Source organism: Primulina tabacum, chromosome 16, assembly GCF_025594145.1.
Source record: "Primulina tabacum isolate GXHZ01 chromosome 16, ASM2559414v2, whole genome shotgun sequence".
In the NCBI taxonomy this organism is placed as follows: Eukaryota; Viridiplantae; Streptophyta; class Magnoliopsida; order Lamiales; family Gesneriaceae; genus Primulina; species Primulina tabacum.
Window position 1 is genome coordinate 2,940,526 of NC_134565.1, and position 144,179 is coordinate 3,084,704.

General features: G+C 35.2%; 9 protein-coding genes and 2 long non-coding RNA genes across 19 annotated transcripts; 5 read left to right on the forward strand and 6 right to left on the reverse strand.

Moving 5' to 3' along the window:
• Nucleotides 1-2,115: 2,115 nt before the first annotated feature.
• On the reverse strand, nt 2,116-7,040 carry LOC142529496 (uncharacterized). The gene is made up of 6 exons (XM_075635051.1): nt 6,873-7,040; nt 6,498-6,803; nt 4,909-6,393; nt 4,178-4,827; nt 3,064-3,860; nt 2,116-2,888 (listed from the first exon to the last, which is right to left on the reverse strand). Exons 1-6 carry the CDS (start codon nt 7,038-7,040, stop codon nt 2,116-2,118), a joined length of 4,179 nt encoding a protein of 1,392 aa, XP_075491166.1.
• Nucleotides 7,041-9,759: 2,719 nt separating this feature from the next.
• On the forward strand, nt 9,760-11,699 carry LOC142529893 (uncharacterized). Its single transcript, XM_075635583.1, has 4 exons — nt 9,760-10,084; nt 10,215-10,297; nt 11,277-11,332; nt 11,424-11,699. Exons 1-4 carry the CDS (start codon nt 9,913-9,915, stop codon nt 11,500-11,502), a joined length of 390 nt encoding a protein of 129 aa, XP_075491698.1. The 5' UTR covers nt 9,760-9,912; the 3' UTR covers nt 11,503-11,699.
• Nucleotides 11,700-20,958: 9,259 nt separating this feature from the next.
• LOC142529715 (mitogen-activated protein kinase kinase 9-like) lies at nt 20,959-22,196 on the forward strand. Its single transcript, XM_075635328.1, has one exon. It carries the CDS (start codon nt 21,024-21,026, stop codon nt 22,005-22,007), a length of 984 nt encoding a protein of 327 aa, XP_075491443.1. The 5' UTR covers nt 20,959-21,023; the 3' UTR covers nt 22,008-22,196.
• An 11,789-nt stretch (nt 22,197-33,985) lies between these two features.
• On the forward strand, nt 33,986-37,105 carry LOC142529836 (dihydropyrimidine dehydrogenase (NADP(+)), chloroplastic-like). The gene is made up of 7 exons (XM_075635493.1): nt 33,986-34,375; nt 35,415-35,678; nt 35,791-35,961; nt 36,083-36,195; nt 36,288-36,474; nt 36,602-36,711; nt 36,825-37,105. The coding sequence occupies exons 1-7, from the start codon at nt 34,106-34,108 to the stop codon at nt 36,979-36,981; spliced, it is 1,272 nt and encodes a 423-aa protein (XP_075491608.1). The 5' UTR covers nt 33,986-34,105; the 3' UTR covers nt 36,982-37,105.
• Nucleotides 37,106-38,986: 1,881 nt separating this feature from the next.
• LOC142529739 (homeobox protein knotted-1-like 1) lies at nt 38,987-40,654 on the reverse strand. The gene is made up of 3 exons (XM_075635357.1): nt 40,033-40,654; nt 39,399-39,503; nt 38,987-39,276 (listed from the first exon to the last, which is right to left on the reverse strand). The coding sequence occupies exons 1-3, from the start codon at nt 40,234-40,236 to the stop codon at nt 39,130-39,132; spliced, it is 456 nt and encodes a 151-aa protein (XP_075491472.1). The 5' UTR covers nt 40,237-40,654; the 3' UTR covers nt 38,987-39,129.
• Nucleotides 40,655-42,331: 1,677 nt separating this feature from the next.
• Nucleotides 42,332-52,729, reverse strand: LOC142528962 (potassium transporter 25-like). 4 transcript variants are annotated; one of them, XM_075634266.1, is made up of 10 exons: nt 52,404-52,727; nt 46,610-46,835; nt 46,070-46,312; nt 45,883-45,936; nt 45,738-45,788; nt 44,999-45,259; nt 44,760-44,812; nt 44,159-44,279; nt 43,816-44,070; nt 42,332-43,552 (listed from the first exon to the last, which is right to left on the reverse strand). In XM_075634266.1, exons 1-10 carry the CDS (start codon nt 52,449-52,451, stop codon nt 42,480-42,482), a joined length of 2,385 nt encoding a protein of 794 aa, XP_075490381.1. In that variant the 5' UTR covers nt 52,452-52,727; the 3' UTR covers nt 42,332-42,479. The 4 variants fall into 4 exon arrangements, with proteins under 4 accessions (XP_075490381.1, XP_075490382.1, XP_075490383.1 ...); XM_075634267.1 differs by lacking the exon at nt 52,404-52,727 and adding an exon at nt 52,216-52,348; XM_075634268.1 differs by lacking the exon at nt 52,404-52,727 and adding an exon at nt 47,893-47,911.
• Nucleotides 52,730-55,646: 2,917 nt separating this feature from the next.
• Nucleotides 55,647-70,383, reverse strand: LOC142528661 (protein transport protein SEC24 C-like). The gene is given in 27 exon segments (XM_075633751.1): nt 55,647-56,034; nt 56,499-56,530; nt 56,650-56,738; nt 57,134-57,313; nt 57,391-57,536; nt 59,432-59,596; nt 59,856-59,994; nt 60,147-60,224; nt 60,690-60,758; nt 60,873-60,920; nt 60,922-60,993; nt 61,186-61,269; nt 61,391-61,462; nt 62,799-62,875; nt 63,175-63,229; nt 63,635-63,727; nt 63,991-64,068; nt 64,312-64,392; nt 64,638-64,757; nt 65,367-65,494; nt 65,838-65,949; nt 66,541-66,639; nt 66,807-66,881; nt 67,081-67,290; nt 68,994-69,914; nt 70,027-70,093; nt 70,224-70,383. Coding segments are annotated over 25 exon segments (3,237 nt in total). The 5' UTR covers nt 69,822-69,914; nt 70,027-70,093; nt 70,224-70,383; the 3' UTR covers nt 55,647-55,927.
• A 1,418-nt stretch (nt 70,384-71,801) lies between these two features.
• Nucleotides 71,802-75,567, forward strand: LOC142528199 (uncharacterized). Its single transcript, XR_012815661.1, has 2 exons — nt 71,802-72,508; nt 75,268-75,567. It is a non-coding gene; the product is annotated as an uncharacterized LOC142528199 (long non-coding RNA).
• A 4,922-nt stretch (nt 75,568-80,489) lies between these two features.
• On the reverse strand, nt 80,490-82,631 carry LOC142529202 (uncharacterized). 2 transcript variants are annotated; one of them, XM_075634662.1, is made up of 7 exons: nt 82,120-82,631; nt 81,893-82,009; nt 81,685-81,750; nt 81,478-81,546; nt 81,230-81,316; nt 80,969-81,109; nt 80,490-80,855 (listed from the first exon to the last, which is right to left on the reverse strand). In XM_075634662.1, exons 1-7 carry the CDS (start codon nt 82,468-82,470, stop codon nt 80,736-80,738), a joined length of 951 nt encoding a protein of 316 aa, XP_075490777.1. In that variant the 5' UTR covers nt 82,471-82,631; the 3' UTR covers nt 80,490-80,735. The 2 variants fall into 2 exon arrangements, with proteins under 2 accessions (XP_075490777.1, XP_075490776.1); XM_075634661.1 differs by having other exon boundaries at nt 81,842-82,009; nt 82,120-82,630.
• A 13,901-nt stretch (nt 82,632-96,532) lies between these two features.
• Nucleotides 96,533-101,394, reverse strand: LOC142529610 (uncharacterized). Of its 5 annotated transcripts, XM_075635185.1 has the most exons (8): nt 100,971-101,246; nt 98,894-100,424; nt 98,348-98,599; nt 97,759-97,839; nt 97,295-97,394; nt 96,974-97,182; nt 96,693-96,792; nt 96,533-96,616 (listed from the first exon to the last, which is right to left on the reverse strand). In XM_075635185.1, the coding sequence occupies exons 2-7, from the start codon at nt 100,082-100,084 to the stop codon at nt 96,733-96,735; spliced, it is 1,893 nt and encodes a 630-aa protein (XP_075491300.1). In that variant the 5' UTR covers nt 100,085-100,424; nt 100,971-101,246; the 3' UTR covers nt 96,533-96,616; nt 96,693-96,732. The 5 variants fall into 5 exon arrangements, with proteins under 5 accessions (XP_075491300.1, XP_075491299.1, XP_075491301.1 ...); XM_075635184.1 differs by lacking the exon at nt 100,971-101,246 and adding an exon at nt 101,272-101,394 and having other exon boundaries at nt 96,533-96,792; XM_075635186.1 differs by having other exon boundaries at nt 96,533-96,792; nt 101,024-101,246.
• Nucleotides 101,395-104,620: 3,226 nt separating this feature from the next.
• LOC142529134 (uncharacterized) lies at nt 104,621-106,465 on the forward strand. Its single transcript, XR_012815839.1, has 3 exons — nt 104,621-104,886; nt 105,483-105,531; nt 106,253-106,465. It is a non-coding gene; the product is annotated as an uncharacterized LOC142529134 (long non-coding RNA).
• The last annotated feature ends 37,714 nt before the right edge of the window (nt 106,466-144,179 follow it).

Sequence of the window (144,179 nt, forward strand, 5' to 3'; positions counted from 1 at the left end):
ATATTTTCTACTATCATTTAAAGATTATCTACAAATATTTACATTTTTATTTCAAATATGTACAATTATTTTACAGCGGAAGTTTAACATTTATTTATAAACAGATCATGCCAACTTTCAAATGCTCTTATTTCAGCTTCAGTTATTTTTCTCATGTTCCAATTTTGGGGTTCTTGTGTCTAGAAATTACAATAGACGAAAAGAAACAGAGGGTTAAGTCTTTGAGCACTTAGTGAGTTTAAATTAGTATATAGCTTTGAAATAAATTAAAATAGCGCTTCGTTATAATTATGCATGAAGTAATAGGCATAACAATTGAGATGTTATGAATGCTATGCAATGGAATAATAGATAAATGAAAATTCCATAAATTAACATTGATGGCTCTAATTGAGCACTTTTTACGAGCCAGGTGAACCATTCTCCGGACCGAAATATTCGGTCTTCAGATGAACCATATACCCGGGACTTTTGACCCGTTGTTCATTGGACTCATTTTCCGGGCCGAAGCCACGTTGTCCAGTGGACTCAATTTTCGGACTGAAATCCGTTGTCCATAACTCCATTCGTTAATGGTATATCAATCCATTCATAAATATGCAAGAAAATATATCAGTAATTGAAATAATTGTAGATGATATTTGAACATTAAATAAATGCTATTAAAATTTCCAGGCCAAATGCCAAAGGCTTTAATAGAAGAATGAATAGTAATTTCCTTACCTGATAACTTACAGTTTAGGCTTGATTAGTAATCTGAATTGTTGAAGCAAGTCCTAAAATATATTATGAATGATATTTATATGTTAGAGTTTTAAATAAATAGCCGATCATTTACAGATTATTTTTTTTTTGTTCATAATTTAACCCGGTTGATTTATTTAAGTTTGCAAAATTCATATTAATTAGAAGATATCTCCAAATATTACGAAAGTTGGCCAAAAAGTCGGAAATATCATCAGAAAAGTTCGGTCACCGGAAAACCGGCGATACGGCGGCGCGTGAGATACACGCACCGACGGTTCCGACGCGTGGGTGGCCTTCCGGCGGCCACGCACAGCCGGATTTTTTCCAGATTATCTAACTTTTTATGATCTTGAATTCTTATGTTGAAAGTATTTCAAATTCCTACCCGATCAATACCAGATTTAAATATCGTCCTATGGTGAACTAAGGTACTCCGGCATTCCGAAAAAGTTAATTCCGACAATATTTTGGGACGATGGACGGTATGTACCTTATCTATACAACAAGAGGTACAACTTTTGTGTTCAAGTCAACCTCTAATTTGGTGTGTAGCTGCTATAAGAAAAATGAGCAAAAAGTACCTAGCTTGAATACGGGATTCCGTCGTCGTTTCTCGGAATATCTTTGCTTGATTTTCTTGTTTTTGATTGATCCTCTTACATCACCTCCAGCGCTATATTGTTTCACGATATGAGGTGAATAGTTGGTGATTTATTGGAATTTTTCGGAAAAGTTTATGGATTTTCCTCTATTTTTTCTTCCTCTTTTCCCTTTCCTCCTCCTTTCGTTTCCTTTTTTCTCTCGGATTTCTTCGGTTGGTTTCAAGTGAAAATGAAAAGGTTTCAGTCATATATATATAGCCGAGGGTCCAAGCTTTTCCATATCAATTTTTTTATTTTTTATTATTATTATTTTTAAATGGAAAAATTATCATGTTTATCCAAACTTTATTATTATTATATTCTTGTATCTGATTATTATATTATATTAAACCTATGTATTGAACCTAATTATAAATTATCGTACTTAATTACTTAATATATATGTTGAGTTTAATTATAATATTTTATTATATTTTGAGTATTCGTTTTTGGAATGAGAACCTCATAGTACTTGATGAATTTTTAAGTGTATTGTGATATATTTTAATGTATTTCTAGATACTTTGGACAAATAAAATTTGTAGCGAAAAATAATGTGAAAAATTTTAAAAATGAAAATAATAAAATTTAGTTATATTAATAAACTTTTAAATGCATTTATGCACCTTTGTTTAGGGTGTCACAATTGTAGGATTTCATTACTCGACTTCGATAGGCTTCCATTCGAATGGCTGCCCGATCTCTTTTTTCTTCGACTAAATCAAGTTCAATTGTCCGGGGTCTGATCAATGTTACTCGGAGAATATTCTATCCGAGTAGAAGATTGTCCGACCTCCACAGGTAAGACTGCTTCTGAACCGTATACTAAACTGTAAGGAGTTTCTCGGGTAACTGTTCGAGGTGTGGTCCGATATGCCCACAATATACTTGGCAATTCTTCTACCCAATCTTTACATTTCCCATGAAGTCGGGCTTTTACTGCTTGTACAATGATCCTGTTAGTTACCTCAGTTTGGCCATTGGCTTGGGGGTAGGCCACTGAGGTGAAAGATTGAGTGATCTTCATTTCTTGACACCAAGATGTGATTTTCTTCCCCTGGAATTGTCTACCATTGTCTGAAATTAATCTTCTCGGGATGCCAAATCTGCAAACAATATTTTTCCAGAGAAATTTCATCACCTCTTCCTCATTAATTTTGGCCAAGGGTTCAGCCTCCACCCATTTAGAGAAATAATCTACAGCCACAAGAAGGAATTTTTTCTGTGCCCGGGCTATTGGAAATGGGCCAACTATATCCAGCCCCCATTGATCAAAGGGACAAGATGCTGAGATGGGTTGCATGCTAGCAACTGGGCGATGATGAAAATTAGAATGGTGTTGGCAATCCTTACACTTCTGAACAAGTTGAGCAGAATCTTGGTTCATCCAGGGCCACCAAAATCCGGCTAATATAGCTTTCCGAGACAGGGCAGTCCCACCGAGATGTTCACCACAGCATCCTTTATGTATTTCTCGAAGAACATATTCTACTTTATTTTCTGATAAGCATTTGAGCAAAGGGCCCTAATATGATCGTTTGTATAAAACATCATTTAAAAGGACAAACCTAGATGCTTCTTTTTTGATTTTCAGAGCATGAGCTCGATCTTTCGGAAGCTTAGCATGGACTATATATTGGATTAGAGGAGTCATCCATGAATTTTCCCGAGTAACCTGGCATTTCTTCATCAACAGAGAGCACTAACCGGGTAAAACACAAGACTTTCCGGGTGCTCATGTCTGACATAGAGGCGGCTAATTTGGCTAAGGTATCAGCCTCTCCATTTTCTTCCCTAGGAATTTTTTCAATGCTCCAGTCAGTCAGAGATGCGGCCTGGGCCGTGATGAGCCCCAGATATTTTAGTATTTTTTCATTCTTGGCCTCGTACGTTCCTTTTATCTGCTGGGCGACCAGTTGAGAATCAGAGTAAATAATGACCCGGGAAGCGCCGACTTCCCGGGCGGCTTGTAGCCCAGCCAGAACGGCTTCATACTCAGCTTCATTATTGGTGACCCGGGAGTCAATTCTCAGAGCCAATTTAATCTTCTCTCCAGATGGAGCAACCAAAACCACTCCGACTCCACACCCTGATGAATTCGACGCACCATCAACGAAAACTCTCCATACTTCCTCTTCTCTTGGTTGAATCATCTCTATCAAGAAGTCTGTTAATGCCTGGGCTTTTATAGCAACTCGAGGTTTGTATTCAATGTTATACTCCCTGAGCTCTATTGTCCACTTGACCATTCTGCCCGATACTTCAGCATGTGTCATGATCCTCCCAAGCGGGTAGTTAGTGAGAACCACAATAGGATGTGAGAGAAAATATGGTCTCAACTTCCGGGCAGTTACTACCAGGGCCATGGCTATTTTTTCAACTTTGCTGTAATTCAACTCGGCTCCTCTGAGGGCATGACTGACATAATACACTTGTTTCTGGTCGGTCCTCTCCTCTCGGATAAGTACAGAGCTGACAGCATATTTCGTGGTGGACAAATAGACCCACAGCTTTTCCCCGGGCTTAGGCTTGACAAGGACGGGTAGTTCGGATAAATGCTTCTTAAAATCTTGAAAAGCATGCTCACATTTTTCATCTCATCCAAATTTTTGCGCCTTCCTCAGGGCTTGAAAGAACGGGTAGCTTCTATGGGCAGACCGGGAAATGAATCGAGATAAGGCAGCGATTTTCCCAGTCGGTTTCTGCACTTCCCGGACTGATTGAGGGGAAGGCATGTCAATTATTGCTTTGATCTTTTCTGGATTTACTTCAATTCCCCGATCGGTTACCAAGAAACCCAAGAATTTCCCACTTTGACCCCGAATACACATTTGGCCGGGTTGAGCTTTATTCCATATTGCTTCAGGGTGGCAAAGGTTTCGGCCAGATCATCAACAAAGTAAGAGACTTCCCGGGTTTTGATCAGGATATCATCCACATAGACTTCAATGTTCCTGCCTATCTGCTTCTGAAAAACATGATTCATTAGACGTTGGTATGTGGCCCCGGCATTCTTCAATCCAAAAGGCATAACCACGTAGCAGAAAATGCCTCCAGAAGTGATAAAACTAGCTTTATCTTGATCTTCCCGGGCTAAGGGGATTTGATGGTACCCCTGATAAGCATCCATAAAGCTTAATAATTCGAACCCGGATGTTGAGTCCACCAGTTGATCAATACGATGAAGTGGGTAACAATCTTTGGGGGAAGCCTTATTTAGGTCCCTGAACTCTACGCACATTCTCCACTTCCCGGTGGCTTTTGGAACAAGGACCACATTTGAGAGCCAAATAGGGAATTGGACCTCCCGAATATGGCCGGCCCGCAACAGCTCTCCCACCTGTTCATCAATTACTTTATCTTTCTCCGGGCCAAAATGCCTTTTCTTTTGCTTCACGGGCCGGGATCGCGGGAGGATATTTAATTTATGCTCAGCCACCTATAGTGAGATCCCGACTAATTCCTGTTGAGACCAGGCGAAAACATTAATGTTAGCTTTTAAACAGTTTAAGAGTTTTACCCGGGTGAAAACTTCAAGGTCTCGGGCCACCCGGATATGTTTCCCTGGCTCAACTTCCACAATTTCTTGTTTTTCATCCGCCACAAAATGCACTTCCCCCTTCTCCACTACTCCTCCTCCTACTTCAACTGTTGCCTTTTTTTCCTCCCTCCTGGTTTTACTTTGATCAGCCCGAACTGCTTCCACATAGCATTTTCGAGAAGAAGGCTGATCTCCCCGGACTTCTCCTACCTGGGCTCCCACCGGAAACTTGATTTTTTGATGGTAGGTGGATGCCACGGCCCTCAGCTCATTTATAGCCGGCCTCCCCAGAATGATGTTATACGATAATGGGGAGTCCACCTCAATGAAAGAGGTCATCACTGTCTTTCTAAGATCTTGGGAGCCCAAAGTTAGTGGCAAGACAATCTCCCTTTCCGGATAAACCACATGGCCAGAAAAGCCATAGAGTGCAGTCTCCACAGCTTCTAAATGATAACCCTGCAAGTCCATCTGTATGAGTGCCTCTTTAAAGATTACATTCACAGAACTGCCCGAGTCAATAAAGACCCACATGACATCATAGTTGTCTACCCGGGCTTGGATGACTAGGGCATCATTATGGGGAAGATTCACTCCCTTCAAATCCTCCGGGCCAAAGCTGATTACCGCCTCATTCCTCATCCCCTCCACTTCCATGCAATCCCTCATACTCCTGGATTTCCTCGCCCGGTTAGAGTCACCATCAGTGGATCCTCCAGAAATCATTTTTATTACTCCTCGAATCGGAGAAGGGTCTTTCTGCTCTGGTTGTTTATTTCTCTTTTCCTGGGATCTCCCCTTCTCTCTCCCACTTCCACTCGGGATATCGGCCGTTCTCCTAGGAGCATTAGGTCCGGGACGGCGAGATAACCAAGATGGTTGCCTCGGCTCACTATATGTACGAGGTGTTGGCGCAGGACGCCGATGGGACTCTTTCTTCAAAGTTCGACACTCATTAATGTCATGGGAACATTTTTTGTGAAGGGTGCAAAACCCTTTCTTCTCTGGTCTTGGCAGTTGCGCCATTGAACTTGGACAAGGGGCCATAGCCGAGCTACATTCTTGAATTTCTCGATCTCGGGCAATTCTCAAAGGGACATGAGAGAACTGCCCTGAACCACACTTCTTGTGAACTCTCTCCTCGGGCCTGACAACCCGGTCTCCCTTGGCTCTTTTCAAGGCCTCTATTTTTTTGTTCTGCGCATCTTCTATGTTGATGTATTTCTCTGCCCGGGACAAGATATCTTCAAAGTTCCCGGGCAATTTTTTTTTTAAAGATCGAAAGAAATCTCCCTCCCATAACCATTGCATAAAAGCAGTAGTTTTTGTCTCGGGGGCGTAGGCGGGAACATCCAGAGCTACTCGATTAAATCTCTTGATGTATGCCCTTAAAGTTTCATCCTGGCCCTGCTTCACTTTAAAGAGACTAAAAGCAGTCTTCTTATATTTCTTGCTGCTACTGAACTGGTGCAAGAATATTTTTGTAAATCTTCGAAGGATTGGATACTTTGAGGTGCCAATCCTTCGAACCACCTCTGAGCCGAGTCAACCAAAGTAGTCAGGAATACTTTGCATTTGATTTGATCCCCATAACAATGTAGCATGGCCATGTTTTCGAATCGAGCAAGATGTTCTTCAGGGTCAGAACTCCCATCATAGTCTTTGATTTTGGCTGACTTGAAGTGCCCGAGAAGTGGTTCCCGGACAATGATATCAGAGAATGGGTAACCCTTGACAACTTGAGCACTGCTTTTAGAAACAACTTGCCCCTCCAACACTCTTACCTTCTTCCTCAACTCTTCTAACTCCTCTGCCACAGTGGGAGACTTAGAACCTGAACTCGACTCCCTCTCCTCCTCCCTTCTCTCTTCCTCCTGCTCCTTTCGCGCATGCTCTTGTTCTTGCTATGGCCGAGTAGAATGATTAGCAAGGGGCCTCTTTACCAAGGCTGCCTCCACGGCATCAGATACAATTTTGGCCAAATCCTCAGGTGTTAAGTTAATAGTAGGCCGGGAACCAGTGAGTGGCGGGCCACCTGCACAAGAAAGATGTGTGTTATTCTCTTCCTGGATCCGAGAAGTGTCTTGGTTCGTCCTCCTGGTAGGAGCCATATCAACGTCTTATAACTCTATTTTTCCCACAGACGGCGCCAATGATGCAATCCGGGTGAAATGGGTGAGCCGGGTCGGGTGCTCCACCAGATCTGCTATCAGTATGATGAGGGAAATAAGAGCAAAATGTTCGGAACAGAAGCTTTCTTCCTTAGGAAGTCGAGAAGATCTGCAGACATGAAAAAAACCACGTGAATGGGCGCCGGAGGGGTATCCGGCGTGACCACTCCGATGCTTAAGTCAGTGAAGGACTCAAGCTATAAACCAATGTAACCAGGTGATGATTGTGAGATTAGTGTGGAAGGTGAGTAGTAAATGAACAATAAATGTGTGCATTCAATATCTGAATAGAATCATAAATGCAAAGAGTGAACTGGTATTTATAGTAGAGGATGTAACGATGACCTCGTTCTTTGTGTTGATCATTAATTATAGTAGGACGGCTGATTATACCTTATTATTCTGACATGTCAAATTTCCTTCTAGTCACATCCAGCTCACCTGATTTTGTCAACCACTTGTATTAGTGTCAGAGATAGGTCGACTGCATACACCCTACTTTGTCGGCGTAATTAAATGCGGTACTCATATCGAAGCGACTCGGGTAGAATGTCTCTCGGGAATTTACATGAGAGCCCGGGCATCCAATATCCCGGCCAGGTTAAGTCCCGGCCTTTCGACTGGCCTCTTTACATATTCTCCCTGTCAAGTCATACTCCCAACGTCCCAGACAGCTTGAGATCCATATTTCTACTCAGATTATCGTCTTATTGACCCGAAAATAATCCATCCTCTTGACTCGGACACTATCCATGGCCTGGGACATCCCGGGCATTATCCATGACCCGGGACATCCCGGGGTATCAAAAGAAAACTAAGAGTATGTTGTATTACAGTTGTTTGATGAGCCAGTGCGGGTATATGGTTAGATGAAATTTAAAAATTAAAAAATTTGATTTGATTCGTTTTTTAAACAGTTCAATCATTCTATTATAATTGTTAAATTTGTATATAATTTATTTAATGTAATCTAATATTTTGGTTATATTTTTTATTCAAAGTTTATAAAAAAAATTTTAAAATTAAAATTAAAAATAAAGTTTTCTTGGGTCTACAATCCTGTCAAAGCCAAAATTGGTGTCTGACTTATATGCATCATTTTGTTTCGATTTCAATCTATAAAATCGTTTAATTAAATCCGACGACTTTGATCTTTACAAAACCGAAATCGTTCAAATCAAACCCGATATAATGTCCCACATCTTGTTATTAAGTTTACTCTGAGATCTCTAAACTTATGTCAAAATTATAGACTTTTTCACCTAAAAATATCAAATTTGATATAAACCATTTTAATTTTTTTTTATAGGTTTACAAAATTTTATTAAAACAGATGTATCATATAATTACATAATTATTATTTTATCAAAAATCGTAGTCGTATCACTCACATATTTCAAACCGTACAAGTACAAAGACAATTTTTGTAACTAAAGCAAATATATTACTATCTAATTGGCTGTATAAACTAACTCTATATTCCTATACTTATAGACTTTTTTTTAAAAAAAAGTATCACATTTTTGTAGACTTTCATGTTCAACTTTTTAAAATAATTTTTATAAAATCAATTTTTTTTGAAATTTTTACAAATTATGGAGAAAATGTATATGACAAAAATCATATATTAATCAAGATTAACTTAAAATGGACTTGTTATACAGCCCAAACGTATGTGCTTATAGTTAATACCATCTATTGGGCCTTGTTAACAGGCTTGTGTATTTCAAAATTTAAGTTTGTATATTTATCCGTACGATTTTGGGAACTCTTATCTAATTATTGAAGCATAATTAATTCGTCAACTAATGGTTTTTAATTATATAATATAAAACAAAAATTTGTGTGAAACGATCTCACGGATCGTATTTTGTGAGACAGATATCTTATTTGGGTCATCCGTGAAAAAAATATTACTTATTATACTAAGAATATTACTTTTTATTGTGAATATCGGTAGAGTTGATATGTTTCATAGATAAAGATTCGTGAGACCGTTTTATAAGAGTCTTACTCATAATATAACAGTACAAACTACAAAGTTACTTAGTTCTTCCTATACACAAGAAAATAAAGCACAAGCGACATCGTTGAGTATAGCTTGTGCTTACTTCTAAAGATTAAATTTTTTAACATAAAATTATTTAATTTTAGTTTCACAATTAAGTCAGTTTAAATAAAAAAACTAATAAAAAAAATTTAATTTAAAATAAAAAAATTTATAACATTTCTTAATTTCAAATATCACAAATAGAGCTCTCGAAACGAGTTAGGCTTGTTATATCGGTTTATCTTGTGGCGTAAAATATGTGAGTTGAGTTGATAATATCTAAATCTCCCAAAAAATGCGGGCCGGTCCGTCCAGTACCATCGAATGGTGAGTGGATGGGTTGTTGTCCAACTCGACTCATTCATAAAATAAATGAGTTGAGTTGATAATTTTGTGATCGATCAAGATGAGAGTCGAGTTGTCCGATTATAACAGTACTAATCCCAAAAGTAAGTGATAAAAACGAGATCTTGAATTTGAAATTTAATTGTAAGTAACTCTTCTGATTTATAATATAGTAGGGTCTAAGCATAATTAAACGAACTTTACAGGATGGTTTTGCAATTTCAAGAAGTTGTCGCATCGAACGACCAACCTATAAGCTAGAATCTTCTTCACCTTGCCGATTAAGCAAAATCAATACAAAAAGAAGAGGAAAACAGTGTGATATTAAACCACTTTCACCCAAGAAACGAAGGAAAATTCAAAAGTTCTCTGAATACGAAGGAATCTGGAGATTGAAATCACTGAATCGAAGAAGAAATGGCGTTGCAATGGGTGATTCTAGCGTACGTGGTAGCGGCTGAGGCACTCGTTGCGGTTATCCTGACATTACCGTCGCCGAAGGCTATAAAATCACGTATCGTATCATTAATCTCGCTTGTTCTCCAGCCATCACTGTTTATTGTTCCTTTCGCTGCTTTTCAGCTTCTAGGTATGCTGTTTTCTTCTCGTTTTTTGGCCTTTAGTTTGGATTCAGTTTGTATGGATCGAATTTAAGTTTTTGGAGCTCCGATGGTGGTAATTTAAAGCAGGTTATTTGAAAATGTTTTGATTGATACTAGATATATACTGGAAGAACGAGCATCGATTGATGTGTACAGGGGAGGTGTGCACTGCTGCTGAGAGGGATCGCTATGAGAAATCGGTAACTTGAATTGTATATGATGGTTAATGCTTTGGTTTATCCTATTTGTTATACTGTTTAATAATTTTGCTTTACTGTCCTGTCAATTATATCTTTTTTTCTACATCTCCTTGTTAATTTTCTCGAAGCTGTGGAAAATTTCTTCCAAATATGAATTTCCGGTCTATTAGAAGTTTCCGAAGTATGTATCAGTTTCATGCCTCCATTCATCACAGGCGACACATTTTTAAGTTTATTTTGTATCTTGTGCCACGATGTTTCGCAGTAGCCAACTAGAGTACCGGCAACATATAGTTCGATGTTCTCCGGTATGTTTATGTGCTAGATGTGCTATATCCAAGATAGTGAGAAGAAAATTACCGAGATTATGCCTACAACATTTTTACAGTTGCAAATCATTATGAAAATTAATGTGGCTTAATGCCCTTGTTTGTATTTCTCTACTCCTTTGTATATATTTCTCTACTCCTTTACAAGGTTTTGTTTTTCGTCTCTTTCTGAAACTATTGTTTTTTTTTTTTTGGGGTAATGTTTTGACGGGTTTTGCCAACAGTCTTACAGTTTATTATTACCTTGAGTGACATTAAACAGCCTCAAGCTATGGAATATCCCATATCCTAAAAGATGATCATTTTTCCACATTAAATTCTTAAACTAGAGGTTACTAAATTTGTATGTGCGGTCGAGTTACCTTCCAAAATCACCTAAAAGGAGTCTAGTTCTCAAGTCACTCAGTGCGATATTGTGAAAACATTGATCATCTGAAGATTTACATGGGAAGTTACTTATGCACATTTAATCAAACCATTATACGCTGTTCGTGATAATGTTCTTGTAGAACAAAATGGCATGTTTATGTGTGGCTGAGTCATCTATGCAAGATCGCTGTTATACCATTTCGGCCTTTTGTTATACTTGAGTTGTGGCATGAGTCCATCTATGCATGATCACTGTTATATATCCTGGTGTTAACATGCAGATCTACAAGGCTCAGAGGAATGCAGTTTTATGTGTGGGTGCATGCCTCCTTTATTGGTAAATAGCAGGAATTTCAACCCGTTTGTTATTATAGTCTTCTAGCCATCTCCTTTCAATATTTACATGCTAATTCCAAATGCTTGCGCAGGTGCATCTTCCGTATTTGCAAGTATTATAGGGAGATTCAGAGCATGGAGGAAGTGGAGAAGAGGTACAAGGACCAGTAGCGTTTTTCCCCGTTCGTTCTCTTCTACCAAATAAAGTGGATAGCTACATAGAAGAGTACATTTATCTCGAAATTTTACTTTCTTCGACCCAAGTTTTTTAAGCATATGTAACTTTTGTGCTCATGTTTCCTACACTGATCGGATTTATATACCACTTCAATCTGTGTGTTGCATCTATGAAGTTTCAGTTTCTTATATCCTTGCTACAAGAATCTTTACCCAAATAAGTTAACTACGGGTTGCTTGACAATTACTATCCTACTTCGAAGTCCGACAGCATATCAGGCGATGAAGTTTCTACTTCTTCCCTCATACTTGGAAAATACAGCTTGAGATAGTTGTCATTTATGCATTTTTTGTGTGGATGGCCATCTAAACTGGATAGCCAACATGCATTTTCGTCTAACACTTTATGTATTTTGAATGGTCCCTCCCAATTGGGAGACCATTTGCCCAGCTCCCTATCCTTAGTTCCTAACGGCAGTATAGCCTTCCACACTATTTCCCATTTATGGAAGCTTTTCTTGTTAACTCTTTTGTTGTAGATTCTCGCAACATTCTATTTCTGTAACAGCAGAGCATTGTACGATTGGATTCTCTGCTCATCCAATTCTTCTAACTCCATGATCATTGCTTCATTATATTGTTCAAGTGAAAGATCATTTTGTTTTACCACTCGCATTGATGGCACCATAATCTCCAATGGGAGCACTGCATCGTGGCCAAAGGTAAGGAAAAAGGGCTCACTCCAGTGGCAGTCCTCTTGGATCTTCTGTATGCCCACAAAGTTTCTGATAATAGCCGTGGACAATCCCTAGGATTCTCCTCCATCATCTTTTGTAGAATCTTTATCAACACTTTATTTGACGCTTTCGGCTTGCCCGTTGGACTGTGGGTAGTGAGGGGACGAGTTTATCAATTTGATTCCATAATCTTATGCAAATTCCCTCATATCTGAACCCGTGAACAAAGTTCGATGATCCGTGGTTAGCGACTCTGGGATTCCAAACCTATGAATAATATTCTCTTTCACAAAGTTAATGACATCCCCTTGTTCCGCTTTCTTCGAAGGCACTGCTTCTACCCATTTGGTGAAAAAATATGTGGCCACAAGGATGAACGAGTGACCTTTAGATGATGCATGATAGATTTTCCCTATTAAGTCCATGGCCCAGCCCTTGAACGGCCATGGTTTGACGACGCTGTGAAGCTCATCCGCAGGAATTCTTTGGATGTTCCCATGTTTCTGACATGACTGGCATCCCTTAGCATATTTGATGCAATTTTTCAGGATGGATGGCCAATAGTAGTCATACCTCCTTATCAACCATCTCATCTTTATTCCAGATTGATGGGCTCCACACACTCCCTCATGAACTTGCTTCATGATCTCCAATGCCTCTGGGAAACCTATGCATCTGAGGAGCAGATAATCTAAACCTTTCATGTACAAATCTCCCTCCGCTAAAACGTAATTAAGAGCTCTCATTTTTAAACCATGTGGAATATCTCTCCCGGTTGATTCTAGCATCTGTTTCATGTCATCCCTCCAGTTACAAGCTAAGTTTATATCCAAGTTGAGTGTGTCTACCTGAATACCTCTTTGCTAAATTGAAGGGTGGTTTTTCTTCTGAATCAACACTAGTCTGTATGTAAGTTCTGGAGACATCTTCAATCCCGAAGCAACCTGTGCCAACTCGTCTGCCTCACAATTTTCTTGTCTTGGGACGTGTACTAACAACATTTCTTCAAAATCATCTAGAAGTTCTGATGCCGTTGTATAGTATGGAGCCAATGACAAACTTGTGCATTTGAACTCCCCTGATAGTTGTTTGAGTACCAGCTGAGAATCCCCTGATATTAACAATTCTTTCGCCCCTAAATCTTTCAGAATTTCCAATCCAATGACCAATGCTTCGTATTCCGCCTGATTGTTGGTGCATGGAAAATCCAAATTAAAAGATAGAGCGGTTTTCACACCTCTTGGGGAGATAATCACAATACCAGCTCTGGCTGCTGTTTCTGTACTTGATCCATCGAACTTCAACTCCCAGGGTTGAACTCCCACTCCACAAACTGGAAAACCAACATGCTCTCCAATAAACTCATCAAGTGAAGGATGGTCAGCTAAAAAATCGGCTATAGCTTGACCTTTTACTGATTTTTGGGGGTAGTAGGTCAATGTAAACTCGGCCAATGCTAAAGACCATTTACCAATCCGCCCAGAGAGGATGGGCCGGAGAGGATGGGTCTATTGAGCATATATTTAATCAAATCGGTTTTAGCTACCACAAACACTATTGATTGATTCAAATAATGTCTTAACTTAGTACAAGCATAATACAGTGTCAAGCACAGCTTCTCAATTACAGAGTATTTCACCTCTACTGGAGTAAGGAATCTACTCAAATAATAGATGGCTTGTTCATTTCCTTCATGATTATTTTGAACTAGTAGACATCCAATTGATTCATTAGCTGCAGAGATGTATAATTTAAGGGGCATTCCATACCTGAGAGGCATAAGAACAGGTGTGTTAGATAAATCTCTCTTGATCACATCAAAAGCTTTCTGATGCGACTCTTCCCATTTGAACTCACTGCTGTCTTTGAGCTTCAACAACTGTGAAAACTCCTTCGTCTTCCCTGCAAGGTTAAAAATAAAACGCCTCAAGTAATTCACTTGCCCAAGGAAGCGTTGTAACTCTTTCTTATTCTTAGGCGGATTTGCTTCCATAATAGCTTTGGCTTTGTTTTTATCCACTTCAACTCCCCTCTGATGTACAAGAAATCCCAAAAAGTTTCCCGCTTTCACACCAAAGGCACATTTCAATGGATTTAACTTTAACTCATGTTGCCTCATTCTTTGGAAGCTTTTCCTCAAGTGTTCAATGTGATCAGCAGCTTGTTTGGATTTCACAACAATATCGTCTATATATACTTCAATATGATGTTCTATCATATCATGAAAGATCGACTTCACAGTCCTTTGATACGTGGCTCCTGCGTTTTTTAGCCCGAATGGCATAACAAGCCATTCAAACGTACCAGCAGCTCCTGGGCATCTGAATGCAGTTTTGTGAGTGTCAGTTTCTGCTATTTTGATCTGATTGTAACCTGTGAATCCATCCATGAAGGATAACAACTCATGCTTAGCCACTGAATCAATCAACATATCAGGTATTGGCATCACATATACATCTTTGGGAGTTGCACAGTTCAAGTCTCGGAAGTCGATGCATATTCTGACCTTGCCATTCTTTTTCATGACTGGCACAATATTCGAAAGTCATTCGATATATCTGATTGGTTTTATAAACTTGGCCTTTAACAATTTCTCAACTTCTTCTTTCGCTTTCAACTCGACTTCTTTTGACATGCGACGAGATGACTGTTGAAATGGTTTGAAATCTTCTTTGAGTGGAAGTCGGTGTTCGACCAATTTTCGGTCCAACCCTGGCATGTCATCATAACTCCATGCAAAACAGTCTTTATATTCTTTCAGCATATTGATCAAATCTTGCTTCAACTGCTCTTCCAGTAGCTTACTCACATATACTACTTTTGGATTCTCAAGCTCCCCCAAGTTAATTTCTTCCAACGGGTCTTGTACTTCGTGTTGGTCATCTTCCATTTGAGATGGCGCCATCAACAATTCATCAACTTGGAGTTCTTCCTCTTCGTATTCTTCTTCTTGAACAACCTCAGTTCCATAGGTGTCCCATGCTTCCTCTTCCTCTAATTTGTCCAGTACTTGCTGCACATGCGCCTTTCATATAGAGGTTGCAGCTATCTCGTTTCCCTTTCGGTTCATTTCAATCATCAACCTCCTCAATCAGCGGTTGAATTATAGGCCTAGGCGGCACGATAACAGTAGGCTTGAGGATTCTTTACAACATCGAGCTTGGAGTTGGTGTTTGCATGTACAATGGACTTTCTTTCTTGCTATTGCTACGAATTTTGATAGGCCCAAAATTCTCATTGTAATATCTGGCCTTCACTGCACTTGCACTTGTTTGAAACGGTTGTCCATCCGCTTCTACAACCTCCACGTCGTCCCCTTTCCAAAATAACAATAGTTGGTGCATTGAGGACGGGATGCACTGGTTTGCATGGATCCAATCTCTGCCTAACAATACCACAAAAAATGCACATAAAGACGACATGCTCCCTACAGTAACATCAGCGGGGAATACTCCAATGGTCTTGGTGGTTTCCCCGGTATACGCAGCAACAAAAACCTCAGTAGGGATCAAATCTTCTTCAGTTTTGCCCAGATTTCTTAACATCCTTATTGGAAGAACATTCATAGCTGAGCCATTGTCAATCAAGACCCTAGACACTGGTTTTCTATTGACATGGGCCTTGATGTACAATGGCTTTATGTGCTTGGTCATGGTCGGCGTAGGCTTCTCAAGTATCACCAGTTTAGGTTTATTTGGGTGGCCCTCCTTGATAATCACTCTTGAACTCCCTTCAGGGAGTTTATTTGCGTGTTCTTCATTTTGCACAGATTTCTTGGGCATCAACTCCCCATTCTTCTATCATTTTAAAACTCTCTGGTAGTATCACCACTCCTGTGGCACAATCCACAGTGATGTGAAACTCTCCAACGCAAAAATTAATTGTTTTTCTTATTTGATCATCATCCTCACTTAACGGATCATCATCAATTCATCATCGTCTACTAACTTATCCTCAGTAGTCGATCTTCCAAACTTGGACTTACTCCCCACCTGATCCCTGGTGACTAGAATATCAATTGTGGATTCTTTTCTCAACTTAGCTGACTCTTCTTTCCTTGCAATAGTTCTTTCTCTCAACAGTTGTCTCTTCTGAGTCCTAGTCGGTGTCCTAGGGAACTTCTTGTGTTGGGCCACTCTCCAGGACTCACTGAACTCACCTCTAGCTGGAAGGACGTACCTGGGCTTTGCCCTCCTACTCTCAATCATTTTTCCTTTTGAGATTTCATATGCACGCCGCTCTCTGCCTTTATCAGCTGATATTTTCCTTGTTTCCACCCCTCGTGACTCAACTTCATATGCATTTCTTTTGTCCGAGTATCTTTGGTGCTGATCACGAGATGATTCCCCCCTGAACTTTTGATTCTCACGCTCTGGTCTTTCAAGGAAATGTTGGTTCTTCGGCCTAGATGCCGCGGATTCGCCAACATTCCTGGTTAAACGCTGCTGAAATGTTCTTAATTGATCGGTATTATACCTTCCAGTGACTTCATACAGTTGACCCTTTGGGATCCATCATTTCTTGATTATCTGCTCTTTCAATGCAAAGGATCGGCTTCTTTTCTCATTGAGAAGATCCCTCAAATCTGTCACATTCACATTGACCAAAGCTACTGGGGGAAAAGGATTATCATCCACCGTCATAGACTCCTGTTTGTTAGGAAATTTCACGACTCCTTTGTTAATTATGTCCTGCAAAATGTTCTTGAACGCCCAACAAGATTTACTAGCATGATTGTAGGAGTTGTGGTACTTACAATACTCTCGTCCTTTCAGATCTTCTGTGAGTGGCATCCTGTGATTAGGTGGAAAGGTGATGAATTTTTCTTTTACCAAGAAATCGAAAACTTCCTCGGTCTTTGACACATCAAATGTATACTGCATATCTTTGGGGAGTTGGGAGTTGTTCTTCTTTTCAGGTTCTGCCGACTTCTTCTTTAGTAGGGAAACTGTGCAAGAACCGACTGATTGAATTTCTGTCAATACCACATCTTCCACCTCCTGATAATAAGACCTCATAGCAGTTTTCTTCTTGTATGACTCTTCCTGCAATAGTTCTTCGTATTAAGCCACATTGGCAGCTAACTCAAAGAAATCCCTGAACTCCATACCTTGGAATTTCTTCCTTAATTCAAAATCCAGCCCTTTTTGTGCCATCTTCACGAACTCGGCCTCAGGTAGGAATACCTTGCACCTATTCTTTATCTTTTTAAACATGTCTATGAAATATTCCATAGATTCTCCTTTCTTTTGGATGACTCTGGATAAATCGGCAATGTACACTTCTGGCTATGTTCTATAGAATTGAATGTGAAATTGTCTTTCCATCTCTTGCCAATTCATCACTGAATTTCTGGGGAGTGAGGCATACCAAGCAAATGCAGTCCCTGTAAGAGAATTTGGGAATAGGCGTATCTTTAAATTGTTGAAGTTCTCTAAGTTGGCTATTTCTCCGCACTGGATGGTAAATCTGGCTATGTGTTCCATGCTGGACTCGCCATCCTCCCCAGAGAACTAGCTGAAATCATGAACTCTATAACCCCTTGGATATGAGTTATTCACGTCTATGTATTCTGGATAGGGTTTGTGGAATTCTGGGCGGCCTATCTGCCTCAAAGACGGCCCATATAGCTCTTGAACAGCCTCTCTCACCATTTCTGGATCAACCACGTGAATGTTCCGAGCTGGGAGTGGGTGATGGTAATGATTTGCCCCTCGAGCTTGAAACCCTGCATTTGAACCAACATTACCTCCTGGATAATCCATGTGCGATATGTCATCATAAGCTCCTGGCTGGTACAGAGGATTGGTCACGCTGTACACTTGAGTAACTGGTTGTTTCGAGCTCCCCACTCCATGAGTACGTGGATATGGCTGAGCTCTCTCTCCTAAGGTTTTTTCTCTCTTGTGAGGTGGTCACCTTCTTTCTGGTTGATTCGGGAGAGTGAACTCCGGGCGGCGAGGATCGCCTGCCCTTGAGTTTTCTACTCTCTGGTCAAACTCATGGACTTGGTTACTTCCTTGGTTCCCTTCTTTTTCACTTACATTCTGCTCTTTGTTGGTTGATTGGTTCGGTTTTCCCAATACTGTCTTCAAGCAATCAGACACAGCATTGGACAGTGCTTGTGATATTTCTTCAATTTTCATCGCAGTCAACTCTTCAACCAACCGGTTTGAAATATGAGCATACACCTCTGGAACATTACTTGGATGCAAATCCAACTCCCTGGTCGGCTCTTCAGCGGCTGGCTGCTCTGTCAGTGGAGCGTGAACCTCTTCCTGGCTTGGTTGAGACTCTACATCCCCTTGATTGACGTTTTCTTTTCTTTTTGGTAGCATAGTGATGGTCCCACTGGGCGTGCCAAAAATTGTTTGCACAATATTTGATATTTGCGGGCGTGTCAAGTGCGAAGTTGCACCAACTTGTGTGAAAATGATAAAACCTAACTTCTAAATATTCAAGCGACGTGAATTCTAAATTTGACCGTCAATTCTAGTCTCCTAAAACAAATGCAATGTCAAAATAAAGAAAACTATTGTAAATCGATGGAAATAAACTCCTAACATGATTTTGAATTTACAAAACTGTAGGAATTCATCAAAACATGAAAAATATAATAAATTGTGTTGCTGAAATCTAAAACAAGAAGACGTAAAATGCTAGAAATATTCTGGAAAACTTGAAAAACTATTGCTTGAAGATTGAATTTTTAGCAGAGAGTATTTTGTAGATTTGTCTGTGTAGAGAGTTGTCTGTCTTTCTTGTTTGCCGATGTCCTCTTTTTCTTTCTGGCAACTGTGTGGTTCCTCCACTCTCCCATGAGCCCATGATCTTTCTCACTACTTTCTCAAGATCTGTTCGTGTCTTCCCACGATCTTTCCATCTTTAGCGCTCTATGGTTGGTTGGACTTGATAGAAATTAGTCCGCTACATTTGATGAGCCCATAATTTACTTGGGCTTGTAATTAAATTGGGTTTCCATAATTAATTATTTTTAGCCCAAACACATACGTAGATTAATTGTGCGTTGATTGAGTGCAACCCAACTGTATATGACCTTTATGGCGTTGAAATCTCAGCTTCATCCGGCGAAACCGACCCGATGAAGGCCGACTTAGAATCAGAATGTGGTAACACGGAAATTTCTCAATGATTTCCTGAGATGATACATATTTTCTCCTGTTGTCAACAATCTGGTGGAGTTAAGGTTCATCGTCTCCTTAATTCTCCACAATCTCTTTATAATTGACATTTTGGATATTTCATCAGATATTGACGAGACATAATATAATATAACATCTCGACGAAGTTAAATGGGTGCAACCTTCGCATACATACATACATACATATACATACATAAATATAAGACGATGTTATTTTATATTATCAAATTTTAATGTTGATCTCTTGTCATAATTAATTTTACAATTTTAGTATTTTTATCGACATAAGGATGTCACATGACTCCAATTTGGCAAACGTAGGCACACATGCAATTTCGATAAGAAAAAAATTATCAAAAATCGAAAGATATAGTTTATATAAAATCAAATGCAGATAATATAAACGAGCAAACTTTTTTAAAAAAAAATTATAAAACCATTTTGGTTACAAATACTTTCTCATATCTCAAAAAATTTATTTTCATGTAGATATATTTGTTTTAAAATTTTAAAATATTATAGAAACTCATTAAAATACCCTAGATATAAATAATATAAATGATATCATAATTGCAACACGTAACCTTTGGCTTATATTTTCGCTCTTCTGTCGTGGTAGGATGGCAATAAAAATAATTCATTATTTTGATGTGACCTCGTGCACATTATTATTATTATTATCATCTGGAAATGATTATATATTTAAGCCTGAACTATATCTAATTATTTATTACGAGAAAATGAAGCAAAGTGAGCAGATTCAGTGAACAGCCGCCTTTGTCTTTTATATATTACACATTCTGGCGTGCTACGCACACATTCTATTGCAAACTTACTGAATTTAGCCACATATTTCTTGGTCGATACTCACTGTCCTAACATGAAATAATAAATTATTTCTCCATTTTAACACGAGAAATACGATCGTTTTAGCTTCAGTGAAGTATCTAGTTTATATGTGTGAATGAATAGAGCCGGTTCACAAGTTGTTTGAATGAATAAGAAAAATATTTTATTCGTATTCGAAATTATCAAATATGAAAATCTAAGCGATTGGAAAATGCTACAACTGAAATTAGGTAAGTTGTTTTGAAATTAAGTAGAATTTTCTTCCATAACCATAAAAAAGAATTGATGGAATTCAAGGGCAACTTGACCGTCACTAAGATAAGGAAATGCCCACTTGCACCACAAGTGATGAATATCATTAGGTAGAAATAGCCCCTACACTAACCCATTGTGAGACAATCTCACAGATCTTTATCTGTGAGACGGATCAATCCTATCGATATTCCCAAAAAAAATTAATACTCTTGACATAAAAAGTAGTAATTTATCATCACTCTATTGTTCAAGCATTTTTGAATTTTTATTTTCGAATTATAATTCGTGAATAAGTTCGAATTTTTTGAGTCAAATTCGAATTGAGCTCAACATAATATTATAATAAGTAGAAAATTCACCAAAGAGGACCCAGACCTATTAATCTTCCTCCTTCCACCTACGTTCCAATGAAAGACACATGCTCCACTTTTAGACACAGTATATATATCCCCCCTAAATCTCCACTTGTGAGAATAATCTAATCCTGCACTCTCTCTGCGCACATTATCATATGGCCGTCGTCCGTGAACGCCGCCACCTCAATCTCCGTCTCCCGCTCCCTGAGCCCACCGAGCACCGCCCTCGATTTCCTCTGCCTCTCCCTCCCTCTGCCATCACTTCTAGTTCTACAACAAGCACCACCATCTCCGCCGCAGACCTCGAGAAGCTTCAAGTAATCGGCCACGGGAACGGCGGCACAGTCTACAAAGTCCGCCACAAGCACACCTCGGAAATCTACGCACTGAAAGTCGTACACGGCGACAGCGACCCCGCCTTCCGGCGCCAGGTCCTTCGAGAGGTCTCCATCCTCCGCCGCATCGACTCCCACCACGTCATCAAGTGCCACGGCGTGTTCGATATTCCCGGCGGCGATATCGCCATCTGTATGGAGTACATCGACATGGGAACTCTCGAAACACTCGCTAAAAACGGCGTCTCTCTCAGCGAACAGCTCCTCTCCAAAATCTGCCACCAGGTACTGAGCGGGCTCGAGTACCTTCACTCTCACAAGATAATCCACCGGGATTTGAAACCCTCGAACATATTAATCGACAGCAAGATGGAAGTGAAGATCTCCGATTTCGGAGTGAGCAAAATCATGCAGAGGACTTTGGACCCCTGCAATTCGTACGTGGGAACCTGCGCATACATGAGCCCCGAACGATTCGACCCGGATACATACGGGTCAAACTACGACGGGTACGCCGGAGATATATGGAGCCTGGGATTGACTTTACTGGAACTGTACATGGGCCATTTCCCATATCTGGCGCCGGGGCAGAGACCCGACTGGGCGACGCTGATGTGCGCCATATGCTTTGGAGAGCCGCCGAGCTTGCCGGAAGGTGCATCGGAAAGTTTCAGGAGTTTCATCGATTGCTGTTTACAGAAGGATTCGAGTAAAAGGTGGAGTGCGACGCTGCTTCTGTCGCACCCTTTTGTCAGCAGTACCGGCCGGAAACGAAATTTATCCGATCATTCACCGGAATTTTGAAACCCGGCGGCTGACGGCATAGCCGTTTAGTGCATCGCGAAGCAGGCTTTTCTTGTAATTTAGTGTATATTCTTCTTCTCCCGAATCTGTCTGCTCGGCAGAGAATTTGATCCATTTCGGCAGTCAATTACTGTAGAGAGTAGGAGAATCAATAAAAATAATTCAAAATATTTATTTAATTATCTTGAATTTTGGCTTGAAATTCACTGTCCAAATTCCTCGACGATCATTCATTCATGCACTAATTATTCACTATAATTGTTTCTCAAATTCAAATTCAAAACATGACAATCGATGTAACAGCTGAAAAATATTGTAGAAAATATTATAGAAGATTTATTTTTCCATCTAGGACTAAGGTAAAATCTTGAATCTTGGATTTAGAACAATGTCTGATTTTTACTTACATGTTTTACGAAAATTCAAAAAATAATAAAATTTAAGCAATGTTCATTTTATTGACAAAAACTTGTGTGAGACGGTGTCATGGGTCGTATTGTGAGACGGATCTCTTATTTGAGTCATCTATGAAAAAGTATTATTTTTTATGATAAGAATATTACTTTTTATTGTGAATAACGGTATGACTGATATGTCTCACAGATAAAAATTCGTGAGACATGCTCCATTTTATTTAGCAACATAGAGAAATTAGAGAGTGCGAATATTCGATATTTATACATCGAGTTATGAATAAATTTAAAATCGAGGGGATGAATTTCAGATTCATAAAACTCAAAGATATTCAGATAAACGCGATGAATTTGGATAACATATATAACATTTTTTAAAAAAATCAAATGACTAAACTTTTAAACTCGACGAATAAATATTTTTCTAATTCCTCATTTTATTTTCTCCGCCCAAATTGAATATTACACAAGAACTAAAATGTGAAATAATTTTGAATAATTGCGTAGATTAAAGAATCCAATTTGATAATAATTTCATATCTAGATGATATTATATTTTATTTAAACACGTAAAAACACAACTGAAAATTCTAGCTTAATTAGTTTAGGTGATTTCTAAGCAGATTCCGATAACCGGCGCCGGCGGTAGGCGGAGGCTGCCCCACCCCCAATTAATGTGTGCCCTAAATAAAAACAAAATAATAATTATAATAAAATATTAAATAAATATGACCCACGTGCTTTAAAAGATAAGTAAGTAGTTTCCATCGTTGCCAGCTTGCCTTTTTTTTTTTTAATGATTTATTTATTACATATTATCGTTACTAAGCGTCCACTTGTATGATTTGTCTAGAGCCCACTTCGGTGAGCTCAAGTTGCTTGTTCAATTTGGTATTTTATTAAATATATTTTACCTATGTTTTGAATGTGGAGATTCTATGCAAATTTAGTTATGTAAGATAATGATTTTTAAATTGGTAACTTGTCAAAAGTCTAGTTTTTTTATAAAATAATTTGGATTTTTGTTGTCATAAACTACTAAATTCATCGAATATGATTTATTTGACATCAATTATATTATATGTGATACATGTAGAGAAACATATGGAGAAAATAAAGCTTATATTATACAAATTAAAATTAATCTTGATGAGAAATACATAAAAATGAAGAAATAAGACTCTTAATACTTCAAAATGGGAGGAACAAATTTCTTTTATTTTTATTATGTATATTTTAATGTGTGTAATATAAGATTTTATTTTTGTCACATGGATCACGTAATAGAGTATCATTGTCAAATAAAGAATATCTGGTGGATTAAGGGGTTTCAGGAAGAAAAAAGACACCATAACCAACAAAAAATAAAAATTTACAGGATGAAAACTAAACGTTGACAGGTTAGAAAACTAAAAATCAGAACATGTTAACTTATAGTAAAAACGTTGATTAAGGTGTATTTTTGTAAAATGTTTTCTCGTCGAAATGTGGACATGGTGTCGAAAAATAATGATGCTGTATCGAAAAAATGATAATATGTCTTCGAAAATTACTGATTTGGCCACATATATTGTAACGTATCCGATATCACATCATGACCGAAATAAAAATAATATACATATTAGTGGACTATATCCGATAACATGATAAAAAATGAAAAACGTTCGAGTTACATGACAAAAATATAATTTTCTTATCATACTTAAAGTAAAATATAACTATGCGATCGGAAAAAAATTAAGTAAAAATAATCAACCATGCTTAATTATATTAAGAAAATTAAGTGAAGTGCGAGAAAGTGGACATAAGTTGAGAAGCATGTGGGGAGCTTGTTGAAAATATATTTAAAATCGATGGGAAATTTCGATGCATTGAGAAGCCAAAGACACGGAAAATGCGATGAAATTTTAGTAAATACATTTAAAAAAATCAAAGATAATCCGCTACACTATGTTTGTGGGCAGATTCCGGTATTGGATGCACGTATATTAAAATAGAAAAAAATTGTGTGAGACATATATCTTATTTGAGTCATCCATGAAAAAATATTATTTTTTATGCTAAGAGTATTACTTTTTATTATAAATATCGGTAGGGTTGATCGTCTCATATATAAAGATTCGTAATACATTCTCACAAGAAACCTACTCAATAAAATATGCCGACTATGAGGGGTACTTTAAACAATGTTGTAAAACGAGTGACGAGCGACCACACGTTATTGTTAAGTTTCAAACTTTATAAGATTAAATTAATTTATTACGATTTTAAGCGTTAAAAAATATTTAAAATTTTTTTTATATAAAATTTAAACTATTTTAAGCCAAACAATCTATTAAATTAAGATTAAATAAATATTTTTTATATTCTAAAACGCGGACGTTTAATCATAATTATATTAAACGAGTTTTTTAAAACACTGATTTTAAATGATACAAGAAGGCTTTTTAAGGCAATTCTAAGAACATCTACGCTAGTAATATATCAGCATATTATGTATTGAACAATTTGATCTATAAAATTTATTTACAGATTAAAAAAATTTAAAAATGCACAAGAAAAAACAATTGGGTCGCAACCGAACCGGCTGGTTGCATAGCTCCGGCTCCCGAAATCAACATCAAAATTGACAACCACCATACATTTAGAGGTGCAGACTATGCTGCAGTTCGAGCAGCACAACTTTTGGATATATGTAGACCTCACATTATTTCACGTAAATACCACTAATTCCGTTAAACAAATATGGCATTTATCGGAAGAAGAATAAAGTATTAAATTTTTTAAAAAGATACAAGAAATCGGAACTAGAAATTAATGAACAATGGCGTGAGAAAATATAACAGACAAAAGAAAAATAGTAAAGAAAATCGAGGTCTATACGAAGTACAATGTCCTTAAAACAGGTTCAGTTATCTCAGATATAAGTTTCGAATATCAAGTTGGACGATTGTTTCCTAAGATATAACGTAACAATCAGCAATAACCTATCACGAAGGTACTATGAGGACGAAATGAACAAATACTTAAACTTTATCACGAGCTGGAGCAAGGCAACAAGAACCTAGAATGAAAGATATTACGACAGTTAAATGAGTGTGAGGTATACTTGAAGAACTCGAGGTTGTCTCTATATATAGGTACTTGGGTTCCATATAAACTAGCCACAGATTGGTCATCTGAAAGGCCAAAGGTTGCTCAGCTAGAGCATGAACAGTCAGGCAGGTGGAATGTCACACATAGAATGATCTGGAGTGAATTTTATAAAAATTCAGGAAAATAGCAAAAGTCAGGTGAACCTTGGTGGGAATTTTGTCTTGATTGGTCTAACATTTGACGCATCTAGGCCATGTTCGTACACAAGTCAAACATTTCCAGTGCAAAACGGGCCCTTGATTTGCATACATTCATAAACCTTCACAAAATGTAACTCAATGTAAGCTCACTAATGTTAATATTATTTTTCTATTTTATATATTTTTATTTCACACTTACCATCCACTTGAAGAAAACGCATAAGGTAATTATCTAATTTTCATTAAAATGAAAAAAACCAAAATAAGTCAAAGTACAAAGTCCAACAAATCCAAAGGTATTTTATCACTAGTGTACTTCACCATGTACACCAGATGAAGCGTAGACTATTGCATCGGGAAATTATTGAATTTGAGTTAGAATCAGCCAACAAACATTACGCATAAATTTCAAGAAATAAATAGTTAATCTCAAAAAAAAAAAATCTTAATAAATAATTAATATATTGTAGTTTCGTTTTGAAATTCTTCTATGTTAAATACATATAATTTCACATACACACAATTCTCGATCATAGGAATAAGAAGTTAAAAATGATTTTGCAATGTCACGCCCCGAAACTCGGGATTTGACACCGGCGTCGTTTAACAATCACACAATTGAAACAACCAGCCTCGTAGCATAGTATAAACCGAAATACCAGTTTATTAATCATAATCTCAAAAACCAAAGTCTTTACAACTGAAATAACTAATGAAATAAATGCGGAAACGTTTTTACATAAAACTTGAGTACCAAAATTCAGAAACCTCTTTACTAGCAACTCTCGAGATTAAAACAATTCACCAGCCCCAAAATTGTTCCGATTCTTCTTCTTCAATCTGCTCTTCGGATTTATCTGGGAAGGTTGTAAGGGGTGAGTATTTTGGGAAATACTCAGCAAGTGGGGGCCGTTCGAGTACAACAAAACAACATGCAATTTCGAAATATACATACCATGCAAACATAATTCTTATCACGTGCGCATCATTAACCCGACACTGAGATTCATCTACTTTCAATGGTTTACTGATATCAGTCCCTAATTTTTACTCATCTAAGGGGACGAGGCCGTATAGCGGTTATCTCCCCTACCGCGTAAGGGTACGTATGGTTGGGATTCCCACCCATATCAAGTTGAATTCTCACAGTGTCAAAACATTTATTCATGCAAAATATCGTAACCAGAAGGGTGTAGAAGAAGAATTGTACTCGCCCGAATTTTTAAACAAAAACCGAAAATTCATATGCACCAAAAACCGAAATTTAAAACAGCCCACTTACCTTAAATTCTTGATGAAAAATGTAAAAAGGCTAGGGTTCTTCGAAATTCCTACTTCACTGGTTGGACGGCGGCAGGGCTTCGCTGCGCTCGAAAATTCCTAAGGAGACTAGAGCACAAATTTTCGAAAATTTGGTGTGATATGTGGTGTGATTTTCGAGTCTACAGGGCCCTCCTATTTATAGGGGTTGGCTGCTATCGTGATCGAGTGATATCGCGTTTGAATCTGAATCAAATCTTTATCGAGAATCGTGATCTATCCGTGATATAAATTCGAACTCTAAATCTTTTATCTCTCAATTTTCGAAATTCTCAAATATATACACTGTAAATTTCGAATTCTAGGGATTTTATTATCCTTTGCCTGATTTTTATCCCGGTATCTCCATATCAACTCAAATCTTAGGCATTTATCTGCGAAATTTCAAATAATAATATACACGATATTATTATTCACTCAATCTTGGTAAAATCTTACAAATCTCACATCCTCAAATGAGATAAATCCTGGTATCCAAAATATACTATCGTGATAAAACTTAAATGATAAAACTTAAAATTCTTAGATTTTACATCCCTCCCTCCTTATGGGAAGTTTCGTCCTCGAAACTTGGGTTGGCTTGGTCTCCGAAGAGGTACGGGTATTGGTCCCTCATCCTTTCTTCTAGCTCCTACGTGGCTTCTCCTTCCGTGTGGTTAGACCATTGTACCTTGACGTAGGGAATGATACGTCTCCTTAGTACTTGGTCCTTGGTGTCCACAATTCTGATGGGAACTTCTTCGTACTTCAGCTCTTTTCCCAAGTTACTTTCGATCATGAGCGGTTCTGCTTCCAACACGTGGCTTGGGTCCGAGATGTATTTCCGTAGTTGGGACACGTGGAAAACGTTGTGAATTCTAGGCATGTTTGGTGGCAGGGCCAATCTGTATGCTAGTGTGTCCACCTTTTCCAAAATCTCAAAGGGTCCTACGTAACGAGGGTTTAGCTTCCCAGCTTTACTGAATCGGACAACTCCTTTCATAGGCGATACTTTTACGTAGGCCTTCTCACCAACGTTGAACTCCACTGGCCTTCTTTTCAGATCTGCCCAACTCTTTTATCGGTCTTGAGCTGCCTTGAGTTTTTCTCGGACAACTGTAACCTTGCCTATTGTTATCTGTACGAGTTCGGGTCCTACTATTGCTTTTTCTCCCACTTCATCCCAATATAAGGGTGATCGGCATTTTCTTCCATACAGGGCTTCGTATAGAGCCATTCCAATACTGCTGTGATAGCTGTTATTATAAGCAAACTCGATCAATGGTAGATGATTGCTCCAATTGCTACTGAATTCTAGAGCGCAGGCTCGCAGCATGTCTTCCAGGGTTTGAATTGTTCTCTCGGTTTGGCCATCGGTTTGTGGGTGATAGGCCGTACTAAGAGTCACTTTAGTTCTCATGGCCCCCTGAAAGCTCTTCCAAAAACGTGAGACGAATCTTGGGTCTCTGTCAGACAGGATGCTCACTGGTACTCCATGAATTCGTACAATATTATCCATATACAGTGTAGCCAACTTGTCCAGATTATAGTTCATACGGACGGGTAGGAAGTGTGCAGATTTTGTAAGTCTATCTACAATTACTCATATTCCGTCTTGACCTTGCCTCGACTTTGGTAAACCCACTAAAAAGTCCATGGAGATGTGTTCCCACTTCCACTCAGGTATCTCCAACGGTTGCAATAATCCTTCCGGTTGTTGGTGCTCTGCTTTGACCTGTTGACACACTTGGCATTTAGAGACAAATTCTGCCACGTCTCTTTTCATTCCATTCCACCAAAAATTGCTTTTAAGATCTCTGTACATCTTCGTACTCCCTGGATGGACTGAAAACTTGGATTTGTGTGCTTCTGACAGTATTTCTTGGCAAAGGTTATAGCATTCTGGTACACACAGTCGCCCTTTCATCCACATGACTCCTTTGTTATCAGTTTGTAGATCTTGAGATTTCCCGCTTTCGACTTGTCCCCTAAGTTTCTTTAGCTCAGGGTCTCGATCCTGGTTTAACTTGACGGTCTCTTGCAGACATGGTCTCGCGGAGAGTGAAGCCAGAGTAATTTTGCTCTCATTTTTCCGACTCAGAGCATCGGCAACCTTGTTCGCTTTGCCCAGGTGGTAACTGATTGTCAGGTCGTAATCCTTTAGGAGTTCGATCCACCGTCTTTGCCTCATGTTAAGTTCCTTTTGGGTGAACATGTATTTGAGGCTCTGGTGATCTGTGAAAATTTCGCACTTGGCGCCATAGAGATAGTGCCTCCAAATTTTTAAGGCAAATACAACTGCTGCTAGCTCCAGATCATGCGTAGGGTAGTTCTGCTCGTGCGGTTTCAACTGCCTTGATGCGTAGGCTATTACTCTTCCCTCTTGCATGAGTACGCATCCCAAACCTTCCTTAGTTGCGTCGCTGTAGATGGTGAATTCCTTATCTTCAGTGGGTAAGATTAGTACTGGCGTGGATGCGAGCTTTTCTTTTAACGTCTGAAAACTTTTCTCGCAACCTTCGTCCCAGACGAACTTGGAATTCTTCTGAATGAGTTTAGTCAGTGGTATGGCGATTGAGGAAAAACCTTCGACAAACTTTCTGTAATAACCTGCCAGTCCAAGAAAGCTCCTGATGTCTGTGGCGTTCTTAGGTTTTGGCCACTCTGTAATTGCCTCGACTTTCTTGGGATCCACTGATACTCCTGCTTCAGAGATTACGTGTCCTAAAAAGGATACACTCTTTAACCAGAACTCACATTTCTTAAACTTAGCGTAGAGTTCCTTCTCTCTCAAGGTCTGAAGTGCAATGCGGAGATGCTCTTCGTGATCATGTTCGTTGGAAGAATAGACGAGGATGTCGTCAATAAATACTACTTTGAACTAATCCAGGAATGGCTTGAAAACTCTGTTCATTAGGTCCATGAAGGCTGCAGGCGCGTTGGTCAGTCCAAAAGGCATCACTATGAACTCATAATGCCCATATCTTGTCCGAAAAGCTGTTTTGAGAATATCTTCAGCCCTGACCTTCCATTGGTAGTAGCATCTTCTCAGGTCAAGCTTGGAAAAATGTTGTAGCTTCTTTAAGTTGATCGAAAAGAATCGTCTATCATTGGAAGAAGATATTTATTCTCGATTGTGATCTTATTGAGTTCTCTATAATCTATACACAATCTCATACTTCTGTCTTCCTTATTCACAATCAGTACTGGAGTTCCTTATGGAGACGTACCCAGTTGAAATTGCTTCTTGTCTGGCAATTCTCGGAGTTGTTCCTTTGGCTCTTGGAGTTCAGTTGGCGTCATTCGGTAAGGTGCTTTCGAAATTGGTGCTGCACCAGGGACCAGATTAATTTCGAACTCAACTTTGCGGTCCGGGACTATCCCTGGGATTTCTTCTAGAAAAACGTTCGGAAATTCTCGAATTATTAGGGTATCTTCCAGCTTAAGCTCAATTTTTTTGCTGCACTCCGTTCACCATTGCTAGGTAAACTTTTTTTTTTTGCCTGATTTAATGGCTTTCCAAGTCTGGGAAGCAGAAAGAATGTATTTCTGTCTCTTGGCATTGCCATGATATCTTATTTCTTCTTGGTGTTCGCGTTTCGGAGTTTGAATTTTTTTTTTACTCCGGCAATCTGCTATTGCACTGCTCTTAGATAACCAATCCATCCATATGAGGACGTCGAAATCTTACCAAAGTGCATTGAATCAAGTCGGCACTGAATATATACGAATAGATGATGATTTTATTCTATCTTGAAATTATCACGATTACTATCTCAAAACTAAAAACCCATATAAAATCTTGGAACTTAATTCAATATCAATCTATACCCTATTGATTTAAATCCCAAAAATTATAACTCAGTCGTCAGAAAATAAAATCTTATTCAACCTTGTATAAATGAAATTAATCATCAATTAATGCTTTTGTTAAATCTTACTTGCACTAAACCTTACTTTCCTCAATATCCAGCAATAATCTCATAACTTATTTTATTCATATAAGATCGTAATCTACGAGTTATCCCAAAATAATATAAATTACTTAAACCTTAAGATATTGTTTCCCAACTTCCTTTTAGACAAGGTAACCCAAAATTATACATATTTAAAGTTAACGCTTAGCATTCTTTAAGAACCCAAATTAATGTTTACACATTTAACTATTGCCCAAAATCAACTTCCATATTGGAATATCCAAAACTTATTATAACTCTTATCTCAGATTTTCACATACTAGTTTTTTTTTTCTTCCCAGAAATAATTTATTGTCCCCAAATCAAATATTTCACCTTAAATCAGAAGCTTAAGTACAATCCCAACAATATAGGTCAATATTAATTGTTTCCTTAATAAAATTCCATAAAAATCCGATAAGCACTACAAGAAACGCGTTTAACGAGATTTTTCGAGATATTTTCCAAAAATGGAAAGTCTAGAGATACACATATGGATTGAAAGGATTCGTCGAGAGGGTTTCAGAACAGTTGACAGAACCGAATTCGGAGTTGCCTACAAAAAAATCGAAGGACGTATGCTGGCGAGTTGACTCGCTGACTCGGCCGGGTTGACTCGCCGGGTTGACTCGTCGGAGTATGGTCGGAGCAAATGCTTATGACGGCGAAGGGGTCAGGATCACAGAACCGGTGGTGGCACGGCAGGAATCGGTAGGAAAACTACCTAATTTGGCGGGGAACTCGCGCAACTCGGTTAACTCAATGAAATTGGGCGTTTCCGATTGGGTGATCCGAACTCAAAATTGATTGTTGGTAAAAGTTACCCATGGATCATAGATTGGTTGGCTATAAGGAATTGAAAATCGGAGTAGGATTGGTAGGGTAATTGGACAAAATAATTTTCGGGTTAGGGTTCATACGCCAAATTCGTAGATCTGAAATTCCCGTTTCATCCGAATGCGAAATATGAAATTGTTTGAGGGCTTTTGTTCGTCTCATCGAGACGGTTCTAGATCTGGTCTCCGATCAAAGAAACACTACCGGAAGCTGGCCGGAATCGGCGAAAAACGCGGCGGCGCGTGAAGGGACTATTTGGCCGAATTTTTTTTTTTCGAAATTTGATTTTTTTTTTTGAAACTCGATTTTTCCCACTCGGATTATGAACCTGGCGGCTCTGATACCACTAAAATGTCACGCCCCGAAACTCGGGATTTGACACCGGCGTCGTTTAACAATCACACAATTGAAACAACCAGCCTCGTAGCATAGTATAAACCGAAATACCAGTTTATTAATCATAATCTCAAAAACCAAAGTCTTTACAACTGAAATAACTAATGAAATAAATGCTGGAAACGTTTTTACATAAAACTTGAGTACCAAAATTCAGAAACCTCTTTACTAGCAACTCTCGAGATTAAAACAATTCACCAGCCCCAAAATTGTTCCGATTCTTCTTCTTCAATCTGCTCTTCGGATTTATCTGGGAAGGTTGTAAGGGGTGAGTATTTTGGGAAATACTCAGCAAGTGGGGGCCGTTCGAGTACAACAAAACAACATGCAATTTCGAAATATACATACCATGCAAACATAATTCTTATCACGTGCGCATCATTAACCCGACACTGAGATTCATCTACTTTCAATGGTTTACTGATATCAGTCCCTAATTTTTACTCATCTAAGGGGACGAGGCCGTATAGCGGTTATCTCCCCTACCGCGTAAGGGTACGTATGGTTGGGATTCCCACCCATATCAAGTTGAATTCTCACAGTGTCAAAACATTTATTCATGCAAAATATCGTAACCAGAAGGGTGTAGAAGAAGAATTGTACTCGCCCGAATTTTTAAACAAAAACCGAAAATTCATATGCACCAAAAACCGAAATTTAAAACAGCCCACTTACCTTAAATTCTTGATGAAAAATGTAAAAAGGCTAGGGTTCTTCGAAATTCCTACTTCACTGGTTGGACGGCGGCAGGGCTTCGCTGCGCTCGAAAATTCCTAAGGAGACTAGAGCACAAATTTTCGAAAATTTGGTGTGATATGTGGTGTGATTTTCGAGTCTACAGGGCCCTCCTATTTATAGGGGTTGGCTGCTATCGTGATCGAGTGATATCGCGTTTGAATCTGAATCAAATCTTTATCGAGAATCGTGATCTATCCGTGATATAAATTCGAACTCTAAATCTTTTATCTCTCAATTTTCGAAATTCTCAAATATATACACTGTAAATTTCGAATTCTAGGGATTTTATTATTCTTTGCCTGATTTTTATCCTGTTATTATTATTCACTCAATCTTGGTAAAATCTTACAAATCTCACATCCTCAAATGAGATAAATCCTGATATCCAAAATATACTATCGTGATAAAACTTAAATGATAAAACTTGAAATTCTTGGATTTTACATGCAAGCTCTCAACTTTAAAGGGCTGGCAATTAGGAATCCAAATTTGTTACGGATTAAAGAGTCCGAACTCCATAATTGTAATTTTTCAAAAGTATAAATTAATATTATTTTTCTTTTGTACAATTTGATATTGAGTTTATAGATTTTTTTTCATATCTAAAATATTTAATGTATAATAATCAATATTATTATTAAAGTAACTAAATTTTGGTGTGTCGATGAAACTTTTTATTTAGTCATATTTACTTTCACACCACATTTATTTTAAGAGATGAACACTTAAAAATAAAAACATTTTTTTTAAAAAAAATACATGTAAAGAGAATGTCATTTCATAAAATTTTCTTTTTATAATTCAAAATACCATTTACAAACTATTTTTTCATCATGTTTTTTTCTTTTACCATTTTAATTTTAAAAATTGACAAATTTCACTTAATTTTTTTTAAAAAAAATAACACATTTTTTATTTTTTGAGAACGTAGGCATTGCTTGTGACACAATCCGTTAATAATAATAATAATTAAAATTTATACGTCACGCAACGAGATGTGTGACGTGTATGAAAAAGAAAGTTGCGTCTCTTTCTATTCCGTCTCCCACCTTCCAGTAAAATAAAACTTCCCTTCAGTTGATTCCAAGAGATTCAATTTTATCCCATCTGCCAGCTCCGAATCTCGATAATCCCACGAGGGAAGAAGAAAAGGAACTTTTTTCATGGAAACTGCTGGATTGACTCGTCCGATCAGCAGCTCGGGGGCCGGGTTTCCGGTGACTTGGCGGAGGCAGAGTTTCGGGTACAGCAAGCGTCGAGTTGGGTTCAAAGTATTTGCTCAGGATGCTGCTGCGGAGCCTGATCTTACTGTGACGGTGAATGGGTTGAAGATGCCGAACCCATTTGTGATCGGGTCGGGTCCTCCGGGCACCAACTACACTGTCATGAAAAGGGCCTTTGATGAAGGTTGGGGTGGTGTCATAGCCAAAACTGTAAGGCTCCTGTACTGGTTTATTACCCCTTTTGACTGCAGAGGTATTGAATCCATTTTTGTAGATTTTGATCTGTTCCTATCCTATGTTCTTGTTTTTTGACGTGGAAACGTGATCAGCTGTCTCTGAAGTTTGTTTTATTGGCTTATTTAAGATTTTGGTAGTATTAACCTCGGGATCCTTAAGGATTTATCAATCATGATCGAGAGTAAGTGTATGGATTGGAGGAATGGGATTTGGTAGAAGGATTTGTAGTGAAGGAAGGATTGAAAAATAACTTGAAATGATTTGAGACTTGTAATCTCTGAACAAACGATCGTTGGGATTTGATATCACTCGGTTAAGATTTTTTTATGGTTGTTTCACGATGCTCCAAAGATAGAGGATTTGCATAGAGATGTATAAACTTTGGGGTAATAACGGTTATATTTATGTAAATTTTTTTAAATTTTTTTGCATAGAGATGTATAAACTTTGGGGTAATGGTTATATTCATGTGAATTTTTTGAAATTTTATTCTAGTTTGTTACCCCATTTTATTGACTATTAATTTGTGCTCTGATCCAGTTAATTTACCCGCGAGATTCAGTTAAATGATTCAAAAGAAGCCAATGCTTAGCCGTGTAAACCGCCATCCATTCAGACACATCTAAACACAACTATAGATGTTAGGAGGACGTATGATGCATCTAGGTGAATAATGGACGAAAAGAAGATGGTTGGATACATTATTTCTTATTGGAAATTATGGACCCCTCGATGACATATGTCTTAGTATAAGTTCATTGGTTTCACCTAATATTCATGTAGTATTAAGTGGAGGATCCCATCTTTCTTCTATCATTCAATAAATTCATAATATAGCTTATTCGGGGCAAAGCTTCTTGGCTCTACATTGCCTGGCTGACTCCATAGTTAATGTTATGCTCAATAAAACTGTGTTCATTTAAAATTTGTTTGGAAGAGTGAGATCAACTGTTCCACTAAGATGAAATTTATTACTGCTTCCATTGAGGGAAAATTTACTTATTATGCACAGGTGTCCCTTGATGCTGCAAAAGTTATAAATGTAACTCCTCGCTATGCTAAATTACGAGCAGAAACAAATGGCTCTGCAAAAGGACGAATTATTGGGTGGCAAAATATTGAACTCATAAGCGATAGACCTCTAGAGACCATGCTAAAAGAGTTCAGACAGTTGAAAGAGGAGTATCCAGACCGGATACTTATTGCCTCTATCATGGAAGAGTACGACAGAGCTGCATGGGAGGAACTCATTGACCGAGTTGAGCAAACTGGAATTGTAAGATATTGTCTCAGTTCTTTTGAGTCTATTCAAATATCTAGGATTATTCTAATCCCAATCTCAAGTGTATCGAACGTTTCATCTTCTTCTTTTTTTTTTTTATTTGCAGGATGCAATCGAAATAAATTTTTCATGTCCTCATGGTATGCCGGAACGTAAAATGGGTGCTGCGGTTGGCCAAGATTGTGTATTGTTGGAGGAGGTGTGTGGATGGATTAACGCAAAAGCCACAGTACCAGTTTGGGCGAAGATGACTCCGAATATCACTGACATCACACAGGTTTCCTTGTTCTTTTTTCCTTTCTACCCAATAAGTGCCATATAAACCAATTTCGATGATGCATTTCTTTCGATATAGTGAAATCAATTTTATTGTGAATTATAATATTTTGCTTTCACAGCCTGCTAGAATTTCTTTGAGGACTGGATGTGAAGGGGTTTCTGCGATCAACACAATCATGAGTGTCATGGGAATTAATCTTGACAAATTGCGACCAGAGCCTTGTGTAGAAGGGTGAGTTTTTTTGCTTTGGATGATATGATTAGTGTGACCAGTTAAAATTTCTATCTTCATTTTCTTAAACGTTTCGTTCAATGCCAACTTAGGTACTCGACGCCTGGAGGATATTCTTCAAAAGCAGTCCATCCCATTGCACTTGCAAAAGTCATGAGCATCGCACAGATGATGAAGAACGAATTTGCAGATAAAGATTATTCACTTTCCGCCATTGGTGGAGTTGAGACGGGCAGTGATGCGGCAGAATTTATCCTTCTTGGAGCAGATACTGTTCAGGTCGCATAGCACTGTTAATACTTCTAACTGGTTTGCTGCATATAATCATGGAATTACTTCCATGCTGTAGGGGCTTACCAAGACTTCATCTGGGAAGCTTACATTTTGTTATTTGGAATAACTCTAGGTGTGCACTGGTGTTATGATGCATGGATATGGCCTTGTAACGAAGCTTTGCTCCGAGCTGCAAGATTTCATGAAAAAGCACAACTTTTCATCTATACAAGATTTCCGAGGGTATTCATTTACGATAAAATTTTTGTCACCTAATACATATCAGCATCAAATTTTAATAATCAAGTGGTTTATAATACTTTAGCCTTATCACCTCTTGCCATTTATGTGTGCAGGGCTTCACTTGAGTATTTCACAACACATACGGATTTGGTTAAAAGGCAACAAGAAGCGATTCGCGGAAGGAAGGCCGTGAAGAAAGGCTTGCAGTCTGATAAAGACTGGACTGGAGATGGCTTTGTGAAAGAAACAGAGAGTATGGTTTCCAACTAATTTGGTAAATAAAAGTTGAATCTTTCATCTCTTTAATTTATGGAAAATAAATGGTCTCAGATCATGTCTGAATGATTTCTTCTGAAATTTGTAAGTACAGAATCGAAATATAAGCTTTTATTATGCTTATCCGATATGGCTTTGATTCTTACAATATTCTTGTTTTAAAAGTCTTGTGATATTTGAATGATGTACCTGGTTGGTGGGAATAAACAATTCAAATCTTTAAAATAAGTTCACTTTTAACTTGTTTGAAAACTTTTCCAAAATATTGATTTCAAATGTTTTGGCTACTGTTTAAAGTGATGTGATATTTTTTTTTAAAAAAAAACTAAGTGATGTAATATTCTTCTTCAAACTATTTTTATGAAATTTAAAATATTGTTAAAAAAACATATGGAAAACAACTAAATAATGGGCAATTATTCACATCCAGCAAAGATAACAATATCGTGTTTGGTTAAATGGATTTAGAATTTTTCTGAGGATTTAAAAACTGATTTTATATGAATATAACTTTTGAAGAATTTAAAATTCATAAAAAAAGCTCATATATATACTTTAGAGTAAGAGTAGCTTTCTTGTGATACGGTCTCACGAATCTTTATCTGTGAGACGGGTCAATCATACCGATATTCATAATAAAAAGTAATACTCTTAGCATAAAGAATAATATTTTTTTTCATGGATGACCCAAATAAGAGATATGCCTCACAAAATACGACCCGTGAGACCGTTTCACACAAGTTTTTGCCCAAGAATAATACTAAAAATATAATAAACATATCGTACATCAATATTTACAATAATTATATCGTGATATTTTGCTATTATTGAATTTATATGAGATTGTGATAAATGAATTTCTATATTGAATTTTTTGTATCGTTACAAATCTTGTTGTATATATAACACGACTCTTTAATTAAATAGTGAAGGTACTTCAAATTTAAAAGACCATGGTTACATCCAAATAATTAGAATCAGTTTAAATAAAAAAAACTTGAAAATTCGAATTTACTCGATCCAAATACATTAAAATATTATTTAAACTTCGATTTATATATTTTATTTACAAAATAATGATACGCGTTTATTATTAAATGGAGTATATATAAACTAAAATAAAGTGCAAATAATATCATTCCATTTAAAATGCAATCAAATTAACTTATTTTATGTATTGCCCAAAACTAATAAATAAAAATATCTCATAGTTTAAAATTTTTGATTCATGTAAAAATATTATGTCAAACAAATCAACTGTTACTATAAGATCAAATATAATCATATATATTTTAATTTTTTTTACATAAAATACAGATATATTTTCAGAAAAAAAAATACAGAATACACGTGCGTAGGATCGATATTGTTTGAAATTGTAAATTAATTTTCCAAGATCAAAATTGCCTTGAAGGGAACATTGGCCAAGAAACATGGAGAAAAAGAGGAGAATCAAGATCAATGATTTGATCATATTTAGGCTCTCAAATATTCTGTAAATCACTTAATGATCTCTACTGAGATGCGAAAAATGCTTGAAAAACTCATTGAAACGACGCTTAATCTCGCTTTAACTCCAGAATCCAGACAAGGTTAATGTTCGATTAGATACATAAAGAAAAAACAACAGTAGAAAACATAAACTGCAAGCGCCACTGCTTATATAAAAATAAAATTCATAAAAAAAATAAAAAAATTGATGGAAAGCAAATCAATGGAGTATTATCAGTGTGAAATTTGATTTAGTCGTCCAAAATTTTTAAGCATATTAAATGTCATATTGCATTACACATGGCGAGATTTGAGGGGCCATAATTAGCTTTGCCGGTGAAATATTGGTGGGGCAAGGTCATTTATTTTTTCGATATCAACATGATCTCGATCTTCAGTCAAAGGGGAAAATGGGGAATGGGAAATTTTTCGCTTCTCCTATTAATTGAGAATAATTTATGTCACTGTACCACCATGGATGAGTTGAACAAAAACAATATACCAATTAATCTCACATCTTTCATCATTTTTAAACTATTTTATAAGCTCCTAGATCGACATATAAACCAATAAAGACAAAAAAAAAAATGTTATAGGCTGATAATAACAATAACACCAGAGCTTATCCTACTGAACATTCGAAAAACATCTTTATTTGGTAGGGGATAAAGTTGGTGATGATGGAATGCCCACAACCTCTTTTAGTTGAGAATACATGTAATTGATAAATGCCATTGATTCTTGTTGGGGTTCTTCCATTGATCCCTTTAGCTCTTTTAAGGCCATGCAGTATGCTTCCTGCACCAATTAAGATTAAAATAAAGATTTACAGTACATATTAATTATATATTGTATTCATAAAACTAAATAATTACCCATATATATCTATATATATGTATATGTATGTATGTATATATTACCATAAACTGGTCCAACTCTGATTGATGAGACATTTGAAGCTGGTTTTGATCATCAGATACCATTGGATCAATGGCACTTTGAATGTTATCCAAATTGCAGCAAAGCTGCAAAATTCAACCTTCAGCATGATGCAGCATACATACACACATATGTATATATATATGTATATATGTATATATTTCTTAAATATATAAACATGTTAATTACTCTCATAAAATATAGATCAATGAATTGAAACAACTTTGATGGATGAATCTGTTCTTGAAAACGGATTTATAGATATGAAATGAGATATATTTGGTTGAGAATCTCGAACACCAGCTAAAAATTTATTGGACAGAACGGATTTCGATTTCAAACATTAAAATTCATGCCTAGCATACGATGCGCACATAAGCTTATATTTCTAACTATCTCCGTATATGATCGCTCTTAAAAAGACATAATTTCAGTCCATCGATTCAAACAGCCATAACCCTTTCTTGCAAGTCCAAGAATCAAACAACCCACAAAATATAGATAAGGTTTCTTGAAAATACAGACTAAATTTATATCTATACACGAACATACATATATATATGTTTGTGTGTGTGTTTGTGTGTGTATTCAAAAAGAAAAAGGAAAGATTTGTACCTTCAAGCATTCCAAATGAGACTGAACCAAAGATTCATACAAAGCATGGCACGAAATTTCTCTCTTCAAAACACCAATATCGCCATCAACATCTTCTTCTTCTTTCCCGGCTTTTTCTCCATAATGATCGCCATTAACAACAGCAGAATATCCGCAAGAAGCCGCATCTTCCTGCAGATCTTCGCAGTCCCATTTCCTCTCCATGATCTAAATATTCCACAGCTTACAAAAGATTTATTACTATTAAAAGAAAATGAGAAGAGGAAAGCACTTGCATGCAGCAGCTACATTTAGCAAGCACACAATCAATCAACCAGCCAGCAGCGATCCATATATAGATACACAGATAGATACAGAAGATAAATGGGTGGAGCTGTTTTTGGAAGGGAGTGCGGGTTTGATTGACAGATGAGTGGTCGATCAATTAAATCAGTCTGAAAACTTGAGCGGGTGTGGTCATTTTGCCTCGGCATTTCTACATCTCTTACAATGTTTCTTGAAAGGAACTTCTCGTGGGTTTCTTGGAAATTGAGGAGGCGAGGCCTCCCTTCTGATCTTACGTACAATAAAATCCATGTTCAATCAGTTCCTTCCACTATTCCATTTTGGTCCCATTCTAATTATGCTTGATCATCATGTCTCACCTTTTCTTGCCAAATTAATGCATTCTAAATAGTTTTTATACTGTTTTAGGGTTTCCTTTTCAGGTTTCCTTTTTAGCAGAATATTTCTGTGCCCAAAGTTTCATGGGGAAAAAAAGGGATTGCATATTTTTTTATTTGAAATATTCTAAAAAAATTGTATTTTTGGTCATGTATTAATATTTTTAGTGATTTTGATAATAATCAATATTATCAAACATAAATTTTAATTCTCCAACTCTTTTTTTATAATTTTTTTTTTCATCGTGTCACTAACGTTACATTATATACGCGAGGCTAATTTGGCATCGACACAACGATGAGGTGCGCAATGCCACAAGCACTCTCTATGAAAACTCACAAAAATTGTTAAAAATTAAAAAATATATAATATTAAAATATAAATCCGACAATATAGATGGCAAATTTATAATATAGATGACAAAAACGAAAAGAGGTAAATAAATTTTCGTTATTATATATGTAGAGATATGTATATTTGACTCCTATAATATTATATGGTTCATTTTTACTGCAAACATCTTAGTCTTATTTAAATTGTCGACCTTATTGGGGACTTAAATTAATTGTTCGCATTATAAAAGACAAAAAAGTGTTACTATGTTTTTTTACTACAATAAGTGCTTTGCTAAAAATCAAAAAGAAAGATTTTTGAACTCTTTTACTTTAAAAATTAAACACAATGTTTTGTTTTTAGTTTTTTTTAAAAAAAACTCTTAAAAAGTAATTTTTAAGACTTTAAAATTTGAAGCCTTAGATTTGGAAGACTACAATAATTAAGTATTTGAAATAATTTATTTTTGTCTTAAAAAAATTACAATTAAATGAAACGAAAATACTGAATATGATCAAACTTGGCAGACGCAAGCGAGCCAAATTATATTAGCACCCTAAAAGTAAACTCGAAAAAACTTGAAATTACTGGATAAATAAAACCTCGTGTTTTTTAAAAATCAGACATAAATCCTCTTAAAACTGAGGTAAACATGCTTGGTTTTAAAAAACACGGATAAGAAATGTTATTTGTCCAAATTTAGGAGCATGTGTGTATCATATAACCCATGTTATATCACCGAACTTTCTTTAGAGCTTCACCAAATGGAAATACACGAGAGTTTTTCACTTGAAGAAACTAAGAGATTAAAACCATTTATTTTTTAAAGAAATACTTCTTAAAAAGTATATTGTTGAGTAGATCTTTTGTGAGACGGTCTCACAAATCTTTATCTGTGAGACAGATCAGTCATACCGAAATTCATAATAAAAAGTAATACTCTTAACATAAAAAGTAATACTTTTTCATGAATGACCCAAATAAGATATCCGTCTCACAAAATACGACCCATGAGACCGTCTCACACAAGTTTTTGCCTATATTGTTTTGCCGCATAAAATGTATCATAAAAGTACATAGAAAATATTTTTTAAGAAACTTGAATTTTTGACTTGTGGGCTTATGTTTCTACTTTTATTTAAAAATAAAAACAAAAACACTTTTCAACGTTTATTCATGGAAAATCAAATCCGCTTCTATTTTTTTTTTCAAATGAAAACACTTCAGAAAACTGAACTTATGCAAATGTTTTTAAAAACTACAACTTATGTATGCAAACTTAAATGTTTTTTAAAGCTACAACTTATGTATCCAAACTTAAATATAATATGCTAAATGCCAACTTCTTATGAATACACAATCTCTCCAGTACAATATTCTTTGAGCTTGTTACAAAGCTTCTGAAAAGTACCATGCAAACATACTCCGTTAGAGTTTAGAACCACAAGAAATCATATAGAATAAACTGTACCAACCTCTAAAAGAGCAGCATTTGGTATATTCAACTCGACCGGAGGTCCTCGACTATTCTTGTCGAGAAACACATAAACCATGATCAAGAATTTCTTGACAAAATTTGAGCCCTGGCTTGCTATCAGATGTGATTGTCCCAAGATATAAGCTGTGCCACCCTCCCTTGCATCTATGATGTCTTCAAGTTCCTGTCTCACTGATGCTTGCATTTCAGGGCTTTTTGGAGGCATCGTGAATCGAACTTTCTTTTTCTGGGATGGAGGATGACCATTTCCTGATGGAATATCCAACAGATTCCTCCGAGATTCACTCGAAACAAGTTCTCGTGAATTGAAATTTGAGACATTGTCTTTAAACGGGATCAGTGCAATCCCATCCTCCATTGGACTTCCAATATCCATCATTTTTCCCTCAGATGAAGCCAAAGCTTCATAATCATAATTCTCCCTCGTGATAAATTCACCGATCGAGCGGATTATCTGGTTCTCAAAATCATCTGTATCTCGAACGTTATCACAGTATCCATACTGAACTATGCAACGATAGATCTTGTATTCTCTGGGACCGACCCTGCCTATAAGGTACCTCCTGTTTTCAGATATGTGGGGTACCGGTGAACTCCTGAGAGAGACGAAAATCAGCACCTGGTGGTAGGCAGGGAGGTTTGTGATGAAGTGGGAAAAAAAAGCAGGGATTCCCAGTTCAATGTCGGAGTATATGAAGCCAATGCCAGGTACCCGAGAAACTCCAAGACCAGGGCTATAATCTGTTAGCCACTCAATAGACACCTTGTTCTCTACGTCAAACTCATATTTCTTTACAGTGCCATAGTGCCAAGAAACCATGACGGTCATGAAAAGAAAAAATAAGATGATCAAACACCATGCGCCACGGAAAAAACCCATCAAACTTGCCACCATGTACATGGCCTCAATGGAACCAAAGAAAAGCAAAAAACAAGCTGATAAGGACAGGTTCTTCTCCCAGTACAATGTGATTACAAGAGACATTAAAAAAGTCGTTACTAGCATCCCGGCAGTAACAGCCAAACCTGCCATAAACAGAATGACATTCCTATCAACTCGACCAATGACACCTTAATGATAGCCGTCAATATAGTTGAGATTTTCTATTTTTAATTAAGGCAGTACGGAACAACACATCAAAATTTCTGGCTTGCAGATTCATTTCACTGTGGAGTAAAACTAAGTGTTACGCATGGACCAAGAATTTATCTTGTGCAAGGGAAAAAAATTTGAAACTGTCAAATCTCTTAAACATTACTGGTAAAATGGGATCTTTATAAAAGCATACCCGTTGCTTTTCCAAGCTGTGAGATATCGTGCAATCCAATGGTGATTGCTATGCTCAAAACCATAAAAATCCAGTTCATATCTGGAACATAAACCTGTCCATGTATTTTTTCTGATGTATGGGCGACTTTAACTCTAGGAAAACAGTCAAGTGCCTGGCACTGGTTTATGATGGAGAACCCTGCTGTAATGGTTGCTTGGCTTCCTATTGCCGAAGCAAATATCGATAATACTGCAAATGCATGCTGGAGAATCCCTGAAGATGAACGTGTTCAAAAGTAAGACGTGTTTTCACAGTCAAGGCAACCATGATAAAAATAAACATGAAGAAAGGCAAAGCTCACTGTTAGGTATAGATTCACTGAGATGAAAAACGTCATCGGCTCCAAAATGTGTGGAGATGTATGCAGCCTGTCCAGCATAAGTTAGCAAAAGAGCTGGATACACAATGCAGACAAATGTAACCTGCATCAAAGAAAAAGCTCTTATTTCAACTGTTGCATACTTCTCATTTTCTTTAAGCTTTTTAAATTGTTCAATTATTTTCATCAAGGATTTCCATATCATTATTTTAAATTTTCCCGGAATTTTTGCTAATCTTATACATCTGACATCCCCTGCCAATATAAAATCATATTTTGCACTGGAACTTTTCTTTACATGTTAATTTTACTACTGATTGCTATTTGTCAAAAATACAATTTGTTTCGTTTTTAAGTCAATTGGTTAAAGTTTAAATAGAATGAATAAAGAAAGATTGTTTATTTTTTGTTTTCCAAAGAAATTGAATTTGGTTGATAGTAGTCTGCGTTTGGCTTGAACTACAGAGGAAACTGCTTCCTATCACTATTCTAAAAATATTTGATACTGTGACCTTCTCCTCGGACTACATAATCATGATTCTACCATTGTGAAGACTAAGTACATATACCTTGTCATCCTTACCTTAATGGATCTCTTGGAAAAATGGCCTAAATCTGCAAACATTGCTTCTGATCCTGGAAAATTCATATTAGGGTCAAGTCAAAACTTTAAGAATATAACAAGTGCTATCTAGCAAACTAACTCGTGCAACGTCAGTAGAAATGGAAAACTGGAAGATGAAAAATTACAAAAAAAGGATCCCAGAAAAAAGGATTGATTCTTAAAGACTAGTTTTAAGTACACCAAAGCAGCTGAACAACCTGCAATGCATAAGACTATGCTGCTTAGTAGTTTCCAGTGTTTGATGTTAATTTTCTTGATGAACCTGAGCATGTATATTGGCGAAATTGCATGAAGAATTTGACTGTCGCACTGAATAATGTTGTACATGCCACAGCAACTGATGAACAAAATCCATGTGATGACAACTGGGGCAAATATACGTCCAATTTTGTCGGTCCCATGGTGCTGCAAAGTAAAAAGGCAGACCAAAATGGCACATGCTACAGGCATCGGGACATCTGGAAATGTAAATTAAAATCAGAAAGTTGAGTACGGAGTTATAAAGAAGGATCTAGTATTTAAACCATGCACCTTAGGTATTTTGAAACCATGCATATAAATAGGTTCTCAAGGCAAATTTTGCTTCGAATCAGTATGTATAATTCATAGTACACAATATAGAGCAGATGAAACTTTATTCTACTTTTCCAGGGACTCAACATCCAACTTTACTCCATAGCCAAACTAATTCGACTAGTCAGTTGGAAAATTAAGGAAACAATGATCTTGTGCTAACTTTAATGCCACCAGTTCTACAAGTATATGGTTTCTCCACTTTGTAAACTAGACTTCGTCGACTATGAAATCGAAACCTATTGAAATTTGATGTTGTTCAGAAAGACAGCTAGTATCATGAGAAAACTAGCAAAGCCACATCAAATAAATAAAGGGAGAGCAAAATCGAGATGTAACTACATTATTCAGATTGGAACTCACATTTCTTCAAGGCCTTTGTCAGGTGATCTTTTGTTTCATCTGAAGATGCAACTGAAAGAAAAAAGACAATAAACCTGTCAGATATATACAGCAAAGTTTTTTAAATAAACAATACATCAAAGTCAAACATGATGAAAACTCTTACATTTAACTAAAATTTTTGCGAGTGATCGTCCAAGACCTGATGTGGCTGACAGTACTGGATTTCGAAACAATTGAAATAAGTCGTCCCAGTATTTTCAGGCAATCCATAATATTGATAAAAAAAATTCCGGAACAAGGAAAATAAATTATTCCAACGACAAACAAAAGAAATTATTGCAATGACAAACCAGAAATTGCTGGGGTAAGAACTGCATCACTAATAATCATGCATGCCCCAAGCAAAGCCACAAATAACAGTAAATAATGTGTGCTTTTATGTTTTTCTATAGCTCTTCTAGCTTTGGATTCCAGTTTGATCAGAGATGGATTTTCAGCTTCATTATCATCAATCTTGCTTGATGTTTTATTACATGGTATTAGTCCCACCTTGGCATGTCTACAGAGTAGGGAATATAAAGAAAATGGACCACCTGCAATTACCCATGAAATTTGAGTTCAAGATGCAAAATAAATTAGCTGAATTATGTGAGCCCGTTGGTGTAACGGGCAAAAGGCAGAGCTTCTTATGTTTGTCAAGAAAAGTGCGCATATGACTTATTTATTGTACAAATCCATTGTAAGGAACATAAAAGCATCCTTTTCTAGACGAAGACAAGGGGATCATGGGCTATTTATGTTATATTAGTGTATTTGCCTCTTATATACCCCTAAGGAGTTGATGCAATTCACCATAAATATAACCAAACTCAGGCTATCCAATTTGCTACCTTCTCCATCATCATCAGCTCTCAGTACGATAAAAGCATATTTCATCAAGGGAATGATGGTTAAAGTCCAGAAAATAAATGAGAATAGTTCATGTATCTCATTTTGGGATTGAATGTCCTTTGACTCTATCGATCCAAATACATATAAGGGAGCAGTGCTCAAGCGACCATATACCACTCCAAGGCTTTGAAATGCCAAAAGTATTGTATGCTTCCAGGTTTCTTTCTGCACATGTCAATAGTAGACCGAAGTTTGATATTAGTTAACGTTTTAAAACATAGTAGCAATTTCATCAGGTACATTGTTTAATAAAAGAAACTATAAACTTAAGCCGGAATTCTCATAACCATATGAAAGTGTGTTCAAACAATTTCACAAGGGATAGTGGTCATATTAAAACTCAAACATTAAGGGCCTAGTGGCAGGTGAGACATTATCGGTATTAGACTTCCTGGTTTCCCTATGCTTGCACTTACATGCACAGAGACATTACCATGGGAACTTTCCAAGAATTCATGCTTTCACCAAAAGATGGATAAATTATCCTCATCCTTCATATCAAAACTCAAACATCAAGGGCCTAGTGACAGTTGAGACATTATCGGTATTAGAATTCCTGGTTTCCCTATGCTTGCACTTACATGCACAGAGATGTTACCATGGGAACTTTCCAAGAATTCATGCTTTCACCAAAAGATGGATAAATTATCCTCATCCTTCTCAAGGGTTGTGGTGAGGCGAGGATTTGAAATATTCCTATCCCATATCAATTAGGGGAAAAGTTTGAAACCTTTTATGAGGTTGACCCAATAGCAACTTGTGTTGATAATATTCATGAAATGAAGATGGATGCAAAGTAATCACCAGTGGAGCTCGTTTTCCTAGTCCTGTTGCATGGGCTTGGGTTGTGACAATAATGGTAAGGTGATTTCATCTCTTGATAATGTTATTTTACAATTATTGTACACATCTAGTCTGTCATTAGCTACTCCACCAAATTTAATGTATATCAAAGTCAATAAAGCATGTTTAACAGTTTAATGTGTGTTGTTTTCAACGAAGACATGTACATTAATTTTTTTTTAACCATAGCCAATGATTCAAGCTTTTATCCAATCCACAAGAACTATGTGCATCCATCAATCATAATTGTCTCCATTTTGTAGCTGATCATAACACCAGAAGTCTTGAAGATATATATTTTTTTCTCTCTCGATCAACAAAGTATAAGTGTGCACATTGTCAAAAACTCAACAAAACCAAGTCAATGGTCAAGATTTACCATTTTTCTCGATTGCTCAAGTATGAGATGCCCGTCACAAGCCCATATAAAGGAAGAGTGTTGATGCTATGTTGGTGATAGCCTCTCATTGTAAAAAATTTATCATCGTTGGTGTTAGGCATGTGACAGCAAACCAACTACAGCGTCACATCTCTTCACATAGATATTAGTTCAAACAGATTAACACGAAATGCTAGGTCGTCGCATGCTTTAAGCGACGCACTTCACCTACACTCGGGTGTAGTGTCAAATGAGCTAGGTGCGCTCCAACGGCGCCCGGTTGCAGTGATAATAGGCAAAGGTTCTCGCAGGTAAACATAGCTAGTCTTCAAGAAATGTGTTGGAAGGGAAGCAAAACCAAGGAATTAGGAGATGGCTTCAAAGTTTTCTATACAAGAACAAATAAAACTAAAAATGGAAGGGGAATAGTTGTGGATAAAGCCTGTATGGATGCAGTTGTTGCGGTTTGGAGGTTTGAAGATGGGATTATGAGTATCACTTTAGCCTTAGAACCAGATATTGTTCATATATTAGTGCGTACGCACCACAAATGGGATTAGACAATGAGACTAAGAAGGAACTTTGGACTCTCAAGAAGATGTACTTAGTAGAATCCCTGTGAGAAAAATATTTTCTTAGGTGGAGATTTAAACGGCCATGTATTTAAGGATATAGTTGGGTATGAGAGGGTCCATGAAGGTCAAGGCTTTGGGATTCAAAATAACACTGGGATTTCTACTCTAGACTTGCTTTAGCTAGTGATCTTGGGATAGTAAAACACTTTCTATAAGAAGAAGGAGAGTTATTTAGTAATATTTAGGAGTGGATATAATATAAGTCAAAATGATTACTTTATTGTAAGGGCACCCACATTGGGTGTTAAAGGGGTGTTAACACCCACTCTCCAATGTGAGTGGGCGTTATAACGCCCACTCACACGAGAGAGGGTGTGGGGCGTTCATACAGATGAACGTCCCTGTGTCAGTTTATTTTTCTTAAAAAATTGCACACTTAGCGACGGTTTTTAAAAAACCGTCGTTATTAGCGACGGCTTTATAGAAACCGTCGCCGATTTGCTGACATGCGGGCCCCACGTGTTTTGAATTATTTATGAAAATTGGACATTTAGCGACGGCTTTGAAAAAAAACCGTCGCTATTTGCTTCAAAACCGTCGCAAACCGTCGCTAAACGTTGTTATATATATATATAAAAAAATTATTATTAATATAAAATAATAATTTAAATTTCTTAAAAAATTTGAAATTGAATTTATTTAATGTAAAATAAGAATAAGATGAATGAGTGGACAGCGGGACCTACAAATAATGAGTGTGAATGTTAAAATGAATGTGAGAGAATAGATGTGTTAATGTAATGTGTATGTGGCATGTGGACCCCACGATTTTTGATGAGGTGGTGGGTGTTATAACACCCACCAATGCGGGTGCCCTGAGGAGACAAGACCTAGGTAGTTGTAAAAATAGTAAGATCATAGTAGGAGAATGATTGACGACCCAACATAGGCTATTAATCTTAAATCTTTGCCTTAAGGGTAAAAGCAGAGTCAACAAAAGTCAGATTAGGCCAAGAATCAAATGGTGGACTACGAAGGGAGATGTATGCCAAACTCTTAAGAATAAGATTTTAGATAGTCAATTAGTCCTCGAAGGATGTGGGGATGTAAGCCGTAAGGATAAGACCGATACCTCTAAGTTATTTGAACTTGTGGCTAACCATATAAGGACTAAGGCGAGCGAAGTACTTGGAGGCTAAAGAGAAGGGACAACACGACAAGGAGACATGGTGGAACAATGAGTTGCAACAATCCATTAGGGAAAATAAAATAAGGTTCAAGAACCGGCAATAAGCTAGAGACCGAGAATCGTATGAGCTTTATAAACAAGCCAAGAGACTCACTACTAGAGCAGTACGAGATGCTAAGAAAAGAGCTTACAATGATTTGTATTATAAGCTAGGTACAAAAGAAGGAGAAAAAGACATTTTTAAGATAGCAAAAACCAGAGATCGAAACACTAAAGACTTGAGCCATTTCAGGTGTATCAAGCATGAAGATGGTCGAGTTTTAATGCAAGATAAAGTTATGCTAGATAGGTGGAGGAATTACATTAAGCACTTACTCAATGGGACAAGTACGGATGAGTTAAGCGTGGCAGACGTGGGATGCAAGAAGTAAGACATCTAGTGTTCCATCGTAGAGCTAGTGTTAAGGAAGTAACAGAGACACTGAAGAGGATGAAACCGGGGAAGACAGTTGGACCGGATGAGATACCAATTAAGGTATGGAAGTGTCCAGGGGAAGTTGGGATCCAATCACTGACTAGACTCTTTAGATACTAGGAAAATGCCAGAATCTTGGAAACATAATATTGTAGTCCCAATTTATAAGAATAAAGGATATATACAGGACTGCTCAAACTAAAGAGGGATTAAGCTTATGAGTCATACAATGAAGCTATGAGAACAAGTGATCGAACGAAGAATTATGAGCATCACTACTGTATCATAGAAACAATTTGATTTAATGCCAGGTAGATCTACAATGGAAGTTATTTTCTTGATCAGACAAATGATAGAGAAATATAGAGAACAACATAAGAGTTTGCATATGGTATTCATCGATTTAAAGAAAGCCAATCATAGAGTGCCTAGAAAATTAATCTGGTGGGTACTTAAAAGGAAGCATGTGCTCAATGCTACAATGAAATCATTAAAAATATGTACGAAGGTGGCACTAGTGTTAGGTCTGTTGAAGGGATGTCATGTGAATTTCCTGTGGCAGTAGGACTTCATCACTGATCGGCTTTAAGCCCTTACTTCTTTGCTTTGGTTATGGATGAGCTGACGGGGCATATTCATGATGAGGTACATTGTTGTATTCTTGATAGATAAAACTAAAGTTGTAAAAAATAATTAGATAGATGGCGTGAAGCTCTTGAGAGCAAAGATTTTAGAATTAGTCGCTAAAAAACGGAATATTTAGCTTGTAAATTTGATCCTGAATCTAGACGAATAGATAGCCCAATCGAGATTGAAGATCAATAAGTCCTAAAGTGTGAAGATTTTCGCTATTTAAGATCTATTATTCAAAAAACTGAAAAATTAGAGAGGATATAGACCATATGATTAAAGCAGGGTGAATGAAATGGAGGATGACATCAGGGTCCTATGCGACAGAAGGATGCTTGCGAGATTGAAAAGAAAATGTTATAAGACTATTATTCGACCAACCATGCTTTATGGCTCGAAGTATTGAGCTATTACAGGACTATATATGCATAAGATGGCGGTAACAGATATGCTTATGTTAAGATGGATGTGTGGCAAAACGCGCAAAGATAAAATTAAGAATGAAATGATTATGAACTATTCAAGTGTAGCTCTCATAGAGAATAAGATTAGGTAGACTCGTCTAACACGGTTTGGTTTTGTGAATAAGAGACAGACCAAACACAGCTTCAATCCGATATATCTTAAATTGACAGGTTAATGAAAAGAGTAGAATAAATGATAGGCCATTGAAAACTTGGATAAAGGTGGTTGATGAGGATATCTTAGAATTAGATCATAGTTTCACAGATGATATATGTAAAAATCGTTTAGTTTGGAGAACCTGCAACAAGCGGTAATGTACTACGATGATGATGATGAGTTCGTGGATGATCATAGATAAAAACGTATTAGATAATAAACCATATAGTCATGTTAGACTAGATCTTGAAATTTGGAGCCTGTAGCCTTTACAACATGAGCAAAGTCTAAATTTCTAAGCATCACCTACATGAAATACTAAGTGTTGACATTTCACAATAAATTCACATTAATAATTCGAACCCTAATAATAATTACTTTTTCGTGGAAAAACAATCTGTTTCACTCAAACATACTACAATTTAACAATAAAAAATCCAGTGGAAAGTATCGAATAGCCATGATTTAGGCCACAGACTAGGGGAAGCTTCAACCTACTCAATTTTCAAAAAAAAATAATTTTTTTCTTCAAGAATCCAAATCATTCACATTTCACATAAAACCGAGTATTTTACCCAGTAGAACACGCATTTAATCAAAGAAAAGGCCGTATTTACCTCAATCGAACCAAAAATCGATGAAATAGAAGGAACTGGGCATCATGAAAACCGATTACTACCTTCCATACAAACTAACACCGCGACCATAGATCAGATAAATAAATGCACTCTCACAAAAGGCCAATGATTCCATCATAAGAAATAGATTCAACAAAAATCCCATTCACTCAAGAACCGAACCAAAATTTAAACATAAAAGCGATTTCAACTTACTGCCTGAGTTTTCTTCATGTATCAATCACACAGTTGGCCAAGATTTTACACACCATTCTAGATTTATTTGAACCCAAGATTGGATTTTTATTTAAAAGCTAAAAAGAAGAGAAATTTGAACAAGACAAGTAAATACCATAAAAAGCATAGGAATCGTCAAACCCAGAAAAGAAGTTCGTTCAACTTACCTTAAATCCATGAGAAACGTGCACAGGACTCACCACTGCACCATCCATTTCTCAAATCATCCAACAACAAAAAAAGAAAAAAATAGTTTGATCCCAAAAATACCCAAGAGGACTGTATAGAGAGAGAGAGAGAGAGAGAGAGGATTTCTAGAAGATTTAGTTCATAAATCACAGTGTAAATGGGACAAAACTGTAGCCTTCAGGCATCCTAGGAATTTCAGACGAACCAAACTTTATTATTACATAGCTTTTTAGACAAATGTCGCATCTTAAACTGGCATGCAAAAGGACTTGTAGGGGAGGCGCAAGAAAGTTGAAATGATCGAGCCTCAATTGTTTCTTAGTCTCGATAATGGACGCCTATAGCTCCATGTTATAGTTTCTTTAATTTCTAAGCTCGAATAAATGAACTGATATCGTTCGATGAGACGATAAACGATTACATGTCATTGTTTTATATTATATTTGATTCAAATTCTATAAATAATTGAAGTCGTACACAACTTTTTAATCTACTAGCATTTCACTCGTGCGATGCACGGAGTGTTGATTTATATAATTAATTATTAAAATTAGTAAGTATTAATGTTTGAATAATTATTTATAATAATTAATATAATACAATGAATATATTTAAATTTTAAATATTATTATAAAAAGTTATCATATCAAAATATTTATGCCATTTGAGATAACACTCAAATGATGATAATAATATTCTGTCATTAAATTGACTTATTTATTTTGTTTAAGTGAAACTTTTATTAATAAATAAAAAATAAAAAAATATTTAAAAAATCATATATTATTTGTTTATCAAAATTTTTAATAATAAATAAATATTTTTTTGAAAATTAAATTTTTATGTCACTTATTTAGATGAATAAATTTATTTAATTTTTGAAAATGTTAAAAATATTTAAATTAAATTTTTATTAAGATACATATATTAAAGTTCTATTAAAATATATAATAATAATAACATTTCACATGGAGTTAATATACCAAAAATTAATGATATTTTTTAAAATAGTTGAAAATTTTAATATTATATTAAAATTTGATATTTTATTTAATATGATATAGAGTAGTAAAAATTTACTCTATAAAAATAACACAACTTAAAAACATAATTGGAATTAAATAGAATGATATAATCAATGTAAATACTTAAATATAGTTTATCTTTTCAAAGAACATCAAATTTAAATTTAAATTTTAAAAAATAAATTGAAAAAAAATCACATTTCTTTACATATTTATTTCTTATTTGTTTCAAATATTTAATATGATAAGTCAATATATTAATAATTATCAACTATTTTTCTTTTATAACATATTAGTGTTGGCGGAAACTTTTTAAATAGAACAAAAACTATGTTTATATATATATATGACATTATTTGAGAATATTTTTCACTCTTTTCATGATCGGACGCTTGATTATTTCATATATGTGTGAACTCCTTAAAATAAAAAAATATAAATAATACATCTATATCAAAAAAATAAAATATATGGAAAAAAATTGTAGCCTCTTGGTAATGAAAATAATAAGTTACATTTAAATTGATATAAAATAATAAAATTTAAATTTGAATTAGTAAAAGAATTGATATAATCAATGCAAATAATAATTGAGGTTATCATTTATTGCAGTACACCTATTTCGAGATTCATTATATCTATATCTTTCTTTTTTTAGCATTGTCATTTTGGCGAGAACTTGCTATTTTAAGCAAAACTCTGCTTTTATATATATTAGATATAGATGTATATCGATTCATAATCTCGATATTATATACATATTTTATTATTTCGTCACATAAATTAAATATTTAAATTAAATATTGTTGTTTTCGTAAAATAAAATAAGATATAAAATTAAAATATCACCAATAGTATAAATTAATATTAATTTATGCATTGATTCAAACTATTATATAGTGGCATGAAGACCTTATTTATCTTGAGAAACATAATTGAAATGGTATTATAAATATGAGATTGTCACTATCCAAGATTTATGGTGAGATTCAGAGCATGTGGTCGCGACAAGGGATGCGACACTTGGATTTCCGTTTCAAATGGACAATGTATAAAAAAAATTAAGGATTTTTTTAAGCTACATTTAAATTTTTAGTCAATTTTGGACTATCAAATTAAGATGTCATTTTCTGTTAAAATACGAGGGGTTGATATAATTAAATGTTACTGATATACAGAAATATTATTTCAAATATAGTATAGATTGAGCTAAAAACTAGGTACCAACCAACAACGTGAGAATTCAAGATTATACGTGATAATTGTAGTGATTAACTATATTTTTCAATTGACTATATTCAATTATTTTTCAAACTTAAGTATGAAGAAAAAATTACGCTGGGATCCGTTCCTTGGATTCATATTAACCAAATAACAGTTTGTTAGATATATAGAATTTAAAAAAAATTAATATGAGAAAAAAAAAATTCAAAGTTTAGATAAAAACACCGAGGACCATTAAGAATGTAGCAGCTTTGTTTTGGAAAAAGGTACTTGTCCAACTAATGTATTAAATATTTTGTTTCGATAAAATCTTCTTGTGAGACGATCTCACGAAATTTCATCTGTGAGACGGGTCAACTCTATCGATATTCACAATAAAAAGTAATACTCATATCATAAAAAGTAATATTTTTTCATGGATGACCAAAATAAGAGATATGTCTCACAAAATACGACTTGTGAGACTGTCTCACTCAAATTTTTATCTCTTATTTCCAATTTGCAAGAAATTGTGAAACTTTTGTTTAAACAAAAACAACCGAGGGAGAGACAAAAATAGAAAGCCGCTGTTAAATGAAATAAATTCAAAGCACGTGTCTACGTAATATAATTAATTAATTACAAACATTTTAATAAGCTGTAAACCACGATGGCATAATAATAATAAAAAGTTATGGCAATTAAATTAATTAAATAAAGGAAAAATGGGAAGTTATGAAAGTTTTAAAAAGGAGCAAACTTACAAATACAGTATTATAAACTTTTTCATCTTTCTCATATTTAAGATTTTCAATTAAAAATACCAAATATGGTTTTTCATAAGGTCCTCTTGCTATATTAGATGGTAGGAGATTATAACTTTGAGAATAAATAATAATGTTCGAAATTTAATATTAGAATTTCAATTGAATTATTAAATTAGGCTTAGGGCTTGTATGGAGATCTATGCTAGAAAAAAAAATATTTAGGAAATAAAAATTTAAGAATTCGACTTTGATTGTAAATCATCATAATCATAAAACCAAAACAAGCAAGCATGAAAAAACTCAAAATCAAAATAATACAATACATGATCCATTGATTATATCTTTAATATCCACTCATTCACCTCTACATGAGAACAAAATTATGAACCTATTGTATGTTAATGCCAAAATATTTATAAAAATTCTTAAACCACAAATGCACAATCTGCCAACTACAGCTCATGTGTTTCTTCCTCTAATTCTCAAAACTTTTGTGTATGCCAGTTTTCAAGGCATTTTATTTTGAATCTGTCGATGGATGTGTATTAGGTACTCAACGTACGACGGCATGCTGCCCATCTTGTCTTCTACCATGTAAGAGAAGAACGCCACTCCTGTAAAGAGAGTGAATCTGAGTATATAAAGAATTTTATGGACAGAGAAATTGATATAATTATCTCAAACTGAAATAAGTTTGTGTTGAAAAGAATTCTGAACTCAGATAACTGGCAAAATGGCTTAGTCCTGCTGGATCAAAATCCTTATCCAATATCCCATTTTACTCCAGTTCTTCAAACGTGTTGTGAAGTGCAATTCAATAGATTAAAATGCATATTGTTATTAGATTGCCATTTTGAATGTTGAATAATCGATAGGAAAAAACTCAGCAAAGAAGCATTCTACATGAAAGGTCCATATTTTTCTGACGTCCCACCATATATTTCACCCACAGTAAACAAGTATCACATGTTTGTACTTTCATCATGTAAACTTCATTTTACATCATGTCTCCTCCCTTTATTTTGTAAAGTTTTACTTAGGGGTGTTGTGCAAGTATAAAACTTGAACTGTCACTAACCTGATGGATCACCTTTTCTGCACAATCTCAAGCTGCGGGGATAGAAAAAAGAAAAATAAGGTAAAAAGGTGCAAGATAATACTCTGCCGTGTCACAGAAACCAAATTACGCACTGCATTGGGACAAACTATAGCTTAAGAAATAATCTTACCGCAGATACGAGCATCGCTGACCCCTTATTTCATTTATTATGGCATTCACCTTCTTTGAATATGGATTGTCTTGCTGCTGCATTACAAACTGGAAGGGAAAGCGCAAGGACTTGACTTTGCTAATTTGTATGGGAAAACAGTGAACTAATACATATAATGTTATTGATGTATACTTCACTTTCGGTAAATGTTTAACATAAGAAATAGGTCGGAAACATGATGGGTAGTAGAAAATGTGGGTGTAATAGTAACCATCAGCAAATAATTCCACACGTGTTGAAGGATCAAAGATCAAATATGTGTGCTTTGGGACATTGCCGCGACCTTATCTTTGAAATGCGGAAATCTCGATCCTAGAAATTTTGGAATCCCAAGTGACCAAAATGCATGTTTCCAAATTGCAATGACAAAATCCTAAGAGTCTTAGCAATGTCATGCACGGTAACATGAGAGTGTTTCTAGGAATCACAAGTGAAAAAATACCTGATTGGAAATTTCTGTGACTGCTGAAATGCCGAACAATTTTTGTAAAACATTTGGCTGAACTGAGTCACCGGCATAAATTAAACACTCTTCGCCATTCTCAATAAGATACACTCCCTCGTCAGTAATATTTTCACTAGAAAGTGGAATAGGAGTAGGAATAATGGAATCATCTGACTCCTGACAATTTGGCATCAAGAAATGAAACCAAGGGGACATGGCATAACCAATAATGACTCGTAAGTTGAACTTCTTACCTTCTCATCAAGGTCATGAATGGCTATCATTCTAGGGTACACCAACGGGATCACCAAAGGAGTAGGTAAAGGGGAAACGTAATTAATCCAAAATGATTTATCATCAATTCTTCCATCAGAGCGTAATCCACGGCTTTTAAGCAAAGCTGAAAAAGACAGAAAGCAAACACATAAAATTAAAGCAATATTGAAAGATCAAGGAATCAAATAAAGGAAATCGAACAACAAAATATAAATCAAATGCACTATAAGGTACGTTCTCTTTTACCCACTGTATGAAATCTAAAACTAATCAATAAATTTTCGTTCATATTCTATTTTCTGAAATCACAGTAGTATATGTCAATATGCATAGAGGTCAAATATCACTATTAGTGGTGTCATTTGAAAAAAAAATAAAATAAATTAATTTCTCTTGCTCTCAACCAGAAAAATTAATCGACCTGTGTTATGTGGTGCGGGATACATTTAAGAAGCATTTAAACTGTTTGTCCCTAAAAGTTTGAGCTCATGAAAAGTGGCACAACAAAAGTTCTATTTTTTAACACACCACTGCATTATGTAAACCGAAGACCGAGGACTATATGCTTAGAATTAATATCCAAGGCATACAAATGCAAGTTAGCCGAGCATTTGAGAAACAAAGACCATCCAAGGCCATTTGAAAAAATATATAGGGTTTTTGCGTACCATGGTTTTAAAAAATATTTTACCGGAACAATAAGATAATTGTTTTGATTATTGCAAAACTAATTTGTTTGTTGTTAATATGTTTAATTGAACATGTAGTTTATTATACCCACATTAAGAAGCATAAAAGAGTTGTTTCTACCAGAAGCAGAACATAAATTCTTTCAGCTTATAGAAGTCGGCTTAGACTTAACCAGAAGCAGGACAGAGATTCTCGGATGGAAGCAGATCAAAACTCTTTCAGCTGGAACAGAAGAGAAGTGTTGACTAGCAGAACAATCAACCAGTCGAGACAAATCCATCACAAACAATATGGCACAAAAGAATATCTGGAAGTGTTTTTAACGACCAGTTTTCTTCATCTTATTTCTGAATACTTCTCGGAACAGCTATATACACACATTATTTTAGAAGAAGACAGAACAGAGAGACCAAGCCAAGAGCACTAAGAGCATATCAGATAGGTTGAAAGGATTTATTTATCAGAAGATCAATACAACCAGAATGAGAATGGCAACAGGATTGAGATAAGCTCACGAAGTCAATATCCCTCCACTTTGACGATGTCTTATATCTCATAAGGTACCCTAGGTCTTAAATTTGGGACGAGACCTAGAGTTCGAGATTCAATTGTAGTAAACCTCTGCCACAACTTCAAAAAAAATCCCTCCACTTCAAAATAAGTTTACAAAACCTCTTCAGGCCTTAGTCATGATTCGCTTTGAAGAGACAACAATGCACATTAGAGCAATGAGCTTTCTAAAATATTGAGTGAGGTCTTAGCATGTAGACTCTAAACAACATTTAAAGCTGTTAAGTGAGTGACTAACAGAAAAACTATTCTGCGCTTGGTTGACATTGTAAAGCTATTCAGTACTTATTTGACGTTGGGTAGAATTTTCAAATAGATTCCATCAATAAGGAGAGTAAAAGAGATGCAGAAGTATTTAATCTTCTACATTGTATTACATTTCGCACATTTTCTCCTCTCCCGAATACAACTATTTACTCATTCGGTGAAGAATATCAAATATGTTTTAATCCTTCCACTTGAATGGTTTCCCCTCCAACTGTTTATCAACCAAAGTCTATTGTACTACTTTGGTTCTGATATAACATTACACGTGCCCCAGGTTCCAAAATAGCAACACATGTTAAAAACCATTTGCGCCACAAGCTCGAGCTAATGATAGATGTGACGTTAATAATTCCATTCTTTGACAAAAGTAGTAACATTGAAGCATAATTGAAAAACATTCAGCAAACAGCTTCAGGATATGAAACATTTGTAACCCAATAAGAAAATTCGGAAGCTTTGCGTTTTTATATGTGCTGGTAACATGAAACATACCAAGAATATAGAGAGGCAACAGTTTAAGTGCTTCAGGTAAGATAAGCTGTCCAGCAGAAGATACTGTAGAGCAGAACTTTCGATATGAGTATAAAATGTTGACACAAACATTTGTTGCTTGATCTCTGACTTGTGTTAAAGGAGCTGAAGGAATTTCATTAGCCGCTGCCAGATGAGAAAATCAGAGCAGGAGAGTCAGAATTCCGTAAACCTTCAATACACAGAACGTCAAATTGAAGTGATTGAATGAAATGCATCAACACAGTTGAGAAGGACCAGGAGTAATAAAGGAACTAGCAGGCCTATCATCATTATTATATTCCAGATTCAAACATGTAATAGAGAACAATAACGTTCATTATTCTCGAGAAAACAAAGACAGATTAACTGAATCAAGCACAAAAGATTCATCCTGACACATCACCTTGCTTCAATATACAAGAAAATTGAGCATCCATGTCAGCAGAACGGAACAGATTACTCAGGATACTGGTGCAAGGCAAAGACAAGGTTGAAACTCGGATCCTTCTTTGGCCATATATCGATGTGTAAAGAAGAGCACACTAGCCATCACAACATGTTAACGATCATTTACCATTCCAAGAAAGGAGAATAAAACTCAATATAAGAAATCTTTTTTTTCTATAAAATAAAAAAAAATCAGTAAAACCTGATTCTCCAGGTACATGGAATTATTACAGAAGAGAAGTTATACCTGAAATGCACACTCTGAGCCTTCCTGCAATTTGTCGTCATGTTTTAGTGTCACCATTATTGCTTTGTCACAGTCGATCTGCAAAAAATTCAAAGAAAAAGAACTTGTCCTGCATCAACATAGGCTATTCCAAAGTTGAAACCAAAGGATGAAAGGTTGGAACAAAAAGGTTGCCAAACCAGTGATCAAACAGCAAAAGAATTCTAGTTTCCAAGCTAAAAAGGACAGACAAGCCTACTTGTCGCATTTTACTTATTTATTTCTATGTTTGTTTAATATGAGAACAATGAGCCTTACATGTTGCATTATTACGTTCCACATTTTGAATTAGTAAACAAATCTTATTATGCTGGGCATGCTGTCACAGATGTTAAACAAGGGATCATGCCATTTTAACATAAAATGTTCAGTGACCAGTTCGATAGACAATGAATACATCAAACACTGCCCACAATAACTTTGTTCGTAACATCTTGAGACACGTTAATCAACACCAGGATCATTACTTCAAATATATTTCGAGATGGGAAAAGAGAGACATACAGCAGGTAGATCAACATCTGTTGGTATGCGCTTACAGAAATTACCCGAATATTCTTGAACTTGAATACCCTAGACATAAAATATTTTTTCCCTTGTCAGCCATCCATCATTTAGCTACTCAACATTATTTGTGATACTTCCATAAATAACAAGCTTAGAAACCCCAAACTAATAGATACTCACCTGGCTGCATCTAACACGCATCACAGCCTCAAAGCCTTGTGGCCTTGTGAACATTCCATCGAAGATCATTGTAAAGCTTAGCCGGATCAGAAAGAGCTGAGAAAGGATAATAATAGTACACCTGGGGACAAATTTACAGTTTAAAATAAATCTGAAATTTAAAGGGATAATCCTATTTTATTCAACTCAGATACATAATATTTTTATTAAAGTATTAAAAAATTCATGGACATGTCTAGCATTAACGGCACAGATACAGGATCGGTAGCTCATGTTATCATATGATTAAGAAACTATATATTCATTAAATTACCTGTCCTCCCGTAGTTCTTGGAACAACTGAAAGAGAAGTGATATCGACATATGTTTGTGTAGTAATGAACAAGTCAACAGAGACCTGAAAGTGTTCAGAAACTATAAATAATAACAGATATTAAATTGAACCGAAACCAAATCATGGCAGATATTAGATTTAGCAAAAATCATGGATTGCTGGGATAAAAACATTCAAATGTCACCTGGTACTCTGCAAATTCAATGGCCATGGTTTTCAAACTTTTGTCTGCTGGTTGGAGTAATTTGTGAGCCTCCTGAATCCAATCACCATTTAAATTACTAGAACAATTGATATCTAGAAGTAACAAACTATGAGACAACAGACCCAAGGTACTAAAATTCGCTAGACGATAGTCGTGCTGCGTGCACCAGACCAACGCCTAGCTCCTAGGCTGATCCTAGAAGCCGCTAGGCAGCTTCCACAGTATCAACATAATAAGATGAAATTTGGTGTGTCAAGGCAAGCCAACAAATCACATTTCTTAATGCACTTTGGTTTAGGGGCCTATAAAAAAATTATTTTTCATTTTTTTAATTGGACTTTTAATTTAAATTAAAACCCAAAAAACTTTTTTTAAAAAAAAATTGGGCAATTTTTTCGGGCGTCAAGGTCGACTAGCACTTTTTCGGTGCAGTCGGCCGACGCCTATCACCGGCTTAATCCAAATTTTAGAAAACTGTACAGACCAAATACAAGCTCGAAGAATCAAGTCGTTACATAGTTTATACACCAGAGACCTCCAAACTAGAGCACAAATAGCCATTCAAAAGATACATTGACAATGAAACTGAAGTCAAGCACATCTAACTACAAGGAACATTTTATCTATCGCTATTCAATGAATGGACATCATCTACTCTAGTTCTAATAACTATATTCATTATCAGTCAAATAATGGCAAATATCAAGTCTCATAATACAAAAGAGCCCCGAAGCCAAATGGCAATACTTGTTATCTGAAGTATCCTAATAAACTATGTAAATAAAACTATTTAGTTTTTCTGAAACCAGATGAACGATTCAGAAAAGTGGGAGGACAAAACGAGGTTTATATGATTACCATTTAAAAGTCAAAGATTAAAAGAAATAAAAATCATCAGCATATAACATCATTCTTAGACAGTAAATTTTAACCATGGCGTCCATTTAAAATAGAATGTCAGAAAGCCCCATGATAGCATCTAACAAAGCACTTTCTTATAGCTAACATCTTTGTATCTGAACTTGTTTGTAAAGACTAATTATATGGCATACTGAGTGGATGTGCTCAAGTTTGCTAGTCATGTAAGTGAAAGTGACTGAAAACTAGCACAATATCGTTACATTCAGACTCAATGGCATAACTACAATATCAGCTACCATGTTAGGAGGCTAGGATCAAATGATGGTAGGGGAACAAAATCCCTAAAAATAGAGATTGTCAAAATTCAAAACCACGGTATCATCCTAAAAATTATAAATTATTTCATCCCTAGAAAGAAAAGGCGGGCTGTAAAACAAACACCAGCAAGTATTTACCACTGAACAAATACAACATTCACATGATACAAACATGGGGAGAGAGAAAAATATTTACACATAATCATTACCTTTTCTCCTGTTGATACATTAGTTCTGCCCTCAGCTTCTCTAGTTGAAAGAGATCCAATGCCAATTGACGGCAAGACTGAGAATCAAATTATTAAATACGTCAGAGAGTGAATTATTCCATCAAAATAAGAGTCACAAGTAACAAACACACAGCTGATTGCACACAAGAACAGCCTAAATCAACACAAGGACTATGTTCGAAGATAGAAGGTTACCAAGTACAAAGAGAATACATTGTTTTCGTTACTAGACTATGACTAATACATGAAAATCAGAACATTTTGTGGAAGACACGATAGTTTGGCATCATATGGTATTCGGCTTAAAGGAGATGCATGAATGCATATAATTTGTTACGGCATATTTGTAGCTTGCCTGATTGGAAAACAAGAAGTCTGCCACCAGTGCTCTTCATCGCCAGGAAGGCAGCCTAAAGGAAAAAAATGGAATAAAACATATAAATTTTACATGCTCAGGTCATTTATCAATTGCTGAAAGCCAAGCACGAGGCCATAAGTAAATTTAATGAAACCATATTTTTTTAAAAAGTAATGAAACCGTGTTTCAATTAGCTTCTAATGGATTTCCCATGAGAGAGATGCTTTTCCAGAAGTTAGTCCCTCATATTCATAACCTGCCTATTTTATAACCCATCCCAACAATTATATTGGCTAACAAAATAAAAATGGGATGAATTTGCTCTCAATTACCCTAAGTTTGCGAATATGATGCACTTTAATATGTCCCCAATAAAATTCAATCCAGTGACATGAATGATTCAGCAAGGAACTGTCAACAATATATCTAATATATTTAAAGATGCAAGGGTCCTTGCCTTTATTGCAGCACCAAAAGCTGAATCTGCAGTTCTATTGTTCTGAAACATAGTAGGAAGGCTCTCCAGCAATATCTCTAAATGTTGACGGCACTGCATTCACCAATATATATTAAATCATTTGTATCTTTTTAACAGTAGCAAAAGCATAAGTACCCTTGTCATGACTCTCCCATATCTGCAAAATTGACTCTCCCATATCCATTAAATTTCCCAAGCGCAATACAAAGCAAGCTAAGATGCGTAAATCACAAAGACGGCACAATAAATGGAATGCAAAATAATGATAAATGACATAACCGGTTCAAATTTTTCCACAGTATGAAACATACAGTTGAATAAAAACAATATCGAACCTCGGAAAGTGGAACAACAACATCGCTGTGGAGAGGAGTATAGACATCTTGCACATCAGGAACTATAAGCATTAATGGCTGCAATAAAACACAAGAAAAATATCAGTGAAGCACTTATTGCAGCAATTATCCTGCCCAAGGGATAAGTCGTAAGGTGAGTAACACAATAAGCCTGGGGTCCTGGGTATCATAAGCAATTAAAGACAATGTAAAATATTTGATATGTACACATTCTATTAACAAGGCAGAAGTGCAGACATTGTATCACTGACTAGACATATGCTCAATCTAAAAAAAAATGCCGATAACTCTACGGCCAACCTGCTGCAAAGCACGTTTCAGGTTGTAAAAGTGGATGGTGGAGTCAAACGTAGCAATGCCCACCATTGTTCGTGGACCCTCCTGAAAAGGCAAGACTATCATCATCAAACTAGCAGCGCTTCACTCTCACTCAGCCATGTCAAAAAACAACAAACCCCATTCCATTTGTGTTCAGCGTGCACTGTTTTCAAAAGGTCAGTTTCAAGAAAATATTCGATATACCAAAACAGCTTTAATGGGGAAAATAATGGGACAATTAGTCTGTATCTTGATGTACAGTTCTCAAATAAAGTTTTAATGCATAAATCAACCGAGCATGGACTCACTGGAAGATCAGCTATAACTTGGTTGATAGCACTGCACGCTGCCGCAGTGGCACCAGTTTGTATGGCATTCATGGAAACATCAATAAGGAAGAAAAATACTGCAGGCATAGGATCTCGGACCTGAAATTTTAAGTACACAAACATGAGGATCACAGGAACATGCAGCTTGCTTAACATCTAGACCATGAACCAAGAAGTCAAACTCAGAAAGTCTATCGAGGTTAGGCAATTATTGGAATGACAGTTGATAAAAATATCAAGTCCTTCTGAAGGATAAAGGACTTTTATGAACACTTCTGTCAGATTATTTCTTGAGAACAAACATTATTTACAACGTTTTTGAGATATAAAAGATATTTAGAGACGACATATTTTTTTGCGACCTTGCTGAAATTTTACTCAAAATGGCTTTCTATCTGAACTACTGATAACAGCTAATCAATCACAAGAAGCCACCAGAAAGGTTGGTTCTCTTTGTCAGGAGTTGTTTCTTGAACCTAATACATACCTCATAGCAGCTCAACTGTCTGATCCAATCCATATCAGCTACACAGACAGATCCTCATTTTCCTCAATGTCAAGTCCTAAAGGGTATTATCAGAGTTCTTTCTTTCACCTAAGTATCTCAACTTGATTAAAAGTTCTACCCTCAATATTCTAGCATCATTAACTTTCATCCCCAATCAAATCCCCATTCAGATCCAAATCTAGTTCCGATGCTTTACTAACCATGTATTCTTTAGAAGCAACAAAATCAACAGTTCCTCTGCATAGCTCAGGCCTTTCATCTGCATCTCTGCGCCGCCCATCAGGACCTAAGTTGCAGTGATAGTCACGCGGAGTTTCATCCCTAAAACCTGCAATAGTAAAGATTAAAATGTGAAACCAAAAGTAACATAACATCATATGTTTTTGAGAGCCAACAGCTGAAAATGTAGCAATGACGGCATAAACATAGGACTCAAATGACATTAACTGGAAAAAAACTTCACACAATGCCATATGAAGAAGTAATTAGCGAGAATATATTTTCAAGGAACTGAGGATTTGGATTTTACAAAGCTGGACCCACGTGTGTCCCCCAAAACTAACAAAGGCTTCACACAGACATCGATTCAATGAAGTAATATATATACCTACCCAGTAAAATAAGAACCCACCAACGACAACAAGTAAATTACAAGAAAAAGATTTTCTTACCACAGAAGTTACAAATGAAACGTTTGCCTAGATCAATAAACTTCATAAAAGGATTAATGTATCCTTTGCAACGAGAACATCGAACTGGACCATTTTCCCCAAAATCAACCACCTGCAAAACATGTGAAATAAGACATATAAAGACACTAACAAGTTTACGCTGTTATCTTAAAGAGATGTCAAATTTGTCAAACCAATCAATTAACACTAAAGCAACCAACTTCGAAACAGTAATAGATCCAAGTTTAACAGTCGTTGGGTTCAAGTAGGCAATATAACCCACCCAGCTGAAAAAGTTCATTCTTAAGATTATACTAGATCAGAGCTAAGATTATTATGCTTCTCAAATTTCAGGTTGACGTGAGGTTAACAGAAGAGCTAAGCAAAAACAAGCCACCAGTATAAAATAGGGCCATCTAAACAGGCAAGCATCCTGATTCTTGCCCGCCATTTCTTTCTTTTTTAAAAAAAAACAGACATCAAGATTAGTTGGTTGATACAGAAATTTTTTAAAATTATCTTATGAAGAGTGTCTAGAAACTTCATAATTTCATTTGTATGCCAAATTAGCATAGTTATCAAGAATCCCTAAATTATTTATTCTTTGTGGTGAAATACTTGAGAACTTAAGCAAGGTATCTTCATAATTTGCCATCAGAACAGAACGAAACAAAACATAAAAAACAATAATGTTTCACATTACTTGGATGGCCTCCTCAGATGGATGTGGAAGAGCTAAAGGCTGGACCAATAAAGCCAACTGCATCGCAGAAGTTGACAAAAGGTCCACAGTGCATGGAATCTAATAAATAAAACAGAGTACCTTCAGTTAGTGACAATTGCATACTTACAGACAAAATAACAACTAAATGCCCAAAAATAAACCAATAAAAACTGAAAATGATAATAAGGAAGGCACTAGTTGCTAAAGCCTTTATTTTTCTAAATAAACAAAACTAGGTTTTTAACCTGATTTATTGTACACCTCATGTAGCGTGGACTGCAGTTCCCAGTGTCCTTGACTATATAATCACTTGTTGCAGGCTTTACAAAAAAACAAAACAAAGAATCAGCGGAAAAAAGTAAACTCGCAACCTCATCTTACAGGTTGATCAGATCATATCAACTTGCACTATAGTACCAGAGAGAAGTTATAGCAAACCCTAAAATATTCGATAGAAAAAACCATGAACAAAAACCGAACAAATAAATTAGTTCTATTTTCTGGAACATGGCTTATTACCGGAGGAGGGTTTGCCTGATTACCCTGACGGGTCTCATGCAGAATTACACCAGAACTTGAGGTTAGCCGGGGAATTTGATTGGGATTAATTTTTGATTGCGCTGTTTGATTCAGGGCCATAGATTGATTTGGGAGTGGTGGTGGGCCTGGTGGCATTCCAAACATCTGCGGTTGTTGCATATGTCCAGAAACTAGGGGAGGTGGAGACACCTATATATCAACAGAAAATTCAACGCGTAACCGAAAATAATCTGTTCATGTATAGAATTTTGCAAAACTAAGCTATAATGCATCATCACTAAACAGCCATACAATATGGAAAAATGCTTTGTTGAACTAGTATTCATTTTCACCATCAGGCATAATGCTTTGAGTAAGTGTAATCAGGGACCGAAGACGAGAAAAATAATTCCTTGAATAATTTTTTCATGAAAAGGAGACAAGCAACACTTTACTCTTGAGAACTATACTGACATGTATGACAGTGTCAGTCACTTCAAGCAATATAAAATTATTGGTATCGCTGGTTAGGGAAAAATGAGATAGAAAGTAAACACATATGCAAGTATACTTTTAATAGACCATATCCTATGAAAGATATCTGACAAGAAAAAATCATATAATAACTAATAAGCCCAATTAAAAAAAGAAGAATATATGGAAAAAAAACTATGAAAGGTACTAATTAAACTCTATAAGCCAAAAGCTATTAAGCACTGGTTTTTCCTGAAAGGAAATCACCTAGAAAAAGATTAATCAACTACCTTCAATCACTCTCATCTTTAAAAAGGGTAAGGGATTCTAGTGCAGTCAATAGTTCATTCAGTTCCCAAGCTAGAGTGAAAAATAACAAAAGAAGTTTCAAGCTACCTACCGTGTGTTACTTTCAGAATTCGTACCAGTACATGATTTGACCATTGTATAACTTCTGAAGCCTTCATTTAATTTCCCATTCAATAACAAAAATAAAAGTAAAGCTAGTGAAATTGCTAAATCATCCAGGTGGTTATTAGTTCAACAGTGATGGGTTGTACCCTACAGTATTACACAAAGATACTGGTCCAACTAGTTACACGTAGAACTGTGTCAAGGTTGAACAAAAATCACCAGGACTCTTCATGATACCTCAAATAGTTGAATGCTTCAACACACCCTAAAACATATCATTTCTTTGTCATCCACATACTAGTCGAGTGACGGAAGAATAAAGAAGGAGAAATCTTTTAAGAGGCTTGCTAATTGAATTTCAAATTGGAACTCCCCATCTTTGACATGTGCTACTCTGAGATGGAAGAAAATTTACTTGAACTAGGTTTTTTTATTGTTATTATTCCATCTACTCTGAAGGCGTGATATATAAATTTACCCAAAATATTCTCTAATACAGAGCAATTGCACCCAAATTTATATTTTCTTCTTATTCTTTATTTAATCCTTTTTTTCTCCCTAAGGTGGCAGAAGTTTACTGTCACTTCAGATGACTTTTACTTTCAGTCTCAATAATATTTATTTGGTTCTCTTTCATTTTGATTATGTCCCCTGTTTCTTATTCATCATCCATTCCACACCAGATATACCGCCAAACAAATCATCTGTTTAGGCCATATAACCCATACATGTCTAAGCATGACATTAGGCAAGGAGGTTGCGACCACAAAAAACACAAATTGGTCACCGCTTTGCTTTTCATCTCATACTAATACTGGAAACAGAATAGAAAAAAAAGATATTAAATATGTTAACATCTAAAGCCCCATATTTTCTATCATTGGAGTTCTTCAGGTTTCTTCTTGTACACATTTTATCAGCCATAGAAATTCTCTTTAATTAACTTCTAACAGTCTTAAAGCAGGTATAGTAAACAAGTTTGCAAGTAGCAGCACAGCTAGTGAAACCATGGCATCAAAACTGACCTGTTGTGGTTGTGGTGGCCATGTCTGCATTCCATAAGGAGAACCTGAAGATTGAAGCATTCCTTGAGGGGCTGAAAATGGCAAAGAACCTGGAGGAGGAATCATGCTTTGTGGTGGAGCTGAAAATGGTGGTGCTGGTTGCCCGATGGCAGATGATGCACCAGAAGGTCGTGCACCAAAGCTGGGATGCATTTGAAGAGTCTGCGAAGATGGCCCAGATGACAGCATTGTCGGTGGCTGTGGAGGTCCAACTAACGGCCTTGGCATACTACTGATGGCAGGAGGGAGCCGAGGTCCATCTTGACTCAGCACTGGTGTAAATGAAGGTGATCCATTACTGGCTGGGCCAGAAGTAACCATGTGGGGTGGAAAGGCCGGGCGTGAAGTTAGGGGGGAAGAAGGGAAAGGTCCTGGGCGAGGGCCAAACCCAGAAGGTGCAGAAGTAGCGGGTCCACCTATAGAAGATGGTGATGCCCCAGGTGGGGGAGGTCTTGATGCAAAGAAAGCAGGCTGTGTTACAGCTGGTGGTCCAGTAGATCTAGCAGAAACCAAAGATGGAGAGAATGTAGTTTGAGCAGGACCAGAGGGAGGAGACTGGCCAACTAAAAACACGCCAGGCGGGGGAGGGCCTGGCCTGCTTCCACTAAATCTTGGGGGTTGTTGGCCAAATGGTGTAGCATTTGGAGGTCTATAGGCACTACCACCAAAATTACCCGATTGCTGTTGATTGGATTGATTTATTTGTAAATTCTCCATGTTATTAGCGAGTGCATTAGAGTTATAATTCGGGGGGAAATTCCCCTGCCTAGGCCCCCCTGGAGTTGCCATTGAGAGTTGATCAGGAATCTATAACAATCTTTAAGGAAAAAAAAACTGAATCTTTAACAAAACCACCGTTTGTAAATCCCAACCCAATCCAATCTACAAACACCAAAACAAAGAAACAAACAAATGAATCAATAAAAGAATCAAGAAGCAAAAATTTAACAATTGCACATAAATCAGAAAATGAATCATTAACGAAACACAAAACCTGTTCCGGTTACCCAAATCCCGGTCCGTTGTGAGAAGAACAGATCAGTCTCCAGCCACACTTCGATCTGACAAAAAAATGAAAAGAAAAAGAAAATGGTTGCATTAACAGATTGGACTCCACGATCCAAACAACAAAGACATCAAGAAATTCGCCAAGATTTCGAGCTTAACAACTGGAAAATATAATTGTGATACCTAAATTTGTGCTGCAAAATCGTCGGACCTTTGCAGTTTGGAGAGAAGGGTTTTAGAATTCATCAATTATGAATATTTATGGATCGCAGTAGAGAGGGTAAGTGTGGAGAGAGAGGGGCAAGACGTTGGTTGAATTCTGCATGATCTCCCAACAAAATTCACGTAATTGCGTTGAAAATTCTTTTTCTGAAATTCTCAAGAACCAATTAAATATAATTTTTATTATAATATTAGAATATGTAAAATTAATATATAGAAATTATATAATATCATAATCCATATAGTATTGGTCTTTGTTTAACAAAAATGAATATCTTAAGTTGTTAGACAAACAATTTAAAAAAAAAAAGTTTAGACAAACTGACGTGATTAACTCATTCAAACATATCACAATTTAAGAGTACGTCTCTTGTGAAACGGTCTTACGGATCTTTGTCTGTGAGATTGGTCAATTCTACCGATATTCACAATAAAAAATAATATTCTTATGGATGACCCGAATCAGATATTTGTCTCACAAATTACGACACGGTCTCACACAAGTTTTTGGCCCAATTTGACATGGGATGGATTATTATAATCACAACTCTTTCACAATTTGACATTCTCTTCATAACTGAACACGATATTATTTAAAATTGAAAATGATAATGGTAAACCATGTAAACTTTTGCTATTTATAATTTTATTCCTACGTCCGTAGACTGCTACGTTTTTCTTTTCCCTCCCTTTTATGTATATCAATTAGCCTTGTCATTAACTATACTTCTATGTTATATTATTAAGTTTGAGATACTTAGAGTAACTACTTTTTGGTGTCATAGTCTAGTTTTAATAATTATATATATTAATGAAGTATTAAAATTTTAATGCAAATCACATGTAGTTCAGTGGATAAAGTCTTTATTTCTTAAACATCAAATTGTGGGTTCAATTTCTACTTGAATTTTTTTTTCTATTTCTTTTTTAATTCATATATCAAAATTGCAGTGTGATCCCTCACTATTTCTTATAATTATATTTTGATCTTCATTTAAATATAAACAAAATGAATTATAAAATATTAGTGCATCGTTGTACTAGTTTTAATAATTGATCTTAGGGAATGTTGGCAATCACTGATAAAAAGTGATTCTACCTTTTGATTTTAAAAAAATCAGATTTGTATGTTTCTCAAAACCAGATTTTGTTTTATCATATACTTAATTTAATTAAAATACAAAAATAGGTTGAGTGCTAATTCTTCTTCCATAAAAAGTGCTTTTACTAACAAGTTAGTATTAGAATAAATTATCTATTAAATACTACTCACTTCTGATTGTCAACTTTTTATTTTTGTTTTCAAACACTGCTCAGTTTGGATATTTTCACATTTCTTCGTAACTTATAAATTTAATCAATTTTTTAAAAGCATGATCTAATGCAAACAATCAATCACCTAGTCGTTTTGTTTGAAAGTCTTAAATAAGAGTTTTTTGGCAGGAAAATCATGGCATTTGGCCAAAGAATGATCGAAATCGATTGATGCATACCCATTATAGTACTAAAATTGATAGCCGATACAAATAGGACAAATTTCTCATAGGAAACCTGAGTACATTTTCTGTGATGATTGCATAAAATAAGCTTGTCTTCCAAATTTATAAAGCACAGATTGTTTTCTAGCCAATTAACCTTGAGAAGTATAGAAAGAGATGCAATGATCCCTCATGTCAGGCGTGGTGATTTTGGTTTATGAGGCTGTGTGCAACCTCTACACCACTTGTAGATAACATAATCTGGTCAATATATGGCTAAGTAAATAAGACAACTAATTATCTGATATACAGTTAATAGAACTTGTTTCATTTTCTTATGTATTCCATTAAGTTGAATGTGAAGCTGTAGCTGATTGATTCTACCTTTTGTTTCATGAATTTCTTTAGGTTCCTAGACCCTCGACGAAGTTAGACAAGGAAAATGGGTACATTTTGCATACTGTGACGCTATTTTCTTGTGATGTTGAGAATTTTAGAACTAATGAGTGCAAAAGGAATTTCTGAGTTATAAATTTAAGCATGTTTCATTTTATTCTCTTCTTCTTTCTGCATGTTTTAGATACTTTTTTCGTTTTCTTTTTTATAAGAAACGAAAGGTATTTTTTTCTGTTATGGTTTGATATAGATTCGTGATTCTGAATATGATTCGATGATACAAGAGTCGGAAGCAGGAGCTTGAAAAGTTGATGCAAGACGGGAAATATTAAGAAGCTCTCTGTTGCAATGGTGTTGCACCAGTTATGCCTGGTACCTTTTATTCTTTCGAGCATGTAATGCCATCCTCTTAGGCTTATTTGGGATTAGTTATTTTGCTGACAGTTCAACTGAAGAAATTGGAACCTGTATTGTCTTCCACGGTTCCACTAATGCCGACTTCATTAAAGTCTTCAAAACCTTCCTGTTTTATTATATTACTCAAGGTGGACATGATTGGCTTATGCTGACCTAAATATGGGTTTGAGCCTAAATGTTTTCCTAAATTATGCATAATTGGAAAAGTAGATTCCACTGTGTTTGGATGTTGTAACTTGATTGTTTGTTTTCACTTGTGATTAAAATGCTTTTATGGTTTTGGTCTACTTCTTTTCTCTTCCATGTAATTGTGGCCATTTTATTGGTAAATTCCAAGGGATGCATTCCTTTAGCCTTCATTGGAACTCTAGTCCAAAGGAGTAAACCACTATGGTAATATTATTGCCAACAGTATGAAGTTCATCCACATTAATACTTCTTCTTTTTGAACATCTACGACAATTATTGAGTCTTCTACACCACCAAACTGTTTTCAGAATAAATTATATGATTCAAAATGTTATCTTAAAGTTGAACAATTTGCATGAAAAGCTGAGATGAGTTTGCACTCCTTGATTCGTGTACCATCTTACAAAATCTTACCTTATGATGTTGCCGGACATCTGAGGGAGCTAGGCACAACCACGTCCTGAAATTTCAAACTAATATCTTAGTTGCTACTCACTGATTTTAAGAACCTGCGTAATCAAGTGAGGTTAGAATAAAGTGTCCATCTCGCGCGTCGTTAGAAAAATCTACCTAGAGATTGAATGATACTTGTAATAGTGTCGTATTGCTAAAAATTTCATAAGGTGCTCAGCCATTTTCAGTTGTGGGCAGGACCAATTGATGTTATTATCTAGACAATTTGATGAGTCGTAGATTAGCAAAAGGCAATGGACACTGATCCTTAATACCTTTAGATATTCGGTTCTATTCAGAATTAGTTTTGCCTTCATTTGTCTCATAGGTTTTTCGCTCTTGGATGGACTTCTGTCTCTTTAGTGAAAGCATTCTGAGGTATGGTCAGCGTCCGTCCTTTTTTTGTAATCGAACTGCATATCCCGATAACTTCATACTATCAGTTCTTCCTTTTCAACTTAAAATTTGCTTTTCAAGAGACCAAATCAATGTTCTATTTCAGTCTGTTGTGTTTGTTGTCACCTTCTTTGAATAGTGAGAAGAAAGTCTGTTTCAAATAGGTAGACTTCTGGTTACTAGTGATCTCATCTTCATTCATTTTTGTAGCCTTTTTTCGAGAAAATTCTTCCAGCTTGTAATCTTATGGGACCAAGACTGTGAAGACCATGCACTATGGAAGTGCACCAATTGTGGAGGAACTCATACAGCCAAAATCACTCCATTTCAGCATAAATCTCGAGTGAGCACCTTGAACCAAAAAGTGGCCACATTCATCCGGGAGAGGTTAGTGCAATCACCCATTGATTAAGCCATCAGCGTCATTCGTGGAGCCATCAACGCAGCGTCATTCGTGGAGCGACTTCAGAGCTTACCTTGTAGCAGATTATTCGTGCCTATAAAAAGGAAGGCTCCTCATTCGAAACTTGCACATCCAAATTCTCGAAATCCTCTCTAGCAGCACCGTATTCTCGAAGCCCTTTGCCCTCTAGTAACAAAGCTCTGCCGCAATCTCACCGTTCACGTTTACGTTTCCTTGAGCAGTCAGAATACGGTAAGTGGGCTTTTGCTATATATCTTTCTTTGTTAGTGGGTTCTTGATACTATTTTATTTGGCACACTTATTTCTTTTTAAGTGGGCATAATATGTTTCGAAAATAAATTAAACATGACTTTGAAAATTCGGTCGGCGTGATATATTCATTTCCATTTGGTATTGAAATCCCTTGAATTGTTCTTTGTTCGATATCAGTTAAATATGTGAAAGCATGTTTGAATTTTTTTGAAATGCACTGTAATGACTCGATTTAGAAATGGTAAAGGAAATTCCGAACTTTGATATACTTTGTTTAGGCCCTGATGCGGTGGGTTATAATAACCGTTCCTTTGGCCTCGCCCCTTAGAGGAGTAACATATAGGGGACTGATCAGTAAAAAAAAACCATAGAAAATGAGATGATTTTCAGTGTTATATTCGTATTTGTGTTAGTATTTGATTCAACATGCTTAATATTGAAATTTTGATAATTTATTCATATGTATATCCTCGATAATGGTCATGCGCGATCGGCCCCCATTTACTGTGTATTTCTCCAAAATACTCACCCCTTACTTTCCCACCCAGATAAGAATGAGAATCAAATTGAGGATGAGGAGCAAGACTACTTTTGGGGATGGTGATGAAGCAGTCTAATTCGGGACCCGTCGATTATTCTGTCTTATGATTTCAGTATCGTGTATTTACGCTTCCGCATGTTTCTATTTTTTTTGAGTTGTAAAGACAGTGAACTTTTGGGAAATTTATGATAATAAACTGGTTTCGGTTTATGATGTACTACGAGGCTAGTTGTTTTTCGATCGTGTGGTTGTTAAACAACGCCGGTGTCATAACCCGGTCTCGGGGCGTGACAAAGACATGATCATAACTACCTATATTTAAGACCGAAAAATGTATTAATTGCATATCACCTCATTAATTTGCTAGAAAACTCCCAAGGAATGGAAACAGATGCAAGTCATTTTGGTCCCCGTATCTTTTCTAGTTCCCTTGGTCTCTTTCTAGTTTCGTAACTGCAGTACATACTGGAAAACCGACGACGAAGGAGGCATGGGGGGTTTTGCAGGCGAAGCATATGCACATCTTTGCGTCTCCTTCACAGTTAATCTTATCCAAGCTAAGGTATCGCGAATGTTGTTATGCATTTACAGATCCCATGTGTCATTTTCATGGAATTCAAGATGAAATGAACTGCAGTTTGTACATTAGAGTAAATGTCTCATTATTCTTCACCTAAAACAATTTCTGTCTGTAAAATTGACATTCCCTTCAAAATTTTCTGATATCCTCCAAAATCGTATATGAAAATTCTTGTTGTCAATCCTCATTTGTGTTAGCATATATGATTTGCAATAACTTGTAGATATACCGAAGCATGTCTGACTTGTTCTAATTTCCAAGCTTCCTATCTTTCCATCCGTTCTCTTGAATAATATTTGCCCTCGAATTCACACTTTGTTACCATTCACTTTTAATGGTACTTTCCCCACCCTCTTCAGTACACACACACACACACACACACATATATATACATGTATACCTACGTATACGAGCTCGTATATATGCACTAACTAAATCTAGCTATTATATTCTTCTGTTCAGTTGATCTTGACTCAAATTTTTGGGACTGTTTACCTGAAACTCCAAGAGACAGGTTATGGGATGGAGTAAAGGAAACAAGTGGTGCAAATTGCACAAAGAAGACAGAAAGTTTAAATGTAACAACAGAGAAATCATTGTGGAAGTATTTTGACTGGAACACAAAAATTCAGAGTCTGTCAAAAAGAGCCTCTGCCTTTAATAAACATGGCATGTTCTGAAATATTTTATTTATAGACATTGATTATATTATGTTGTTTTCTCACTTGAATTTGACACAGAAAATGTCAACTAGCTAGCTATTATTTCATCAACTCCTCTTCTGGTCCTTACATATATGTTATGTTGCCTACTTTTTGTTTTTTTACCAATTTACTGCCTTCGATGAATTTGTAGCAGTGAGGTTCGAACAAATATGTGGTAGGATTTCTTTTTTGATGAATTTGATTTAATCAAACACTGCAAGTGATCGTAGCCTTACATTTCAAGCTAATCTACACTAACATCCACGTTGAATGAGAGTCAAAATCAAGGACTTTTTCTAAAAATCTTTGAATCATTTATAGTCTTTACCAGTTGGGCCAATGCTAGTTAGCATATTTAGCAAAAGATTTTGTAAAACGTCAAAAAAACAGTTTATGATGTAACCTAATTTTCGAAAAACCAAAATATACTCAGTAAAATTTTATTATAAGTTTGAATGAAGGAATACAATATATAAAAATAAATCACACTTGCATCAAATTAAAAAAAAAAACAACATATAAATTAAACGTAAAGAGAAGCTGTAAAATACTAATTCAATGATTGTCGTTGCATTGTTACCACAATGGTTCAATTAAATCAGCACGAAGTTGGTGATGCACATGATTGTCATGTATTTCGAAATTGGATAATTTGGCGAGTAAGCAAAATATGAATAATTTGTGGAATTTGTGAATTTTGAAAAGAAACATTTTCTTCCGGCATTTTTGGATAATTCACGAAATTTCTAAAAAAAACTCGGTTATTTTCATCCATTTCGAAACAAAATAGGATTTTAGAAACAAATATTAAAATAAAATTGAGATGATGAAAATATCATAGATAATATTTTTTGAGTGATTTGTGATATAAAATAATATTGTATCCGGATGTTTGAAATAATTTGTTAAATGTGATGGATATTTGATTTTTATTATTAAAATAACCTTAAATAGCTGTTCAAATTATTAAATTTTTAAAAAATTCCACCGTTACATTTTTTCCATGAAATTTTTTTTATATTATAAAAATTTTAAAAATTATATTAAATATTTGAATTAATTTAAAACAAATAGAAAAACTAAACTTTAAAAAAAATAAAGTGACATGTGAGGTGGGCCATGGACGTTGTTGCCCACCCCTCATGCCTTTGATGGTGCGTGAGACACATACCATACAAATGTTTTAAAAAATACAATTAAATTCTCAGCCCAGGCTGATGTGATCAAGTGAATGAGTGATTAACATGCCACGATGTTCAGACACATGGTTTTGAACACCAATATAAGTGCTCTTATTTTCATAATATTATATGTGCGTTTTTTTTTATTACAACATACGTGAGAAGAGATTATCGAACTCGGGGAACCGGCTAATTCGACAGGGGGTGAGATCATTAGGCTACAAGCCATGTCTCTATTATATCTATGTTTTGATTCTGCTAAATATTGATGACTAAAAATGTTACACCTGAATACGTACAAGACTAAAATCGACATTTTGCTTATTTTAAAAATAAAACATACATCTTATTAGCTCTTAAGACAATTTATACGATATGAATGTGCACCAACTCAATCATTAATTGTGGAATTTCAGACTTACTTTTCATAACAAGGAACCATTGTCCAAATAAAGTGAAAGAGTAATAATTTTTTTTAAAAAAAAAAATTCAAGTGGGATAAAAACCCTAGTTCAGATTAGGGCAACCCATACCATATATGCAATACATGAGGATATATACCACCATAATAATTGTATGTCACATTCTGCTTCCTCCCCTCCCATATGTTGAACCCAAGTTCAGGAGACAAACTTATTCAATACCCCAAAAGCCATCACCACCACTCCACCTCCATGCATCACATTAGAGCTCCGATGGGGCCACGGCGTGGTGGCCCTATCGGTTGCGACCTAGGCTGCATCTTTCCAACATTGGGCTACTCTAGGCCGGACACACCCGAACCGACCTTTGCATGGCTTGATATTTGATTTGATATTCTCCCATTCTTATCGTCTTTTCAAAAATATACATGCATCTATCCACGACGGAACTTGAGACGGTGTAGTCCGAGTAGCGCGCGAGGATACGGTTTAATATATTTGAGATCAAGGCGACTAACTTTCGGGAATTTTCGAATATATGAGGAAATGACACATAGGAATAATCGACACGAGCTTATCGACTAATAGTTTTTCAAGTTCGTTAGAGTTATATGGACGATGTATATTTTGATAAATCGATAGAGTTCGCCATGTTACATTTTGTGGTGTTCTTCCAAAAGAAAAAGAAAAGAAAAAGGACAAATAAAAGAAACAATGGCACATGATCCATATGAGGTAGAATCATGAAGTCCCGAGAATTTAGCTTGTTGGGGGTAGTCTATGGGAATTATATATGGAAGAAAAATTATGATCGGGAAAATTATATTTTTTGTCATATAATTTGTACATTTTTTATTTTGTCATGTTATCAATCAATTTACGATATTTGTCCAATAACTTATATTTTTTTCTATTTTATTCATTTTTTATTGGAGTGCTGACGTGATATCAAATACGCCATCAGATTTTGGTAACGCTATCATCATTTTTTGGCACCACATCAGCAATCAGACGGAGAAAAAGGCTAAAATAGAAAGAAAAAAAATGAAATTACTATCTAATATTATAAATTGACTGATAACATGACAAAATTCAAAATATGCAAACTAACATAGTAAGAATATAACTTTTCTCAATTAAACAAAGAAGTATCCATGTTCATCTCGTAGAAATTGTGGACACATTTAATTTAGGAAAAGAACTTGGCATGGCCAAGATTGACGTATCTACGTTGACTAGTGAATGTAATAAAGTGGCTGATGCCAACCATACATGGATATACTATTTACATTGTAATGTGACATGTCCCATCATAATAATAATCTTACACAAAAGAAAATAAAAGAAATTATATAAAATGTCTTCCATAAAATTAATTTAAATATGCTACTTATTAGACATATGCTAGTGTGAAAATATAATATTTAATACATGAAATAATGTTCCTTTTATGCAAATTTCGATGCAACTATTTTCTTTTAATAAGACTTCTATAAAAAAAATTGTTTCATTTAATTTTAAAATGTTTGCTGTTGCTAAACACATTTTTGGACCAAATGGGCACACACATATTAATTTATATGTATGTTTGTTTGTCCCAAACGTGAAATGTAATAATATATGTGGTTATAATTCAATATTGCTCCTCTCTATTTCTTCCTCTATGGATAACCAATTGAATTCTTGTACCCTAGTATGCCAAACATGGGTTCAAGAATTAATTTTTAAGATGATCTTGCTAAAAAACAACATTATTCAAAGATTAGTTTTATGGGATTTTTACCATTTTAATTGAAATGATAATTACCCCAAAAGTTACTATAAAACATTCAAGAACATTTTGGCAATAAATCAAGCTTTAATTTATGAGTAGGTCTCTTGTAAGACGATATCACGAATCTTTATCTGTGATACGGGTCAACCCTATCGATATTCACAATAAAAAGTAATACTCTTAACATAAAAAGTAATATTTTTTTATGGATGATCCAAATAAGAGATTCATCTCACAAAATACTACCCGTGAGACCGTCTCACACAAGTTTTTGCCTTAATTTATTACTAAATTCAACACCATCGGTGAAGTCACGACTTTTTTGTATGACATCGATGTTTGGCTGACCTTTTAAGCTCTTTTATCGACTGAATTCATAAATTTTTTAAAAGAGTTTATGAGATATTAATTTTAAAAGAATTTGATATAATTAATCTATAAATTTATTATTTTGTCACGATGTCTTATAATCATTTATCACATTAACTTTTTTAAAAAATATATACATATATATATATAAATAGTAATTTAAATAAAAGAAATTATGGGACCTTTCTCCATGGACAACAGACATGCCTACATTATAAATTCCCCTTATTTAATTAATTTTGCCTCGTTTCTCTTCTATAAACCTAGCTAGGTGAATATGGAACAAGCATAATCAATTCACAATAAATCAAGATTTCCCACATTCATAAATATGCAAGCCCCACCAGGTTCCAATTATAACTAGTCATTTAATTAATTAACTTTGTCTCATTATCGATCAATTCATGATTTGTATTCACATGTTTGTATTTTTTTTTAAAAAAATAATCCTTCTCACCAAAGAGATATCAATATCTAGCGTCGCGTTAATAATTTTCGATGTTACATTATTATTTTTCGCCGTGGTCGGTGCTATAATAAAAAAGTAATAAAAATGAAATAAAATACGAATTAATTGAATGAGACGGTAAATTGACCGACGTACGTGGTGACTAAAAAAACATGCAATTACAAGAAAATAGTTTTCCCAAGTTATCAACACATCAGTTCAAAAATCATTATTACAGAGTGAAAACCTGACTGTAATAACAGAATTCCAAATACATATTTTGACAAGATAGCTAGCTAGGAGACCTAGCTAGATAACTTTTAACATCTAGCCAAGGTTGGAATTTGTGCTGCAATATTGGTGGGGAGGAACAGATTAAAAGATCTTGAAAAAGAGATTAAATATTATCATTCCTTTTGCTTCCCACTGATTCTTGAATTTGGAGCCCTTTAGTTATTCATCATGTTCATCGGCCATATCGGCAAGAAAAAAGAATCGATGCCCTTCTTCTTGGAATAATGATCTTTAGTATCTTTTCTTGCTCCTTTTTCCTCCATCCACTCGAATTCCTAGTAATATAACGTTTAAGATAAGAAAAAAAGACGAATAAACATAAATAACCAAGTTTAGCAACCACTTCGTATCCATCGTTATTTTCACAAATTAGTAAAATAATTAGTACCTCGTGAGGAAGCTGGTTCGGGATTTGGTGTTGTTGAAACACAAGAGAGTAGACGGAATTATCGAGGATAGGATGATTATGTAGAGTTGTGGGGTTGCATTGCTGCACATTTGGTAATGGAGATGGCAAGCTACTTAAATTCTGCATGCAAATTTGCAAGACAGAATAAATAAATGAGATTTGATGGAAATTAAATAATAATTTAATATATATATGACAAATGTAAAGTGATGATAATAATTTGTTGAAAGATTGTGTAACCTGATCAGGCCTAATCATGAATGATTCCAAGTCCATCCCAAAATCATAGAACATGGGATTCAAAGAAGCAAGCTTCATCGAGAGAAACTGCAAATTGTAAAATAAATGGATATTTAAACAATAAATATGAGGAATACTGAAGAAATGTTGGATGAAACAAGGACGTTGAATCCATCTTTCACACTGATGGATTGATGAGAAATGATAACATAACTATTTTTTAACTTCAATTATCGTAAAAAAATCACCTCGACTTGATTTTGGAGGGATTGAACATAGTTGATTATCTCATCCAACATGAGGGCCTTTCCGGTCACCTGTTCACCAATTAAACCACATGAATATGGCACCAAAAAATAAACACAAATCAAAACAACACAGGCAAAATGTGTCGTTAATTTAAATGAAACAGACATTTACGTTATGACAAAAAAATATTTCAAAAGTTTTGTCACCTTTTCACAACCAGGAACAAGAGTTTGGAGCAGTTTCATTCTTTCACTGATTTTCTCCCTCCTCACCTGTTTTAAATTAGGATTAAAATTCAAAATCGAATTTGGAATATGGGATTTTTTATAAATCTAAAAAAATGAATAATAAATAATATGAGACCCTTTCAGCAAGACTGTGGCTATCTGTTGCCTGACCCCTTCTGGCCCTTACATGAATGTATCCTGCTGGATCTTCTTCTGCTTCTTTCTTCTCATTTTTCTTGTCTTGTTTCTTTGCTTCACTGTTTTTCACTTTCTTCTCCTTCTTACCTTTCATTTCTCTCATATCCTACACCACAGAAAGATGTTGGATCAAGAATCCGAAATCACACTTTAGTGTGTGTTTATATTAATTATGTGTGTATATATGTATGTATGTAAGGTAAAAGAGTAGTGAACCTTGGACTGAGCAGAATTTGAGGAAGAGGCCTGTTTGCGTTTCCTCTTCTTGCCAATGGGATTAATGGGCTTTACAGCAAGATGCTTGCTGTGATAATTATGATCATCATCACGATCATGCTTATTATAAAAATGAGTGACTATGGAGGAAGAATCCATGCTATTCTTGTTTGTTACACTCAGAGCAGAAGCCTCATTATTGCTAATGGCAGCGACTTTTGTACAGTGGTCAAGATTCTGAAAAGCTTGGGGCTCGTAAAACTGGGGAAACAAGGCATTGTGCGGATCAATGTCCGAGTCAAGGAGGAAAAAAGGATGCTGCTGGCTTGATGAAAAGGCTGCCATTTTCATTTTTTCTTGGTGCTTTGGAGAGGATTCAAGAAAGCGATGGGAGAGGGGATTGGGGGTGTGATTGATGCAGTTTCTGTATCAGAAATTTGAAGGGGAGAGGTCGTGGCTACCTTTATATAAGCACAAGGAGAGATATACAAATGCCTTAATCCCGAATGTTTACTTCACATTATCCGAATAATAGGAATTGTGGGTTTTCGTAAACAATAAATGATAATAGAGAGGTTGTGACTTCCTTAATATAAGGTGATCGGGTGAAATGAGTGAGCAGGGTCGGGTGCTCCACCAGATCTGCTATCAAGATCACTACAACAATAAATGGCTATTGTGACACTTTTTTGTAGACACTTTTAATTAAATGTTGTTATAAATACTTAATAATGACACTTGTAAAAAATTAATAATGTGTAAAATAAAAAAACATATTAGATTAGTTATCATGACATTTTTAATTGATGTCATCTTTTATATGGAGGAGAACAATTACTTTTCCCACATCGTAAAAAATCATTAAAAAACTTAAAAATTTCACTATAAATAAGTGTGAAAATATTTGGCTTAAATAAATATTGGAGGAGGGAAAATAATTGTCTCCCTCCATATAAAAAATGGCATTAATTAAAATGTCAGGATAACTAATCTAATATGTTTTTTTATTCTCACATTTATTTTATCTAATTTTCCCTCCTCCTATATTTATCCAACCCAAATATTCTCACATTTATTATTGTCACTATAAATAACATACACGACACTTTTAGTTGTCATTATAAATGATTTTAACTGACATATAAATTTGTCATTATTACTATAATAACAAGGACATCTATAAATATATTTAAACATGAGTTTTCCTGACATTTAAAATTTTCATTATATGAATAATTAGTAACACGTATGAAGTTGTCATTAACATCTTATAATGACATTAAAAAATGTCAGTAAGTTTAAGACGACATTGGAATAGATGACATTTGTTGGAGGTGTCACTAAAACTTAAATGTCACTAAATATTGAATATGATGACATTTATGAATGTCATCATAAGCATTTATTCTTGTAGTGGATGTTGGAGAAAATAAGAGCAATGTAGTTATCTGAACCAGAAGCTTCTTTCCCTGGCGGAGAGGATTTCCTGCACTCAAGAAGGTAACCACGTGAATGGGCGCCGGAGGTTGTGCCCGAGTCATGGACGATTCTTGTGCCCGGAGCATGGACGACCCATGATACTGGATGGATGGCCAGAATCAGGACAAGTCGGCAGGAAGGGTTCATCAGAAGCCGGGCGAGTGAATGCCCGGGACGTCTCCTCCCCGGGCCACCGGATGCCCGGGCTCTCGTTCAAGCTCCCGTGAATGCCCGGGACGTCTCCTCCCCGGGCCACCGGATGCCCGGGCTCTCGTTCAAGATCCCGGGAACTTTCTACCCGGGCCACCTCGATATGAGCACCGCACTCGAGTATACTAGCAGAATAGGATGTGGGCGACTGTCCCATCTCTGACACCAGGCCGATGGGTTGACAAAATCAGATGGGCTGGATGTGACCAGTATGAGATTTGACATGTCAGAATATAAGGTGTGCTCAGCCGTCCGACTATAATTAGTAGGTAGTCAGAATATAGGGTGTGCTCAGCCGTCCTACTATAATTAGTAGGTAGTACGGAGAACGAGGTCATCATTACTTCTCCTACTATAAATATCAGGTTCTCTCTTTACATTTACATTCATTCATTCACACCAATATAACAAACATCACTTGGTTACATTGGTTCTTGGCTTGAATCATTCACTGACTTAAGCATCGGAGTGGCCACGCCGGACACCCCTCCGACGTCCATTCACGTGGTTACCTTTTTGAGTGCAGGAAATCCTCTCCGCCCGAGAAAGAAGCTTCTGGTTCAGATATCTACATTGCTCTTATTTCCTCCAACATCTTGATAGCAGATCCGGTGGAGCATCCGACCCTGCTCACTCATTTCACCGGGATCGCATCATAAGCTTAGGAGAGAGATATGTATGCAAGCTGCTGCGTTAAGATGAAAGATAGTGATCGAGAGTTACTCGTGAACCAGACAAAAAAAAAATAAGTAGGAGAGGAGAGATACAAAAGGACGATGACGAGAGATACAAATTTATTTATTTTTTTTAAAAAAAAGTTAAATAGCCAAAAAAATTTTTGTGAAAAAAGTTCGGACCAAATCTATAGTATATTATTAAGTTGAAAATCTTAGAGTAACTACTTTAAAAAACACCAAAATATTTAATTTTATAATTACCCTTCTTACTAGAGGTGTTCATCGGTCGGTTCGGTTTTCGGTTTTTTGTTTCAGTTTTACAAATATATAATCCGATATCCGAACTATTTTTCTTTATTTCGGTTTTTTACCGAAATGGTTCAGTTATTTCGGTCGGTTATTTCGGTTTTGATACAATTATTTAAATTAATAAGATAAATATATTGTAAAATATAATATGTTATTTTTTTACATGATTTATTAGTAAAACATTTAAATATAAAGTCTAAATGAATTACATAAATAACAATTAATTAAATATTATTCAAAATAATTCATCATTCACTAATATAATCTCAAAAAATATATAATAAAAAAATTATTAATTTAATAAATTTCGGTTTTTTGAGTCGGTTCGGTTTTCACATATATAATTTGAAATCGAACCAAATAAATTTCGGTTTTACATTTATATCCGAATTATACAATTCGGTTTTCGGTTCGATTCAGTGTTCGATTTTTTCGGTTTTGATTTTCGGTTTTATCCAAAGTTTGAACACCCCTACTTCTTATCTTATTAAAAATCTCCTCAAGTAACTTCATATTTTACATTAAAAAAAATCTAAACAAAAATTTCTTTTTAAATCGAATATTTATTGTAAACTGAAAATAATTTAGTGTTAATTGTTTAGTGTTATTTGATCAAATTAAAAATAATAATAACACATGCAACGCGTGCGCCTATTTTACTAGTGTTAATAAATAGCTAAAATTTTAAAGCAAATCACTGTAGCTCAGTGGATATAGTCTTTATTACCTAAAATTTTTCTTTCTTTTTTCTATCTATTTTTTAAATCTTATATCAAAATAACAATGTAGTCTCCATTATTTTTTATGATTATATTTTGATCCTCATTTAAATATAAACCAAATGAATTATAAAAATATTGTACAAGCACGAATGCCAGCGTACATTGATGTACTAGTATATATTATAGAGGAGCAATGTAGTCCCCTTTATTTTTTATAATTACATTTTGATTTTTATTTAAATATAAATCAAATGAATTATAAAAAATATTGTATAAGAACGCAACGCATGCGTCACTATACTAGTATATATTATAGAGAATTGACCGTTTCCGGTTTTAATTTTTTAAAAAAAAGAGTAAAAAAATATATATCTTCTTGTTACAACACAAGCATGAGAATTTGTTGCGCCCCAAGTATCTTCTCCTAATGATTGGATTAACTTATAGATTACAATTGGCCGCTTATTCGTGGTCTTATTTTGATCACTCTCCTAACACGAACAATCACGAACAATGGTCGCTCTTTATTTTATCATGAACTCCATCCAATATATCATATACTTTCTCATTTGATGTGTGTGTCAAAATCTAAGTATTAAATGGACAATTTCTTTCTTTCTTTCTTGTGCGAAGTTAGGACACTACATTTGATTGGTCTTGTCACTCATAATGTTGATTTAATGTGTCGACAATTAATTTAGATACATTTCTAGTACATGACAAAAGGCAAGAAATGTCACACCTAGTTACACATTTCTTTGGAAAATTAATAGATATACATTTTGAAATGTAAATTATCATTGGTATGTTTATCCAAGTTTCCGGCGAGTTCAAAGGGTTGCGACCTCGCTCGCAGCTATGGATAGTAAATCGGCTCTCGAGTTCGTTCGAAAAGATTTACTATCATATACGTATATCTATGATGTGGTCAAATGTTAAATTTTATATCATCAATATATATGTCAACTTACATATAAACGTGGGGGCCCAAGTATCTCATTTCAATTAAGTTTGTTATATTTCGATTATAAAAGTGCATATTTTTCTATTCTATTTTATTTTTCTTTTTTGAAAACTAAATAATGATTTTCCAAGATACCACGACTATAATTATAAAATAATATCATTATGAATTTCAAAATCCAAAGAAACATGAAATGCTTATAATCCTATACGCATGCTTCAAAATCTCAATTATAAATATGTTATAATAATTTATTTATGATACAAATTATATTCGTCTAAATTATTCCGATAATAAAATTACAGAACATGTTTTCAATTATGTTCGGAACCGTAATTGATGGCGGTTGTAGGACCGAGTGCTTACCGCTTTACCAAAAGCTATAGCTAGTGGTAATGGTGCAACTCAAATCTTTTAAACCACACAGCAGCTCAAGCACCACGGTTCGATCGCTCTACCAAGCAGGGACAATTATTGCACCCAACAATCTCCCTCCCAATAATTACACTCATTGCAATCAATGGGAATCGAACCCGTGACCTTGGCTCTGATACCAATTGTAGGACCGAGTGCTTACCGCTTTACCAAAAACTATAGCTAGTGGTAATGGTGCAACTCAAATCTTTTAAACCGCACAGCAGCTCAAGCACTACGGTTCGATCGCTCTATCAAGCAAGGGACAATTATTACACCCAACAGCGATTGTGCGCATGAATTTGTACAAATTCATACGCAGACAAGAAAATAAAGATGACTGGATTTTTTTTGACTTTGGTTTTGCGACATTTTAGTTAGCAAATATCTATTTGGGTGTAATAATTTGGGCTGTAATAACACGTTATTTGAATTATTGTATTATTTTAAAATTTTACATGTAGTACCGTTACTATTACTTATACTTTTTTGAAAAAGTCAAGATCTTGCAAAAATGAATTTCTTAAATATTGTAGAAAACAAGGTTTATAAATTTTAAGGACTGACGGATCGTGGCTCGGGCAATGCATGTGTCATATAGAGGAATTTGATTATAAAATGGTTTTTTAATTTATTAATTTTTAAAATTGAAATGGTAGGAAAAAATGGTAAAAACTTGTATAAGACGGTCTGACGGATCGTATTTTGTGAGGCGGATCTTTTATTTGGGTCATCCATGAAAAAGTATTACTTTTTATGCTAAGGCATAGTTTGGTACACATGATAAAATAAACATGTGATATATAATATAAGGATAATTTAAGGATAAATAAGATGCATGATATTATATTTAATAGTTTGGTATGATTTTAATAAGAGTGATTAAATTTATATATTAGATTGTAATGACAAAATTAACCTTATTATAATAAATTTTATAATTTCAAAGTTGTTGCTTGAGTTCATATTTTTTATCTGTTCATGCGTCGATAGTGTTTGCATGATTTATTTATTTTTACCTAATTTTATATATTATATAATATGATAATTGAGCCCTTGATTTTGTGAATCAAGTCAAATATCAATTTTTAAGGTTAATCGGTTGATACTAATAATTTTATTGAGATTTATAAAAATTATTTATATAATTATCTCGAATTCGTTTATATAATTATCATATTATATAATATATAAAAATAAAAAAATATTTATTTGATTTTAATTTCTACCTACTAGTATAGATTTATAAAAATCATTTATAAATTGAGGGTAATTAAGTCATTTGTAGTGTATTTTATCATTAAATTAAAATTATCACACCTAATAGAAGAGTCATGTTATCCTTCTAAAAAATTATTTATCTAAGTGCCCATGATATTATTATGAGCTTTTTAAAAGGTACCAAACATGGGATAAGGATGATTATTTATCAATCCCTCTCTTATCCCATATACCAAACTATGCCTAAAAGTATTATTTTTTTTTTGTGAATATCGACAGAGTTGACCCGTTTCACAGATAAAGATTCGTGAGACCGTCTCATCTATTGGGAAAAAATAGAACATAAAATGTGGTATATATTGTTTGATTGTTGGAAGATTTTGAAAATTATAAAAAAAAATTCACCGTCATACCAAAGTTAATTAATAAAGTAGTAAAATTTAAATTTAATAAATAATATGGATTATTTCATATAAAATTTGTGATTAAAAAATAATAGATATAAAATAACAGCTAGCAAACTACAGTACATTATGCACAAAATGTTGGACATTGATCATGCCCTAAAAATATAATCGCTAATTTAAAGATTTAAAAGAGCATAAATAGTTCAGAAAAAAAATTAATAATAGTATCATCCATTTTTCATTATATATATACACACACAAAACGCACAAAATATAATGTTATCCCATATAATAAAATTAAACTTGTATACCTTTCATTTTTTCAAAATGTTTTTCTAGAACTATCAAAATAAAACCAAACATAGCTAAAATATTATTGGAAAAATATAGGCCACATTTTTTTTAGAACATAGAATTCTGAAAGATGTAGAGATCATTGAATACAAAAGTAAATTTGTGGGGACCCGGACGCTAATTCATTCCTTAATCGTCTTTAAGAATAATTCAAACAATTATAATAAACAGGGTCTAAATTTTTTTTTAAAAATACAAAGCGGAAACGTAATGTAATTCAATTCAAATTACATATTAAACATAAACATACAAATCTTGTATTGTCTACAAGAATTCAACTAGGTTCAACTATATGACAGTGCTGAATCCTAAGTTGCTTCGAAGCCTGGATCTCCACGCTATCTAATCCAGCCTCGTTCTCTTCTTGACCCTGATCTTATCTCACCTGTTGCCATGCACACATACAAACAAGACAACAGCCGGATAATTCCGGTGAGAATTACATTCTCAGTATAAATCATGTATACATGCAATCATAAAAACAAAATAAAAGCATATAACAGATATTTCTAACATGTATTCAAATCAGTATATAAATCCATATCAAGGATAAATCATATTCTAAACATGTACCATCATCAGGAACATAAATCGATATGTACCATATTCATGAACATAATCAACATAAATCAATATAACTGTCAATTAGACTCATGACTCCACATTTTAGACTAGACTCAATCCTAGCCTAGGGATCCCGGTTTCCAGATGTGGTATTCCTATATCGACCAACAGTAATAGAAAAGACTCCAATTCTATCCACGTCGATATAACCATAACACCCAAATATAAAGATGTCGGTATTCCTATATCGACCAACAATAATAGAAAAGACTCCAGTTCTATCCAAGTCGATATAACCAAACATCTAGTGTCCTGACCTAACCGTCATGGACTGTGGTCCTATCGTCAATACACTATCTTGTGACATCGTGCAATGTGCCCGTGGCGATCCCACCGCTATCAGGCACTTCTGTCACAAGATTACTCGTCTAATACCTGCTGTCTATAAATCTAGAGAACAAGTACGTCAATCAAATCAATACAATAAAGTAAAGTATGTGATTTAGGAAAACTCGAGCCAAACCTCACTCGAGTTGTGCAATCCCAAATCAACATTAATTTATACATTTATCTTCTCGGTCCGACGAAGACGAAGTATTGAAGTCAACTCTGTCCATACCCAATCTGATAATGACAATCGAATAGATATAATATCAGTATATAACTCAGTTCAAAACCTGTTCTGATTAATACTCAAATCAAAACATAATCGGATCAATGCCAATCGCACATATGATACCACAATACAATCTCAACCAATACCGAATCTGATCAATATCAATTTACGGATGTTTCGACGGTATAACAATACAGTCTCGATAACCCCGTCAATTCCAACACCACATATATAATATCAGAATTCATAATCAATATCAGTGCAACTCATAATTTCAATAACAATACAAATCTGATATCGAATCTCAATTAATCAATTCCAAAAATCATAACAATTACATAACCAGTCTGTTCTTTAATCTGACTTCGATTATACGATGTCCACGGTATCAGAAACACCATATATGATTCCTATTCAATTCTGACAACATCATAATTTCAAATCGTATCTAAACGTAACAAAACTTACGTCCAGTTGTAGCCTACGTCGATAGGAACTCGGTACTATACTCGGATTCAAAAACAGACGGACGGATTTTGCGTGACGTTCAATTTTCGCACATCAGGAATTGGAGCTTCGGTTTCTCTCCTCTTTCATTTCTGAAGAACAATTGCTTGTACCTATATATATATATACACGTTCACGCATGCAAGGCAAGTGGCGTCGTGCATGTTCTGCACGTTGCGCGCATATGCGCACACAAAGTCGCGCATATGCGCCGGTTGTTCGGACCAGCATTTCGTCTTCTCGCGCATATGCGCCAATCACTTCCACGCATATGCGCCGAACATTATGTCCATCACGCGCATGTGCGCCATCTACGTCGCGCATATGCGCCGAACTCTCTGGAATTCTCCCTTGGCTTCTCGCATGGCTCGCGCATATGCGTGCCTTCCGCCGCGCATGTGCGCCGAACTCTCTGGACGTTCCGCGCATGTGCGCGTATTGAGGTCGCGCATGTGCGCCCAACTCTGTGGACCTCTCGCGCATATGTGCGAATCTAAGTCGCGCATGTGCGCGCATGATTCTGTCTTCCTCGCGCATGTGCGCCCATACATGTCGCGCATGTGCGCGGTGACTCTTCTTGCACAAAATGTCAAATCTTCTTTCGGCTCTCCCGGTCTGATCTTTTCTGTCTATAATCATATCAATTAATCAATAAATCATTTCAGATTAATCTCGGATTACAGTAATTAAAATCTCGGGTCTTACAAGATCCGTGAGACGGATCAACTCGATTCATATATATCATAAAATATAATATTTTTAATAAAAAATCTAATATTCTTTTATGAGATAGTCGGATCGGAGATCCGTATCATAAAATTAACACGTGAGAGACACAGTAAACTTTTTTTAGTTAAAAAAAATCAAGTGAATTACAGAAAATATATAAATCAACTCTCAAGCAAATTTGTATGAGTGATTCAAGAAGTCTGACAAATACATTTACGCGACATATATGCTCGTTTTTCATGCTTGAAAATATGAATTATATCGTTTTTATCATTCATATGAAAATTGGTTTTAAGGTCATTCCAATGATAGATATTTCTCGATGATCTTTTAAGTTTGTTTTCTTCATATTTTTATTTTTACAATAAAATGTTAAACTCAAAACTTTAATTAAGTCACTACGAATTAGGTTTAGTCTCGTTCGACATACTGCAATACATAATTATTTATATATAGTTTCAACTCATCGTAATAATGATCCAACAATCCTTAGTTAGAATTAGAAGTGATATACAATACCATATCGTATCGAAATTATATATCATACTGATAATTACGGTATAAGAAAATTTTATATCAATATTATACCGAATTTTTAGTATACCGAAAATTTCAGTACATATAACTAGCATACGGTGTATTGAGATTTCGGTGAGGTATCGATATATATTGTTTTATACCGAAAAATGCTTATATTTTTAAAATTTTATAAGTTTATTGTTGTAAAATATTATATATTTTTCGGTATTTCGGTATATACCGAAATTTTCAAATTTCATACGGTTATCGTATTGAAAAATTCGGCATCATTGATGTACCGTACCAAAATCTTCGGTATACCGAAAATTCAGTAAATTAGGTATTTTTTCGGTACAATAATCTCGATATATCGAAAATTCGATATTGTTTCACACCCCTACTAATAATATATCTTCTCATAACCTTTATAAGTTCTATTTGGAGATGCCATTAATTAATAATTATCATATATTCATTGAAAAGTTCACATGAAAGCGAATAAAGTAACATTATATATATATATATATATATAATGCATGTTTAAAATGCGACTTCAATTTTGATATTTGGCTAGTCAAGTTATAGTTTTTGGAAAAGTGAAGTTTTATATTTTGAATTATATATTTATGTCGTATGTTTAATATCGTTTTATAATTTGTTGTGATATTTAATTTTCTAAATATTATGGTGTTATTTTGAAATTTGAAAATGAAATATGCTATATTTTATTATTGTGTTAAATTATATTTAGAGGAAATTAAAGAAATTAAAATAATAAATTGCAATTTTGATCGTATATGTTTGTCTATTTACGATTTTGATAATAAATATTGTCAACTTTTAATCAAATTTATGTTTTTTCCATTTTTTCAACTTTAATCCTTTTTTTTCTGTGGAATTATTGGTCTGATACTACATTTATCGACATCATGCCAAGGCTACATCTACTTCACATTAGCATCCGTCGGAATAATTGACTAAAGTGATGACAACAACAACAAAAACGAATACATCAAACTAAATCTAAAATTTGATAATATAAATGACTAAAATTTCAATTATTACAATATAAAATAGAGTATGTCTCTTGTGAGACAGTCTCACGAATTTTTATCTGCGAAACTGATCAATCCTACCGATATTCACAATAAAAAGTAATACACTTAGTATAAAAAGTAATATTTTTTCATGGATGACCCAAATAAGATATCTGTCTCACAAAATACGATCCGTGAGATCCTCTCACATAAGTTTTTGATTATAAAATAATGATAATTCCATAGCACATATTATATAGTTCATTTTGGAGAGACGAAATCAAATAAATATAGTAAAAGACAAATTAGGAGTTATGCGGTCTTTGCTCCTAACCAGACGACATATCAGCGATGGTGAAATCTCTCGTCACGCCAAAATATTTGACCCTTCGCATTTAAATAAAATAAATGCTTTGAAGTACTGAAATAATTCATAAAATTGATTTTAAAATATAGCAATTTTTGGTTTAAAAAGTTGGTGGATAATATTTTTTAGAATTATTCAATGGCTTTTTTCACATATATGAGCTTCTAGAGCTTATTTTCTTCTTTTTTTTTTCCCCTAAATCTGAAATCTTAATAGACAAAAATTCGTATGAGACGGTCTCACAAGTCGTATTTTGTGAAACAAATCTCTTATTTAGGTTATCAATAAAAAAATATTAAATTTTATCTTAAAAGTATTACTTTTTATTGTGAATATCGATAGGTTGACCCGTCTCACAGATAAAGATTCGTGAAACCGTCTCACAAAATATCTACTTTAAATAATAATAATAATAATAGTGTCACTGAAGTTTCGCTAAATATCACGTGACTTCTGTCCCCACAAGCTAGGGACGTCTCTACGAAATTTTTTTTTTAAAATAATTTAAAATTAATAATTATTTTACAATTTTTTTCTCCCAAAATAAAACCAAATAGAAGCCCAACGAGTGGTATCCCGGGGCCAACATAAGAGAGCCCATAATCCTTAATTCGGGCTGATCTCGGGGCCCAAGTGAGCTTCAAATATATTTTATATATGATCTAGCGCCTCTTATGTTTTCTGTGCGTAAATGCATGATAAAGAAGACGAAACTCAAGAATGGCGCGAACTAGAGGCCCGAGTCGCCCGACAAGGTTTCCGGTGAACGTCGTGTTACCGTGCAGATCATTACGCTTTCGGAAAATGTTGCAGCGGCATCTGCATCAGCCGCTAGTTGATCCTTTGCGTTTCGGTGACCGGGTTTCGGGTGAGTATAAAGAATATAATGGTGATCAAGAAACCGAAGCAGAGGTAGATCATGAAGAAGAAGAAGAAGATCAAGAAGAAGAAGAAGAAGGAGAAGGAGAAGAAGAAGATGGAAGATTTGGAATTGGTAAGGCTATCAATGGGGACTCAGGACCCGAAAATCAAGATCCTTCTGGCTTGTATCTTTCGCCTGAAAACGATAACGGCTATGACAATTCGAGCGATGATCATGATCGAAATGAGCAACGCCGGACTCATCCGGGGAAGAGTCGGGGCTTCAGTGACCCGGAGCTGGACACGGGGACGATGAAGGAAGAAAACGATGACGAGACCAGTATGGATCGTCTCAGGGTATGGTTGGATCGAATGGGATTGGGCAAGTATACGCCCTTGTTCGAGTTTCACGACGTCGATGACGAGGTTTTACAGTTTTTGACTCTTGAAGACCTCCAGGATATGGGAGTTTCACCAGTTGGATCCCGCTGGAAGATCTACCGCTACATCCAGAAGTTCTGTATATAGTTTTCTTGAATTTCTTTTGCAGGATTCTTGATCACGAGGCTTCTTTTGAATGGAATTCAGTCAGCATTTTCTGAAGACATATCAGACTAAAGATTTCGTTAAGAACTGAAATCAAAATTTCTAGGGCAATTTTAGTGGATTCAAATTTGGAACATTAGCGACTGTTTTGGTTCGTTCAAGTCAGAAATACAATTTAGTTAGATTCTTTATACAAGTTTAAGCATTGACATTTTTTTAGGCTATTGGGATTTCAACTTTTCAAGTAAACGAGTAAAAAAATATTCCTTGCCAGTTGCCACTGTATACTTTGGTTGATTGCTGCTCCCAGAACATGGTCAGTAGAAGAGATGGTCATGCATGATGAACAAGAACCCGTCTGGATAGCCAACGGACGACGCCTAGAAGCCGCCTAGGGACGAAGCTCAATCGACTTTATACTCAGAGCGAACGAGTTTCGATTTGGTTGAAAATTTCCTAATCTCTTGAAAGCATTAGGCAAGTCATCCTTGGCTACCAAACTGGCTCTTAATCTTCATACAAGACCTCTCTTCCTATATACATATATGTTTCCTTACTACATTTTGCGACTCAATGATGGGAAATGTTGTTGCAAATGCAAGCTTTATATAGAGGGAATTTAACAAGATTTAGAAGATAATATATCTTGGCATTTCGAAGGGGCACTTCCATATCTTTGAGAATTTTTGTGTGATCTTCATCCTCTTTTTAAAAGGGAATTAGGTCCTCTACTGTGAGGGACCAAAACCACCATACCAGTGGACATCGACTTTGATGACTATGGTGTACTTATATTGATTAAATCATACATCAATATAAACATCATTTAAATTATATTATAGTAAATATGTGAACGTGAATAGTTTACTTTCCAAAAAGAAGAAGTTAAAACTATGAATAATGATCAAGAAATGAAATTGTTAAATTTGTATACCCATTGATATTCGATTTGAAAATTGACCCATCGGAGCCAATTATGCCATTTTGACATTCCTTCTACCATGCATGCATGAGGTTTTGACAAATCTAAAGAGGAATATATTCAAATTTCCTTTTCTAGCTTGATAAGCATATCACGAAGAAATTTATAGATTCAACATAAATATTTCCAAAAGATAAGTTAGAATACCCGTTTGACTAAAAACGTGTGCTATCTAATCTAAACTAAATGAATAAAATTAAATTTCACCAAGATCATCCATCCAATTCCACGAGCTATTAAACTACAAGCAAAAACTCTCCTGACACGGTGAGTCAATTTTGTGAGACATATCTCCAACTGAATCAATTCATAAAAAAATATTATTTTTTATTTGTTATTTTTAACTTTAATTATTGATCTGAATGACCAGTCTCAAGTATATTTTCGTGAGATCATCTCAAAAAAAATAAACTTTATATTCATCTGTGTAACGACACGAAAAAGGGCCCTTGAAAATAAATGTCAACGCAAAATCAAATTTCTGGCATTATTCCAAACTTCTTTATGAAAAAGGGTAAAGAAATTGACGGAACACGTCTCATTTTGCATCTTTTCCTTGTCTTTGGAATTTGGCCTTCATAATATTCGTGTCCATATGATACCGCTGTGCTCAAAATCCTGTGGGATTTCAATAAAGATAATCGAGAAAATAATTATAATTAACAATAAATTTTAATCTTTATTTTTGCAAAACTTAACCGAAATGTTGTAGGAATATGAATTTCTAAAGTAGAAGAATTATTGGTTTGATGACTTAGAATACTTTTTATTTTTATATAATTGATTAAAGAAAAAATTTACTTATAGTTATTATAATAAATTATATATATATATGTGTGTGTGTGTGTGTGTGTAAATAGAAATTTATGTCAAATTTGGGTTCCATTTTTCCCCCTCAGTATACTAGGAAATTATCAATTTCACTTGGAATCCAAAATACATTCTTTCCTTGTTTTTTTCTGAATAAACGTTCTTTCTTGTTCATTCAGTTAAATGAACAGATGACAAGCAGCTTATTTGACAAGAATTTACAGGGAAATGGTGTGTTTTATAGCACCTGTTAGTTTCAAGGGGAAAAAAAATTGTACATGCCTTTATGTACATATGAACTGAATTCTCAGGCCAAGATCACCATGTACTTATGTCGAAATACTTCGGATTCAAGGGACAATCATACTCGACCTGCAACTGCATCATCGAACCAACGAGTTTAAGAAAATGATAATCGAGCAATAAGCAAGAATTAATCGGATGCAGCAGCAATCAAAAAATAATCCAATCATATCAAGCCATCTTAAACATGTTTAATATCCTGAGAATTTACAAAAAAATATGTCTATGATATGCAATCGAGTACAAATACACGTACCTTGCCCTCGTCTGAATCTGAGTGCCGCTGAGGTAATACCACTCTCATATCGTTATACAAGTAGAATCGGCGTTCCCCTTCGGTGTCCAAGCCTCTGCTTACAGGAAAAGAAGATGGACCGGCTCTGCATTTCTGACCTCTTTTCAAGCACTTCTTTCGGTGGGGGCATATGAAACGCAAATGTAGTGCGTACCGCAGAACACCAGAACCTGCATTCTCGTATTAATCTTTGACGGGCTACAATGTTACTATCTGATTTTGTTATGTACAACCAGACCCATGTGTAGCAGCAAACACGGTCCTACTTGTCAAAAGAAATACCTGATTTTGGATTTGAGGGGAGTGAACCATCATTCATTACGCTAGAGTCTTTATCTCCGCTTCGATCCACACCTACAGTGGCCTTTTGACGTAGGAATGTCTATTAAATGAAATGGGTGATCACGCTGAGATTTTGATTTTCAATTGAACGAAGTACATGTCGGGAAACATATTTTGACTACACTATGAACCAAGTATAAAATTTTATTTAGCTGCCAGATATTAAGCAAGAAAACTACAAAAGCTACTACCAGAAAATTAAACTAATATTTTGTATTATGAGAATTTGACTAAAGATCAGATGATAATCAAAGCGTTATCAGAAAATGACAAGCTGCAGCAGAGTTCAAGACACCATTCCGGAATGAATATGCCATGTACGCTCATCATAGTATATACCTGCAATGGTTGTGATTAAGGCAGCTATATGTGGAGTGATTCCAGAAACAATTAGATACACGAACCTTCGTGCCAGCTGGCATGTCACTCAGATTGTAGTTACAAAAGAATGTATGTATTGGCGTTCTTTCTGGATTGCTTAGGACCTGCACAAGAAATCCGGTTATCAGTAGCTGAAAGGCATACTAATTACAGCTCACGAGTAGTTTTGCAGTCGTAAAATAGGTTGGTGGGCTTGAAAGATCAGTTTAACATTGTTAAGCGCCACATCAAAATCATGTCGGCAGGACAAATTCTTAATGATGATAAATTTCCTCTCCTCGAAAGAAATATTATTAAAATTGGCATGTAGGCATATCTCCATCAGTCTCCAGTTTATTTCATGCATTCTACATTATATACTCCCCATTTAGCACAAGGAGATTGCATAGGGAAAATAATTAAATGGAAGTTCTCTTCTCGTTCAAGATTTAGACAAAATCTTGTTCCCTATTTTAAACAACATTATATTAATCGAACTTAAATGAAACTAAGTGATGAAGCTTCATGTGAAGCGTTCTTTATGTGTCCACTGTCCAGAAGGTTCACTTATGTTGTGCACAAGAAAAACCATTTTAATTTCAGGGTGTGAAGAGCAAAAGAGCGAGACAGTACCAACTGTACGCGCCCTTTCATAGGTATGCTCAGACGTGATTTTTCATCAGACGAGCCATTAGCACTGAGGCTTCTCTTCAATCTTGGACCTTCATTTTTGCGTGCAGATAAACGGTCAGAGAGCTCTATAGAGGAGTAGTACAACAAGTATTTATCACCATCTACACTAGTTACGGAAAATGGAAGTTTCTGTGGATGAGGAGAAAATTTCCCTCCAGTAATATTCAGAACCGCGAGGAAGCCATCAATTTTCTGCCCAGACAAAAAAGGAGGGAAAAATTAAGCGGAACTAGATATATGATGCTCAAAGGCTTTTTGGCCTCTTGGATAATTATATGTTGCATGAATCTTTACAATTGAAAGTTAATGGGAGGGGCTTGTGGAGTGATTACATATGTTGCACACCAATTGAGAAGTGATGCTAGAGCAGCTGTGCATTTTGAAAGATCACAGTTGATATCCATTAAAGTTTTCGGTACAACAATATATCCTTTCTTACAGTTACACTTAAATTTTGAGGACTAATTGAAGAAAAATTGCACGTACCTGGCTGACCACCCCAGAAGCTAATCGACCTGATAACAATGACTCCTCGAATGAACCAACCAAGGATCTTCTAACAGACATTCCACTTAAAGTTCTACCCAACTTGGCACTTTGAGTTGTTTCAGGGGTCAAAATCTCAAAGTTCATTGGAAAATTTTCATCTTTGTTGAACACTTTGCTCGCCATTATAGAATTACTATCTTTATGAGAAGATAAAATGCTAGAGAAAGTTCCTTCCAGAGACTGCTCCACATCCTTAAAACTAATATACCTCTCATCAAACTCTATCTTGGAATCCCAGGATAATCTTGAATTTCTGATCTTACTACAAAATCTTGGTCCAAGAGGAGACAGAGATAATGGCGGAGACACAATAAAATCCCGAGACAAGTCCATTACCTCATTAGTAAATGGTGTTTCAGTTGTTGCTTTGTAACAGTTAACATCATGGTATGAGGACGGAAGATTCTCAAACGGTTCAAAGTTTCCAAGCATAGTACCATCTAAGACAACCTTGGAGCTTGTTTTACAATCTTCTTCTCGTAAATCATTATTACCACTTAGAGATATAGGTGGGGACAAAATTGATGGACCAGCATAGTCCATGTCGCCAATGTGAGCCTTTTTGTTCTCTTTCAAGGTGAAGTTATGATTGCCACCCGTAACATGAAAACTACACTGATTACATGTGTTCCCAATTTCTAAATGTTCACCACTAAATTCATCAGAAAAAAGCATGCCGTTCAAAGGCGATAATAGCCGTTTCCTAATAACAGAACCTGAATTTTCAGTTGCACTACATGGATCTATACCTGGCCGTTCATCTTCGCGTGGATTGGAGTTGCGAATTGATGCACTGGGTTCAAAACCTATTACCCTAGAAACTGGACTTTGAATATCGTTTTCACCATCATGAGATATGAAACGGTTCTTCCCTCTTGAATCAATCTTCAACTTGTACATTTTCGGCTTTCCGTCCTTGTGAAAACCACAAGTGTCAGGATTTTTTACAAGTTCCCTTGAAGTACATAGGATGTCCCCAGACATTCGATTACTTGAGCTACTTATTTCTATTTTACTTGTGTCAAAGCTAGTTACACTGATAAGTTGAGAAGGCACTCGCATGATGGTGTTTGGCGATGTCGATCCTTCTTCGCCGTTCTTGCCTAAGGAAATTTGAGGCAATCCCATGATTAAACTGGTAAACTAACCACTTCCTTTTCACTAACAATGTCTCTGCTTTGACGATTAACTAGTCGCGCAAGAGAACATCCTCTAGCCTTTTTATGTTGCTGATTACTAAGAATGGTGTAGGCAAAGCTAATAGAATATCAGTACCATATTTCAATTGTCAAGAACTATACAGAATGTACCTACAAGAACTAGATCAGGCAAACGGCAAAAAATCTCTATCTGCCTATGCCCTTCCACAAATCAATCCATTTGAACAACCAAGCAACTCAAACACGAAATCAAATATGAAGATATCACAATATGTTCTGGCTTCATTTATTCCGTGACAAGATCTATCCTGAAAAAATTCCATAAATGGTCAGTATATCACATTATCATATCCTGATTGCAGTATAACTGCGGAGAACAACATGATATTGTTCAATATTCAATGCTATAATAGCATAACAGAATTGCTTCAACTTGAATTTTTTTCACTGGAAGAAGAGCAAAATGAATCCGTGAATCCAGTATGAATCAGATACACAAGGAACACATAAGCAGAACTTATAGGTCCACTGCAGGATTTTAAATTCCATTAATACAATGTTAATTTCATTAGATCCGTAACTAAACTGATACTCCCACGGAAATTGCTCAGAAAAGGCAACAATCATCTCCATTTTCAGTGCAATAAAATCGACATCATAAACATTAAGAAATCAAATTAGAAAGAAAGTGTTTCTCCTCACAGTCATTTCCACGAATGAATCAAACACGAAATACGTGCAAATCAAAAGACTCCAGAAATTCTTTAGGCTCAAATGGGAAGAACTCAAAAAAAAAAAAAAAAACAGCTATTCATCATCAATTGCATCGATCAGAAATCTGAACAAGTGTTTACCCGATTGTACAATGCAAAAGAACAACAACCATCAATGGGAACAAAAAATATACCGCGAAACGCCACAAGAACTGGAGAATCAATCCACACAAAAAAAAACAGTCAAAGATTCAATCTTTAAGCATAAAAGTCCGAAAAAAATATTCCCAGGACGCACCACTGACTGCATTTTGTGATTATTATCTGGAGATTATCAATTTACTTAATTTTTCTGTATTGGTTTTTATCAGGAATGCTGATTACATGTAAATGAAAAGGAAAAAAGAAAAGAAAAAGAAAAATGAAGTCAATATTATCATACTAAATTCTCCTAGCGGCTCCTCGCATTTCCATCTGTTTCTCACCGTTTCTTTCCATTGTCTAAATTTGTTATTGGGTTTTAGTAATTCTTTCCTTATATATACACACATAATATATGTGTTTTTCTCTTTATTTGAAAACAAAAACTCACGTGAATCAATTTTTTAAAGTCGATCTCCGATTTAATCTGAATTATAAAAAATATTATTTTTTATGTCAAAATTATTATTTTTTGTTACGCCTATATCATGAATATAAATATATTATGTCACGCGAAGTTTATTTATATTTGAATTATGTGAGCTGTTTAGCTTTTTGTTTATGTTTCTTAAAATATTTTAATTTTTTCAACATTATATAATGATTTTATTTATAATTAAATTAAAAGTTTTCTTATATGAATTTATATAATGTAATATTATCGAAGCTCGTGAAACTAGTATCACCAGTTACCAAGAATCTAAATATGAGACATTTGGTGGCTTGCTCTGCTCTGTTTTATCGTTTTAAATTGTAGTGTGATTTTTCATTAATTTCAAGAGGGTTTAGCCATTTGTAATTAATTAAAAATTAAATAATCAAATTAAAAACAAAATTTACTATAAAAAAAAAAACAACTTGGTCGATTTTGTTTGGTATGGATTTACTTAATAAAAGTAAAAAAAATAATAAATATAATCATGTCATAGTTAGGTAATGATTTAGCACGAATATTTTAGCCTATCATTTAGGCTAATCTTATAACACATAAAAATTATAATATAAACAGAAAATAAAAAAGAAAGTAAATTTATAAAATTGTATTCAGAACTTGAAGCTTTTTTATTTAGATTCTTAAGAAGGATTGTTTAGGGTGAGAGAATAGAGGGGAACAAACTCGACTGTGTACTTCTAAGAACATAGAATAACCTATATATAGAGGGAAGAGCCGGACATGAAACCCTCCGATTCCGACTAAAAATATAAATATTACAATGCTTTATAAAATAAAATAGTAACATGGTTACAAAATCAAAAGTAAACAGTGATATTCCACCAACTTTGTCGTTATTAAAGATGGATATTTTAATCATCTTTGATATTGTTTTTTATTGGATTTTGTAAATTTTTAAATATATCACTAATATGAGAGAAATTGGGAATCTTCCTCTGGATTTTGATCATTCTGCATTTGCATTAAATGAATGAATTGATTTTCGATTGATTCAGAAGCCATAGATTTATCCGATTGGAGTCTGAACTTCCAATATTATTATAAAGATATTTATTCATCTCATCAATATAGACTTCGATCATCTTCTCTTTAGAATAGATGTCAGAATATTTATAAGTGATAATCTTGAACGCATCAAATCTTGTTCTTTTTTTTGTTGTTTATTAAATCTTTCTGATATAAAGAAATTTTTTCTTCTATATGTTGAAGGATTTCGAAGCCATAGAGCTTTCCTGTATTAGGGTCATCTCTTAATAATTTGTCTCAAAATTTTGAGAACTAGGCCTCCATAAGCAGGTAATGCCTTCATCAGTATAACAAATTCTGATTATCATGTTTATATCCATGAGATTCTGAATTCCATAAAGAACAGACATAACGTCTTTCCATTGATCCACTGATCTGAAAATGATTTTTTAATACTTGAGGAAACCTTTAACCAACTATTCATTGGTTTTATGAAAACATCTGACAAAATTTTTGCTGATAGACCAAATATTTTCCACCATTTTAAAAACTAATTAGCAACTGGGTAATGAAAAATATTTTCATAGATTTTTAAAAACCATGTATGTTTTCGTTTTTTTTTTTCATAAAATAGAGTTTTATTAAAAATCTCAATATAATCCCAAAAATTAAATTTAAAATTCTTGGAATAAAACTCTTTTTCTACTAATGGAGATATACCACATTCTTCGATATATATAATCTTTTTTATAATAAATTTTGAGAAGTTATAACTCCTTTCTGTTGAGTATTACTGTAAAAGTTAGTTATTTCAATACTTTTAATTGATAAGAGAAGATTTTCATAAAATCTTCTTTGTTTATAATAACCATATACATATGATATATTGGTTAAATATCTTTCTATGATAGTCTATGGAGTTTATTCCCATTGGATATATTTTTCTTCTATAAAAAGAATTAAATCTCGATATTTTGTTTCTATATATATGGCTGAATCACCTTCATCATTTTTAATGATATTAGCATATGATGCTTGAGACTGAGAATCTGTAATATTTCTCTGTTTTTATTTCAAGAATTCTTGAAATTCATCGTATAACGAATCATTTTGCTCAGTATTATCGGCTGATGAATTAGAAATATTTTAGGCTATAAGCCTCTGTTTTTCATGCTGAACAATAATATTAGGGGATTTTCTTCTACCACATCTTCCTTTATAAGAGGAATCTTCTCTTCTTCGAGAACTCATATCTGTAAATAAGATTATTAAGATAAATATTCTCGGGTTAAAAAATCTGATAAGTGATTATACTCACCTTTCTTGTAAATAATGTCAAAATCAAAAGGAGCTTGTCATCTTGCAAAAATTTGCTTAGAAACATCATATTTAAAATATTTTATAAACATAAATTTTACAGATTTGCAATCAGTTTTTATATTAAATTTTTTATTATATATATCATCTTGAATTTTAAAATACATATGACAATAGCTAAAAATTTTTTTGCTACTGCAGAGTAATTTTTCTGGGCATTATTCCATTTACCATAAGAATAAGATATTCTTGCTTTGTTTTGGGATCTATTTGTTTTAAAATTCCTCTAAAACCTATATCAGAAGCGTCAGTTTTTATAATTTTATCCCATTGGGGATTTGCAAGCATAAGACAATGGAGATTTTTAACTTTCTCTTTAATACTTTTAACAGCTTCGGTATGTCTATTAGACCAAAGTAAAAAAAAATTCTTTAATCTATCATATAATATAGCAGAATACTCAGTAAGATTTTTAATATAAGGAGAAATATAATTTAAACTTTTTAAAAAATTTTGTAAATGAGTTTTATCAGTTATAATATCAAAAATTTTGAACCAAGTACAAAACATGTACGCTTACTGTAAGGCCCTGTAATTAATTATCCGGTAATTTGACATAATTAGAATAATTATTGAGTTGTAAATTAAAATAATTATTTATGCCAAATAAATTCTAGAAGTGTGTTAAAAAAATGTATTTTAGAATATCGGAGTTAAAACGATATAAAAAAATACATATAGAGTTTAAATAACATACGAGAACAAAATAAATTCAGACCGGGATAAATGGGCTTGAGTTACTATTTGAGTAACCAAATATACAATATATAAATATACATATACATACACACAAATTTCAAAATAAAAGAAGAAAAAAACGAGAGAAAGAGAGAAAGGAAGAAAGAAGGAAACCAATTTTCGCAACCCTTGGAGCAGCCGCAGAAAAGTCGCGATATCTCCTCCGTCCGGCGTCCAAATCTCAATCGGTCTGAAGGGGTGTCTTCCTAACATCCTAGGCTTCGATTCAAGTCAGAAATCGCGAAGTTTGAGCAAGGATTCGGGTAGATCGAAGCTGCTCTTCCGGTGCTCTGTTTCTGCGCGAATTCTTCCGATTTTGGGGTGAGAGTTTTGGTGTTGCTGCGATTTTTACAACTTGAATTTGTGAAATGACTTAAAAAGAACTTTTAGCTCTTTTTGTTAGCTTTCTATAGCCGCTAGAATCATCGAATTTGGATAAGAAACGGAATTGATATGATTTTTCTACCAAAATATGTCAAATCGAATTCTGAAATGGTGCTGTGCAGGACACCTACTGTAATTCGAGTTTTTGTCAATTATGCGCTCGGATTCTGGACTTATGATTCAAAAGAAAGTTGTATAGCTATGTGTTATATTCGTAATGATATAAGATTCGTTAAATTCCATTAAGAATTGAGCAAGTTATGCTCATTTTGCCGACACTTCTCAGTACGAGATTCTACCCGAAAATATGTTGAGTGGCAGTGTCTTCTTGATAATTCTGGGATTTATCTATTAGGATTCTGGAAATAGTTTCTTCTAGAAAAAGTTAGATATTCGAGTTATCTTTCATTTCCAATTGACGGATATTGATTTGAGTTAATATTGAGCGAGATACGGATTTTATGCTCTTTTGTGCCAAATTGGACATTGGTATGGAATGTAGTTCATGATCGGTTTATTGTTGCTTTGTTTAGGCCAAGGGTCTTGAAGTGAAGTTGTTATTGGATTGTCAAGTTGGTATATGTATATTACAGCTCGGTAACATACGACGGTAAAACATAAATTATGTTTAATTGTCATTCTGTGTTACGTTGATCGGGTGTATGACTTGTTGGCTGTTGGAAATTGTTAAATGTCTTCGTTGTGATCTATGTTTATTATTGTGACATATTATTGGCATTTAGCATCGGACATACTGTTATGACATTCATGTTGAGCCCTATCGTTCTTGTTAGCCCATTGTTGATATCCGTTGTTATCTGGCACTGTTGTTTATCTCGGGATCATTGTGTGGCTGATAGGCCTATACACATGAGACCGTAGATGTGATTGAACAATCCCGTGGTTAGTGCAGCCTTTTGAGGTGAGCGCTGGGATTGTGTCATCTAGTTCGTTTTGTTGTGCCATCCTGTTATATCGTATCAGCTGTATGGAGGCCGAGTCAGGGGTGTTATTCAGCACAGCTTGGCATACCTCGCATACTTGGCAGGGCGGTTTAGCTGCATGACGATGTAGCTCCCCTCTGTTGTTGCTCTAGCATTATTCCAGTTGTTATCGTACCGTTTGTTGGCTCCTGTTATCCCGGTTATTCGTTGAGCCTTTCATGCATTGCATATTACATTTTATTATATGATTATGCATGATTTATGTTTATTGTTGTTATTGTTGAACTGTTTCATACCAGAATCCTAACCTCAGTTGTTTACTGGGGGGGCTGCTGTGGTTGCTATTGACACCATGGTAGATCTCCCGAGTCGTTTTGCAGCATCAGGCCGAGGTTCCGCCAGTGGAGCTCGGGATTGAGGTTGGATTGCTTGGTTCTGTTCAGTGGAGTCTCCCAGTTGGTCTATATGTATGTCTTGAGTTTGTTCAGTCTTGTATTGTATTTTATTTGCCGGGGAGATGCCCCGTGTATCTGTATTGATATTTGATTGTTCTAGGTTATGTTCTGAGGCGAGTCTGTGATTTTAATGATCTGGCGAGTATTTGGTAAGTTTTAAATTCTGTTTAGTCCTGGCCAGTGCGGCTATAGGTTGTTGACTTTGGTTTTGTTTTAATGACTTTAGTTGGAGTATATTTTGATATAAAATGCTGTTTGAGTTTTCGGGATGTCCTACTTACGGGGAGGTCATGTCCGAAATTTTTCTAGGCCCTGAGGTCCGTTTTAAATTATTTTAAATCATTTCCGCTGCAAATCTAAATCAAACCATTATTGTTTGATCATTAATTGTCATTAGACTAACTGGGCTCACACTTACTCTGTGTTCTAATTAAACTCAAATATTAGGTCAGATTATACTTGAATATATATAATATTTATTAGATTGATGATAACAATAAAGAAAAAAATAAATATAAAAATTATCAAATTAAATATTATATAAAAAATAACGAAATATTATAAATAATTTCTCATAACATCGTTATCTTATAAAAATAACAATAATAATATATTAATAATTTTCTTCATTTTATCCAATAATATCCTTCAACAAAATCATATTAAAATTAATATTATATATATAATTATAATTATATATAATATAATATTAATTTAATCAGATATTCAGGTCGAATATATCATATATGTAATATTCTTTAAGACCTACTTCTCATCTTAATATCCAAAAATACTCATACCCGATCATTCATCTATTTAAACGAGTAAAAGATCTATTTCATATCCTCCTCTAGATCAAGTATCAAATTTTGCATCGTGTTCGGGAAGAAATTATTATCCATAATTTAGATTTAAATACGAATATTTAATTGACAGAGTAAATGCCATGCCAAGAATTCAATTCGTCGATATTAATGATACCATATAATAACAAAAATAATAATAATAAAGGTAATTGTGTTATATTGGAGAATATTTACATATTCTATTTGTTAATTATTATATCTGGTGATTAATTAAGAATTAAAAGTTCAAATACATTTTTTTTAAAAACTAGTAATTTAATTAATTAGAGCAATTTAACTGTATTCATCTTTTTTATTTTATATTAATTAAATATCTTTCTAATTTTGTTTAAAAATTTACATTAAATATTATTGAAAATAAATAGTATTATTATTTTAAAAATAACTTAATTTCAATATTGATTAAAATATTATTAAAAATGAAAAAATCAGTTGGACTCTTTGATATCATTTGGTTTTTTAAATAAAATATTTTTTTTGGAAAGATTTATTTTTCAGAACAAAATAAAAATAATAAATAATATATATATATATATATATATATATATATAGTCAAAAGAGACGTTTGGCTTTTTTGTTTCATGTGAATTAATGAGATTAATTATGATGAATTTTTATGCTGACATGACATCCAAGATTAATAATGTATATCTCCACATTGGTGCATTAATATTACTGGTATTAATAATTATCTATTAATGCACCAATGTGGGTGCTCTCACAAGCGTAAAGCCCTCGTGGAGCATCAAATTATCAAATATAAATTATACAACTTGTTTAATATACATATTACATACATGTATTTATAATATGAGATAATTCGACCTTGCACCTAACATCTGATGTAACGTATCATATATATATATATATATATATATGTATATATGTATATGACTATATATATAGACATATATATAAAGTTTGGGATGATATTTTGAGTTTAAATATATATATAAAGTTTGGGATGATATTTTGAGTTTAAAATTAAATTATAATAATTATATATCAATATATATATATATATATATATATATATATATAAGTAATGAAGTTATGACTTTCATAGTTTTGTTTCTTTTCGTTAAAATAAATATATAACTTTATTTTTTTATATATAAATTGATAATATAATTATTATAATTTAATTTTAAACTCAAAATATCGTCTGTATATATAAAGTCGAATATTTCGAGTTTGAAACTCAAATATTATAATCATATTCTCAATTTATATATATATATATATATATATATATATCACTTTCATAGTTTTGTTTCTTTCCTTTCATAACAATTTATATATAACTATAAGTGATGACTTTCATAGTTTTGTTTCATTCTTTTAAAAAAATATGTATTTATGTATATATCTATACACACACATCTTCGCTATAAATTTAGTATGTGTCATCCTGAAGGGATATCTAACCGTTTGACCAATGATGAAGAATTTAATTTCCCATATCAATATTGTTTTGGATGAACTTGTCACACAGTGCTCATTGTGATTTATATGAATAACGTGATTATTAAGTAATTGTTTTGGTAATGATTATTAGGATGATCGTGTCAAATTAATTCCCCTTAATTCTAACTTTCATTTCCTATTATCACATGATGAAGATATTGAGATATAGTAGGTTTTTGTGAAACGTAATGATTTTGTCCGCACATACTGTGAAAATTAATAATTTTGACATAAAAAATAATAATTTTCGCTCAAATTAACATATATTACACAATATTTTTTCATAACATAACAAACAAAAAATGATTGAAAAATAATACTTTAAACATAGAAATAATAATTTTCATAGATCAAGTCGAAGATGTATCCACAAAGTACGTCGCTATTCCATACCAAGCATATTTAAGGACCATAATCAATCTTATTTTTTTTTTTTTTCTCTAGGGTGAGTTCAAGCTACATTAAAGATAATATCTAACTTTTAAATCCAATGATTCATATTTTGTCATATACTGATATATGATTCTTTGGATTCGTGATTAGGGCGTCTCATCTTCCCTTTCTCTATACACAGTGAATTTATCCCTACTTATGGGATGCCCAATTTGGAATATTTTCAAAAGCATTAATTCGTAAACACACATTTTAACATTTATTTTTCAAAAAATTAGGCATGTGAGGCCCATGAGACAAATTGTTAAAGCCCAAAAAAGCCCAGTTTTGTTGAATAAATGGGCCGGATAAAGGTTCATAATGGAATTATCGAACTCGTTATATATTCCTAAAGCGATGTGTGTTGCGTTATCTTTTAAACCATTAAATATTAACATGACAACTATATTTATACTATTATCAAATATATATACGCACAAAATATTCTATTCTATTCAATAAAAGATGTGGAGTGTAGAATAATTATTCTGGTATTATTGTTGCGTCCACAAAATAATTCTTAGGACATATCGCTTTTCGTTTTACTAAATCTAATAACGGATTGTAACTATATAATTTTAATTTTTTAAACCGAAAAACAGCAGAAACGTCACATTTATATTGTTCTCATAGCAAAGACAATTATTGCATCCAATCTCAACAACTGGCTTCTTACAATCATTGAGAAATCAGAAGGCTCACACAAGGAGAGAGTACAATTTCAGTCTATTTTTGCAAATTGAAACAATTATGGGATAAATACTCCTCCTTAGTTACTCTGCCTTCTTGTGAGTGTGCAACGGCTGGGAAATATCTTGAATATTATCAACAACAGCGGCTACTTCAGTTTTTGATGGGATTAAATGAGAGCTATCTTCAGATTCGAAGCCCAATTCTCATTATGACTCCTCTACTGATTGTGGGACAAGATTTTTCGATAATCTCCCAAGAAGAATCTCATCAAGCTATGATTTCTGCAGAAGCTCCAGCTACGGTATTTTTTTTCTAATCAAAGTCGAAGAGACCCACAACAGAAGGAAGTTCTCAATTGCGACTATTGCAATTGGAATGGTCACACGCGAGCTACTTCTCATCGGCTTAATGGATATACTCCAGGTCATAAAATATTCAAGCCTCAAGGTAAAGGTGTTCCTCATAAAGTCATGAAGAATAGAAGGCAACAATTTGACGCGAATGTGGTTGAGCGTGACTCATCTAGCATACCAATAGAAGCGGCTCATGATGCTCCAATCTTCAGTCAAGCTCAATATGCTGAGATTTTGAAGCTGCTGGGAAAGTGTAATGATGAAACTCCTCATGAACATATGGTGGATATGGAAGGTACAAGGCATTATCTCATTTCCCAAAGGTCTCTTGGATAATAAACACTGGTGCGAATGAGCACATGGTAGGAGATTCATTGACTTTGCAAAATTAGAATCCATAGCTGATTCTTCTGGGACTGATGGTTTGCTAAATGGCAGTAAGATTTCCATTAGTATAGCAGGTTCTGTAACCCTTACATATTCAATCATGCTGAGCAAAGTATTGCAAATTCCTGATTTTAGATTCAATTTGCTTTTTGTTTCTAAACTCACCAAAAAACATCAATGTTATGTTACATTTTACCCCACTTTTGTGTGTTTCAAGACCTCAAGACTGGACAGATAATGGGGATTGGTAAAGAACGGAACAGACTTATCTCTTGGACAACACAAACGGTTCTCACTCTGGTTTTTCTTCATTATCTCACGTTCCTACCTCTAGTTTTAAGCTTCAATATAATACATTGACACTTGATAATACACTAGTTTGTTCCTCAGTAAGTGATTCACTTTGGCATCAACGTTTGGGTCATATATTTGTTGATAGGATAAAACTTTTACCTTTCATATCTACATGTGGTTCTATGCCTCATTGCTCTATATGTCCACAATGAAAAACAAACCCGACTTCGTTTTCCATGTGCAAGCACTTCTAAAGCTTCGTGTCCTTTTGAATTATTGCACATGGATATTTGGGGACCCTTCAAAATGAAAATATACAATGGAGAAAGATATTTTCTTACCATAGTTGATGATTTTTCTAGAGGGACTTGGGTATTTTTGATGCACTCCTGACTTGATGTCCTACGAATCCTTAAAAACTTCTTCTTGCTCATATGAAACCAATTCAACATGTCAGTCAAAATTATTCGCACCGATAATGCATCTGATTTCTTTAAGCTGGAATGCATAGCTTTATTTCAATCTCTTGGCATAATACACCAAAGTTCTTGTCCATATAAACCACAACAAAATGGTGTTGTGGAACGAAATCATAGACACATTTTGAACATAGCTCGGGTCTTGAGATTTCAGTAATCTATTCCATTAAATTTTTGGGGTGATTGTGTTTTAGCAGCGATCTATCTGATTAACCGCACTCCTACTCCCTTCTTAGGAAACAAAACACCTCATGAAGTCTTATTTCATAAAATTCCCTCATTTAAATACACAAAACGTATATAAGTTACTTAACCTTCATAATGACAGGATATTTTTCTCTAGAGGTGTGGTGTTTCATGAGTGAGTATTTCCTTTTTCTGAGCCTGAACAACAGTCCCCAATTTTTCCCTATGATCCCATTGTCTAGCATGATCATGTTTCATCATATCAACATCCTGTATTTGAACCAGATCCCTCACTTCTTCGAAGATCATCTAGACACACAACATCACCTATTTGAACAAAAGACTACACTTGTCCAACCTTGCCACATAGTCATTTAGCTAAGTCCAATTATCCTAATTCAAATTTAGCTTATCAAAGCTTTTTGGCCTCTATTTCTTCTGAAAAGAACCCCAATACTATGATAAACCTATGACTGATCCTAGGTGGTGGAGAGATGCTATGGATTTGGAACTTGCATCCCTTGAATCCAATTATACACGGGATGTTGTTGACCTTCCTGCCAATAAGAAGCCGATAGGGTGTGTGTGTGTGTACAAAATTAAACACAAACATGATGGAACCATGGATAGATTCAAGGAAAGGCTTGTGACCATTCGGTGTATGTTGAGCTTGGCAGCAATTAGAGGCTGGAATTTACATCAAATGGATGCCACGAATGCGTTTCTTCAAGGAAATTTGGATGAGGAGGTATATATGGATATGCCCTTGGGTTATAGCAGACATGGGAGTCCAAGGTTTGCTTGTTAAAAGAAGTCCTTATATGGGCTAAAACAGGCTTCAAGACAATGGAATCATAAGTTTTCTAGCATTATGAATGATGTAGGTTGTGTTCAGTCGCAACATGATCACTCCTTGTTTATTAAACAAATTGTCAGTTGCATAGTCTTGTTACTTGTGTATGTCGATGACATTATAATAACTGGTGATAATGATGCCTCTATCAAGGAGCTGAAGACTTTTCTTCATTCCAGAATACATATCAAGGATTTAGGTTCGTTGCGATATTTTTTAGGGATTGAGATTGCCCGGTCTCGTGAGGGAATCTTTCTATGTCAACGCAATTACACACTGGAATTGATTTTTGAAATGGGTTTGAGTGGTGCCAAGCCTTGTGCTACACCTATGGAGCAAAATATTAGGCTTAGAAGCCATAAACTTGATTCGGTTATTCAACAAGAGGCTTCACTAGATGCTGTTGATTCCTTGCTGTCAGATTCTAGTAGTTATAAAAGGCTTGTAAGAAAGTTGATATATCTTACTGTCACTAGACCCGATCTCTAGTATGTGGTGCATAATCTCAGCCAATTCCTACATTCACCTAAGAAATCACATATGGATTCTGATGTTCGAGTTGTGCGCTACCTAAAATCCATGCCTGGTTTGGGTATCTTGCTGTCTGCTCATAGTGCTCTTTCCTTGTCTGCGTATTGCGATTCAGATTGGGCTGTCTTCCCTATGTCTCGAAGATCACTTATAGGCTATTGTGTGAAGCTAGGAGATTCGTTGGTGTCCTGGAAGACTAAGAAACAGAGCACCGTTTCGCGATCATCCGCTGGAGTTGAGTACAAGGCAATGGCAACCACCTCCTATGAGATTGTATGTATTACTGGATTGCTTCGAGATATGGGTGTGTCCATTATAGAAGCAGCTACTTTGTATTGTGATAATATGGTAGTTATGCAAATTGCTGCTAACAGATTTTATCAGCGCATGAAGCATATCAAAATCGATTGCCATTTGATACGGGGAAAAATTCAAGCCAAGTTGCTCAAGATTTCTTATGTTCCTACAAGTAATCAGCTTGCAGACATTTTCACCAAAATCTTGGGAAAGGATCAACACACCTACTTGATGTCCAAGATTGGTGTTTTAAATCTCCACCAATCTTGAGGAGGAGTGTTAGTTGGTGTTAGTTCATATACACACATAGGCATGAAAATGTTAGGCACTATAACACGTTTAATTAGTCCCACTTTAGTTCCACGTTTTTCCTTCTTGTATATTAAACTCACCATTGTACAAACACAAGGTTTTTAGTGTGGAATAAAATCGAAGATATTTTCCCTTCACATAACAGTGTTCAACATGAAGCCATTCTATATTCGATGATAAGTTCAAAACATGACGATCCAGATGGTGTGTAGCTTCATTAGCGTTTCACCTCATATGATTAAGAGACATAATGTCTGAACTGTCATCTGGACTAAAATCATTGAAGGTTGATTAACTGCTAGAAGGGAGTCCGACAAGACATCAAACTGAACTGTATAGCAACAAGATTTGCACTCATGATCACTGAACCTGGATGCCAAATCACTTTTTGTAGAACCCGTAACTTAGACTACGTATAAGCCATGCATAATTCTAGTATTTAAATTAAAATGATTTTATTGCATGAGTATTTAAATTTAATTATTTTCCGTAGCAGTTTAAATTTTTAGCATTTAAGTTAATTCAATGAGGCCGGACTGGAGTTGGAGTTTTGAGATAAAATTTAAGATTCAGAAAACATTTCCAAAATTTATTTTAGCTAGCAAGTAAGTTAATTTAAGTTAAAAAGAGGTTTAAGGAATTATTTAAGCAACTTGAGGTGAGTAGGAAATAAGTTTATTTAAGTTCCATAATTAAGGGGTTAATGCACTAAATTATTTAAAGGATAGGTAAGGCTTTAAAGGTTTAAAAAAATTTACTAAATAAACAACGTTTTCCCCTTCATTTTATTGCTAATTTTCGGCCCTTAGATGATTAAGCAACATTTCTATGCCAACTCACCCTTTGACCCATTCCTTGTCACTCATTAACATGATAATCTTATCAACCTTAATTAATTAATTAATAACCAACATCCTAGCCTTGTATACATGTAGGAATCGGCCATCTTCATCCAACAAACACCCCAACAAATCATATTTGATATCAAACCAAAATTCAAATTTCAAATAGGAGACTTGGTCTTGCATGTTTCCCCTTATATTGCAACCTTTCCCTCACTCCCCTAACCACCATTTCTCCCCCCTCTCCACCGAAATCTGAGAGCCATTTCAGAGTAGGAAATCGTGATTTTCATAGCCAGAAACAAGAGGGAAGAATCGAGTAGAAGCAAGGTAGAAAAAGCGCTCCATCTCCTCCGCGCCGAGTCGTCTTATTCATTCGTTTTTCTTTCAAAACGAACCAGGCATGCATATGTTCTTCCTTGACTCTTCAATCAAGTCCTATTATCATTATTTTTACATTATATAATCATCATTTCCATGCAAAAACCGAATCATACCAAGGAAATTTCAGAAAATAAAAGATACAGATTTCGGCCTTCATGATGCTCTTCACGGGTTCACTTGTTTTGATGGTTTCAGGTATTGGTTCGATTCCAGGCTCCCCAAGGCTGCTCCTAGGCATGTAATAGGACATGTTAGGGACATATTTGTCCATTGGTTTGAGTCCCATGCTAGACGAAATCAAGGAATGACAGCAACACCCCATTTTGGCCACTTGAGTTTTCGAAAGTTTCTGTTTTGCTGTCAACAAGGGAATGGATCTGATCTTGGCTGCCATGAGGGCAATAGCCATGGTTAGAACATCTCCCTAGCATGTCTAAGACGTGACTAAGTCGCCCTTTTGGAGGCTTGGTCCATGGTGACTCGGTTTTTAATTAAAAACGCAAGAATTGCCCCATCACCCCTTCGGCTTCTCGTTTTGACAGAATGTGTTGTTTCGATTTTATGGAATGGTGTGAATCTTTGTTGGCCTATGGCCCTTAGCCATGGTTTATATCGTAATCCTAGATGTCTAGATCGTGCCATGTTCAATCAAATGGCCACTGGAACGACACGAGACAGCAAACGAAGCACAACACCACACACGCATGCAAGGGTGTTCTTGGTTGGAACTTTCGGGTTACTTCTGGAATGGTGCGAATGGTGGCTGGTCTAGGGCCCTTAGCCATGGTTAAAATCATTCCTTGGGATGTTTATAAGAGCCTCTGGTTGGTGGTTCAAGCCCCAATGGCCAGTAGTCTCGAAAACGACATAAGGAAACGCAAGCATGCTGCTGTATTTTGTGGACAGCAAGTGATGCGTTGGTTCAGTGGCTCGTTCAAGTTCTCGGTTGGCTTTTAGCCTATGGCCTTGGACTGGACAGTGCCCCATCAAGTTAGGAAGGTCATGTTTTTGGCCGTTTGTGATTCGGATCATTTTTGAGGTCGTACGAGAATTTACGGTGCGATGTGCCAAATTGACTCTCGAAAGAGCGTTTCATGTTTTGGCCTCCATTCACCTAGATTTCGGCCCTCACTATTTTAGGAGCATTATTTCATCATTTTAGGCGTATTTTAATCATGACTACTTGATGGTTCGATGTTGGTTCGGGTTGACACGGAGTCATGATTAAATACGAAGTCGTTAGGCGCAATTGTCTCAGTTTTCAGATTTAATTGCATAGTTGGTCAAGTAAAAGCTATTGCATATTTTTCATGGCATATTTAGGTTGCAGCGAGCCTGAGAGCGATCCAATCCAATCAGTAAAATTATTACAGGATATTTAATTATGTTAATTAATTATATTACGTGCAAAAATATTCATTTTGAGATTTATGCGATATTGCTTGTGGTCACTTTACTATCAGTACTTCACCCGGTCGCCATTTACCAGTTCCGATCGCCAGTTACCGGTCAGTTCAGTTGTACCACCCAGTATACTGTGACATTAGTCTGATCAGACAAACATTATTAAACATGGTCGCCAGTTACCGGTCCGGTCGCCAGTTACCGGTCCGGTCGCCAGTTACCGGTCAGCTCAGTTCAGTTTAGTTCAGGGACCACTTGCGTAGACCATAATCTCACCAGAAAATTATTACAAGTTATTTCATGACAGGGCTCCAAGGAGCAACCATTTTCATTTATGATTTCCCAGTTCAGTGATGCACATATTATAATTAATCATGACACGACATTTTTAGATATGCCTCATGATATGATATTTTCACTTGCATGCAATTTTACTATTTTTTACTTGTTATTTACGATATATGCATGTTGAGTCTTTAGACTCACTAGACTTGATTGTTGTAGGTGCTGATGATGTCGGGATCGAGGGCGGGGACCAGTGAGCCAGCTCGAGTCGGCAGTAGTAGGACCCGAGGACCTCAGTTCAGCATTTATTATTATTTGATTGCTCAAACATTTTAATTATCATTGGATAAACTTTTACTGTTATTTCGAAAATTTTAATTTCTTCCGCTGCCATTTTGAACATCAAACTTTATTTATCAGTTCATTTATGAATGAGGCAATTTTAATTATTTTAAAGAGAAAATTTTAAATTTTCCGCAAATTTTCAAACACGGATTTCTTAGGCCTCCACACTCTTGCCTTTGCCCCCAATCACACCACCAGAGCGATCTCGAATCATCGCTCCAACATTGAATGTGTTCCTATCCCGCTCCACATCTACTCTAATATGGTTAAGATTTGGTGTTGTCCATCATTGCTCTTGATTGGTTTGGCAAGAACCAAACAACATTTTAAGAAAATAGCCGCATGCATCTTATGCACATGAACCCAGAAAATAGAGTTTTTCCAAATATGTTTGATCACATGACATAATATCAGGCAATGAAAAGTTGTAGCAACAAAAATATTACACATTCGTCGTAATATGCCTCGAGAACAAATTAGTAACAGCAGGAATAAAATCACTAGTTGCTCTCCACATAAAGATGCGTACTTTTGGTGGAATATCGAATCGTCAGAGAGTTTTCCACCAACCATGATTATTGTGGAGGTGCCATGCCATTCACGTACCTCCACCGCATAGCCTGATTTAACAGTGTAAATCCCTTTAGAACTCCCCTGCCAAAATCAAATATTCGCATAGCCCGATGGTTCAAATGAATATCTAGAATTGCTTCAGCTTCATAAGGCGAAAAGATCTATCTCACCTCAATTTCTTTCCAACAGCCAATGCTAGTAATCGGAGTCTCAACTTTACCTATAGGATCCTCAAAATAGCACACTATTAAGATCAGTGATGTGCTTAGAGTAGATGAATAAATACTTTAAAATATTTTGTGATTAAAGAGCTATAATAGTTCGTTCTTGAAATGGTTGGTCCTAAAATCAAGCAGAAGAAACTCAAAACAATTATTCTAAAAGCCGATTAATCATTTTTTAAAACATTTAAAAAATGCAAGTTGAAATAATAAAAATGGTTCGGATGAAACATTTTATATTGTATATTTTGGTGTACAATATTTTGGTATTTGAAAGACACATATAATGCTTCAATAATACATTTTTAAAATAGTAACACAACCCCTTCTTCTACTTAGAAATGATTCACTAGAATATTTTAATTTATATAACCCTTTGTACAAACTAATTTATACTTAGGAATTATCCCTTGCATAAACAAAACTCCTGGCAGACTCCCGATTGTAGGCCCCAACCTCACAATTCGCATAATATTTAACTTCTCTTATGCCAAAACTACAAATACAATCTTTAATGTCTTTTTGTGAAGACTATAACTCAATTACTTTTAAAGATCAACTCTCTTTTGTGTGAATGATTGTGTGTGTGACAAAATTAATTCATTATAATGTATATAATCTCAAATACATCATCACACAAGGGAAAAAGCTCTCACTAAGCTAATATATCTATTTAGACTCTTCTTATTGGGCTTGCTTTCACTTCAGCTGGTTTTTCTTACATAATATGCCCATGATTTTAATCCACACTGAATCTTGTTTCTTGATCTTCAAAGTGTCGTATTTATGACCTTCAAAAATGATATTGAAACGTCTGTTATTCGTTTTTTAAGTCGTATTATTCTCGAAAAATTTCAAACTTTAATATAAATTCTTAAATATAAACTTATACTTTTTATATTATTTAGCCCTCGTGAACCACCCCTGTGAGCCATGTTTTGAATTTTAAGAACAAAAGAAAACCCTAAACCTTTGAACCTAGATATCTTCGACCATCTAGCTTTTCCCTCGAGCCAAGCTCGAACCACCCCGAGCCAAACCTTGACCAGCCCTTCCAGGAACCCTCCTGGACCCTTAGAACCCAAGGACTCAACCCCATGCTTGAAACCGAAGCCCCTAACCCAGCAACCAAACTAGCCGAGAACTCGTCCTAGCTTTGGACTCTTCGAACTCGCCCCTAGGACCTATCCACTGGACCAGCCCCTGAACCAGACTCATTTGCAACCTCCTAGGACCCTAGTGTCTTGACCTAGCCCACCAGCCGTGACCCTTGAGTCCTATCCTGGCTAGGACTCGATCCCTGACCCCTCACGACTCTAGCCCAGCCCTAGATGCAACCGAGACAAGCCATGCACCATAAATCATGAAACCCGATCACCTATGACACAAACGTTTGAATTCGGTTCCACCATGTTCGGTCCGTGTTTGCAGCTTGTGTGTGTGTTCTTAGGACCCTTAAAATCTTGTAAATACAATCCTTGATCCTCCCCTAATCATGGAAGCCCCTTTTCGCATGAAAACAACAACTTTTGGATCACAAATCATGCCTTAAAAATTCATGTTTATGAAAAAACGAAAATAAATATAGACGTCACTTGTTTTTCATACAAAACATGATTAAATTCTTATTATGGTGTGATAGATGTTTCAAGGAAAGAAATATGCGTGCCTTTGCGTATTTAACGCACGAATTCTCGTTGACGATTGCGAAGAACGGTGACAAGAACCCTAGGCTGAATTTCTCTTGAAATTTTCGACTTTTCCCTTCAAAATGTTGTATGTGTGTGACGTATATTTGAGTTGGGAGAAGAGTTTTGAATGCTCAAGGGAGGTGGGCATGTGTTGTATATGTTATGAAATGAAATTTGTATATTAAATACTTAATCAAGCCACTAATAAGGCTTAGGCCCATAAAGAAGGTAATTAGGCCCATTAGTGCTTAATTAAAATATTAAAAATAATTTTGTTTTAATAAGTTAGTGAATTTATTAGCCGAGTTGTCAAAACGTTCGTATTTTGGTTGAAAAACCAACATCGATAAAATTTACGTCCCGGCATATAAAATCACATCAAAACCCCTTATTTTCAAAAATATGCAAAAACATTAATCATATTTTAAATAATTAAAAACAATTATTTAATAAAAATATTTTCTCTTTTTCAGCCATCGATCTCTGTTCCTCGATCGCAACTCGAATAATTCCTTAAAATACCTTTTTAATGCATGTAAGTAGAAAACTGCTAAAACGTCATGTAAACATGTCACACAATCAATTTAGCAATTAAAATCACTTAATTAACTATTTTTCATATTTTCTAGATTTGCATGCAGTTGAATTACGTCGTCTTGATTTTGGATCTTACAATTCCTCTTCCCTCAAATAAAATTTCGTCCTTCGAAATTTTAACTTACCGTATAGCTCTGGATAGCGACTCGTCAAGTCTCTCTCGGTTTCACATGTAGCTTTCTCTTTCGAGTGATTCAGCCATTTGACATCGACCATTGGAATGTCTTTGTTTCACAGTCTCCTTTCTTGCCTTGCCAAGATTTGGACATGCCTTTCTTCATATGTCATATTGGGAGTCAATTGTAGAGGTTCATAATTTAGCACATGTGATGATTTCGACATGTCCTTTTGCAGCATCGAAATATGGAACACATTGTGAACTCCAGAAAGCATCGGTGACAATGTCACTCTATAGGCTAGTGTTCAAATCCTCTCTAAAATCTCAAATGGACCAATAAATCTTGGACTAAGGTTGCCTTTCTTACCAAATCACATAACACCTTTCATAGGTGCTATTTTCACAAACACATGGTCTCCCACTGAAAACTCTAGGTCCCTTCGTCTTTGTCAGCATAACTTTTTTGTCGGCTTTGTGCAGTCTTCATTCTCTCTCGAATTTTGCCTACAAGCTCGGCAGTCTCTTCAATCACATCCGGACCAATCTCTCTTCTTTCCCCAACCTCGTCCCAATGAATAGTAGATCTACATTTCTTTCTATAAAGTTCCTCAAAAGGAGCCATCCCAATTGATGATTGATAGCTATTATTGTAGGTGAACTTCACTAGAGGTAATTTTGGTTCACAACTGCCTTGGAAATCGATAACACGAGCTCGCAGTAGATCTTCTAGAATTTGTATGACTCTTTCAGACTGGCCATCGGTTTGAGAATGGAATGTTGTACTGAATAATAACTTGGTCCCCATCCCCGCATGCAGACTCTTCCAAAAATATGACGTAAATCTCAGATCTCTGTCAGAAACAATAGATACAGGAATCTCATGCAGACGGACTATATCTCGAATATATAACTTGGTATACTGAATCATGATGAAGGTCGTCTTAATAGGCAGAAAATGCGCTGATTTTGTAAGAGACTATCACCCATATAGCGTTGAATCTCTTGATAGTCCTTGGTAATCCCACAACGAAGTCCATAGTAATATTTTCCCATTTCCACTCGAGAATAGGAAGTGGCTTAAGTTTCTCCGCTGGTCTTTGATGCTCTGCTTTGACTTGTTGACGTCAAACATTCGGTCACAAAACGGAGAATATCCATCTTCATACCCGGCCACCAATATAATAACTGCAGATCTTTGTACATATTCGTGCTTCCCGGATGAATGAAATAAGGTGTGTCATGAGCTTCCTTCATAATGAGATCTCTCAAAGAATCGTCACTAGGAACCCATAAGCGATCTCGATAACGAACTATACCATCCACCTCAGAATATAAGTTCTGGCCCTTGGTTCATCTCTTGCTCTCCATTTGTGCAATTGCTCATCAGTAGATTATCCATCACGAATTCTATCTCTCAAAGTCGACTGTACTGATAATGTGGCAAGATTAGGGGCCTCGTCTCTAGCATAAACTATAAGCTCAAACCGCTGTATCTCGGACTGCAACGGTCTTTGAAGTGATAGATGAGTGATAACTGCTGCTTTTCTACTCAATACGTCTGCCACTGCATGAGCTTTTCCCGGATGATATCTAATCTCACAATCGTAGTCCTTTACTAACTCAAGCCATCTACGCTGTCTCATGTTCAATTCTTTTTGGGTAAAGAAGTATTTCAAACTTTTGTGATCGGTGAATATTTTGCACTTCTCCCCATATAAGTAATGTCTCCAAATCTTCAATGCAAAAACTACTGCTGCAAGCTCAAGATCATGAGTAAGGTAGTTTTTTTCGTGAATTTTCAATTGCCTTGACGTATAGGCTATAACTCGGTCATTTTGCATCAGAACTGCGCCCAAACCAAGTTTATAGGCGTCGGTATATAGAACATACTCCCCTTGCCCCGATGGTATAGATAACATTGGCGCTGATATCAAGGCTTATTTCAACTTATCAAAACTGTCTTGACACTCGGATCCCCATACAAACTTTGCATTCTTCTTTGTCAAGACGGTCATGGGTACCGCTATAGATGAAAATCCCTGAATAAACTTGCGATAGTAGCCAGCTAGTCCCAAGAAACTGCGAATCTCGGTAACACTCTTTGGTACTGGCCACTCTTTCACTGCCTCAACTTTATTTGGATCAACTTCAACGCCATGACTACAAATGATATGGCCTAAGAATGCCACTCTATCAAGCCAAAACTCGCACTTGCTAAATTTTGCATATAAGTTTCTATCTTGCAGTATTTGCAGTACTGTCCTCAAATGACGACTATGCTCCTCTTTATTCTTCGAATAGATTAATATATCATCAATGAAGACTATAATAAATTGATCCAGATACGGCTGAAATACGCGATTCATGAGATCCATGAAGATCGCTGGCGCATTGGTCAGCCCAAATGGCATGACCATAAACTCATAGTGCCCATATCTAGTACGAAACGCTGTTTTGTGGACATCCGACTCTTTCACTTTCAACTGATGGTATCCAAAACGAATATCAATTTTAGAAAATATCGATGCTCCTTGTAATTGATAAATAAATCTTCAATTCTTGGCAGTGGATACTTATTCTTGATAGTGACCCTATTCAGCTCTCGATAATCAACGCAGAGTCGCATACCACCATCTTTCTTCTTCAAATGACACTGGTGCGCCCATGGAGAATAACTAGGGCGAATAAAACCCTTTTCTAGCAATTATTGGATTTGATCTTTTAATTATTTCATTTCAGCGGGTGCTAGACGATAAGGTGCTTTTGATATAGGAACAGTGCCCGACATTAACTCAATAGAAAATTCCACCTCACGATCAGGTGGAATGCCATAAACGTCTTCGGGAAAGACACTAGGAAAGTCTCTGACAATATCAACATCCTCCAATTTTTGACTGATAGGAGCATGTGCGGTAGTGACACATGCTAGAAAAGCTTGGCATCCACGTCTAATGAGCTTCCTCGCACACAGACAAGAGATAATGTGCGACATTTGCTTGTTTCTCGCCGCTTCAAAGACAAAAGGTTTACCACTAGGCGGTCGAATAGACACTGATCGCTGACGAAAATCAATCGAAGCTCCATTCGCTGATAACCAATCCATCCCAAGTATGATATACAATTCAGGCATATAAAGTACAATAAGATCTGCCCGAGCTATATCTTTGAATAAACGAAGCTCCAGATTCTTGACAATTTTAGATGTGAGCATTTGATCATCGGAAAGAATAGAAACTTTGAAACCCAAACCCATATCCTCAGGAATAATATCCATTCGCTTGAGGAATGTTTCAGATATGAATGAATGTGTAGCTCCTGAATCTAGCAGTGCATAGGTAGCTACCCCTTGAATTATAATCCTCCATGCGACGAAAATGTCTTTTAAACCTTTTCATGTAGAAACTTAAGGAATTTCTATCATTAATTTCCCAAAATTATGTGAACTTTACGTGTTGAACTTAAGCTTTTCTTGAAAAAAGTGCATTTTAGCCCTTCAATTTTTCGAATATTTGCAATTAAATCCTCATACTTTCCGAAAATTTACAATTTAGTCCCTTAAGTTTCAAAATTTACTTATTGGTCCTTAAAAATTCGAAAATTAGCATTTTCGGTCCCTTAATCTTTTTCAAAAATTTCATTAGGTCTTTTAACTTTTGGTATTTATATTTTGGCCCTCAAAATTTTCGAAAATTGCACTTAGACCCCTCGAAGAATTCGAAACCCTTAACAAACCCCTGATTATGATTTTCCTTAAATTTTTGGCCATAAAACTTTTTATTTGGAATTATTTCATCCTTTACATAAAATAAGGCTAAAAAATATATGTCATTTCTATAGTTTCTAAAATCATATCTTAATTCTCAACTAAGGTAGAGCATGCAACCTAATTTCCACTAGGTTAATCTTGATCCCAATTCAATTCTAATAACCAATTTTAACATTTCTTGTAAATAAGAGCAATATAAAAATTTTAAATGACTAGGTTACCCGTGATAAGAGTAGCGTCTTCCTCCTCCTCAGCTTCCTCAACATTCATAACATATGCTTTTCCAACAGTAGGTGCATTCTTCTTTGGGCAATCAGCAGCTTTATGCCCCTCCTCCTTGCATATGAAGCATCTAAAAGATCCCCACATGCACTTGCCAAAATGAAAGCGATTGTACTCCTTGCATGGTTGCTTCTAAGTAGGCTTTGGTGCTCCAGGATTTTGTGGCTTTGTGGTGCTTGTTTCTTGGCTTGACCTTGAGGCTTTTGAGGCCCTTGAGGTCTAGGAGGACCCGTATACGGATTTTTATTCGGTTGATTATTATTTTGGTGCTGCTGTCTCTTGCGCTGCAAATCAAACTCAATGTATTTCAGAGATTGCTCAGACTGGAATGCATAAGTAGTAGCAGTAACATAATCCAAAGGACGCATCATCATAACATTATTTCGAATGGTAGGTCGTAGACCATCCATGAAGTGCCTCAACTTCTCTGCAGGATCCCTTGCAATAAGGGGTACAAAGTAACAACCCCTATCAAATTTCTTCACAAATTCAGAAACAGTCGAGTCTCCCTGACGAAGGCCCATAAACTCCCTCTTCAGTCGCCCTCTAACATTGGCAGTAAAATACTTCTCATAGAATATCTCCTTGAATTGAGCCCAAGTAAGAGTAGCGATGTCAACACCATGCTCGGCTCCTTCCCACCATAAAGAAGCATCATCCCTACATAGGTAAGTGGCACACCTCACATGGTCAGTATCCCCCATATTCAGATAACGAAAGTGTACTTCGAGTGCACAAATCCATGACTCAGCAGCAAAGGGATCGGTGGTGCCAGAAAATTCTTTCGGCCCTAGCCTCCAGAATTGATCATACACGTCATGTTGTGGCCTATGTGCTTGCTGTAACTGCTGATCGAAGAAACGAGCCATCCCCTCTAAGGCACGAGTAGCAGCATCCCCATTAGAAAGCAAGGGTGCATTAACATTCTGATCCTCGATGGTCTATGTCTGTCTATCAAGAGGTGCGTGTCTAGGAAGCATTATATCTGAATGTTTTCCGAATTCTAACGTAACCAACATGCATTTAAATCTAAGTTTTCTAATCATGTGACATATCCTAATTCATTTAGCAATTTAAGCATACAAAGCATATATATTTAAAAAGCTAGGAAACAAGTAATGTAAACATATTATTCATGTCATCATGCAGGTAACATCATATTAAATCATATGAAGCATGTAAAACTTACAAATTGAGGCTTGACTACTGATATTCCCGGCGCTGATGGTGGCACAAACTTTTACAGAACCATTGCTCTGATACCAACTGAAACGTCTGCTATTCGTTTTTTTAAGGCGTTTTATTCCCGAAAAATTTCAAACTTTAATATAAAATTACTAAATTTAAAACTTAGACTTTTTATATTATTTAGCCCTCGTGAACCACAACTCGACCCACGTGAGCCATGTTTCGAATTTTTAGAACAAAAGAAAACCCTAAACCTTCGAACCTAGCCCTCTTCGAGCCATCTAGCTTTTCCCTCGAGCCAAGCTCGAACCACCCCAAGCCAAACCCTGACCAGCCCTTCCAGGAACCATCCTGGACCCTTAGAACCCAAGGACTCAACCCCACGCTTGAAACCGAAGCCCCTAACCCAGCAACCAAACTAGCGGAGAACTCCTCCTAGCTTAAGACTCTTCGAACTCGCCCCTAGGACCTAGCCACTGGACCAACCCCTGAACCAGACTCATGTGCAACCTCCTAGGACCCTAGTGTCTTGACCTAGCCCAGCCCAGAACCCCCCAGGCCGAGCCCCTTGCCCTGCGCGCTGCTGTCTTGACCCTTGAGTCCTATCCTGGCTAGGACTCGATCCCTGATACCTCACGACTCTAGCACAGCCCTAGATGCAACCGAGCCAAGCCATGCACCATAAATCATGAAACCCGATCACCTATGACACAAACGTTCGAATTCGATTCCAGCATGTTCGGTCCGTGTTTGCAGCTTTTGCGTGTGTTCTTACGACCCTTAAAATCTTGTAAATACAATCCTTGATCCTCCCCTAATCATGGCAACCCCTTTTCACATGAAAACAACAACTTTTGGATCACAAATCATGCCTTAAAAATTCATGTTCATGCAAAAAACGAAAATAAATATAGACGTCACTTGTTTTTCATACAAAACATGATTACATTTTTATTATGGTGTGATAGATGTTTCAAGGAAATAAATATGCGTGCCTTTGCGTATTTAACGCACGAATTCTCGTTGACGATTGCGAAGAATGGTGACAAGAACCCTAGGCTGAATTTCCCTTGAAATTTTCGACTTTTCCCTTAAAAATATTGTATGTGTGTGTCGTGTATTTGAGTTGGGAGAAGAGTTTTGAATGCTCAAGGGAGGTGGGCGTGTGTTATGTAGGTTATGGAATGAAATTTGTATATTAAATACTTAATTAAGCCACTAATAAAGCTTAGGCCCATAAATAAGGTAATTTAGGTCCATTAGTGCTTAATTAAAATATTAAAAATAATTTTGCTTGAATAAGTTTGTGAATTTATTAGCTGGGTTGCCAAAACATTCGTATTTTTGTTGAAAAACTAACACCGATAAAATTTACGTCCTGGCGTATAAAATCACCTCAAAACCCCTTATTTTCAAAAATATGCAAAAGCATTAATCATATTTTAAATAATTAAAGACAATTATTTAATAAAAATATTTTCTCTTTTTCAGCCTTTGGTCTCCGTTCCTCGATCGCAACTCGAATAATCCTTAAAATACCTTTTTAATGCATGTAAGTAGAAAACTACCAAAACGTCATGTAAACATGTCACATAATCAGCAATTAAAATCACTTAATTAACTCTTTTTATATTTCCTAGATTTACATGCTGTTGGATTACGTCGTCTTGATTTTAGACCTTACAGATATAGACGTTAGATACTATAATGTTATCTTTTGAAAAAGTTTTGTAATGTTTCTGACACTCATATTTGACTTTCTAGCCTTTTTTTGCAATTTGAGCTGTCATTACTGTTCATCGAGCCTTTGTTACTGTTCATCCAACTGTTGGTACTGTTCATTGAGCCGTTTGTACTGGTCATTGAGCTATTGGAAGTAGGGATGTAAACGAACCAAACCGTTTGTGAGCTATTCGAAGCTCGATTCGATAAAAGCTCGTTTAATGAGGCTCGTTAAGATAAACAAATCAAACTCAAGCTTTACAGTATTCGGCTCGTTAGCTCGTGAACGTGCTCGTTGGTAAGTTCATGAGTAATCTTTTAGATGAAAAATAATAGTTTTGATATTTGATTTATTGATTTTGCATATTATTTATGAAATATATAGAAAAATCTATTAAATTTATTTATTATAATAAATTTACAAATTTTAATAAGAATAGTATATTTTTCTTTAAATATATAATTTACTTTTTAATTAATTTAATGAAAATTTAAATATATAATTCATATTTATTAAGCTTGTTTAGGCTTGATAAAGGCTTGAATAAGCTCGTGAGCCTTGCATATATTCGTTAAATAAAGCTCGAGCTCGGCTCGATTATAAACGAACCAAACTCAAACATTCAAGAGTTCGGCTCGGCTCGACTCGATTACATCCCTAATTGCAAGTTCATGAAAAAAAATTCTAGCCTGATACAAGATCAGTGGAGGTCACGGATATAGAAAACAACTGAACTTGATCTGCTCATGACCATAAGTAAAAATGGTTGGAAAGCTAACTCAATTATATAGAAGTCGTATTTCAGGCTGATCGAGTTAGTTTGAATGTTATCTGTGCCAACCGAATGCCACAATGTCTAACTAGAAAACGAAGATACATCAAACGGCTAGACTTGAGTAGTTATTTGATTTTGACCATATCTCTCAGCTAAATTACCGTAACGAAACGATTAAGCATGCATTAGAAAGATAAGAAAATTTTCTACAAATCATTTTCCATAGTCGATGTTTGACTCTTTGCTTAAGAAGATGATAAATTGCAATTCAATAGTTGGTTCGACAACACAAATACAACAACTATTTATCCTGGAAAGCATCCGAACTAACCTGATCAGTATGAAATATGACTTGTATAAAATCGAGTTTTTTGTTCACACCGATCATTTACATCATTGAGCCATGAGATATCACTGAAATAATGAAACTTGTCAAAGTCTAGCCATTTGCAAAATTGGAGTTCCAGCTTCCAATTTTGGGTAGCAACTTCATACTTGAGTAAATATATAAAAAAACACAATAATAAATTTTGTTATCATCAAAATCTAGATTGTTAAGTGTTTCCTCATCCAAACAAAATGTTTCTACCCCTTCAGATTTAAATTCGATCTCCCCATTAAAATTATATCTAGTTCTTTCCCTATATTTTTTAAAATTTGAAATTAATCAAAGTAGAGGGTGGCTAACCAATGTAAATATTTTCAAATGCACAAATAATAACGTAAAATATTCAATCTTAACTTACATTGAAATAGAGTTGACAGATAGATATATTCAGTTGAGTAAACAAGCTTCACCGAGAATAGACAATATTATTTCAAAATTCCAAGCAACACAAAATCAAGATATATTGGCCAACTCAATTATTCATTAGATATTTAAGAGATTATCTTATTAAACACTAATTACAATCATAAATATAATAAAATTGCTAAGCAATGTTAGGACAAGATAAAATATCATATCGGCATCAAACTCAAGTACTTTTTATAAATGAATATACAAGTTTAAACCGAGTGTACCGTGTTTTCTTGATGAAGTGTGATTGAAATTTGAATATATTTGTCTTTTCCTTGATGAGTGTAAAATCCTTGAGCTTCTTGAAAAAAAAATCAACTTTTATGCATGCTCTATTTTATGTCGCAACTCACACCGTTCAAATTTAGCAAATAAACTGCTTTTCCACGTGTATGACCGGGCTTGACATTTTATACTGATGTGATTCTCTATAAGTCTAGTTTGCAATGCAAAAAACGATTCTCATTTAGACACCCGAGGAAAAAGTTATGCCATTTTTTTAAAAGTTGCTGCAAACTATATGAAAATTCAACTTGTACATATATATGTTATAAAAATATGAAAATTCAAATTTTAAAGATAAAAATTACTTTAAATGCTCTTCCAAGATCATTTTTTCTGATACTATTAATTAAGATCGAAGATATGTTTAGAAGAGGGTCAATAAATGTTTTCCTTGACAATAGACTCATGTCAAGTTTAAGTGCTGCATACCTCGACTTTGCGTTGTTGTTATTTCCAATCCAGTGCATAAACTCGAAGCCCACAATTGCATTATAATAAATTTATTATCGTCTATAAAATTCTTAATTTAAAATACATCTCAATAATTTATATGTTTATTGATTTAACCCAAAAGATATTTTAAATATGGTTTACACAAAACAAAAAAATGTACGAGTACATCTAGATCACTAGTTATTATCAAGGAAGAGACGGTGTTGTAACTATTTTCATTTCTAAAATATACAAAATTTTATTTTTAAAAAATGTTCCATAACATTAGATCCTTATTTTTAAAAATAATAATAATAATATAACAATACAAAGAACATGTCATTTAACATGGAAAAAAAATTAATTGACAAAATTGAATTTTACACAAAAAACTATATATATATATATATATATATATATATCTTATCAACAATTTCTTATCTTTATTTATTTTTTGAATTTTTAAATGATTATATTTCCTATAACATAAAAAAAATATTATAAAAATATTATGTGACTTTTATATTTTAATATAATTTCTAGAAAATCACACACACACACACACACACAGAGAGATATATATATATATATATATAAGTGATAAATCTTGTCGTAATCAAATTTCAATGTTGAACAAGTCATAGGTGGACTCACACTCATAACTTTCAAATTTCAATTAAATACGGCACAGCCATAGTTTTCTATACATAGAATTTTTATCAAATTTATCTGGTCCCAACTAAAGAATTCTATTTTTTATTTTTAATGTCACACATGTATATGAGTCGTCATTAATAATTAAAACGTTGGTAAATTCTATTCAGTACATCAAATTAACATCCAAAGTCTTGGGGCTAATTTACTATTATTAACTTTTTTCTTATAATTGATTATATTATCATCTAATTTTATATATTTTTTTCATATTGTTCTATTTAATTAATATTTTTTATAATTAATATTATCATTATAATTATCAATCCAATATATATTTTTAATACATAAAAATAGTTATTTTAAATTATTATTATTATTAATAAAATTATAATTTTTTTATTAGTCGAATTAATGTCACATTATTATTATTATTAAAAAAGAAATTATGTATGACAAGATAAAATTATTTTAATTAATTTGAAATGTGATTCTAATTTCAGTAAATTATACTGTGATAGACTTGATTTAATTGTGGTGATTAGAGTCAAAACCAGTAGATCGCGTTAGTAAAACCAGAAAATAGTATAAAAAACAGAAGTTCTCGTATCGCCTTAACAAAGCAGTACTCTTCGAGTACTTATCAGCTTAGAAAAACAGAAGCAGAACTTGATTTTTACTAAATCAGAACCTATCGAACATATATTAAATGTTACCGTTACTTTACCAAGTACGAGTATTAAATGCATCATTAATGCTGAACAAAGTCATTTAAAATGTTTTACCAATTTTGGTATGAAACAAGACTCATTGTTCTGAAGTTTTTTGCAGGAACCTTTTTCGACAATAAAGCTGATTCTATCAGAAGTCAAAGAAGTCGTTTTGATTATAGACGTTGGAATCAAGACCTCTATAAATACACAGGATCAACGACGTTTATAGGTTACCCAACAACAATCACATTCTCGATTATATGAACGTTGTTTTGAGCACTCAGAACTACTTATCATCTTCAAGCTCAATATAAAAAAAGCAGCACATGCTTCATAATAGTTATCTGATCTTTGGAGATCATATTGTGCTGACTATTTCTTACTCTCTCTACAAGCTATTCACGTTACTATATATTTGAGAAGAGTTTATAATCTGGAAAAGAGTCTTTTCCAGAAATTTGTTGTATTTGTTTTATAATGTTGAGAAACTAAGAGTTTCAGTAGGAAAAGGATAAGTCCTGCTGAAGTGGGTGTGTACAAGTGTTGTAGTGTAAAATCCAAAGTCTTTTAGTGATACCTTCTGTAAACAGAAGAAGGGGAGACGTAGAAGATTTCATCTTCGAACTTCCATAAACAACCACTGTTCTACTGCCTACTGTTTTATTGTGTTTCACCGTACTCCATCGGATCGTTTCCGCACTTATTGTTGTGATATGCTGGACATACTTTTGAACAAGATAAGCTATAATCTCTCACAGGATTCTAGCACCCTTTGCAAAATCAACCAACAAAGGAAAGAGTTTATTCACCCCCCCTCTAAACTCTATATAGATCCCCAACAAGTGGTATCAGAGAAGATTTTTCTTGTTCTATATTTACAACAGATATGGCACACTTTAGCAAGGTTCCCATGTTCTCAAAAGAAGACTTTGATAACTGAAAGATCCGGATGCAAGCTCATCTTGCAGCTCAAGACGATGACATGTGGTTTGTCATCACAGATGGTCCTTTGAAGATCTTAAAATATAACACTGATGTTGCTGTTACTGAGGGAGCACCCCATATGGTTGAGAAGCACAGAAGTGAATGGACTGGTGAAGAGAAAAAGAAAGCCAATCTTGATAATCTTGCGAAGGACATTATTTACAAAACCCTCGACAAAAATACCTTCAGCAAGTTCAAGATGTGTTCTACTGCTAAAGAGATTTGGGAAAAACTCATCCAAATCTGTGAAAGAAATGAGCAGACGAAGAAAAATAAACTGTCTGTAGCAATGTAGAAATTTGAGAATCTCAAAATGAAAGCTGGAGAAACTCTGAATGAGTTTGATGAACGTTTCAGCAGCTTGGTTAATGAGCTAGCAGCTCTTGGGAAAGAATATGACAACAGAGAAATATCACTCAAAGTGATGAGAGCTTTACCCAGGAAATGAGACGTTAAAACAATGGCTATGAGAGTCTCTAAAGATCTAAACAAGTTGGAGCTACATGACTTGTTTGCTGACTTAAAAGAATATGAGTTCAAACTGGAAGTGAGAATCGGAGAAGAGCCCTCATCAAATATACCTACCTAGGCTCTTGCTGCTGCTGCTGCTGCTGCTGCTGTAGTTGTTCCACAAGCATTATCTGCTACCACCATTGAGAGCACTTCTGAAAAGATTGCTGAAAAGATCAGCAATGATGCTATGTCTTTTTTGTGAAGAAATTCTCCAGATTTATGAAGAAGAATCACTGAGCTTACCAAAGCTCTAACCGGAACTTCAAGAAGGATTCACCACCTGGTGACATGGCGTGTTTTAAATGTGAAAAGATCGGTCACTTTATTGCTAATTGTCTAAAGCCCAAGAAGGATGACTAGAAGAAAAAGGAATACAAGAGAAATGACAAGAAATTTAGAAGAGATCGCAAAGCGATGATTGCTGAGGAAAGAAAGTCTAAATGGACGGATTCTAGTTCAGAGTCTTCTGACTCAGAAAGTCATTCTAGCGAAAGTCATGCAGAAGAGATCAAATGTCTCATGACAGATATTGAACCAACCTCGACATCCGAAGAGGTACTTGACTTTGACTCTAACGAATTTACATAAAATGATTTGATTAAAACACTGCATGACATGGTGGAAGAGTACTCGAGACTTTATCAATCATTCGAGGAAGTTAAGATTGAAAATCAAGACTTACAGGATCAAGTCAGTAAGTTCACTTGCTTGCAAGAGAACAGCTGCAATGATTTAAAAGTTAAGATGAGTAAGTTAAGAACTGAGAATGAAAGAGTAAATGCAGACTACCAAACAATGAGGTCTGAAAACCAGAAGCTATCTGTTTTGGTAAATTCATGGAACAAGTCTTCTGTTTCTTTAGAGAAGATGCAAGAATTGCAGAAGCAATCCGGTGACAGGAGTGGTCTCGGATTTAGCAATAATGAAAGCACTTCTGAAACGAGTACTAAGCCAGAACTGGATAAAGGTAAAGGGAAATTCATTCACTTTGTCAAATTCAGTGTGGTATATCAACCTGTAGTACCAACTGTTCGAGTTGAAAGGACTGTAGATCAGACAAACAGAAGGAAGCATTATGGTCTGGGTTATGTTGAACCTAAGAAAAGAGTTCACCAGAGTTCTGGATCCAGCAGAAGATTCAACTTAGGAGGAAAACCCTCTATGAAGGTTAAAAAGTACCAGTACTATAATTCTAAACCTGTTCAGAAAAGATACAGTCCAGACAACAAAAACAGAAGGGAAGAACAACATTTTAAGATGCATTCTGTTAGAAATAACAGACCTTCTGTTGCAGACACCTCTTTGGATACCCGAAGAACAAGATCACCAAAAATTGTACAAATGTGGGTTCCTAAAGGACTGATAAGGATTGGACCCAAATAGATTGAATACCAGATATTAAAATTTGTGTTTGCAGGAACATGATAGAAAAGCAAAAATCAGCAGCTCCACATAGTTTCTGGACAGTGGATGTTCCAGACACATGAATGGACAGAAAAATCTACTATCAGAAGTAATGAGTTGTACTGGACCAAAGATAGCGTTTGGGGATAACTCAAAAGGTAAAACCGTAGGTAAGGATAAGATTATCCATGGTAACATTACTATCAATGATGTACTATTAGTTGAAAATCTTTGTTACAACTTGATTATCATTAGCCAACTGTGTGATAATGGTTACTCTGTGGCTTTTCAGAAGCACACATGCACAGTTAAAAATGCTGATGAGTCTACTGTATTAACTGGAAAAAGAGAAGACAACACATACAAAGTTTCATGGAATAAAGATCATATTAATGTTCCTACATGTTTAATTGCCTCTCTTAGTGATAAACATTGGTTATGACACAAGAGATTGAATCATCTGAATTTCAAGTCAATCAATAATCTCAAGAAGCAGAACATAGTTGATGGCTTGCCTGATATAAACTTCGTTAAGAATTATGTCTGTTTTGCATGTCAACTTGGTAAGCAAGTCAGATCTAGCTTCAAGAATAAAGGTAGTAAATCAATTTCAAGGTGTTTGGAATTATTGCATATGGACTTATTTGGTCCAATCCCTATCATGAGCTTAGGGGGAATGAAGTATATACTTGTTGTTGTTGATGATTTTTCTAGATTTACTTGGGTAATATTTCTTTCTGGAAAAGATCAAACTAGTAGTCTACTGATCAAGCTTCTGAAAAAGAATCAAAATGAAAAATCAATTTCTGTCATTAAAATCAGAAGTGATCAGAGAACTGAGTTTACTAACAAGATTCTTGAGTTATACTTGGATGAACAGGACATTCATCATGAATATTCAGCTGCCAGAAAGTCTCAACAAAATGGAGTAGCTGAGAGGAGAAACAGAACTATTAAAGAAGCTGCTAGAACAATGCTAGCAGATGCAGATATCTCTCAGCGCTTCTGGGCAGAAGCAATCAACACAGCATGCTACACACAGAACAGAACAATGATCAACAAATGGCACAATCAGACTCCGTATGAGATATGGAAAGGGCGTAAGCCGAATGTATCTTATTTTCATGTATTTGGTTGCATATGTTTTGTTCACAAAAACGGTAAAAATTATTTGTCTGAATTTGATTCAAAATCATATGCTGGACTCTTTCTTGGATATTCAGCAGTAATCAAAGCTTTCAAAATTTTCAATAATAGAACTCTTAATGTTGAAGAATCTATTCATGTTGTTTTTGATGAAGATAGCAGTGCTCCTGGAATTTCTAACGTGTCAAATCTAAGTAGCAGGTTAGACATGATTCATCTGGAACTGGATAGTGAAGATGATGCAGAACCTAGTGTTAAAGATGCTCAAAATCCAGAACCAAACATTCATCTGGTAGAACCAATGGTTCAAACACAGGATTTACCAGAAAGAGAAGTGGACATTCCAGAACCGGCTACTGCTTTAGCTGAGCCTGATTTGAATCCATCAAATTAGGAAGAAATCTCTTTAAACCCTTTTGTCTGGAGAAAATCTCATCCTCCATTGTTGGTTATTGGTAATCCAGCAGCTCCATTAAGAACCAGAAGGCAAATGATTAATGAATATATGCATGCTGCTTTTATCTCTCAGGATGAACCAAAGAAAATTGAAGAAGCTCTTCTGGATCCTAGTTGGATCGAAGCTATGCAAGAAGAGTTGAATCAATTTAAAAGAAATGAAGTTTGGTTTCTTGTACCTAGACCATCTCATCAAGCTGTTATTGGAACACGGTGGGTGTTTAGAAACAAACTAAATGAAGAAGACAATATGGTCAGAAATAAAGCAAGACTGGTAGCTCAAGGTTTCAGACAAGAAGAAGGAATAGACTATGACGAAACCTATGCACCAGTAGCAAGGCTTGAAGCAATCATAATATTTTTAGCCTTTACTGCTTTCAAAAATATCAAAGTTTATCAGATGGACGTGAAAAGCGCCTTCCTAAATGGTCTACTGCAATAAGAGGTCTACGTTGAACAACCTCCAGGTTTTATCGATCATTTCTTAACGAATCATGTATTTAAATTACACAAAGCCCTGTATGGTTTAAAACAGGCACCTTGAGCTTGTTATGACACGCTCTCACAATTTCTAGTCAATCATGATTTTACAATCGGCACAGTAGACAAAATTTTGTTCACTTTAGTAAAGAATAAGCACATTCTGTTAGTACAGATTTATGTCGATGACATTATCTTTTGGTCAACTAACCCCAAATTGTGTGCAAAGTTTTCCAAATTAATGCAGAAACAATTTGAAATGAGCATGATGGGAGAATTAACATTCTTCCTAGGACTGCAGATCAAGCAACTTGATACTGGAATCTTCTTAAATCAGGCTAAGTATACTAAGGAACTACTGAAAAAGTTGGGCATGGAAACATGCTCTGCTGCTTCTACTCCTATGAGCTCATCTACTAAACTTGACAAGGATGAAAATGGAATTTCAGTAGAGGCAACTCAGTATCGTGGTCTTATTGGTTCACTGTTATATCTTACTGCAAGTAGACCTGATATTATGTTTGCTGTCTGTATTTGTGCAAGATTTCAATCTAACCCTAAGCATGCACATTACATTGCTGCTAAGCGCATACTGAAATATTTGAAGGGCACTCAAAATATCGGCTTATGGTATCCTAATGATTCATCTTTCAATCTTATTGGATATTCAGATTCTGATTATGCAGGTTGCAAATTGGACAGAAAAAGCACAAGTGGTTTTTGTCAATTTCTTGGTGATAGGCTAATCTCCTGGTTTAGTAAAAAGCAGACTTCCATAGCTACGTCTACTGCAGAAGCAGAATACCTTGCTGATGGAAGCTAGTGCTCTCAAATATTGTGGATACAACAACAACTTAAAGACTATGGAGTTCAAGCTTCTGATTCACCTATCTTCTGTGACAATACCAGTGCTATAGCAATCATGAAAAATCCAATACTTCATTCCAGAACAAAGCACATAGATATCAGACATCATTTGATTAGAGATCATGTGCAGAAGAAGGACAATCGTCTGGAATACGTTTCTACTTATCAACAAGCAGCGGACATCTTTACAAAGCCTCTGCCTGAGAATAAGTTTTCTTATTTTCGAAATGTTCTTGGTTTAATTGATTTAACTTGAGTATATTGTTGCTATCAGTTTGTTAATTATTATCAGTTACTTGTTACTCATCTAATATCAGTGTGTTTATAAGGAAAAGTGATAATTTGGGGCAACTACTGATATTTTATTGAAAATAAAATCGACGCCTTACAACATGATTCAAACTACTTTCTACAGCATCTTGCCACAACATCAACCAGTTATTCAAGTCATGACTCCTAATATTCCGAAAGTTTTCGGAATTAGCAACTATATCAAGCAATTCCCGCTCCCTCAACAGCATCATGTGGCTCAGCACATCTTCTTTAACTAGCTCGGATATGTGATTAATCCGAGCAAGCCTCTTGAACCTCCTTTCAAGTGACCTTTGCCTAGTAGAAGCTAGAAATTCTCCGGTGTTGATTAATTGGAGGTCATGAGCAGTAGTCCAAATGGACATAACCTCCGCAAAGATAAAGTCTTCTGCACCTCGTTTTAATTCCTGCAAACGTTGAGGCATCCATGAAGGATGAGGAACATGTGTGCTATTTTCACAATCCACTGGAGTTCAAATGTCATTACAAACAGAAGTGATCTTTATTTATAGACAAGACTTGAAGGGATAGGAGGAAGACAAAGAGTCATCTGGCCTTAACTTATTCAGACTAAGTTTTTCTCATCCTTTCTTTTTATTTATTTTTTTGCATTAAGTAAAAACAGTAGATAATCAGAGATGACAAAATGGAATATTTCATTCATAAAACCAGATGCATTACATTTCCCTATCTATTACATTTGTTGATATCAGAAGTTTGAAGTACTTCAGAAGTACTGAGTATTTCAGCAGAAACTTAACTAAGATCTGTTGGAATCCCCTCGCTTTTTATGGTCATGGTTTGTGAAAGGGAATATTCTGCAGCTTAGTCCTTCTAATTTAGAACAATCTAACTGATTGTTCATATTACAGGTCAAGGAATTTCTTCCAAGTCTTCATATCTTGAAAAAGAATGTCTTCAGACATCATCTTACGAGAAGCTGGAAATTGTCCTTGCAACTCTTCTGCTGAATCAAACTCTGGAGAAGACTCTGAGAGAATTTTTGCATCATCCATTTGTTATGATTTGTTATTCGTATACATAACTTAGTTTGTGAGCTTGCAGTACTAATATAGAGTCTTGGGAAGCTAAAGAGACTTCCAACTAGTCACATCATGCATGAATATCAAGAGTCATCTATCATTCCCTCAGATATCGTATCGTTTGCATTTATTAGTTGCATTATTGAGGGGGAATATTATTTTATTCTGTCTTTTCCTTTTCCGTGCTTTATCAGATGCAGAAGAAGGTTTGTCTTTTCGATAAAACAATGTGTATAATGGTTTTTATCAAGATGCTGAAAATATTTCAGTACTTCATAACTTTCAGTAGATATTATCATAAGATGACAAACTCTCTTCTGATATTTTTAGTAATCGCTGTGGACAACCCACCTATTTTAGTACATTTTAAAATTTTGGCGTATCTGACATTCTCTGCTCAAATTTTCAAATTCAACCGTAAACATATTAACACGTGTCCTTATATTTCACTGACGGCTGTACATTCTAGACTTTAACCGTCTTTTCTCCGTCATTTCACCTTTACGCTTTCAGATCTTTCTCTCGCATTCACACTCTACTGCAGAATCTACTCCAAATTCTTTTTGTTTGCAGAAATGGCTGAAGCTTACACTCTAAATGCTTATCAAGTTAATTTCGCTTCAGTCCTAACAATCAAGGACGAAAATCTTGTCAGCATGTTTAAAGCCATCGAGAAATCTGGTCTCAGAAGGTTTTTGGAAGCACCAACTGTTATCTACAAGACTGCTCTCTTAGAATTCTATGCCAAAACAACAGTTGACGAAGGGAAAATCATCTATTCTGTAATGCCCGAGATTTTAGTTTGATACTTTTGAATTGTTATATATTATGAATAAGGCGATGGAAGAACAGACGTGGAGATGCGACGTTGCAAATTGAGTTTGTTGACAAAGAGAGAGACCGCACCCGCGCCAAGAAGTAGACCGCACCCGCGGTGTAAGGGCAGAAAGTTGGATTTTTGATTTCAATAGCCACCGCACCCACGCTTAAGCTTCTACCGCACCCGCACTTGGAGGGCAGTAGGGTACATTTTTGGGGCAGAACGTGCACCGCACCCGCGGTACCAAAGGGAGCGCACCCGCGGTCCAAGCTTCTGGAAAATTTGATGTATATCAGTAAACTGAGCGCACCCGCGGTGCAAAAGTGAGCGCACCCGCGGTGTGACGTGCATCATGAAAAATAAGCCACGTTTCCTGGTGTTGCATGCAGTATATATATGATGTCTTCTTTCGAAATTCAGGGAGAAAAGAGCCGAGACTCTCTAGGGAAAAAGCTTTCTTGTTTTTGTAGGTTAAATTGTGAATTGTGAGAAATCCGTCCGTCCGATTTTGAATCCGACTTCAATTCTGAGTTCCTCTCGACACGAGCTACACAAGGACGTAAGTTTTATAACGTTTTGAGATGATTTGAAAATATGATGTTGATTGAATTGAATATGATTCATATATGTTGTTCTCGAGACAATAGATATCGTATAATCGAAACCGGATTAATGAACAGACTGTTTATGCAATTGTTATGAATTTTCATAGTTGATTCAATTGTGGTTATACCGATTTGATATCAAAATTATGTTGTTATCGATTATGAGATGTTGGAATTGATATCTGATTTATACTGTATCGCTGGGTATATTGATATTATGCAGATTTGGATCAGATGAGTTGTTGATTCGAATATACTGATATTGTATTGCCGGTATTGCGAGACTGTACAGAATTGAGATTATGATTCGTATTGATAGCGATTATGAGTTGTATGATTATATCTGTGATGTTGAGATTGACGGGGCTATCAAGACCGTATTGTTATGTCGTCGAGACATCAGTAGATTGATATTGATCAGATTTAGTAGTGACTTCGATTATATCGTGATATCGTCGATATGGATTAGATTGTATCTTGATTCGATATTGATCAGATTATGTTGATTTGAATATTGATCAGACTAGATTTTGAATTGAGTTGCATATTGAGATTGTGCCTATGCGATATTGTATTTCAGATTGATATGGACATATTTGACTTCGAGACTTCGACTTCGTCAGACCACGAAGACAAAGGTATAAATTAATGTTGAGTTGGAATTGCACAACTCGAGTGAGGTTTGACTCGAGTTTCCCTAAATCACATACTTTATTTTATTGCATTGATATTTGCAATGAATGAATTGATATGCTTGTGCTATTGATTATAGACAGCAGGTATTAGACGAGTGATCTTGTGACAGAAGTACCATGATAGTGGCGGGATCGCCACGGGCACATTGCACGATGTCACAAGATAGGGTATTGGTGAAAATGCCAAAGTCTGTGACGGTTAGGTCAAGACACTGGATGTTTGGTTATATCGACGTGGATAGAATCGGAATTTCTTCTATTACTGTTGGTCGATATAGGAACACCAACGTCTGGAAACCGGGATCCCTAGACTAGGATTGAGTCTAGTATAAGTCTGAAAGTCACTGATTGTGATTTATTGATTGATGTTGCTTTATATTCATAGATTGATATGGATTTATGTTCCTGATTATGGTACATGTTTAGAATATGATTGGTTATTGATATTGAAACATGTTTCGAATTATGATACATGCTATGAATATTTGATTTATGTTTCTGAATTTGATATATGTTATGAATATCTGTTATATGCTTTTATATTGTTTATATGATTGCATGTATACATGATTTATACTGGGAATGTAATTCTCATCGGAGTTATCCGGCTGTTGTCTTGTTTGTATGTGTGCATGACAACAGACGGGACATGATCGGGGTCAAGAAGAGAACGAGGCTGGACTAGATAGCGTGGAGATCCGGGCTCAAAAGTAAACTAGGAATCATCACTTGATATATAGTAGTTGAACCTAGTTGAATCATTGTAGGAAATACAAGACTTGTACTTTTATGTATAATGTGTATTTCATATTGATTTATCTTACGTTTTCGCATTGTATTTAAAAAAAAATTTTAGACCCTGTTTATTATAATTGATTGATTAATTCTAAGAACGATTAAAAACTTTAATTAGCGTCCGGGTCCCCACAACAGGTGGTATCTGAGCATTAGGTTCCAGAACAGTAGGTTCTAGAACTGTAAGTTTTTTAGACTGAGATAGGGGAGAATGAGCGGTGTAGATTGAGTTTTCTTTCCTGTTTTTGATTGCTAGCATGTGATTTATTATAATGTTGAATTACATTGTGTGTGCTAGCATGATATTATGTGTTATTGTTTTTAAATACATGTTACCTGAATATCTGAGTTGATTTGGTAATATGTCTGATTTGAAAATGGATCAGAACCAATTCTTGATCAGAGGTAAGCTGATCAGAAAGGGACTGAGACAGATTTATCTCATGTGATTGCTAACTCTTGTGGTAATCAGATATACCTACTCGAAGAACTTCCAGAACGAGGTAGTACTTCGACTGATCAGATAAATGTGTCAGAAACTCCGATGGAAACACAGTTGCAGAGGTTTCAGTCGTTTCAACCGCCGATTTTGAAGGGTACTGAGACGCCAGTTGATTGTGAGAATTGGCTAGATGACATAGAAATGCTATTTGAGTTTCTGAGTTTCACATATGATTGTAGAGTTAAACTGATTGGGCACCAGTTACGAGACATCGCAAGGAGCTGGTGGCTGGTAACCAAAGAAGCCCTAGAACAGCGTGGTCCAGTGATTACGTGGAAAGTTTTTAAAGTTGAATTCTATCAAAGATTCTTCCCCGTATCATACAGACATGATAAAAGTGCAGAGTTTGCAAATCTGAGACAGGGTCAGTTGAATGTTGACGAGTATTTGGCCTAGTTCTTTACCTTGCTACGTTTTTCTCCTCAAGTGGCTAGGAACGATGCAGCTGTGTTTGATCAGTTTATACAGGGATTGAATCCGGAGATACGTACATTGGTAAATGTGAAACAACCGAATAACCTTGCTGATACTCTGAACAGAGCCAGAAGAGCAGAAACAGTTCTGATGAGACAAAATGAAGCCTCGTATGTTCTTCCAATACCGAAACCACTGCGACTACCTCCCCGAATCGAGATTGGTAGCAGCAGTAGTGAAAAGAAAGAACAGTTGAAAGCTCGAAAGAAGCAGTTCAAGAAGTTAGGGAGCGGTTCATCTAGCTCCAGTGGTTCTAGCCCAAGTTATACTGGAGTTTATTGCAGAACTTGCGGAGGGAGATATCCCACGGAGCAATGCCAAGGAGTGACTGGTAGGTGCAATATCTGTAAACAGCAGGGACACTTTGCTAGAGTTTGTCCACAGAGAGGTTCCCGAAGATTTCAGGGAGCAGAATCATCTGGTGGTAGTGATCGAGGAACAGACCCAGGAGGCACTTGATGATATAGTGGCAGGTAACTGTTCTTTTATGATTATTTTGCATATGTATTAAGAGATATTAATACATCTTATACCTGATTCTGTATGAATTGCATTGACATATGCTTTATTGTGTTGAGTCTGTATATACGGTAGTATGGATTTCTTTATCTTTTGGGGGAGAGAGGATTTGATATCAGTGACATTCTGTGAAATATTGTATACTGCAGTAAGATGAGAATGAGATTGAGTTAGATGATGTTGTACTTGTATTGTCTGATTCTGGCAGCATTATTGATATGGATATATTGAACAAGTACAGAGCTATTGTAGATTCTTACCAGGAGATGGTAAGATTCGAACCTGAAATGGCCGAAGAATGAATAATGTACGGTAAGGATTTTCGATTTTGAATTCCTTTGATTTCCGTATTAATTATGATTCGATGATTATCGAAAGGAATGGAGTATTCCTTATGCATTCAGTTGATTACTGAAAATGAATATACCATGAGCTGATTTGTCAGTAGCAGGAGAATTGCTAAAGTCTTTCTAGATGAAATTCCGGATTTGCCTTATATCAGGGAGAGTGATTTCCGCCTTGATTTGATACCAGGTACTGGTTTTATTTTAGAAGTCCGTACAGAATGATACTGATTGATTTGAAAGAATTGAAATATCAGTTAGAAGATTTACTGAACGAAAGTTACATCTGATTGTGTGTTTCTCTGTAAAATACTTCAGTTCTGATTATGGGTTGATTAATCCTATATTCAGAGGATCTGAGAACTGAAATTGTTGTATACAGAAGTTGTTCAGATATGAATCTTAATTGTAACAGATTGTATTCCAAGTATGTGATATCCGAATATGGTATACCGATTGATATTAGCACAGCTGAGGCCGTGATCAGTGATTGAGAACGACACCGATGGCAGAAAAGTCAGAAATTCATATTTGTCTGCGGTTTGCAAATTATGATATGTGACTGTTGTTGTGTAATTGCTTGAGAATTGTTATTGTTCTAAAACAGTATTGAAGACAGATTATATTGTTTGGGGGACATTACATTCGAAGATGATATAGCAGTTAATTTAAACAACATCGAAGATATGATCGAGTAGCCAAATTGACAGTATTATCAGAAATTACCGTTTATGAGGATCAGAGCAGAGCATCGATCAGAGTAACAGATATGTGACATAATCGTCTCTTTGTACCGAATATTTCAGATTGATATTACAGAATTCGATATCGATAGTCAGAACAGGGTGTCGATCAGAATATCAGGTAAGTAATACTGTCTGGTATGATAATAACTGATTTAGTTGTGCCAGATATATTTCAAATCTGAAATGACCGATATGGTCAGAAGCGCACAGTGGTTGATTCAGTATCCTTTCTAGTAGCAGAAGAGGGGAAAACAGGATATTGGTTATATCGATTATCGATTTTTGAATAGAAATGGGAGTACCTTTCTATAGATTTCGTAATGAAACCACCGAAATCTTTTCAAAATTGTGATGCGATGTGATTGTTGTTAATAGATTGCGTGAATTTCGTTTGATTTTGTACTTTTGGCAGAGTATACAATGAACTCTTTCACTTATCGTCTATAGATCAACAAATAGTTGGAGCAACTATCCTGATACTGGAGGATATCCAGGAACTGTAGTGCTGGATTTTAGCACTAGTTGACATGATTTATTGTCACTTTGTGAATGATCGTATAACTATAGCTATCAGATGAGTATTGAGATAGCTTCAGTTGCGGTATTGTACAGTGAGAACTGTAAATTTCCTTGCATAGAGATAATATCTCGGACATACCTGAGATTGGATCTGATAAGGTCAGAGATACGATAAAGAAAATACCTGAGATTGGATCGGATAGGATCAGAGATATGATAAAGAAAATGAAACTAATTTAGAAGAAAATGAAGACAGCTCAGAATAGACAGACTAAATAAGCCAACGTCGAACGATGACTGTTGATATTTGAGGCTGAAAATTGAATATAGCACTGACTGGGATAAACAGAGGTGGTAGCAGATGCTGATATTGATTTGTT

Excerpts from the sequence above, each read along its gene's own strand:
- LOC142529893 (XM_075635583.1), top strand. The coding sequence starts at position 9,913 with ATGGCGTTGCAATGGGTGATTCTAGCGTACGTGGTAGCGGCTGAGGCA. Across the intron at positions 10,085-10,214 it reads CGCTGCTTTTCAGCTTCTAG|ATATATACTGGAAGAACGAG; the intron begins GTATGCTGTTTT and ends GATTGATACTAG. Across the intron at positions 10,298-11,276 it reads GGGATCGCTATGAGAAATCG|ATCTACAAGGCTCAGAGGAA; the intron begins GTAACTTGAATT and ends GTTAACATGCAG.
- LOC142529739 (XM_075635357.1), bottom strand. The coding sequence starts at position 40,236 with ATGGAGAGGAAATGGGACTGCGAAGATCTGCAGGAAGATGCGGCTTCT. Across the intron at positions 39,504-40,032 it reads CTCATTTGGAATGCTTGAAG|CTTTGCTGCAATTTGGATAA; the intron begins GTACAAATCTTT and ends TGAATTTTGCAG. Across the intron at positions 39,277-39,398 it reads CAGAGTTGGACCAGTTTATG|GAAGCATACTGCATGGCCTT; the intron begins GTAATATATACA and ends TAATTGGTGCAG.
- LOC142529836 (XM_075635493.1), top strand. The coding sequence starts at position 34,106 with ATGGAAACTGCTGGATTGACTCGTCCGATCAGCAGCTCGGGGGCCGGG. Across the intron at positions 35,679-35,790 it reads GAGTTGAGCAAACTGGAATT|GATGCAATCGAAATAAATTT; the intron begins GTAAGATATTGT and ends TTTTATTTGCAG. Across the intron at positions 36,196-36,287 it reads CCAGAGCCTTGTGTAGAAGG|GTACTCGACGCCTGGAGGAT; the intron begins GTGAGTTTTTTT and ends ATGCCAACTTAG.
- LOC142529610 (XM_075635184.1), bottom strand. The coding sequence starts at position 100,084 with ATGGGATTGCCTCAAATTTCCTTAGGCAAGAACGGCGAAGAAGGATCG. Across the intron at positions 98,600-98,893 it reads CTTCTGGGGTGGTCAGCCAG|AAAATTGATGGCTTCCTCGC; the intron begins GTACGTGCAATT and ends TTGTCTGGGCAG. Across the intron at positions 96,793-96,973 it reads CAGATTCAGACGAGGGCAAG|TTGCAGGTCGAGTATGATTG; the intron begins GTACGTGTATTT and ends TCGATGATGCAG.
- LOC142529496 (XM_075635051.1), bottom strand. The coding sequence starts at position 7,040 with ATGGCTCCTACCAGGAGGACGAACCAAGACACTTCTCGGATCCAGGAA. Across the intron at positions 4,828-4,908 it reads ACCTTGAAGTTTTCACCCGG|GTGGCTGAGCATAAATTAAA; the intron begins GTAAAACTCTTA and ends ATCTCACTATAG. Across the intron at positions 3,861-4,177 it reads GGAAATTCTTGGGTTTCTTG|CTCTGTACTTATCCGAGAGG; the intron begins GTAACCGATCGG and ends ATATGCTGTCAG.
- LOC142529715 (XM_075635328.1), top strand. The coding sequence starts at position 21,024 with ATGGCCGTCGTCCGTGAACGCCGCCACCTCAATCTCCGTCTCCCGCTC.
- LOC142528962 (XM_075634266.1), bottom strand. The coding sequence starts at position 52,451 with ATGGATGGTGCAGTGGTGAGTCCTGTGCACGTTTCTCATGGATTTAAG. Across the intron at positions 45,260-45,737 it reads GACAAAGGCCTTGAAGAAAT|ATGTCCCGATGCCTGTAGCA; the intron begins GTGAGTTCCAAT and ends TTACATTTCCAG. Across the intron at positions 44,280-44,759 it reads TTTCCAAGAGATCCATTAAG|GTTACATTTGTCTGCATTGT; the intron begins GTAAGGATGACA and ends TCTTTGATGCAG.
- LOC142529202 (XM_075634661.1), bottom strand. The coding sequence starts at position 82,470 with ATGAAAATGGCAGCCTTTTCATCAAGCCAGCAGCATCCTTTTTTCCTC. Across the intron at positions 82,010-82,119 it reads CAAATTCTGCTCAGTCCAAG|GATATGAGAGAAATGAAAGG; the intron begins GTTCACTACTCT and ends TCTGTGGTGTAG. Across the intron at positions 81,547-81,684 it reads TTGTTCCTGGTTGTGAAAAG|GTGACCGGAAAGGCCCTCAT; the intron begins GTGACAAAACTT and ends ATTGGTGAACAG.